Here is a 141,375-nt window from a genome sequence, read left to right on the forward strand (position 1 = left end):
CATCCTTATCAAAAGTACAAAAAAGAAACTCTACAAAATGGTGACAGCAGATATGTGAGCAGCTCTACCATCTAAACATGCATGATGTGCTGCTTGCATTCATTTAACTGGATTGATGTATTTTAATGCAGTTTTTAAAACTTAAACTTTCACATATTGTGGTCACAATATTGATTCTTGCTCCCCCACCCAAACATCATTCTATGTTGTTGTTTTTTCTTAACAAAAAAAAAAGAGGTCATAAGGTCATGTTTCCTTTCCCTTTTCTTTGAGCGTCCTGTATGAATTGTTTTTCTGCTTGCAGATAAGGCTTTCTGTACAACATGATTTCCTGCAGAGCTACATATAGAATGAACCAAGTGTGGATGCATTAGAAACAGTTGACATTGCATCTTTTTTCTACAGTTTATCTAAAAGGATAGGCACTTTGTCTTAAAACATCGCAAAGAAGTCTGTAAGAAACATTAGACCTGAAACGATGGCAAACCATAAGCAGTTCACATAAACCACACCTTTGTTTTTTTTTCGTTTCATATAAAAAACTGCACACAATGGAAAGAGAACATCTACAAGAACATTTCTACAGAAAAAAAATAAGTCCGTTAACTTACCCCTTCCACGGGTTGCTTCTCTCTTAAAGTTTGCAAGAAACGTTGGACAGACAAAACAATCAGCGCTGTGTGTGACAGCACTTTGTCTGTTCAACGGACACAAAGGGAATGTCATAAAGGATTAGGCATCATCATGGAATGGTAGAGTCCTAAACTAAACAACAGTGTTTGTACAGTGTCATGTCTTTGAGGTTTTCAAACATTTTAAGCTTTCTTCTCTCTCAACTACTGACCTGTTTTTGCCCTGTGTATCACCTTCTGTTTAAACTGCCATTCTGATTCTCAGACTCTCTTCAAACCTTCGGCTCCTGTTAGAGTCGATAACTAACATGAAATACAGCTTCAAAATGAATTGGCCTGCTGGTCAGTGTGTTAAACTCTTAGCTCTGATCATAATGTGGAAAAAGGTCAAACCTTTCTTTTGAATGTGTTGCACAGAATGAAGCAGTGCTGCAAAAATGCTGTGTTGCTCTGTAGTAATCCATAGTGAATATCCAGCAATGCTGCCATTGTAACATGCAGGTCTTTACAAAAGTGATTTCATCTGGTAAACACATCAGGTGATTCTAAAACTTGAAAATAGTTAGAATCTCTCATTAAAGCCGCACTAATCAATATTTTTTTCTGCACAATGGAGAAACAGTTGCATGTAATGTGACAGGTGGGACAAATCCACTAAGAATAATCACCAACCATCTTTCAGCTCTGATAAACACTTCCTGCTGGACACCAAGCAGCAGACAGGTTCTGGTTAGAGACCAGCTGGTAAAAATATGAAGCATTTAGCAGCTGAAGAGACAGAACTCACAGAAGCACAGCTCCATATGAATGTTACTGTTGCTTTGCATCAGCATGATCAGGCATCCGTTTGCTAACATGTTAAGCTTTTCAACTTTTTAAAGTGAATATATCTCAGTGTTGTGTCTACAGGATGTTTTCCCTAAATGACGGGGAAAAACAGTCAATGCTGCTTTTAAGCCTTTGACAATTAATTTCTTTATAGAAATTTAGCCGCATAGTTCGGTACACAGTTCATTTGACTGGAGGAAAGCAGCATGTGCCGTGCAATATGACAAGTGGAAGCACAGAGTATGTGTAAAAGATGGACAGAGGGATGTTGTATGCTGTAAAGCCCTCTGAGGTAAATTGTGATTTGTGATAATGGGCTTTATAAACATAACTGATTTAGCTTGACTCAACAGCTCTCCAAAACTGAAGCCAAAACATCTGGATCACCCCCTGGTGGCTGGCTGCAGCATAGTTCATATCCGCCCTCCCCTCCATGTTAGTGGATAAGACATGAGCAGGCACCTGGAGAGCTGCTCAGCCTTGCAGATTTTTTTTCCAGCAGCCACTTGCAATATTGCAGCAAAAACACCCCCTGCAGCCCAGACAGCATTTTCCCTGTAGACCAACGCCATAGAGGAGACATCTATAAAACCGATTACAGGACACCTCAACTGCGAACAAGGACAATTATGACTCAATTATGTTTTTGTTTTTTTTATCTCAAATCTTCTTATTGATTTTACACCAGTATTGGGACATTTAGCAAAGTCATATATGAGATTACAGAATAAGCTTGTTCAATTTTGAAATTTTCGGCTATTGTGGTTTCATATTTGTAAAACTTTTTCCAAGCCAAGAATAGAATAAGAGAAGCAATTTAAAAATCTATGATGTCATCATAATGTAAAGTCTATGTGGCCAGCAAGAGAAACACTACGGTGTATATTCAGAGATAAACCTGGAAACTCTAAAACTTTTTTGGCATATGTACCAGGCAAGCAACTCCATTAGTCCGCTGTCTCAGTATTAGTGAAGTCCATGGAGTCTCAGTACGTCAAATACATTGTTCCTAAATACGGTTTCTGTCATTTTAGGTCATTCTTATCACCCCGATGTTCAATTTTCTAATAAGTTTGGTTTTAATTAGTTGGCTTTTGAGTTTGTGTGCATTGATCTCATGTCATGAAAAGAAAGGAGGACATCATGACAGACAGCTATATTTGACTCATGAATTATGTATGGAGAGCTGAGCTCCATCCCCCCAATCACTACTGGACAAACTCGGGCTCAGATACTTTCATAATATGTAGACAGTGGACCAAAGATGACGCCTTTTCATTCCAATTGAGTTTCTCACTTGTGTGGCCCACTATGTGCAATAGTGTTCCTCCTGCTGGGCTTGTCCGCTAATTCCTCGCCTTGCTCATACACCAGGCTTTCAAGTTTTCAAAGTTTTATGTTTCAAGATTTTAGTCTGCGGCCAACTCAATGCGCCCAGTAGTGTTTCTCCCGCTGGCCCCGCCCACAAGTTCACTTAAAATTGTAATGACATCACAGATATTTAAATCACTTTTATCGACTCTGGGAAAGTTTTACAAATATAAAACCGACATGGCTCAAAAATTCAGAACGGAAAGATTCATTGTTGACCTTGTTAGCAGTTGGACGTGTCCTTTCAACAGTTTTACAGATGTCTTTTCTATAACGGTGGTCTTTGGGAAAAATGCTTTTTGGGCTACAGAGGATTTTTTTGCTCCAATAAAAGGAGAGGCTACTTGCAAAATATGCTCAGAGGCTGAGCTGCTCTCCCAAAGGCCTGCTCTGCTCCAAATGACATCACTAGCCCAAGATGGCGGCACCTGTACCTGATATATTTTGGCTTTCATTTTTGTACAAATGGAGGCGGTGACATGTAGTACAGTCTATGTGGAAGTCAAAAAAATGGAGTCATAAAAATGTATGTGAACTGAAAAATAAGGGGGTACAAATGGATGCGAAACAAAAAATACAGTGAAAAAATCTCAGGTGATTTGATTAATTTAAAGCTAATTTGATTTAAACAGTTGTAATATTTTCACTGTCTTACATTCATCAGTCACAACACTAAGTTGCCATTTGTAATTTTAGGCCAGTGGCCTCAAGGGAAGAAGTGACAAAAAATAATTGAAACAAATGGAAGTGATGAAATCTATGTGAATTAAGTAATATTGAGTGCTAAATTGTCAAATGATTTCATAAACTTTATTGAACTTTTATTTATTTTTTAATGTATTACTCTATTTTTCAGTTCAAATGTGTTACTACTACTATTATTAACACTTCATTTTTTTCATTTATATTTTGTTACTCCCTCCCTTCAGGCCACGTTTCTTAAATGATAAATGGCAATTTTGTGTTGTGAATGATGATTATGAGACTGGGAAATAATGGAGCATGCCTCTTTTTTCATCATGACATCTGTTTAAATCAAAGTGGCTTTTAATTCCTCAAATCACTTGATAATTCAACTCTCTATTTTTCATTTCACATCTGTTTTCGCCCCCAATTTTTTTTACTTCACATGCACTTTCATCACCTCAACGTTTATCACTTCAGTTTTTATGACTTCCAGCCCTCAAAGTAACAAGAGCCTCGTTTCTGAACGACACACAGTTCTGAACGATACACAGCAGATCTGGTAGTTTATCTACATCATCCAACGATTTCTCTGGATTTTCCTTTTTCTTCCAACATAGATATTTTCGGAGATATTTTCATCTTAATGTGTAGTCTGTGTTTATAATGTCATTCTGTTTAAGGGTCAATATGGTGTTGTCTACAAAACACACAAGTCAAGGCAGATCTAGGACAGCTACTGTAAGACAAATCTGATACTGGCAGAAAGTCCAGTCCTCTGTCTCCTAATGCTACGTGCCCTTACATAAAGATGACATGTTTTTCTTCACATTTGAATATGACTAACTTCAAGCTTTCTCCCTGTTTCGACGTCCTCCCCATCCTCTCCCTGTTAGGAGTCAAATACAGCATTAAATACACACAGCGACAATGTAAACTAAAGCCTTCAAAGAAGATGAACTCATCACAATTCCTTAAAAAAACATAAAAAGGTTGGTTTAAAGCCATGCTAGCACCATTCGTCCTCCTCTGCCTCCTGGTAATACCTGGGTGCCCTGATGCCAGAGCCTGGGCTGGTGCTGCCCCCAAAGCTGAAGTGGTACCCATTGGGCACCACTAGGTTCTGCTGCGTAGCAGGAAGTAGGTCTTCCATCATGCGAGGCAGTGCAGTCCGAGATGAGCGTCCGGCATGGGCACTGGGCGACAATGACGCCGCATCCTGAAAGACGTCCAGCTGGTCCCTGAGGCTGCCATAGAGGCTGCCCAGGGCCTCGCCGTGGCTCCGGCCCAGGAAGGGCTCAGAGCTGATACGAGTGACAGGGCAGGGGAGGTGGTGGGAGCCGCTGTGCTGGAGGGCGTTGTGCTCCGACAGGCCGCGGCTCAGACGGCTGGGACTCAGAGAGGCCTGGCCAGACACGAAGTGCACAGGGGATGAGTTGGCAGTCTTGTAGGCCACCCCGGGCCGCGGGGTGAGGGGGGTCTGGGGGAGCTGCCGACGTCCGCGGCTTGGTGTGCTCGAACTGGAGCTCAGTACCACTGGGCTGCCTTTAACCCAACCACTGCCCTAGATGAAAATCGGACAAGCAATTTGAAAGGATAGAACGATGAGGAAATTATGTAAGAGAGGAAACAAAAAGGGAAGGAGACAAGGACAGGACCACCGCAGGGAGGAAAGGAAATACACCAAAAGATGATGTGACATGAGGGATAACAGAGATCAAATGAGGGAGAGGACAGACAGATAGGACAGAATGAAAGAACAAGCACTAATAGAAAGGTAAGGACACACAGACAAAATGGATGGAAAATGATGAAAAGAGAAAGTGGGAAAAGAAGTGAAAGGCCATGAGAGGCTGCACTGAAGGCAGACAGAGGAGACAGCAGCACTAAGAGCATGCAAAGGGATCACACAATACCTCAACAGAGTCTGCGTTTAGTCTGTCTCCTGTAGTGTCTCTTCATCATTCAACACACTATCCACTCATCCATCATCCATCATCATCAATATAAGCCTAGTCCCAAATAAACACCCAGTCTCTTTTACTAGCCAGGTGTGGCTACACAATTTGAATTAATTAGAGGCACAATTAGAGGCTCGGTCTGGTTGCCATGCAGTATATCTTTATATAAGGTTTTTGAATGTAAAACCAGATTGTTAGCTACACACTGGATCTTAGTTAGATCTTGCTTAGATCGCACGATAAATGTTAGAACTTTTGTCGATATGGACATGGTACACACATGGATAGTTGGTAAGATTCTCCACATTTCAGGCATTCAGTTAATTTTACTGAAGCCAAAGAAGATAGTAACACTGGCGAAATAAACAAGAGAGATGTAAAAAAAAAAAAAAAAAAAAAAAAAAAAGAGGTTTAAATAAACAGTTTGATTGTATGATTGTAAAAGCCTGTCCCAAATATAAGCCTGTTGAGTTCAGGGATTTAAACATATTATAGCCAGGCTATTAACTGAATTTTTTTTACGAAAGATCGAAATTTAAAATGCCCAAGTTAAATTAGGTTTAAACAGGTAGGTACGGTGGCCCTGACGGTCAAAACGCTACAACATTTCAGAAAACACAACTTTTCCCAAAACAAAACATATTTTGAAAAAAACAAAATAACATTTTAGTGTTATGGAAATGCTGTAATGTTTTGAATCTCAGGGCGACCGTATTACTGAAATGTTATGAATAAACTATAAACTATCTGTAGATGGAATATCTCAATAAAGTGTTATTTTTGGGGCTTTCAGGCAGAAAGCCTTTGGGGAAAACTCTGCTTTGTGCAAGGTGAGATGCATCCGCACTGACATGAGCCCTCTGGTGGCCAAAGTGAGAGACCAATTTTATAGTCAGTTACCTAATATTTATTGCTTGGATCAACAGACATTTGGATGGATCAATTATTTCATGTTAAAAATCACCCAGCATTTTATATTAAGCATAATTTCTGTAAGGGTACTCTTTTGTTCACACACAGAGAGCCTTCAACAATTCATTGAATTGATGAAAATATTCTCTGGCACAAACACAAAGTCCAGTTGCTTTGAATTAAGGACTCTACTTGTGTCATGTAGAACTACATGTATTCCTATGCTTTAAAAAAAACAAGATTAATTGTCTTTTTAACATGATCACACTATGCGCTGAATTTATCACATAATTCAACAATCTTTTATACCACAATCTTGTCCTCTTTGGGTTTTCTTTCTCAGACGGGATTCTGTTGAAGCACAACTCTGGCTCTTCATTAGTTTATGAACCCAGTTTAACAGCAACTGTGTGACATTTTGGCAAAGCTAACCACAAACCTGGCAAAAACATACTGGCGGGCAGCAGCAGGAGGCATAGTTTTAACCTCCAGTTGGGTGTTCCAATAAAAAATTAAGTCACATGAAAATTATGATTAGAAATGTTATAATGACTTCAGTAGTTTAGCTTTTACGTTTTTTTCCTTTTTTTTTTTTTTTTACACAAATACAGGAAGGTGTGACACTATAGAAAAATAGATACCGCCCAAGCCTGTCCTAGAGTTTTAGTGTTCTCAGATCTAAATGGATCTTTCTTTCTGATCAGAATGACATTCTGTGGGAAAATAGTGTTCAAAGATATTGAATACTGTCAGATAAATTTAGCGTTCATGTCTGTCCCTACTAAAATGCAGTGTGTCTAACATTTATTGTAACCATATCACCTTGGGTTCTTACATTATACTTCTCAGTTCTATACGAAGGTGTTTTGTCTAGCATGGACTGCAGTAATTCATATGTAAAAAAAAAAAAAAGCCTTAAGCAATCTTTAACATGCTGTAAAGGACTAAGTTGGTTTGAATGAGCATATTTCTGCTGAGGGTGGGTTCAAGATGTAACATTTTATATTGTATATATGTGCAAATCCTTCCTGAAGAATGGTTTATTGTGAAATAAGTGAGTCACATCAACTGACATTGCACACTTGATGATCAGAGCTTAACTGACAAAGGTGTGATATGATGAAGCAGAAATGTTATTACTTTTAACAGCAGGTGCAATCAGATGTTTTCATTTTCTGTTACATTTGGTACATATTGTATTTACAAAAAAATATACTACCCCTAAATCAAATGTTGTTTTATGGCTGTTTCATGTTTCAAGTCATCATAATTGTTGATAATTTTCTAGCCTCTGCCCTCCCACCTGCTTGTTGCTGGTTTCCTGCCCCTCGCTGGGGGAAGCGGCACAGCTGGCAGCGGCAGATTTGGTGTGGCAGTGTTCCCGGCTGCAGTAGCGGTCGCAGGAGTAGTAGCGCTGCTTGTCCACGGAGGAGTGATGTTTCCTGTCGTGGGAGCGTCCACGCTCATGGGCTCGCTCTCTGGAGGCAGCGAGGTCAGACACTGGCTCTCCTGGAGTGCCTGCAGAAGAGATGATGAAGACGATGAGGATATTGCAGGCTGAAAGGTGATGTGTCTGTGCTCTGAGTCCTGGCAATTCTAACTTCTCGAGTCTTGACTTTGGTTCATTGGTGCTGTGAGTGCCAGTCTTCTTGTCAAAGAATTTATGAGTACGAAATAAAGAATGAAAGTATGAAAAAAACCCCAAAAAAAACAAAAAACCTTAAGTCAACTTTTGCAGCTGACATTCTGACGTGTAATAGTAAGAGGAGCACAGGTGTTACTAATAACAGTGACTATGGCTGTGTTCTATCCAAGAGTCATGGTAAATCATGACAGCATGTCAGTGAGTCAGCATGAACAATATCAGGTCCTGAAACTGAGGCAGCTAAATGGAATTCAGCCATAATACAGTTTAATATTTATACCTGTTTTTGTCCTACTGTACAGAGCCTGGGAGATGCCATGGAGAGAGAGGAAGAGAAAAATCAAGGCCAAGTTTTACTAAATCCCGAGATGCTATAGCATGGCCTCAAGATACATTTTGTTCCCTTGTTTTGGTCTATTCATTCCTTCATTCAGGTTAATTTGTGTACTCAAGATAAGAGCAACGTAATATAATGTTATACATAGGTTAAAAGTTGCATCTGCCAAGTCATATCTGCCTTTTATTAATAATAATCCCAAAAATTGATAACACATCCCAAAGCTAAAGAAATATTTTAAGTATCTCTATCTATACACACTCCATGCAATAGCATATCAAATGCTTGTTTTAGTTAAACATGACCTTGTTTTATTCATTTTTGGTACCTCCCGCACTATACACTACTGTGACATTTTAGTATGTCTTCTGTGGAAAAAGCCTGTAGGTAAGAGTTCAGCGGATGAAGTTGTTTAACCCTGATGTGTTAGAGGTTCCTGAAGTTGTACTATATTATCTGTACATGTATTAACATTTTAATGATGTAGATAAAAGTGATGATTTGAGAACAGATGTATTAACTTTTATAACAGCTGACTTTTAAGTAAGAATCACTTACTTTAAAAAAGTTGAATACAAGCAAACATGTTGTTAAAGAGCTGAGCATTTCGATATTTGAATAGTTTCTGTAGCTGGAAGTATGCTGAGGAGTGAGAGCTGAATCAGCATTACAATGATATATAATAACAATAGGGTTTCAACTCCATAGATGTTTAAGGTAGTGCTTATTTTGACTCCTTTATATTCAGTTGGGTAGTTTCATCTACAGCAATGCATCATGGTCTATAATAATCCTGTCTTCATCTTCACCTTCATCTCAAGTCATCATATGTTTGTAGTGTGGCTGTCCTGTGAGAACCACAGATCTCACGAAAGTCAGAAAAAAGCTGTTTACAGCTTTGTAAAGATACATTTTCCTGCTGATCTCACAGGGTTTAAGAGTTCATTCAAAATTAAGAGAATGTGTAATTTTATGTTTGATTTAAACATAATTATTTTCTATATTGGTACATAAGATCTTACAATATACTGTGCAGGCACCATAGGACAATAATGGTAAAACAATGATTGTCCCATGATTGTCATGTTTCAAAGTACATGCATGAATGCTACAAACAAACTGGCACTAAAGAAATTTTGCCTCCTGAGGTGGAAGCAAATCCTGGCCTAGCCCATGGAATGATAACGTCATCAAACACATTTAGTCACTGACACTCACTCAAGTCACATCCAGCTAGGACACGGTGCTGGTCCCAGTTCCTAAAACTGTGCACTAGAGACTGTGTGTGTGTGTGTGTGTGTGTGTGACAATGCTGACTGACCAGCAGAGCTGTGTGGCTGTCCACCCAGAGGTGTGTCCAAAGACCTCTGCCTCTTGTCTCTGTCTCTGTCTTTATCTCTGTCCCTGTCTCTGCGATGGTGGCAGCGGTGGTGGTGGTGATGGTGGTGGGGTCGGTCCTGGCTGGGTTTCTCCAGGGTGTAGTCCCTCAAGTTGACCTCCTGGGGCCGGTTTGGGGCCGCAGTCGAGGCTGAGCGCTTCATAGGGCTGGCATCAGGGACAGACTGAGGGAGAGAGACAGAAAGGTTCACTGAGAGTCATCTCTCACTCAAGCTTATCATCCAGCAGCTCCAGCTTCATCCATCCATCCATCCATCCATCCAGCCATCCATCTGATGTATCTTTCCCATCACTCCCAGTCACCTCTCTCACCTGTTTCCACTCTCCCCTCATCAGCCCCGCAGTGTTTCACTCATTTCCACTCATTCTCTATTATTCTCTATCTAACTTGATCTGCTTGTGCTTTTTCCTGTTGCCTATACCTGACCTGCTCACCTGTCATGCTCCTCCTGAATTTGTTAGTTTAGACTGCCATCGTGTTGGCTCCCTGTAAGCCTGCCCCCAATGTCTGCTGGGAGTCAGTTTTCCTTTATCCCCTCACTATACCTGCTTGTTGCCTGATTTCCCTGTTTGTGACAGCTGAGTAACCAAACCTGGACACAGCAGACAGTCACCTGGCCTGCCTGCCATATTCTTGCCATCAGTTTGGAGTGACCAAGGACATTTTTCTTAATAGACCCCTTTGCCAGCAGTCATTTTGGCTTTTAACTGTAGGAAAAGCACAGGCTTGCAAATGCAAGTGATATTTTCAAAATGTTGATAAAACACAATGTCGAGATGACTGCGTTTCCACTGAATGATGCACTGCGACTTCTCCTTTGGTGATAACATTCAATGAAGCATGGTGATGGATGTTCAAAACATTAGCAGCTTTATTTCTATTGCAGACACCGCACTAGCCATCATTATTTCCAATCCAAGGCCATGTAGGCGTGTTATGGAGTGATGATGAAAAGGCAAGACCCTCATACCTAGGAGTGGCCACGTATGAAGGATTTCTGGGAGCTGATAGTCCACGATTTCAAAGAGGAATTGTGGATTCAAAACTTTCGGATCATCCGCTCAACTTTTAAAGAATAGCACCTGTTGTAGCGCCCGTTGCATCATGCCCAAGGGAGCCAGTTCCTACCGACAAGCACGTAGCCATAGCATCATGTGACCTTGTTGTTTTGCCAAATATGGCTTTGTTGAATTGCCTGAAATCCCACCTCATGCGAGCGTAAAACATTTTTTGCAATAAATGACAAATTTTTCAATTTCAGAAATTGACATGTTTCCATTAGGCATATTTTAATTTCAGTTTGCACAATTGGAGGGTTAATGGAAACCTGCCTACTGTCATCTGGAAGCGGGACCTTAAGTTTGTCCAAGCGTTGTCTTTCTTCCTTAGTTGTGCAAACATTGACACACTCCATTAAGTAGGATCTAACTGCTTCTACTCAGGGGCTGGTATGTTCACACATTCAAATATGAAAATTTTATTTACCATATAATGTGTCTAAAACAACTGACCAAAGAAAAAGCATAAGACCAGAAATTAAATGATGTGTGTATTTTTAGAAATAATGACTGTCAGGCCACATGGTACAGCAAAAGGATGAATAGCTTTAGTCTGCAGCGTGGGAACAGGACCACATTCTCATTGTCTGTTGAAGAGTAAAGAATCAGGTGTTCCGTCCAAAACAGTGGGAGCTGATTCCTTAAAGGAGAGCTAAGACAGACTCCCTGTAGACAATAACTTAGAATCTCAAGTCATGCGTGTCTATTAGACTCATGGAGAGAAAGTGGGCAAATGACTGATGACTGGCTTTTTGGAAAATGTAGACTAATATCTTTTTGAAGAGGGTTTTAAATGTAATTCTTTAGAAGTACTGTAGATGACCGAACTCTGAGGGAAAGGAGACGGAGGAGATGTCAAAGTTTGAGGTTTTAAAATGCTGCACAGGGGAGCTTTAAGTTGTCCACAGTGACACTGCATCTGGTAAGATATTAAACCATGCAAGACCATGTGATCATCTAACATTACCATCTCACATTACAATGACAATGTATTTGTATGACAGTAATGGCATACATATACCTTACTGAACCAGATAAATCTGCACAATTTCAAACCACAAACCAGTGTATGACATGTTGTGTGACAGTGTGTACATACAGCTAGATGGGTCCCTGGAGAGTGGCGTGAGTGGCTCCGCTGTTAACCAGTAGAGAAATAAAGACCAGACAAACGGAAAGAAAAAGGAGAGCAGAAAAAGAGGTAAGGAATATTAATCATGATCAGCAGCAAAAAAAGTCAGATTTTCATATGCTACACATAGCTGCTTAACCCTTTAACACCTAGATCGACAGCAGTTTCTTGTGCTGTATTTAGATGCCTTTTACCAGCATTTATACCTCTGAAACCTGAGAAAATTGGTTTGATTTCTTTCAAAAACACGGGCAAAAACATAATGAAAAATTTGGTAAGAAATACATAAAACAGCAAAAAAAATTAATAAAAGGTGACTTCTGATGGTTTATGAGATATTATCAAAAAACGAGAGAAAGAATGTCCAGAAAACTACATTTATATTTCTCTTACTTCTGATATAGAAAAAAAGTACTTTTAGTACTTTATTGAGATAATCTTCTTTTTCTTTTTTTAAATTTTCTTTTACTTTTTTTCTTATTTTAACAAAATTTTCCTGTAACTTTTTCGGAATTTCTTGCTATTTTTTTGGGCCATTTCTTGCTAAGTTGCTTGTCATCTTTTTTCCCTGTTTTTGAAAGAAACAAAGTGGATTTGCTCAGGTTTCAAAGGGTTAAGTATAAAGTCATAAATAAAAAAAATGTTAATTTCAGAAGTTTAGTATTTAAAATTACTTCTTTCATTTAAAGTCTTTTTTTAATACTTTAGTTTGTGTGATGTTTATTGTGTGATGGGTGGTTCTTGATCAATGGGCCCCCTGGCAACACAGATCTAGAGACCCAGAGCATTACCTCTCTGGTGGGGAAGGAACCAGAGCTAGTTAGGGACGTTGAGCGGTACCAACTATACACATACTGCAGCTGGGCTCATGTCTACATATCTGGGTCTGGAACCAAACTTTTAGTGGTGATTTGCAGCAAGAGAACACCCACAGCCAGTCAGTGAACAGAGTACTGTGGATCCTGGGACACAGTGTTAAAAACAAGGTCTTCCCGCTTGAAACACATGAACACGCCTCCTGGCAGCAGAGAAATGTCATTATGACAGCAGACTGCACTTCTGTGCTGCTCAGAGTATTTTCAGCATTACATCTTTAAGACAGTGATAGATGGCTTATCAGCATGTTCACACTGCAAAGACATTCACAGATGCTCACCACTTGCTCTCACTGGTGTGTCAGGGCCTGAATATGTGCTCAGAAACAACTTCACCGCTTTCACCATGATGTACCTCCAGATTATTGTAAATCCATATTTAGAGAAAGGGGATGTGGCAGTATGCTGATTGCAAATTTCAGGCCCTCTCTTGTGAATGTAGAATGATTCCGATTTATTAACACGCACAGTGGTAAGAACAAAATTGGTAAAGGTAATTTTGTGTGCGCACTACTTTTATGCGCGGCAACAACATTTCTAGGCACACATTAGTGATTGAGACCCAGTGTTCAAAGGGTGATTCATGTTACTGGTTACAGAACACTGTAAGCGAAGGATTGCTTATCAACTTTGTGGCCATATAATCAGACTGACTGCATGTCTACAGCACTCAGGTGAAGAGAAGAGCACAGCTGACAAGTGATCAACACCTGGTGGGGAGTTGGATCTGATGGAAGGGAGACAGCTGGACAGACCTATCTCCAAGGTCTTTAGCTCTACTTCCTGAGGATTTTGTCAGGCATCCCAGGGAGGTTAAGGACATGAATTCATGTATCATTTGATCTTTGGATATTCAGTTGAAATCTAAAATTGGAAAATTAAAAAACTATTTATTATTTTGTTATTTCGTTTATGAATCCCCCAGCGCCCACCATTTCGCTGGCCACCAGTTCGCTGTGAAAGTCCTCGCTGGGTTAGCAGGTTAACTCTGGCTGAATGCAGCCCATGTCCCAGTTTTTAAAATTTCCTAGTTTTGATCAATGCAAAAAATCTGTATGTGTATGTATGAAAAGCAAACCAGTATTTGTTTTTCGGTATCTGATTAAAAAACAAACAATGAAATTAAAAATGGTGTTTTCATTTCCTGATTTTAGATTTCAAATTGAATATCAAAAGAACTAATGACACATGGACTGACATGGAATCTGAGTGAACAATTTGGGAATCACACTACTCAATCTTCCTGGGAAAACTTAACTTTTGTACACTACAATAATCATGCTTTGCTGTAATATTTTTGCACATTTTCATCATATGACAAGAAGACAAAATGATGCACTGCAGGAGGAAGACATTTATCTGCACAGCTCTCACTCCCTCTGCTCCTGTCAGCACATCCTGCAGTCTGCTTCTTACTGTGATATCTTGAGGAATGTTATCTGGAGAGGGGCCTAAAAGAACATATCCTGTAAATGATGATGGGGTTCTGCACACACTGAACTATACTGTCATGAAAGTGCAGAATTAGGATTACGTCCCACATCAGCTGAGCTGACTTTGCTTTGTGGGCATCTTCACTGTGAACAGAGCAAGAAGCCAGACTGACAGACTCACTGAGGTTCCCATGTCAGCACAGTTCAAACAAAGACCTTAAAGTGGAGAACAGGTCAGAACAGATGTCACCTCCTGATCCCAGCAAAGCTTAGCTCAAATCGTACAGAAGTAAAGCAATCTCCAAGAAGTGAAAGATAGAGTGCTGTGACTGAGGCTGCAGCCCCACAGCTCAGACCGTACAGCGCCGTGCCCATCATACTCCAGTAAGAGGACATTTCCTAAAGGCCAGCATGAAATGAATTGACTTAAGGATTTCCTGCCCTCTGTTCAAAAGGTGAGAAAAATAAGACATCAAGTCAATAAGGTGGCCTTCTGTCCGCCCTCGCTCCTTCCATCCTTTCATTAAGCCTCCTCACCAGATTCACTACTCTCTGCAGTAACCCAATTACCCTCTTCCTCTCCCACTGAATCTTGGGCTCAAAGCCATTTGGAGCTATTATCATTTTTTTGAGCTGGTAACAATCTGGATGGTCCTTTTCCTCTTTAGCCCAGAGGACACAACGTCCATGAGTCCAAACAACAATCTGAAATGTGGACTCTTCAGACCACAGCACACTTTTCCAGTCAGTCTTGGATGAGCACAGAGGAATCAGCTGTGTTTCTGGATGTTGTTGATATTTGACAGTGGTTCTCAACTTTCTTTGGGCCAAAAACTGATGAACCATCCTTGCTTGTGAACAATTGAGCCTTTCAAGGATTCCCCTTTTATAACCAGACATGATGCTGTCATTTATAACGAGTTAACCTGCGTACCTGCAGAATGTCTCAGGCAGGTGATTTTTGTGCATTCCACAGCTTTCCACGGTCTTTGGTTGCTTCTGTTGCAACTTTTTTGTAACATGTTGCAGCCATCAAATTCAAAGTAAGTGTATATTTACAAAACATGTTCACATGTTGGTGAGGTCACAGTGACCTTGATCTTTGAGCACCAATTTCTAATCAGTTCACTGTTGAGTCCAAGTGGACGTTTGTGCCAAATTTGAAGAAATTTCCTTATGGTGTTTTTGAGATATAGCATTCGTGACAATATACACATGGGACTGTTATCAACACTTACAATATTTGCATGTAACATCACATGCTATCATAAATTGCATTTATTAATATCACTATTGTAATATGATATGTTGTTGTTACCATTATTGCTGTGCATCTCTCTCTCACCTCCTCCTTTTTCTCTCTCTCTCTTTCTCTTTCCTTTATGTCATTACTGTAATTTAATTGTAATTTACAACATCTATTGCACATCTGTCCATCCTGGAAGTGGGATCCCACTTCAGTTGCTCTTCCTAAGGTTTCTACCATTTTTCCCCCCGTTACAGGGTTTTTTTGGGGAGTTCTTCCTTTGACGATGTGATAGTCTAAGGACAGAGGGATGTTGCATACTGTAAAGCCCTCTGAGGCAAACCGTGATTTGCGATAATGTGCTTTATAAATAAAATCGAAATTGAAATTGAAATTGAATGGGATGAACAGGCACACAGATGGATAACGCCCACCCTCAAAAAAGTATCCAGCCATAGCTGTTGCTGGCATAGAGCCATGAACATGCACAGTTAAAGGGAAAGAAAAATGTTACCAATGGAATGTAGAATAAGAGGTTCTTATTTTTGTTTACTAAAAGTGACATAATATTGAATGATAACTAAATGTGACTAAAACTAAAAAACATTTTCCTCAAATGACTCAAACTAAAACCAAATGAAAATGAACCCAGATGACAGGGATGAGGACATACCTGCAGCTCAGCATTGAGTCGAGGCATGGAAGCAGCTTTGCCCTGGTACTCCAGACCTGAGCCAGGGGCTGAGACTGCACTGCTGGCGCTGGTCTCCATTTTCCTCATTTCCACTGACTCCTGGACACACACACACACACACACACACACACACACACACACACACACACAAGCATCAGTGGATGAGTGATGGTGGTGGACTAATTGCTTTTTTATTTCTCTTTTACACCTTAAGCAACAGAATTCTCCAGCAGATGTTAAGCAACTTCAACCCCATAATGACGCTGAACTACACTCAGAGACTCCCAAAAACACACAGCAATGTTACTTTCATATTCACATGACCTCAGCTCACCCTGCAAACACCATATATAAGATACGTTTTCAAATGAAGGCCAGTATTCAAATAATGTTCACATATTTGCCGCAGTAAAACTCAGAGCAGCAGAGTGTTGAGCGTTGCCATTTCTCCACACTCATATTCTGGCTTGGCTTGACTCGACCAGCAGCCCAGCACGCCGGGGATTTGTGTTTCCATTTCAACAGGGCTACCTGCTTGCAGGGATGTCTTTAATCCTTTGCAACCTGAGCAAATTGGTTTCATTTCTTTCCAAAACAGAACTTAAGAAGACAAGGCCAAAAAATGATCAGAAAAGTTACAAAAAATGTACCTGAAAATAAGTGCCAAAAAAATTAAAAAACAAACAAGATAATGACCTTTAACATGTATGCACTTATTTTATTGAAAAATAGTTTTAGATATAAAATTATTCTGAATATGAATATAGTTTTCTGGAGATTTTTCCTTTTTTGGATAATTTTATTGAATTTTTAATATAATCTAAATTTAAATTTAGTTTAATTTATTTAATTTAAACTAATTTTTAGTTTCTCGTATTCCAGTTTAACCGGTAAGCTTTTGAGGGGAGAAATAGATGACACTGTGAAAGAATCTTGGTTCATATTTGCTCAGTTTTACTGTTTGATCTGTCTTTTAAGCCTCCATTTTCCTGAACAGGATGCAATATGGTGCTCTCTTCCTGTTCACAAACTCTCACCATTACAGCAAAACAGGGCACTAAAATACATTTCTGAAAACATTTTAGGGGATAAATAGGAAATACAGAAACAGTATCTTGATTTATATTAGATCAGCATTGCCTAGTTTTACTGTTTGATAGTTTGAGAGACAGAGGGAGAGAGAGGCAGATGTGTTGTCTCTTGAATGCTTTTTGAGTATGTGGTGGCGGCAACAAGGTTGGTGACTAGTGGGAAAATAGGAAATTAATTCAAGCAACAGCCTCAAGAGCCAGCAGAACTCTGGTGTTTCGGTGGGAGGGTGGGGAGTGGGGGAGTATGCAGACACTGGTTAGAAGGAGGGAAGTTTGTTCATTTACACAAACTACACACATTGTTCTAATAGAAAGCTGGATGAAAATCTGCAAAGTATCTCTTTAACTCTTTACCTGGAACACTCACTGGCAAGGTTTGTTCATTTTAAATTTGTAGTTTTACACTTTATTTCATTACATTTTCAAACAGTATTCTAACTTCTGTAGAACTTTCACCATTTAGCCAGTCAGAATGAGCAGAGACACTTGACATATATTATATATAAACAGCTGCACAGTTTCTCATACACAGCCAGTGTTGGAAATGTATCGGTCTACAGTACCTGAATGACTGCTGCGTCCGGAGTGTCCTCTGATGGGCCCCTGGACATGGTCCTCTTAGTTTTAGCTCGTTGTGCTTCCTTGGGTTTCTCCATCACCCAGGAAGAGGATGCCTTGATGTTGTGGTCATGTCCTGACCTGTGGGATGGAAGAAGTCACAGCTCAGAACACTGCTACTACTACAACTACTACTACTACTACTACTACTACTACAACTAATAATAATAACAATAACAATCACAAACAAACACCACCGTGTTACATATTACATTACATAATCAATCTGCTCAGGTACAGTGGTGGACAAAGAACACAACTCTATTACTTGAGTCAAATGATCAGCACTCCTGATCAAATATCACTTAATTACAAATGAAAGTTGCTAAGTCAAATTACTTGAGTAAATACATTGCAGTAGTTACTTTTAAAAACTTAAGTATCAAAAGTCGTCCATGTGTGATGTGATAGGGAGTCTTTACCTCCAGCTGCTGCTGTATCCGTTACTAACACTGCATAACCAACGCCGCCTGCGGATGACCTCTCCTCTCTACCTGTCTTTGCTGATGAGCTGCCCAATCTGAGCTATGCATGCGTGAGGTAGAGGTAGTATTTGGTTACTGTCCACCACTGAACCCAGCACACCAAGGACTTCATCACGAACCAATATTCTTTCCAGTTGTTATCTAATATTGTTGATGGCTTTCATGGTAATGTTTATTAATGGTTTGGCAACTGGTACCTATGTTCCATGATGTATAATTGTTGTGTTTAAAAAAAATATATAATTATTATTATTAATGGCTATGGGCCAAAAAGAAATGAAATATGGTGTACCCCAGGGATCTGTGCTATGCCCTTTGTTACTTCCTATTGACATAAATGATCATACTGCAGCATCTAACATCAAATTACCAATGCAGATGATACCTTCTTGTCTCAAATAGAGACTTGTTAAATCTCATTAGAAAACTAAATCATTTTAAAAATTGTCCATTTGTCTTTGAAGTGAGTTTTAAGAATATAGATTTACCTTACAGTTTTAGATATTAGATATTAATTCAGAATTCCAAAATACCCAGCTAGGAAGGCATCTTTTTGAAAGAAAATGGACATAAAATGGAAAAATTTAATACAAAGAGAGACTTAAGGCCCTGGCATACCAAGCTGACAGTCAGCTGTCAGTCAATGTTGTAAAAACAAACTTGTTTTATACGGTCAGATAGTTTCTCTTTAGCCACTGAGCTCTTAAGCACGTGCTGTTGGTCTTAGTCTTTGCAGTGTGTTCATGTACAACTTTCTGGCCGAGACACAGGTGAAGTGAGGCAGCATACTAGTTCTCTGATGTGGTTTTGGTGTGTCCTGGCCTTTAGAAATGCACTGCTGTCAAAACACTCTATATGGAAAAATATGATCACCCTTAGAGAGTGTTGTTCACACAGTATTTCTCAGACACAGTTTCCCTGGATTTTCTTCTCCTTTAATTACATGTTCTACATGTAGTTATTGTGAAAATTTTGAACACAAATATTTAAAATGTATTGGTGATTTGATCACCTCTTTGATCATCTATACATTTTTATGTATCATTTGCATGTGGATAAGCCTCATTGCTGCCTCACCCTTACACATACTGTGTGATTAGTATTTAAGAGTGAAACACAAAAAACAAAAACTGAAAACCCAGTCTAAGGGCCAGATTTCCTGCAGTTTTTACACCAGTTTATCAGGCCTTAACATAGGTGATATATTAATCAAAGAGATGCCATTGGCTAGAGCAAAAGTTTGCGTTATTTGTGTGAGGTTTTTCAGGGTGCGGCCCTCTCCTCATGATCTGTGCGTAAGGGATGGTTGAGACGTGTATACGGAAGCTAATTATGGATTTTGCTGGATTTACTGAGGTCACACAATTTGTGACGGTGACTTTTGCAGAGAACAATTTCCCACCTCTGAAAACCAGGTGTAAACAATGCAGATGGGATTTACTAGAACCACAAGCGGGGCTGTGGTAGGAACAGGAATCCATTATAAAACTGCAACGATCAGCCAAAACATTCAAACCACTGACAGATGAAGTGAATGACATTGATCATCTCATTACAATACAATGTTCTGCTGGAAAACTTTTGGTTCTGGCATTCAAATGTGGATGCCACTTAACGAGCTCCACCCACCCAAACACTGCACCCTGCAACACAGCAAAAACTGTTCAGGAAAGACCCCAGGAATGTGACAAAGGGCTCAAAGTGTCAACCTGGCTTTAAAATTCCCCAGATTCCAATCTGATAGAGTACCCCACCTCACAACCCTCAGGACTTAAAGGATCCCCCCCCAACACCTTGGTTATGGACAGCACAGGGTGACCAACAGAGATCCTGTGTGGATGCCTCCACAGGTTGATCCAAGGAGGCCCCCTTGTGGTTTGGGGGTACCTTTGAGGTAGCAGCAAGTCCCACAAATTTGGAGGTCAGGTCGATGCTTTTAGCTTTTTGTCATGTTCCTTGGGTCATTCCTCAGTGGTTTTTATGGTGTGGCGTGTTGCTCTTTCTTGCTGGTGGGCCACTGCCATCAGGGAATGATGTTACATTGAGGGGGGTACTTGGTCTGCAACAGTGTTTGGGTAGGTGGGGCATGTTATGTGACATTCACATGAATGCCAGGACACAAGGTTTTCCAGCAGAACTTTGCATTGTAACAAGATGATCGATGTCAATCAGTTCACCTCTCAGAGGTTTAAATGTTTTGGTTGATTTGTATATATAATGACTCTATGTACATCTGATTGTTACATTTAAGTGAGAGTTTGGCTGCACTTACCTCAGTATCAACATCCATCTTAACACCCTCTGTATCTGCTCCCCCTCAGCTGCTGCCCAACAGTTTTTCTTTTGTCATCAAGATCACGACATAATGATTTCTTTTCTCAGTTTGGTGATCTACTGAACTGCTCCCACTGGATCCCTATATTCAGGAATCTTTTTCTTTGACAAACAGTGAAAAACTAAAAAAAAATAATCTCTTTATGTAAAAAAATAAAAAAGAAACAGGAAAAAATCAAATTCTCTAGAATCTGCAAATGTTGGCATTTTTGATAGGAAATTTAATGAAAATATTAATTAGTAATCAAAATAGCTGCCAAATAATTTTCTGTCAATCAACTAATCAATACTCAACTATTTGTTTCAGACCTAACTCATATATTCATAAAAGTGTTTAGTCTTTTCTTGTTTGTTTGTTGTTGTTTTTTATAATAATGAGATTATCATGAGATTATTCTTTATTCTTTGTGCCTTTTTTTCTCCACTGTTTGTAAAAGAAGGCTTCTGAACATTCCAATATGGTATCTTGGAAATACGAGATAGACTTTCTTAGCTGATTTCTGTCATCAGACAGACTGAACATCAAATCATTTGATCAAGAATATAAATCTAAACAGATTAAAGTTGTGACAAAAAATCATCATTGATTCATCTTATTTCATCTCTGGAAAGTGACATTGCTGTTGACTTTTTCGAATGCATTTTCTGGCGCTTTTAGCACGACATGCCGAGTGCCATCTATTCCATTTTACAGGACAGAAGACAGACATCCCAACCGCTGATATCTTCAACACTCCGCAGCTCACACCAAAACCATGTGGAATGATGAACAGCACTAGGGGTGAACTGTCCCTTTAACACTGAGCTTCTGAAGCATTGAACTTACAGTGTGCCTCCATTGTTGAGGGAGTTGGAGCTCGGTCTGGTCGGTAGCTGGGACCTGGCATGGGATTTGGGCTGGGGCTGAAGCATGCTGGGAGGCTCCACACTGTTAAACATCATAGGCAGATCTTTCTCCTGCATGTGAGTCAGAGGCAGCAATGGCTTAAACAGAGCCCCGACCTTGCACTGTGGAGAAGAGACGGATGGCAACATGCTGAAGACATTCAGAGGCAGCAGGCAGAATATTGTTGTGCTCAGCTCAGACGACGGGGGGTTCAGGGCCACCCACATGTGGAGATGGGCCAAAATATTCTTTTCTTGCAGTCATGCCTGTATGTAGTATGTGTGTCTATCTGTGTGGGTGGTTGTGTTTGTAGAAACAAACATGCACCTGTATTGTAGTGCAAGGGTGCCAGCAGCCAAATGCAGCTTCAACTTTGGCTGTTGCTGCTAAGTGTGCCTTTAACCTTTTGAAACCCTGAGCAGATGGGTTTGATTTCTTTCAAAAACATGGAAAGAGGGCAATGAGCACTATAGGATAAAATGACCAAAAAATCATCAAAAAATGAAAACAACAAAATAAAAACAAGGAGAAAAAAAAGTAAAAATAAAAAGCTGAATTGTGAAACAAATATTATACAGTTTTGATTTAACTTTCCTTCTCTTTTTCAAAATTGTATTTATCTTTCTTTATGTGTTTGTTTATTTATTTATTTATCTACTTTCCTGGTTTCTTTTATGTTAGGAGGCAAGAGTGGGATGGAGATATTTGATCTGTTGTTGAGTGAGTTTGGTTAAATACATTCACTGTTGCATCGGTTGTGTTGGACTGCTAAAAGACATCTGTGTTTTTTTTTTTTGTTTTAAGATAAAAACCTTAAGAAATGAAGTGTCCAAAATAACAAAAATATATGTATAAATAAAATACAAAAACAAACAAACAAGGAAGTGATCTGAAAAAATGCAAAAAAGTACTTTAAAAAAAATAAAAATGATAATAATGAAAATAATGTAAATCATTTTTAATTATCAATTAAGATCAATATAAATATATATATATATATATATATATATTTTATTTTTTTTATTTTTTTATTTTTTTTTCTCCTAGCTTTTTTAAAGGGATTTTTTCTTTTTTAAACCTGTTAATTTCTTGTGATTTCTGGAACACTTCTTGCTAAATTGCTCATTGCCCCGTTTCCTGTGTTTTCAAAAGAAAGCAGGTCAATGCACTCACGGTTCAAAGGTGTAAATACTTGTGAAAGGCGTTTGAATGCAGCACAAGAAAAGTGATGTAGATCCATTTTTCAAAGGGTTAATGCCCGCTGCTTTAGCAGGTTACCAATCACTAGGTGCTTTCAGAAAGAAAACAGTAACTTAGCAAAGCAGCTGATACATTTTGTATCCACCAGTGAATGTCTGCTGGATACAAAAGCATCTTGTTTGCATGTGTTTATGCATGCAGGCATTCAGTAAAAGTGTTTATCAGTGTGTGCAAGCATAACATATGTGGGCACATGCATACAGGTTTGCACTAGTTCATCTACTAGTGTGTGTGCTCTTTAGTGCATTTGTGTGTGTGTGTGTGTGTGTGTGTGTGTGTGTGTGTGTGTGTGTGTGTGTGTGTGTGTATGTGTATGTGTGTGTGTGTGGCCAGGCACTTGTGGTGTGGATGTTGTACCTGGGACCCAGACACGCTCTGCTGCTGCTGCTGCTGCAGCCTCCTCGCTCGATTCTGCTTATAGTAATCGAAGATCATCAGGGCCGCATACACCTTCCCTACTGTCAGTTCATTGGCTGAGGAGGTGGGGAGAGGAGACATGAAGTGAGGAGAGGAGAGGAGAGGAGAGGTGAGGAGAGGAGAGGAGAGGAGAAGAGAGGGGAGGAGGGGAGGGGAGGAGATTCTGCTGACTCATTTATCCATCCACATACCATCTCCATTTACCTGCTTAACAGTTTTATTTAGAGAAAATGAAATTCTAACAAGTTGTTTCATTAAATCACAGTAAGTCATGAAAACATATATTCAAGATAATCAAATCAGTATTAGGACAGAACTGGAAAGAAATGCTTTTGTGTAGTTTGGTGATGCACACGTCTTACCAAAAGATGGAAGCAAAAGAAAAGCTTTTAACTGTTGGTCTGGCATATTAACAATATTAGCAATACTGCTTGAGATAATGTACAGTGTCAGTTAAAATATTTCATAGACTTCACCTATCAAATAATAAGCTGTGTAAAATGTATCCAAATTTTAATCCGTTGTGGGCAGTCACCAGCCTCACTAGCCCGAATGTTCTGGCACTGCCCAAGAATCACAATGTATTGGCAAAACATTTTTCAGACCTGCTGGGCACATGTGGATCCCAATCCACTGCCTGCACTACATGGAATGAAAGCTTCTGATCTTGTGTGAACCAGCTCTCAACATAACATGATTTGTGACTCTACTTGGACGCAGATCGTGAAGGATGTTTGGCACCATCTACATTTAAGAAAGATTCAGTTCTCACTCAGAGGGTGTAAGGGAAAATTCCAACAGATCTGGCAACCTTTCATCGACGGCTTTAAGAATAATGCACCAACCTCCTGCCCTCAACCAGCCTAGTTTAAATAGATTTCACAAAAGCATGGCTGACCTTTCCGACAGCCTTTTAACCCCCCCCCCCCCCCCCCCCACCCTCTTTGACACGGTGCATCTCCCACTTGATTGTGACCTCAACATTTGTGACAAGGAGACTGTTTAACACCACAGAGTTCAAAATGTCTCTGACTTTGAAATGCTCACGTTTATGTGGCGTCACCAACAGATCCATGGTCTTCTGAGAGAGGCTGGGCCACACTGTTGACAGCTCTTTCTTTAACTCAGCGTCAGATAGTCGCTGTGCCACCATGCCTGGAAAACAGAGAGAGAGAGAGACGTTAATCTCTTTTATTAAAACACATCGATCAGCCACCGTTCAAGTGTTTTCAAGTCAACTAGAATTACCACATTGTGGTTGTTTGCCTCCGCTATCCAGTCAAGTTACAGTTATAGTTTACATTCATCTCTGTCCACACTCATATGCAGCCATGACAGCTGACAAACAAGGATGGTGCTGCAGAAAGTGTCATATTCCAACTAACTATTCTATTATATTCTAACTTATGGATGCGCCACAAACATCTTCTCCTGGCAACATGGTAGATTACTTATGCTATTTCAGTATCAGACCAAATTGTTTTTGCAGAACGTTATGATGAGATCTAAAATCACTTCATCATTTCATCCTATTAGACATTGTGTGTGTGTGTGTGTGTGTGTGTGTGTGTGTGTGTGTGTGTCTGTGTCCTTTAAACTTTATGCTGCCTCCTGATCCACAGCCCTCCTCCTGCACACACAAAAACACATCTAAAGCCTGTGAAAGTTAAATGGCTCTGCAATGCTTTTAGAAAACAACCCAAACCCTGAATACAAGCTGTTACATTTTTTTTATTAATATTGCTTTACAAAAATACTGTATAAAATATTAGACCTCTGTGTAATCTTTTTGGCCTTGTCACTGTCTTTGTGAATTTCTCTGTCTCTTTAAGAGAGTACCAGAGTTGCTTCAGTGCAGCCTGAGTTAGCTGAATGATCTCTGTTCCACTGAGTGTTTTGTTTTTTGTTGTCTGTACATGTTTTGTGCATGTTTGGGTTTTCAAGAAATATAGGTTTGCTTTTGCTGCCCAGTAAACAGTAAAGAAAACACAATATTATTATTCTTTTGGTCTAAAATGAGAGGAGAAGCATTCGCCAGATTTCAGCATCCCCTCATTGGCCTAACGTTTGTTCAGGAATACAAATTCATTCAAATGAATCACTTGTAGGATGTTAAAAACACTGGCTACAAGCCTGGTCTGCTAAACCTTTATATACAAAGGCACACACAGGCACTCAAACTCTCACTCAGTGTTTCCATGCAGTTACGAGGAGCTAGGGTTACAGCTCCATCAGGCCATATCACTGGACCCCTGTCCCAGTATACACACAGCAAGGAAGATTCCATTTATTTTTGTATGTCTGACTCCACCAAGGTAGGTGGTTGAATTTATCAAGGTGTGTTAGTCTGATTTTGAGAGATTTGATTTTGTCTGATTTTAGTTTGACTAACATGTTCACATGTATTTTAATTATTTAAGTTGGACTAACACAATAATTCCACTTTTTCTAACACCATGTAAACATACTGATTGCTTTTCCTGTGTTTTCTTTTAAATACCAGCTAAAATCAGAAACTCAACATGACTGTGGTGAATCTATAAGTTATGGTCTTGTGTTTTCTTATCTCAAACTAATGTTAGAGGGAGGCATGGTTAACATTATTCATATACTGCTGTCTTTTCTTGAAATGGAAACTCAGACTTCTGTTCTAACGATGTGTGGTGTGTTTGTCTGACCTGAGGCCAGTTTGATCTCCAGAGCTGTGCGAATCAGGGCCATCAGGGTGGAGGTGAAATGGACGCTGTTGTCGTCAGCGATGGGCATGTTCATTTTGACGAGGCGCTAAGGGGAGGAGATGAGTGGTGACAGAGAGACTTTAGATAACTGAGTGAGAGCAAATGGCCCCGTCAGAACACACAGTTCACCCAGAGAAACCAATCTGTGTGCTGCTGGGATCCAACACACTCCATTCATTCACTGTCTCAGCACAAAGTACCTTAAACATGCTTTAATCATTTTAGTTGAATACATGCAAGTTTGGCCGTATTGATCAAATGTTGGTTAGAGTAAGTTCAGCACACAAAAAGCCTTCTCTACAAGTACATACAGAGGAGACAAACTAGACATTCACATTCACTGCTATTAGCTACAGTATGCACTACGCTGCAAGTCAAAGTGCACTGGTGCAAGACTGACATTGACCGAAAAAAAGGTGAGAGTAGGCATGTAACGCATAACCATGAAGGTGCCTCGACAGTGGTAGGAGCTCGACTCTGTGGTTGCCATCCTAGCAATCATCAACTGTGAGTTGAAGGCCTTGAGTATGCTCTACATGTACAGTGGCGGCTAGCAATAAAGAGTGTCCGTTCCACCAAGCTTGGGCAGCCTTAGCAGGAAGACTTAGTTCATATGGGACCAATGGCACCACTAGATGCATACAGAATGCTGTGGGATTGTTGCTGTAAGAGTTGAGCTCCCCTGAACACAAAAAGCATTCACCTACATGTGCTATCAGTGGCAGTGAAGAAAGGAAGAAAGACCAGAGTCAGAATGAGACAGGGATAGAGAGCCAAGGGGCAAATACACACACACACACACACACACACACACACACACACACACACACACCACACCAATTTGCACATGGTCACACATTCATCTGCACATGTACATACACGCATACAACACAGGCTGCATTGATAGCTAGAAATTTCAAAAGTCAGCAGCTGCTTACACAGATGGCTTGAATGACATCTTGTGATTTACTAAGAGAAAACTCAACCAAATATTTTTTACAGCCTAATAGAACAGTGGTAGATAAGCTACTCTGTATCCATGTGGACTTCATTCAGCCCCATTCACACCTGGTATTAGCATGCAATCAGCAACTGTAATTGCTATCTGACAATAACACTGGATCACAGACCTTTTCATTTACACCTGTTATAGTCATAATCTCCATACTGCTTATATGTTTCCTTATGGCATTAGAAGTGCCTCAACAGTATCATATTTTACAGTTAAGTTGAAGACATTTCTTATTAGCGATGCATTCCAATAGTCTGGTTTGACTATTTTAACTATTATTTTATTTTATTGGTTTTAAGATAGGTGTGTTACTACTTTACTGGTTTATTGGTTTATTTATCGTTGTTATTGTTTTATGTATTATCCTCTTTTAATAATCTACTTTTATTTTGTTCAGTTCTGAATCACATATTTGTATCTTTTATGGGCTTATTACTCATCTTAATTATGATTTTAGAAGTTTTTATTTTTACTTTTTAAATTTTAACAGATATGATTAGCTTTTATGGTCAGTTGATGGCTTGTTTTGACCCTGCAACTAGTATCTTTGTGCAGCACATTGTGCTTCAACCTGGAATGAAATGTGCTATATAAATCAAGTTTTGCTTGCTTGCTACACTGTGAGTCGGTCTCATCATGCAGTATTAGGTAGGCGGAGCTGGTGGCCTTGTCAACAACATTGTGGATCTAAAAAAAATGTGCAAGGCAAGGGTCATGTGAGAGACGGGGCCGGCTCAAGGCATGAAATCCCAGCCAGAACACTGCAACACAATGAGCATGTTTTTTTAATTTAACATTTAGGTCCAACAAATGTGAGGCAGTCTCACAGAGTATGAGCTTGAATTCATTTTCAAGGCAGTCTGATGGTCATACTCTTTGGTCCCTAAAAGAGGAAGCCCAGAATTTTTGTTTTTGTTGTTGTTTGTTTGTTTTTGGCATTTGCCAAACAGTGAGCTTTAGTTGGAATGAATCATGTACTCAAACCAAACATCCATGACAGGCATTTACTGCAGAAAGCTATTCATCACCTGTGGGGATCAATGAAGTCTTGCCTAACTTACCTTGATGAGGTAAATGGTACTCATACTGTAAGACACTAATCAGAGCCAGTGGAGACGCTTGCTTACACTGCTGCAAGCTGAACTGCCTCTGTCAGTCATGTGACCATAGCTGTAACCTGTAAGAGCTTACAGGTTACAGCTGTCTCTCCTGAGATGCTGCTGCTGAATAACTTCGACTTGTTTTTCATTTCCCGAGGAAGAAATAGTCTGTAGCTTTTTGATGGGAACCTTGAAATTGCAGGAAAAGGTGTAGTTAGGGGACCTTTCAATTTGTTGAACAAATTGTGCTCTGAAAGCCTCTGGAAATCTGGCTTGAAATAATGAGAATGCACTTATTTTATCTAAATTTAGTGTCTCATTAAGTATGTAGAAAAATCTAAATGAATGTAAATATTCCCAACTCGGAGAAAACTGTGTTGAAAACAGCTCATTTTTAGGATAACAGCATTTCTGCAGACTGTGTGGGCGTGGCAGATCACCTTTTGATTGACACCTCCTGGGATCCCACCTTTGTCAGCTGTCTCTTGTCTCTACGACAGCCATGGAGCAAAGCAGACTCTGTGTGGTACAGCTCTATCTGTTCCAGTACTCTGGCTGCCTTCCTAAATCCAATCTGACGCTTTGTGCTAAAATCAGAGAGCTGCTGTGCGAAGTCATGGAGTGTTCTGTTTCTCCATGAATTAACAAACAGTTATGTTCATTACACATTCACTCTGTTTGGCACTTTGCTGTTCCCTCTGCCCAGACAGACTGCCCAGAGTTGCTCTGACATTTCCAGAGTACACTGCTCTGGATAACTAAACGATTCATTCCAACAGCACTCTCACTTTACCGATGGTCTAGTTTGTGCCAGAGTGCACTCCGGCACTCAGAGTGAGTTTTTCCAAAGGCACCCTCTGAACTTTCAGAATCAGTAGATTCTCAAAATAAGACATTTCACTGTGTCACTGAATGTTAGGTTTACAAAATGCTTTGTTATTGATATTACTTCATGTTAAATTAGTATCAACTGACAGATGACTTTGAATTTTTGGTCGGCTTTGTCCATATTAGGTGATATGGATTAGGGATAATCACGCCCAAATCAACCCAGCTTCAGGTAAGTGTGAAAAAACTAAAATGACAATATTTCAAATTTGGATTGAGGCTAATGTCTGATCATTTTTGATTCTTTTCATTATACATGTAAGACCCTGAATTACATATTAAGAAAGTTTGTGGCAATTTGGGTGATTTAGGTTCCCAGAGGGTGTGGTTTGCCTGATTCACAGAAAATATTGAGACAGGGATCACAAGTTACTATCAGGTGGAAATGAGACTGATTTCTCATTGATTTCAACTAAAATTTCAAAAATAAATAAATACTGAAAAAAAATCACATTGACATTTTTGCCATTGCTGTGCAGGACTAACCTTCACACACACACACACACACACACACACACACACACACAGACCCCAACATTTTCAACAGAGAGACTGAAATGAGATGAGAAAAAGAATGAGAGGGAACCAGCAGCAAAGACAGAACCAGAGAGAAGCACACATACAAAGTATTACTCCCAAATAAGCAAGACAGGCCAAACATACACACACCCACCTGCATGTACACACACGCACACACACGCACGCACGCACGCATGCACATACAAACACACACACACACACACACACACACACACACACACAACACACACACACACATACACTGCTCCACAAAATAAAAACCCAGCTAGGGCTTACCATTCAAAGTAGACAATAATAATAATAACAATAATAATCAATAATAATAATAATAACAATAATAATAATAATAATAATAATAATAATAATAATAATAATAATAATAATAATATGACATAAGGAAGCAAATGTCTTCCATCAACATAATAAATGTTATTTAAAATAACTACAAGTCTTCGTAGGGAAGCTCTGTGTTCGTATGATTAGTGGTGGGTGTTAGCCCACACAGAGAAACAGTAAAGACAGTAAAGATGAGGGAGGGGCTTACACCAAAATATCAGAGTGCTAGCAAAACAAAGTGAAGGAACGAGGGAGAACTGCAGAACACACACATTGGCTTGCATTGACGCCAATGGGAGAAAGATTGTTGAGCACAGGGAAGAAGATGGAGGAAGAGGAGGGTCTACCTTGTGGGCGACTCTTGGCGGACATTTCTTTCCCAAACCTAAGGGTGGGGACATGTGGAGCAGCATCTGATACATATCGAGGTACTTGATACGGCCACTTCACAGGGGAGGAAATCAAAAATAAACAAAACGCAAACAGAGAAGGATGGGGAGTTAGAGAAGGAGGAACAGAGGGAAGAAAGCAACAAAACCAGAGAATAATGGAAAGGAAAAACAGAAATCTGTTGTTAATAGATTTCCCAGAGTGAGATGTAAGGTGGATGTCATCCTCGGCCACGCAGTCGGGGCACAGGGATGCATCGTTGTGGAGCTCAGGATCCCTGACAGGAAACATGAGATGGTAAAGAGTGAGTTTGGTGGGAGAGGGGAGAGAAGAAGGGTGGATGGGTTGACCCAACACACAGAATGCTGATGGGTGGGAAGAGAAATGACAGCACTGTAACTGGGATGTCAGCCTCAGCATGCTGGCAAACATCCCACTGGTACTTCAACCAGGGTCCACAGAGACAAAGATTTCAATGCCAGCCGAAGCTTTGGTTAGCATAGCCTGGCTCTCCTCTGATAGACATCTGCATGAAAAAATCATATCACATTCTTCATAATCATCGGTTTCAGATCTTTTAAAGATCTGAATGTCAAGTAATTTTTTATTGATGTAGCTCAATATCACAAATCTCAAATTTGTCTTTACAATCTGTACAGCATTTGACCATGTCTCTCCTTAGACACTCAAAGGAGGTGATCAGATATCTTTCAAGACTTTTGATGGTGTCAGCTGTCAGAAATGTGAGGTCAATTATGTCAGCTGAGCAAACATTACAGACAGGAGGGAGTATGGATGGCAGGCGGCCTGCTGGACAGTGCCGTGGCTTTGAAAGCTTTGTTTCCACTCCGGCATCATCAATCAAAGCCAGTCAGTTTGGAGGGTGTGTGCTAGTGTAAAGGCGATTTCATTGGTGCACAGCCATTCAGTTAAAATTCTTTTGGCATAGAGGTACACAAAGCACCCTAGTGACAGAAATGTCTGGTATTTGCAAACCTTGTATGCTACCCTATTAGGGCAGTTCTTCCCTAAGCCAAGGGGGGGTGAGATAACGCGTAACAAATTGTACATATCCTTATAGGAAATCCGTCCACTGTGAAAAAGAACAAGCACATAAATAAACAAAAGTTCAAGACAGCTTGAAATAAAACAATAATCATCAGTGGGCTCACTGCATATAACAACCAATAGGAACAAGGCCTGTGCTTAAGGCCTCATTTAGTCACCTTATTCACAAACGGGGAAGAGAGAAGTAAAGTTAGGGTGTCTGTTCCCCCCACTTTGCTGTATGCTACTGTGTGGAGCCCAGAGGGAGGTGTGCACATACCATGCAGCTGGGTCGTACTCAGCCCAAACCCGGATGAACTCATCGAGGTGATGAGGTCCCAGGATGGAGGAGTCTCTGGTCAGGTACTCAAAGTTATCCATGATGACAGCCACAAACAGATTCAGCATCTGGAACACACACATTACACTGTGCTGCTGACCAGTGGCAACTGTCTTGCAGTGCTGGCCTTTGAGGGTTCAGAGAGCAGCAGGATCCACAGATAAAGAATTATACCTGAGCATTTTAGCTGTGCTCTGTCCAAGTATTTAGCTATTAGCTCATTTGCACAGAGCCTAGGAAATATATGCCTGTAAGTATAGCACACATGTTGTTAGATGTTAAGCATGTAAAGTAAAATAGATCTTTTGTTAAGTCAATACTATTGCAACCATGGTTGTTGTTGATGCATCTCAAAGCAAATCTTTTGTTTCAACTTTGGTGAATTCCAAGTCTTGACGCTGACTGGCAACCATCTTTAGATAAAGTTGCAATTATGATGCATTTTTCTCTCAGTGCATTAATTGTAATTAGCATTGTGGGTTAGCATCAAGTTTTATATAAAATCGATTCAGGAATCACAACCAAAAAAATCAATTTAAAAAATCAATTCAGGAATCCTAGACACATGAATCTGGATTATTTCAAAGACATAGAGGGGCATTTGGAGGCAGCAACTAAACAGCAATAATGTTTGAGGTGCAGACAGTGGTGGCAGAGGTGTAAACCTAAACTCTGAGGGAAAGAGGGGGAGAGAAGTTCACAATGACTGATGAGGTCTATGTTTATTCTCACTGCAGCAAAGTATTATTTTTCTTTGGGTTTTAATTCCAGTTTAGCTCACAGAGGTGACTTATAGAAAAATATTGTACATTATATGTGTTACATTGTAGTTCGAGCTGTTTTAGACAGGTTAAGTGAGTTTTAGTGTATTGCAAACTCTTTCAAACTACTAACTATCCCTATTTTTCTCACATCTCATTGTCTGCACTAAAATGGCTCATATATGGAATGAATACTTTTAATAAAATCATCAGTGTTACTGTACTGCTAATGTTAACCACTGTGTTTCTAGCACAACCCTTCTCCCATAGAGCACTTCTCTCAGACACTTTTTCATGCCTTGGGAATTTAAGATACAGATATTTGGAGCTTCTGTCTTCATTTCATGAAGTGATGGTTTTTGCTGGTTCCTGCATTGCATCACACAAGAAAATAGCAATTTTTCAGCGTGACGAGCAATCAGTCCTGCAGTCTCACCACCGATATCATGTTTGTTTGCACCTTCGACATGATGGAGGATAATTTGTGCTGGATTCTGGGTAGAACTTGAAGTCAGTAGGAGGGTTTCCATTACAGATTTGTGCAAAACTTAAGCCATATTTTCGAAATGTCAACAAAACACAATTTCAAGAATGACTGTGTTTCCACTGAGTGATGTTCTGCAACATCTCCTCTGGAGTTGTTTTGATCCGTTTTATATTTGCAATTTCAATTTGCACAATTTGAAGGTTAATAAGAACTCGCCCAGTGTAGGTGAAAGCATAGTTAATAGAATAGATTTTTTCCCCAACCTCTACTAAAAAGGCACTGAATCATGTTTCTCAGAACATATGAGAAGAGAAATAGACAGTGTAGTAAGATAATCTCAATCCATATTTGATGAGCGCTGCTGAGTTTGAAAGTTTGACAGTTTGACTGCAATTCATGAGCCATGACAGCTGACATGATTGACAGCTGCGTTAGAGACTCCTCAGCTCTTGTTGGTCATTTGTGCCACGCCACAGTCAGATTCTAGCACGTCATTAGACGCAGCAGCAAGAGGAGGGACATGATTCTGTCTCATGATTTCATTCAGAATATGGTGACAATTTTCACAAGAAAACTTATTTTCATAAAAATAAAAAAACTGTAGCTTTAAAAATACATTATTGACCTAAAAGTTATTGGACAGACACAGTCAGTTAGTTTTAATAAATCTGTGTGTATCTGACAGAATAAATGAGGCCAACTGTTACAGAGGCTACATGTAGGTGTGTTTGAGTGCTGACCAGGAAGGAGCAGAGGAAGATAAAGGAGACAAAGTAGAAGTAGGCGAAATCGCTGCCGCACTCTTTCCCATGGGACCCTGATCGCTCATCACAGGCTCGGTGACTCAAACATGATAACATGATCTCATGCCAGGCCTCACCAGTTGCACTCCTGATGCACAGAACACAGAAGGACAGAGACAAGCACAGAGGAAACATGAGGACAGGCAGCATCGAGCAGCTTCAACAACATTAACATGTGCTGGTTTTATATTGATAGCAAAATGCATTTTTCTCTGACTGGCTTGCAGAAAGTCAGATAATGCAGTGATATGGAAATGTGCAAAGGTGTGCTTGAAGCTCAACTGCTGTGGTTGGAAAACCTTGTTTTTCTGTAGCTTTAACAATGTTTTACTAAACAGTCGAAATTACAGTTTGGAAAAACACTCATAGGTCTAATCTGCTTTGTCAGCACTGTGTGGGTGTGTTTAATTACATTTGATTGTTGGTAGAATGACAAAATAAGCAAAGATTTGGTTTCAAAGTTGCTAAATTCTCAAAAGTGCTCACAGGTATTCCTAATAACTTGAATGATTGTGATTCACTAACATACACTTGGTGGTGAGAAGAAACTTGATGATCACACACCTAAATCTAGGTGTCATTCTGCATGCACACCTATTTTGTGCGCAAGTACAAAGTAGGAACATTTTCATACTTCATATTAATCAATGAGGCCCTAACAGACTAGGCAAGAAGCTAGCTGAAACGGCCAGAGGTAGAGCCTGTCACAAACAAGTTCTGGTACTTTGGTTATAAAATATGATGGCCTGATTAAACTACCCAGCAATACAAAAAGCGGTGACAACTGACTTCACCTTAACTTGCCACAATAATTGCAGGTCACTCATTAACGCATCTGTAATAATAATCCCATAATAAATTAACACTCTGCATATTCAGTCATAGACCTGTAATTTTAGCATATTTTTTAGATAATACTTTAACACTTCAGATACATTTGACAGTATGTAAGCAGAGGACTTAAATACTTTTTGTGTCTCTCCCCATGTCTGTAATATTTCTGTGATGTTTGGGATATCTATGCTGCTGTAGGTGAGGACATTGAGAGGACCTGTATTCAGTGTTAAGTTTCATTTCAAATCTTCATATATCTTCCTCCTCTGATACTTCAGTTCTGAAGAGCTTTAGGTTGCTTTCACACTTGTAATTTGCTCTATTTGGTCCAGAACAAGGGGAAAAATGATACACTGTTTCATTTTAGATCTGGTTTGCTTTGTGTTCACACAGACTTTTTACAGATGAAACATGAGGAGTAAACATGAGGTTCTGCTGACTGACAGGTAACTCACTGATTGGACAGGTTTTGCATTTGCCATCCTGCATCATTTTTTATAACAACTGCAACAATCCAGGTTTGAAAGCGTCCTTGGAGTTGGATTTTCTGGCTGTGTCTTCGTGCACAGTGTTTCCTGTCTGGGTTCTTGTTACTTGAAAAAAGTGTAATAATGCTGGTTTTGGAAAGAAGGGGCACGTTTATATGGACTACATCTAATGTGTGTACCTAAACAGCAGCATGAGAGCTTGGAGGAAAGTACGAAAGTTGTTGTGATGGTTGATAGCTGTGTCCTCATTCAACTCGATGTTGCCAAACACCTACAGCAGAGACACAGGGACAGAAAAGGATCTGTCTTAGTTGGCAATGTGCACAATCATGTTTTTCATATTCACAACATTTGAATGGTAAATCATTATATTAATATCTGTGCCTCTGTGGCCACAGCAGAGTGGCATTACCCACCTGCATCCCAATGATTGCATAAATGAAGAACAGCATGGCAATCAGAAGGCAAACATACGGCAGAGCCTAAAGGACAGGACACAGCAAAACAAAACACATCTACTTATTCATAAACACACAAATTCATATGCACACACAGGACCCAAAGGCATGCATGTTTTTTTGGAGAGATATTACTAGAGTAATGTGGTGCTCTGAGAAGTCAGGAGTCTGGTTGCCTTGCTTAAGGGCAGTGTCAAGGAGGTGAATAGGCATCTCTCCAGCTATCAGTCCACACCTGTTCACGAGTTGCTGTATGTGGGTGTGTAAGTCTGTGAAAGTGCACATTAGTGACTGTGTGTGTGTCAGCACCTTGAAGGACTGGACAAAGGTCCAGAGCAGGATACGGATGGTGTAACCCTGTCGGAGCAGCTTGATGAGGCGAGCGGCTCTGAAGAGCCTCAGGAAGCTCAGGTTCAGCAGCCGGTCCTGTTAGACACAGATATAAAGCAACACCTTCAACCAACCAAACACTGATTACTCACTGATAAACACTCCTCATCAGGGCTGAATCATTTCAAGTCACTTCAGCTGGTGGCATGTCACAGTGGCAACATGCTGACCCCCTCTAACAAGCGTTCTGAGTATTAAATTTAATATGAATTAAAGATCCAATGAACAAACTCAATGAGGTCCCATTAAAAACAAAGTAAAAAGAAAAAACAGATTTCACTTTGCTGATTTTAGTCATTAAATATTTATTGATGTCTTTGTTCACAGTTGGTTTCTTTATTTGTAAATTTAGTGGAATATTTCTACATTAGAACGAGGGTTCCACATTAATTTGGTTTGTGGGTTAAGCCGTAATGAGGGCATTCTTTACACCCTCATCCTGACTCTTTGATCAACAACATGTTGTGTGGGGACAAAAGGTTTCCAGCGTCTGTTATAACTCTGGAACCTCTCATGTGGGAGAGAATGTAAGAAAAGTACCAAAATTATTGCATCTGTGGCTGACATACCAGGATGCATCAACAATTCACACATTAACATGCACTGGGGGCACCTTTTATTGATCTATCTTACAGTTTCAAACTTCAAATTTATAACAAATCCATGCATGTGCTGTGACTTTGCAGCTTTCATCAAAATAAAGGCCCGCCTGAGCAGATACATTCAGATGCTTTGAGCTGCAGGAATGAAAGAATCCAACTGTGTTTCTGTGAAAAACTATAAACCTGTCTTCTCCCACAGGTTTTGTTCAACTGTCACCAAACTTGCACAAGTTTGGTGACAAGTTCAGACTGCCTTCCACAAACAATCTTGCAAGTTTTTTTGCAATCTCAGATATTGAACCCACAGTGCATCAAAATGTTCTCACTAAATAAGTCTCCTATGATAATGAAAAAAATGAAAGTAAGATCAACGTTTAGCATCAGTTTGTCACTTATTGAGCAATCAATAAAAAAATCAATTACAGATATCTCAATGTTGTTCAGAAGAGGTATACTACCAAAGTCTTAGAATTTTGTCTTCATTACTGATTTTGTATCACACTAGCTTGGAATCTGCCTTTCCATGCAACCCTGATGACTGTTACAGTAGCACTGTGAAGCCAGTCTGTGGTGTCTGACTTGGCAGCTAACATCTTGCTGTTGTCTTGTGAGTTGGAGCTCTGAGGGATGCAGAATTATTATGCTATCGCCGACTCAGGCAGTGTGCTGTGTGGATTAGAGACACATGTTTTAAGATATATTTCATTTAAAAGTTTTACATAATTACTTTGTAATTATAGTCGGGGCAGTTCTGATGACAGCCTTTCCAGTATTTGTCATTTGTCATCCTCCACTTTCTTTTCTCATCTTTCTCCTTCTTACCCCTAAAATTGCCCAACGACTCACTGCTGCTCAGCAGCTTCCACTGTGGTTGTGTGTTTTTTTATACCTCTTTTTCCCTTCTACAAGGGGAAAATATGTCTATAGGCTGATCTGACACCAGAAGAATCTCCTTAACAAATTGAAATTGGCTCATAAAACTAATTTTAGTTTCATTACATCGATTTTCTTTGTGTGTAATAAATGATAGTGAATGAATGTGTATTACAGTGATCTTAACAAGAATGAATAACATTTTCTGTTTATGTGACAGCATTCAGTTCAGATCTATTTGGATCGCTGATGTGACATGGTCATCACATTTACTGTATTTACCCCTTTGAAACCTGGATCCACATCAGATTTCTTTCAAAAAAGGCAATCAGCAACTTGGCATACTGCAAATTGCAAGAAAGGTGATAAAAAATTAGCTGACAATTAGCTTTTAAAATTGTCATTGCACTTTTCGTGAGTCATTTCCTCTTTCTTGAAGTTTCCATTTCTTTTTTATGCTAATGTTCAATTTTTTGTTTAACTTTTTACTAATATTTTGCTATCATTTGGGTCATTTTTCATTAGGTTGCTCACTGACTTTTTTTCTATGATTTTTGAAAGAAATCAAGTCAGTTTGCTCAGGTTTCAAAAGGTTAATAAGGTACATGTTTGAGGGGATTGAAGTCAGGATATCTAGGCCTTTGACCACTATTCTTTAGCATGTTTCTCATATGTTCACAGACTCTATATACTGAAGTGGTGGGGTCCCCTTGAAAATCACACTGAACAGAGCAACATTTGGTATACTTAATTAAACAGGCGAGCTACAGCTCAAGATGTTAGAGAATGGCAACAGAAAGTCACTCACCGTAGTCTAGTGGTGTTTGGGACCACAGCATGGCAACCAACAACATGAAAGTGTAGAGGGAGAGAGAGACAGAGGGAGAGAAAGAGAGAGAAAAAAAGACAGTGATGAAGATGACGAGAAAGGAAGGAGAACAAGTAACAGTCATATTGTACAACATAAACTGATACAGCTTAACAAATGCACACATGGAAATCAGTCAAAAGTTACTCCACAACACACACGAAGACAGGCACGTGCACAGAGAGGAAGAGTCTGGAATGAATTAAGAAACCGTCACAACACAAAAAGTGGAGTTTTGCTTTACTGTAAAGCACACATTACACACGGCTCGTTCATCTGACCTCTGTGATAAATCAACGAAAGACAATACTCCTCTGTGTTACTCTACAGCTGTCTGCCTCTCTGGACCACTTCCATATGATTGTCTTAGCTGATGTGCTAGTTAGCTTGTTTGCACAAAGCTTGTTGTACAGGCTGTCCCTGCCCCAGCTCGTTACCATGACCTCAGAGTGGAGTGGGTGTGGCCAGGTGCTCTTACATTGATTTCAGTCACCAGTATGTCAGTGATGCTGCCCAACACTGTGACAAAGTCAAACACGTTCCAGGCATCTTTTAAGTAGTTCTGAGAAACAACACATGAACATGATTAGTTGCTTTTTTTTATTATTCAGAATATTTTAAGTTGTTTCATAAATGTAACCCACCAATGGACCAAAAGCAATGATCTTGAGGATACACTCCAGAGAGAAGAGCGTGGTGAAGACTATGTTGAGGTTTTTCAGCATAGCTTCGTAGAAGTCTGGTGCTCCATGGAACTGAAAAACAGGAGATAATCATTAAGGCTTCCTGCTGTCATGTGACACTGTGAAGTTTCAGATTTTGGGAAATAAAGTTTATTTGCTTTCTTGCTGAAAGTTACATGATAAGATCAATAAAACTCTCATATCTGTCAATTAAATACAAACTATAGCAAGCAACTGGTTGACGTACGACTGAAACACATGGAGCACGGATAAGACGCCCCCTGTAGGCAGAGCAGAGCAGGTTTTTACCTGCTACACAAGATAGGTTTCCAATAAACCTCAAATTGCGAATATTTAATATGTTCATGTCGGAAAAACTCATACTACTCATACTCACTGTACAGACAAGAGAGTTGCATCATTCTACTCATTTAACTCTCAGCAATAAAATAAATGCATGTTTACCTCACAGTGTCTAACAATTCCTTTCCTAACAATCCATACAGCTTAATAAATTATATCATTTTGGAACTGTATTATTTATATCCTCTTTAAGAGTTCTTACCTTCATCATGAGTACCACAGTATTGAGTGCAATCATGATCATGATGGAATACTCAAATGGAGCTGAGACCACAAACTTCCACATCCTGTACTGGAAGGAGTGTGTGTTCTCAGGCATGTAGCGTGTCAGAGGTTTGGCATTTATGGCAAAGTCAATGCAAGCCCGCTGTAACAAAGAAACCAAGGCGCTGCGTCACTGTCTTTGTTATTCAATCAAACATCCATACTGAATAAAAAAATAAATGTTTTATTGATCATTCAAAACCTTCACTTGTGTGATGGGCTGGCATCTAAAACCATCCATTTTAGACAAAGAGTGCACATTTTCAGATCTCCATATCTGTGGACAACCAAGTAGTGAACACAAGTCTATTTCCCACATGCTATGTAGCTAGGCAAGCTACATTTCTCACATCACTAATTTAAAAGACAATCACAATCCAATACAGAAAACACATATCGTCAGGAGAATGTACTTTGACACAACACCAGCAAAGAAAACTGACACTGCAACACGTTTTCATCACAAGTCATCACATGTTGCCACTTTGCATGTCTACATATTACATTTCAGGTTACCCTTCTGTGTCTGCTGTTGACATGCTGGGATGGTGCTACCATGATGGCACTACCGTGATGTCAACAAATGCACATGGTGGGATGATGGCCACGTGGTTATGTTTAGGCAACAAAAGCACATGGCAACCAACTACATCTACTGACATCAACAAACACACGTTTGCACAGATGGTTAGTAATATGCAAAATAGGCACAAGGTAAGGTGTAAAAAAAACCCATCACATTCAGATGGAAAGTGAACACCAGACTATCGTATAAAAGAAAAGTCCAGGGTTTGTTGGACCCATCCACCACCAATCCCAACCGTCCTATAGGGACCTTAGTGCTCCTTATGTTACAGTGTTACCAGCAGCGTTTAAACCTGACGCTGTCCAATGGCGTATTATGAGGACGCGACAGGTTCCGCCGGGCCGCAACATTCTCAACTGATGTTACCCATCCTCTATACCATGCTGCTGACAGGGGCTGTCTGGCTGACTGGCTGTTTGGCAATGTATAGTAACACCGTGAATGGATTTGTCTAGCCATGTTCTCTGCTGACACCATTGAGTGGTGTATCATGCAGACATGAAAGATAGCTTTTGGCATCGGAAACTACGCTGAAAGCACTGCAAAAGCGGCAGTATTTGATGACTTTGGAATGAGAACGAGCTGCTATTTGCTTTTCAGGCAGTTGAGGGATGTAACTCCACTTCCACAAATATAATTTCTTATGCTGGATCCATATTGATGTGTATTTTTAAACATGTTTCTTTTTTTTTAAAGAAACACTTAGAAGAAGTGCCCTGCGATAGTCTGGCGAACTGTCCAGGGTGTACCCCGCCTTCCGCCCGATGGCAGCTGGGATTGGCTCCAGCCCCCCGCGACCCTTACGAGGACAAGCGGTTACAGAAAATGACTGACTGACTGACTTAGAAGAAGTGAAGAAAAACTTTTTAAAAATCAGGCCTTAAAAATAGGCCTTAAAATAGGCATCACAAAGTAAGAACTGACCAGCAATATCTCTGAAATTTAAATATGTTGAACTTTGTTTAAAGTCTGCTGAGTTTTAAAGGACCTTCTTCTTCATGAGCACACTTTAAGATTGTTCTTGGATTTTTTTTTTTTTTGGAGAAAAGAAATTGCCCGAGTTAACTGTAAATGGCCTGCTGAATAGGATTTAAAGCTGCCTCTTCTTTGAGTCACACTGGGTTGGACTCCTGGCACCGTGATTATCAGCAATTAAGCATTGCTTAAGGTTTGCTCAAAGTAACTGGACTTTCCAAAATGAGATACTTCCCATTTCCCAAATGCACAAGTTGATTTGAGTGACTCAAAAGTGACTGCAAACAGACAAGAACCACCCCACAGCCATTATAGAGACCATGATATGGGCCGTTATCCAAGAGCTCTGTGTATTAGGGCAAAAAAGATAATCAGCCAGCAAAAGTTGACCACAGCTATCACAGAAGCAATAGAGCAGTAAAAGCAGCCATGTTCCAGCCAATCCAACAGTCCTGATTCCAGAAGTAAACATCAAATGTGGTCAGAACAATACAATCTTTAATCATTAATCTCTGTATGATTTTATTTCTCTAACCCAGTCTGGAGCTGATTTTGTCAAACTTGGTCCAATAATGTGTCTGTCTAAACTTCCCTTTACCAGACTAAAAATGATGTACTCAGTGACTTGTATGAAAAGAGGTACATGTCGGTCTAAAATCACACCTTTCCTAAATGTTTTATTCAAACCCATTCATAAAACTTGAGAATATCTAGCATACTAAAATTAGAGATAAAGTCTAACTCCTGATGAAGATAGTGATATCAGCACTGTAGGTGATACTTAAGTTCTGATTTGAGTATCATGTCTCTGCTTTACCTCATTCTTTTCCAAGCTGCACTCAGACAGGGCCTTGTCTCCCTGCTCTTGGAACGTGATGATGATCAGAGCCACAAAGATGTTGACAAAAAAGAAAGGGAAGACTACAAAGTAAACCACATAGAAGATGGACATCTCTATCCGGTAGCCTGGACTGGGACCTGTGTCTTCAAACGTAGCATCCACAGAGTGCTTCAAGACACTGCAAGGAGAATAGAGCACAACACAACAGCCAGGAGATGAGTGACATATCCAGCATGGCAGTAATACTGAAACCCTGAACTTATTACATTACCCGCAAGAGCTGTATGTAAGGATGCCAATGTCCAAATCAGTTGAAATGGACATTGAAATGGACTTTACCCTGACACCTAATACAACAGTATTTGCACAACTATCTGATGAGACAAGTGCATTGGACAGGGACAGATCATCAAAAAGCTGCAAAGCACTCCCGCACACTTTCTAACTTGCAATACCACTTTTTTTTTTTACAAAGTTTCAGTACTCAAGCTTCATCAGGCAAATATTTGTGTCAGATGAGAGAGCCTGAATGATGAATTACTTTTGAAGATCTTTCTGTGATCTTGTATATTGAAAGAACAAAACAAAAAATTCTATAAAAAAGAAAAAAAAACTTTATATATCTGGTGTTTATGATATATATATATATGCATATATGTTGTGCTCTTTTTGTATACATGTTGTTCTTTAGATTTTTTTGTGACCTAAGAAGTGTGTCAATATAGATAAATGTGTTATGCACATGAGGAATGGGGTTGTTTTTTCACTCCCCTACTTAGAATGTCTTTCTCATCTGACACAAATGTTTGCCTGATGAAGATCTAGCACCAAAATGTTGCAAATAAAATGATATTGCAAGTTAGACAGTGTACAGGAGTCGTTTTGCACCCTGACATCTCGTACAATGTCTGTGCAATGTCACATTGAGCCCATGTGTGAAAAGAACATGTCATTGAGAATTCACAGCAAGCAAATTGTGAAAGTTTATCATTGGAAGCTCCTTGAGATGAGCCATCTTGTTTTCAAGGGGGTCCAACGCAAACATACAATACAACTCATTACAATGGACACAGTCACAACAGCACGCACACGGGCAGGAAGACATCTCCATTAGAAACAATAACATGGTGTTTTAAGAGAGGATAATAAAATCTGAAAGAGACATAGTGAATAAACTTTATAGTTCATTTATAGTGGTTAAATATCAGCATAGTTCAATATCAGCAGTAACAATCCATCCATCCATTTTCTTCTGCTTATCCGGAGTCGGGTCACGGGGGCAGCAGCCTCAGCAGGGAAGCCCAGACTTCCCTCTCCCCGGCCACTTCGTCCAGCTCTTCCCGGGGAATCCTGAGGTGTTCCCAGGCCAGCTGTGAGACATAGTCTCTCCAGCGTATCCTGGGTCTTCCCCGGGGTCTCCTACCAGTGGGACGTGCCCTGAACATCTCACCAGGGAGGCGTCCGGGAGGCATCCTAATTATATGCCCAAGCCACATCTGGCTCTTCTCAACGCGGAGGAGCAGCGACTCTACTCCGAGCCCCTCCCGGATGACCGAGCTTCTCACCCTATCTCTAAGGGAGAGCCCAGCCACCCTACGGAGGAAGCTCATTTCGGCCGCTTGTACCCACGATCTTGTTCTTTCGGTCACTACCCAAAGCTCGTGACCATAGGTGAGGGTAGGAACGAAGATTGACCGGTAAATCGAGAGCTTTGCCTTTCGGCTCAGCTCCCTCTTCACCACAACAGATTGGCGCAGAGTCCGAATTACTGCAGACGCTGCACCAATCCGCCTGTCGATCTCCCGCTCCATCCTTCCCGCTCTCGAGAACAAGACCCCGAGGTACTTAAACTCCTCCACTTGGGGCAGGATCTCATCCCCGATCTGGAGGGGGCACTCCACCCTATTTCCAGCTGAGAACCATGGCCTCGGATTTGGAGGTGCTGATTCTCATCCTGGCCGCTTCACACTCGGCTGCGAACCGATCCAGTGAGAGCTGGAGGTCATGGCCTGATGAAGCCAAAAGGACCACATCATCTGCAAAAAGCAGAGACCCAATCCTGAGGTCACCAAACCGGACCCCCTCAACACCCTGGCTGCGCCTAGAAATTCTGTCCATAAAAGTTATGAACAGAATCTTGACAAAGGGCAGCCCTGGCGGAGTCCAACCCTCACCGGAAACAAGTTTGACTTGACTGCCGGCAATGCGGACCAAGCTCTGGCAATGGACATACAGGGAACAGACAGCCTGTATCAGGGGTCCGAAACCCCATATTCCCGGAGAACCCCCTGACTCCCTGAGGGACACGGTCGAATGCCTTCTCCAAGACCACAAAGCACATGTGGACTGGTTTGGCAAACTCCCATGCACCCTCAAGGATCTTGCCAAGGGTCCAGAGCTGGTCCACAGTTCCACGACTAGGGTGAAAACGGTACTGCTACTCCTGAATCCGGGGTTCGACTATCCGGCGGACCCGCCTCTCTAGTACCCCCGAATAGATCTTACCAGGGAGGCTGAGGAGTGTGAGCCCCTTGTAATTGGAACACACCCTCCGGTCCCCCTTCTTTAAAAGAGGGGCCACCACCCCAGTCTGCCAGTTCAGGGGCACTGCCCCCGATGTCCACTCAATGTTGCAGAGTCGCGTCAACCAAGACAGCCCCACAACATCCAGGGCCTTGAGGATCTCCTGGCGGACCTCATTCCCCCCTGGGGCCCTGCCACCGAGGAGCTTTTCGACCACCTCGGCAACCTCAGCCCCGAGTCCTCAGGCCCTGCTTCCTCACCGGAAGGCATGTCGGTGGGATTGAGGAGGTCTTCGAAGTATTCCTTCCAGTGATCCACAACGCCCCAAGTCGAGGTCAGCAGCGCCCCATCCCCACCATATACAGTGTTGACAGAGCACTGCTTCCCCCTCCTGAGACGCCGGATGGTGGTCCAGAACCTCTTCGGAGCTGTCCGAAAGTCGTTCTCCATGGCCTCACCAAACTCCTCCCACGCCCGGGTTTTCACCTCGGCGACCGCTGTAACTGCATTCCGCTTGGCCTGTCAGTACCTGTCTGCTGCCTGCCCACAGACCTAGAAGGACCGATAGGACTCCTTATTCAGCTTGACGGCATCCCTTACCACCGGCGGGTTCGGGTGTTGCCGCCCAGACAGGCACCGACCACCTTACGGCCACAGCACCGGTCAACTGCCTCAGCAATGGAGGCATGGAACATGGCCCACTCGGACTCAATGTCCCCCGCCTCCCCCGGGACATGGTTGAAGCTCTCCTGGGAGGTGGGAGTTGAAGCTCCTTCTGATGGGAGACTCCGGCAGATGTTCCCAGCACACCCTCATGATGCATTTGGGTCTGCCAGGTCTGACCAGTGTCCTCCCCCACCATCAGAGCCAACTCACCACCAGGTGGTGATCGGTTGACAGCTCCGCCCCTCTCTTCACCTGAGTGTCCAAGACATACGGCTGCAAGTCCGACGATACGACTACAAAGTCGATCATCGAACTGCGGCCTAGGGTGTCCTGATGCCAGGTGCTCATATGGACACCTTTATGCTTGAACATGGTGTTTGTTATGGACAATTTGTGGCAAGCACAGAAGTCCAATAACAAAACACCACTCAGGTTCAGATCAGGGGTCCATTCCTCCCGACTACGCCCCTCCAGGTCTCACTTTTGTTGCCAACGTGAGCGTTTAAGTCCCCCAGCAGAACGAGTGAGTCCCCAGAAGAAGCACTCTCCAGCACCCCCTCTAAGGACTCCAAAAAGGGTGAATACTCTGAACTGCCCGGTGCCTCTCACCAGTGGCAACTCCAGAGTGGAAGAGAGTCCATCCCCTCTCGAGAAGACTGGTTCCCGAGCCCATGCTGTGTGTCGAGGTGAGGCCGACTATATCTAGTTGGAGCTTCTCAACCTCACGCACCAGCTCAGGCTCCCTCCCCACCAGAGAGGCGACATTCCACGTCCCCAGAGCTAGCTTCTGCAGCCAAGGATTGGACCGCTAAGGTCTCCGACTTCGGCTGCTGCCCAACTCACATGGCACCTGACCCCTATGGCCCCTCCTACGGGTGGTGGGCCCATGGGCAGGAGGTCCCACATCGCCTCTTCGGGCTGTGCCCGGCCGGCCCCATGGGTAAAGGCCCGGCCACCAGGCGCTCACCATTGAGCCCCACCACCAGGCCTGGCACCAGCGGGGGGCCCCGGTGACCCGCGTCGGGGCGAGGGAAACTCTGAACCATTTTTCTTTTTCATCATAAGGGTCTGGTGAGCTACACTTTGTCTGGTCCCTACCCAGGACCTGTTTGCCATGGGTGACCCTACCGGGGGCATAAAGCTCCCGAAAACTGAGCTCCTAGGATCACTGGGACACGCAAACCCCTCCATCACCATAAGGTGGTAGCTCAGGGAGGGGCAGCAGTAACAACTGTATGACAATTCTTTTCCTTGTTTGAAAATTAAAACATTTTTTCAAACGATTTGGATAGCTAGATTACAGCGTAATTTGTTAATTGTTGACTCAATATGTTGGTAAAAGGAGAGTTCTAGATCAGTCCAGAGACCATGGGATGTTTAAGGGATGATCTATCACTGAAAGAATTGACTTCGATCAGCTGTGATCAAATTACAATGTTCACATGATGGACTACAAAAAGCACATCCTCACTGAATTAGTTTTTATGCAGCAAAAAGGTTTTTTTCGTAATTGTTTTATTTGTGTTTTCTTTTAAAAACTTTATTTGCTGCCTTCTTAAAGCCCTTTGTAATGTGGATCTTAAAAAGTGCGCCATAAACTCTGAGTATTAATATTATGATCATGACTATAATTAGCATTATTATTAAAATTATTAATGTTATTGTTATTATCTCGTTATTATCCTATCGTTATTATCTGATGTTGCGCATCACTTTAAATGTTGTTGCCGCAAAGAATTGTGGGACAGAATTCTCTCCTTTCCTTTGGTAAAGGATGGTCTGGTGTATCCTATGCTAAAGGAGATTATAAAGGAAGCATTGACGCACCTTTCCTTAATATTAGGAGAATTGGAACAGCTCTTATCATGGCAGCTGCTCAGGTACTTCCGGTTCATTTCATTCAGTTAGTAACCTTCCTAAGAAAAAGAGTTATTCGACCGCAGACCTGGTCTGCTACCAAATAACATGCAGCATGACTTGTTTTCATTCAGTAATTATTTGGTGGATGAGAACCACTTAGGAGTAGAGGCCAACTCACATTGTAAAAATCTGTCAAATACAGACCTGTTGACACTAGATGTATATACAGTATCATTAACATATAAATTCACTGATAGTTGGAACAACTTTTTTTGTAGATCATCAATAAAAATGGAGAAAAAGAGAAGCCCTAGAGATGATCCTTGTGGTACTCCCTTCTCAACAATGACACAATCAGATTGGGTGTGTTGATGACTTATGTGTGACTAGTGCGCAACCAGCAGAATATATACACAAGAGGAAGGGTAATTTACATGAAGATGCCAATGAAAATGTCTGAGGAGGCGACGAGATTCCAGCAGTTCTGTCACTATGGACTAGGCCAAAACCATCAGGCAAATTCAAGGCATGGTTAGACTTTGTTGTTTTTGACTAAATTATGAACCAGCTGCTTCCTCAGGTTTTGGGTTTTTTTTGTCATGCCTTCAGCACAGTCTACCCAGGTGCCACCTCTCACCTCAACCAAAAGGAGTAACCAAAAGGAGTATTTCCAGCTGGTGAGAGCGCAACACAAACAATCTCCTGCTACATGTGTGAAAGGAAAATTCTAGACAATGTCTGGACCTGATTCTTTTCAGAGTTCAGAGTTCAGATGAAAAAAGTAGCTGATGAGTCAACCCTGTGAAAGTCTGGTGGCCAGGAGGATAAGCAGTTAAAGATAATGTAAAGATTAATGTTCCTAACATGCTAGATTTTGTAAAGTTAAATATTTTCCCACAGCATTTAGACAAGGTTTTTGTCTTTTCCCTGCATCATTTGAACTATGACAGCCTTACACGTCTGAAATTTAAAGATCGGATCAAGTCAACTGCACTTACGTTGGCCAGCCCTCCCCAGTGGAGACAGTGAAGAGGGTCAGGAAGGCCCACAGTACATTGTCATAATGGAACTCATATTTCTTCCATTCTCTGGGCATGGCGGCCACCTCGTCTTTGTCATAGTCAAGGAACTGTCCTCTGGAAAACATGAAGGCAAAAATCAGGCTGAGTGGAGTTAGACAGGTATGGCTTTGGTTCTGGTTTTAACCACACATCATTTCAGGGTATACAATGTAAAAGTTTCTGAGATAAGAATTGAGGAAGTCGGGGTTTGAGACCAACTTGCAGTCCTTCTCCAGGCCCTTGGACTCGTCCGTGCAATAAAAGAATTTCCCCTTGAAAAGCTGAACTGCGATGACAGCAAAGATTAACATGAAGAGGATGTAAACAATGAGGATGTTCAGTACGTTCTTCAAAGAATTGACCACACAGTCGAAGACCGCCTGAGGACACACAGAAACACAGACACATTTGATTTGAGGATTAAGTCAAAATCTATTTGTAAATTGAAAGTTGAGCACAATGATCTATTAACGGGATGCTACATTCTAAACCAGAGCTGTTTTAAAAGTAACCTGTAGCCCAGCGCGGTCACTAGGAATACTGTGAGAATTCCCAGTGGCTTGGCCTGCTGCTGGGATCAACTCAGTGAAATGCAATAGCATGTAATTGCAAGGCACACAGCTAAAATCAATACACTTGTGTAAGATCACTTTGCAAAATTTAAACACTGGGTGGACAGTAAAAAATACAGTAAGCTGAAGCTGATTGGAAGAAAATAAAAAGTAGGAAGGCCCTTGTAGCTTAGAGATGTAGCTTAACAGTCAAAACTACTGATACATTATGTCCAACAAGATACCAGATCTGTCAGGGAGCAGAGTAAGCTCCCTGTAGTAACAAAAGCCTGCAGCAATATATTACCAACATTGAACTGTCCCAATGTGGCTCCATTACTGGGTGCAGGTATAGTTACTGTCAGTTACTCTAAGGGAGACAAACAAACCCACAGCTGCTTTCAAATTCCATGAAAAGACAGAAACCAAAAATAAATTGATTCTAATGATAAGTATTGTGAGTGTATACAAAGCCTGATATATCTTACAGCAGGGATACTGAATCTGCTTTGCTTGGTGCTTCATAAACAGACAGTAAACTAGCAAACTGAACGGTTGCCTAGCAGCAGACATTTGCTGCCATGAAGTAGACATGACCAAAGCAAAGACGTGTAAAGTGGACTTTGAAGAGCGCTGCTTTCAGGTGGTGTTGTTGTTTTAAAATAAGCAATGTAATGCAAGAAACACTTGGCCCCCAGGTATTTTCACATGTGGATTAGAAAATGGCTGAGGGGGGGGGGTCACTGTCTTACAGTATTCCTCTGTGTTTCAGAGCTCCATTGTTGTCCAAAAACAATTTTAGAAAAAAAGCAAAACAAAAAACAGCTCAGAGAGCACCACTGTTGCACTGGGTGCAATGTTACTTATTTACCATGAAAAGTCACATACACACAAAGGTCGATTTATCAGTTTGTAAGAATAGTCCCCCAAATTTCCTCCTTTAAAATTAAAATTACAGTGGCCAGCTGATTAATGGCGCTTTTCCACTACATGGTACCAGCTCTACTCTACTCTCCTCACCTTGTTTTGGTTTTCCATTAGGAAAAAGTACCTTGTACCACCTTTTTAGTACCTGCTCTCCTGGGGCTCCAAAAAAGGCCGACCAGGTATTATGAGGAACTAAATGGTGACGTGAAACACTGCAGACCACTGATTGGTCAGACAGAATCATCACTGTTTGTGTCATCAATGCGCGGCACGCACGTAATACCCTGAACAGCACAAACATAAAAGCTATTGTAGCAGCCGCAGTTTTGTATCATTTTTTCTTCTTTCCCATAATGCCAACCAGAAACATCACGCCGTGGTCCCTCGAGGAGGTGCAAACGTTCCTCACCTTACTGGCCGTCAAGCATATCCAGCCAGTGTGAGTCTGTTTGTATGAATAGTTAAATCTACGGGGGAGCTAAGGGGAGATCCCCGGAAAGCCTCCCTTGAGATGTTCAGTGGAAGCTCTAAAAATTGTTCATTTTTGTGTTACAGATTATATATTTTCTGCACATACAGATTCCTGAAATAGTAAAAAAAAATAGTAGTAATATGTCAATCTTGTGTCATTATTCTCTCATTACATTTCTGAACATCTGTCTCCACTATTTAACTTCTGTGTTTATTCCTGCTGTGGCCAACTTCCTACATTTATGTAGACACCTGAACTCCTCATCATCTGACAGAAGGAACAGAGAGTGAGAGGAAATGCTACCGGCGGGTATTAGTAGAATCTTTTTCGCAGTAACTCGCACCGCACGCTGCCCATAGATCTATTATAAATCTGGATACAGCCGTTGGGGCGGGGCCTCATTCATTCCTATGAGAGCTACTCAGTGGCGCATGAAGCAGGCCCACAGGAAGTGCGCCACCCTCTGAAGCAATATTTACATAGTGGCTTAAAGTGGAACTACAGCTCACGTTATGCACACTGGCCCAGAAAGACTTTTCCCAATTTGCTTAACATTGGGAAAGAGACCTCCTTAAATCACTGGATACATTTTTTTTGAGACATGTTGACTTTTCAGAGCGCATTTTTTAATAGCCATTATTAAAAACATTAAGTCCTAAAGACGTAAAATGCGCCATTTTCCGAATCAAGATTTGGAATTCAGTATATACATAAAATGAACACGCACAGGACCCGCCGGGACTCTACCGCGTGAACGCGCATGTAGCTCTTGGAGTCCCTGACACAACACAGGCTTCGTGTCGGCCGTAGTAATGGATAATTTTGAATCGTAATTCATCATTTTTACCATCTTACAACACATCCATACTCTGTTGGCTGTAAAGCCTGTAATATGAACATCTTACCGTGTCTGTATTAAAGACCATATATACAGTCTACAGTCTGTATTCAAACTATTGGTTATCAGTAAGCAGCGCGGAGTACTAGTGACAGTTAATAAAAGGTCCTGAACAGTAGTATTTACTTAAAGTTGAGCTGTGTATTAATACATGGGGCAATATTACAAGGCACCACCTTTTGTTATATTTTTGTGGGCACAACACATTTTGATTCTGTTAATTTAATTTCTCCAGTCGTGATTAGGATATGATTCCCTGATGAGTTGTTTGTATATTTGTGTATGTGTGTGTAGAGAGAGAGATAAAATATACCATTATCTGATTAGCACGTAAATATTAAAACTGACAGCACCGCTGTCATTATACCACCGATTAGCTGCTGTTGCTAATAAGCTAAGCTACTACAAGAGGAATGCTTGCGAACGAGCGCTGTTCACTATGAGCACTCGACTCGGGTAACTTGTGTGAGCGAGCCAGTGAGTCAGGAACAATGCTCGGGTACACTCGGCCGCATTCGGCTCGCCGTTAATCACTTCTACTCATGATCTATGGGCCAGTAGATCTGGGTACACATCTAAACCCGGAAAAAGAGTTTTTCTCTGATTCATGCGCCACTGAGCAGCTCTCATAGAAATGAATGAGGCCCCGCCCCCACGGCTGTATCCAGATTTATAATAGATCCATGGAGAGAAAGAGAAAACTCTTTTTCCGGGTTTAGAAAGGTGTAAAATACCCGGATCTACTGGCCCATGCGTAGAAGTGATTAACGACAGCCGAACGCAGCCAAGTGTGGCCGAGTGTACCCCAGCATTGACTCCGACTCACTGGCTCGCTCACACAAGTTACTAGTTACTAGTCACTCGCATTCCTCTCGTAGTAGCTTAGCTTATTAGCAACAGCAGCTAATCGGCTGTATAACAACAGCGGTGCTGTCGGTTTTATTTACGTGATAATCAGATAATGGTATATTTATCTCTCTACACACACACACACACACATACACAAATATACATACAACTTATCAGGGAATCATATCGTAATCACGACCAGAGAAATTAAATAAACAGAATCAAAAAGTGTTGTGCCCACACAAAAATATAATAAAAGTGGTGCCTTGTAATATTGCCCCATGTATTATTACACAGCTCAACTTTAAGTAAATACTACGTTCAGTACTGTTTAGTAACTGTCACTAGTGCTCTGGAGAAATACTGAATTCCAAATCTTGATTCGGAAAATAACGCATTTTACGTCTTTAGGACTTAATGTTTTTAATAATGGCTATTAAAAAATGCGCTCTGAAAAGTCAACATGTCTCAAAAAAATGTATCCAGTGATTTAAGGAGGTCTCTTTCCCAATGTTAAGCAAATTGAGAAAAGTCTTTCTGGGCCAGTGTGCATAACGTGACGCTGTAGTTCCACTTTAAGCCACTATGTAAATATTGCTTCAGAGGGTGGCGCACTTCCTGTGGGCCTGCTTCATGCGCCACTGAGTAGCTCTCATAGGAATGAATGAGGCCCCGCCCCAACGGTTACTGCGAAAAAGATTCTAAAAAGGGCTATTAAAAAATGCGTTCTGAAAAGTCAACATGTTTAAAAAAAATTTCCATTGATTTAAGGAGGTCTCTTTCCCCATGTTAAGCAAATGGGGAAAAGTCTTTCTGGGCCAGTGTGCATAACGTGACGCTGTAGTTCCACTTTCGGCCACTATGTAAATTTTGCTTCAGAGGGTGGCGCACTTCCTTGGGGCCTGGCGCTGCCGCACACTTTATGAATGTTACATGTTGTAGTAGTGGTGCACACTACTCCAGGGAAGCTGAAGTGGGAGTGTCTATCTTCGACCCCCAGAAAAGTACCTGATACCAAAGGCAAGTAAAGTAAAGTAGAGCCGGTACCATGTAGTGGAAAAGCGCCATAAGATTTTTTAAAATGACTAATCCTTTTTAAAAAATGACACCATACTTTCGAGTTTGGTTTACATCTTCAGAGAGAACTAAAGTATTCATTATCAAAGACAAACACGCAGGTCAGTTGAGATTTACTTCACAGCTGAGTTGATTACTATGTGCCATCATACTCAAAAGCAGTCACATTATAGGGCCAAAGAAAAAAAAAAGATTTCCTGCCTTAAAAGAATACTTAACCCCCTCCAACGACTATTTAGATATCAGTCACTCACCTGGTCATACACTGAATTTGTGAAGAAAACATCTGTTTACAAACTGAAACTATTCTGGCAGTATAATCTAATTTCTCCTTTCATATGGTCAGTGCTGATTGCTACTTCCCTATTGGAAAAGGCTGTCTGTTTGAGATGTTTTGGGCATACAACTGAAAAATGAGACCTGGATTAGGCTGTATGATAATGGTTTTTGGATTTTTTCGCTTCCCGAGACATCCAAATAAAATGATTTATTCACAAATTCAAATAACAAGTCTGAGTAATTACTATAGAAATTGTCATTTGGGGAGTGAAATATTCCTTTAATCACACCCCAGTAAATAAAAAGCAAAAACAGCACTGGTGCAACCTTGAGTTTTGGCAGCCGCTTGATGGTCTTGAGAGGCCTGAGCACTCGGAGGACCCTCAGTGACTTGATAGTGCTTATGTCTTTGCCTTTGGTCCCCCTGTGGAGAGCAAACACAGTTAGACCACACAGAATTATTTATTAACGACATGTAGTTCATCAGTTCTTTTTCTGTGTGACTAATATTACTGATAAACAGCACATGTTGGAGAAATTGGTTTTCAGAATTAACTTTAACATTATATTTTAACTTAATTTCAATTTTCACCATGTTTGAAATGTGGCTTAATGTGAATACAGTGTGTTTAGATCAGCTGGGTCAATAAGGCACACAACAATAGGCCTTCTTGATATCAACAAAAACATATCCCTGAGAAGTTAATGTGAAATACAGAGTTGGAGTAAGGGCATGGTTAGCCTAGCGTAGCATAGAGATTGGAAGCAACAGAATTCAGCTTCCCTAGAGCTGTTTAAAGTTTTAAAAAATCCACCTCTAAAGCCCAACCTACCTCATTGAAATAATATTTATATACTATTAACTTATTTTCAGAAACATGTTACAAGAGAAATAGTTTTAGTTTAAATATTAGGACATGCTGTGTTGTGTGCTTTAAATCCCTGCAGACTTTTTCTTTATTAAACCATTGCCTGTCTATGATCTTTCTCCAATCTAGTGGAGTGTTTAAACATAACCATGAAACAGTTTAAAAATGATGTAGTCACTATGAGCAGATTTTACATTGTAAATGTAATGGATGATGAGGACAACTCCTAAGATATTCAAATGCCTAAAACAAAACTGAAACCTTTTTTTGAGATTCCTTAGATGACCCTCGGAGTCAGCTAATGGACCTAACTGTTTTGTTGAACTTACGACTCTTGTTAGCAGAACTAAATTACGACAGATTTTATTGCCTGTCCGACAGTTTGAGTTAACTTATGACTCATTTGGGGCAAGCAGCTGTCCACTGAACTCCTGCAAAGACTCAAGGAGACATCAGGAGATCCCTACGTCATAGAAACCGACAATTTATGTCTTTGTTGCTTTCGTCCAACACGTGACACACATCTGCACATCTCCAGACTGTAAGAGAGGACCACACTGACTGATTTTCGTATTCAAAGTAAAATGTACTTTGAAATGTTGTGTGGTGATCTCATACCTCACAAACACAAGCTGTGCCTATGTGTGTGTGTGTGTGTGTGTGTGTGTGTGTGTGTGGAGGGGTGTGACCTTTCGTAACCCCCTGCCAGCAGCATACTACACACTCAATGGAGAGACTTTTAAGACAGACTTTCGTTTTGATATGCATCTCCTCTATTTGTATCTTAATTATCGTTCCTTTACACTGTTGTGTGCAGATGCTGTATTGTTTTGTAATCGTGTGAACTGTGATTTTCTAATTATAGGTTTTGCTGATAGACCTTTGGTCATATAAAATACTTTCATACTTTGTTATATTGTGATGCTAGTACTTATATACCTTTACTCAAATATGATCTTTAATAACCTTTAATTATATCAGTGTTTTGACACTGTTGTATTATACCTATTACACTTACTTATTTTTACACATATGCGTTATGTTTGTTAAACATGGTTAATACTGTTTTACTTATTTAATGATCTGCCAAATAATTATTTGTTTTTCTCATAAGTGTTTGGTATCGATCAGCAGAGGAGAGTGTCATGGTTTCAAATATTGAAGATTTGAAGGCCTGTAGTGAACTTCATCAACACTTTAGGAAGACATTAGATCTAGATAGTTAAAACAGTAGAAGTGATAGAAGGGAGGAGTGTATTTGTCACAGGAGTTATGGCTACAGGAGGACCCCAAGAAGTTGAAGGGGGGGGGGGGGGGGGGGGGGGGGGTGGCTCGGTGGGCGTGGGGCGGCGGAGGTGAACATTCCAACACTCGAAGAACGAAACCTTTTGTGCAAGTGCTGCTTTACCTTGCTTCGTTGCATTATTTTTCTGTGACTGGGTTAAATAACACGTCCTTACAGTAGAAGTGATAGAAGGGAGGAGTGTATTTTTCCCGCTTTGACGGTCAAGCACCACACCCCTTTGTCACAGGAGTTATAACCCCAAGAAGTTGAAGGGGGGGTGCCTGCATGTGCTGTAGCCATGAGATGCTGTGATCTGCTGTTAATCTACCTCAAAAGAGAGAACTGTGGAAACAGCCTGTGCTGCATGTGTTCTAAATGACGATTTAGAACTAGAGGACTGCACAAGAGAGACTGTGAGACAAAGAGAGACTTCAAATGAAACAAAGTCTGATAAGCTGTCATCATGATCTAATCTCAGCCACATGAGGTGTCAGAAAATAGTCCAGCTGTTCATGGAGAGAGAGAGAGAGATGGAGCAATCAAACTCAAGCCGAGTTTGCAACATTTAAACCGACCGAGGCCATCCACCAGAATCACATGAGCATAACCAAGCTGTCTGTCCAGTGTCCTCACAAAGGCCAACTTTCCAGAGTGAACTGTTTCCCTGGCATCGAGACTTCTGAGGAAGGTGAAACGATCTTTTCTGTGCTGTTATGGGGTTGATGCTCTTAAATGATAGGGACACATAGGGAGTGTTAGACCTAAGTTAGGGTCTCCCATTAATGCAATTATGGGTTATTCTCTGATCAGGCCTCTTCTTTATCTTTTCCTTCAGTGTTTTATGGGATAGGTTGCCTCTCTGCTGTTGATCGATGCTTGACATTGACTTTTCTTTAATCTCAACTTTTCATCTGCTTGATCATCTTGCACTACTTAAGTGCACCGGATCAAGTCCAGATGTCACATCTAATTCAGTTCCTCACTGGTTTTCATCCCCTCATTTTATTGTTTCTTCATTTATGAGTTTGTTGTTCATTTAGTCGTTTTATTCATGTTGTGTCTTTGCTGTATTCACTGTTTTATCATTTATCCATACTTTTTCTTAAACTCATTCATTTGTAGTCTTTTAGGAGTAGTTTGGCTGTGTAGTGAGTAGTTTAATAAGACTTTCATATATAAAGACACTTAATCTTGTGATGTGTGTGTATAATGGCGAGTCCCTGTACACCTGGAAAAAGAACTCTGCAGCAAACTTCAAATTATGAGACTAGATTAATTAATAAGGCAAAATGGGCTATCAAGCTTTCTATTTTAATGGGTGGTGCTCCAAGGTTTTTAAACTCTAGTTTTTTAAACTATTGTAAACTTATTGTTCCTGATAGCCGAAGTTGAGTCCCATTACTCCACTTCATCTTTATACCAATTCATTTTTCTGAGTCATAATTTTGCATTATGAGTGATAGTTACGTATTTTGGTATTGATTTACTAATTAATTAATAATTTGAATTAATAGCTAATTAATTAATAAATCCCCTATATAAACTGCTACATAAAATCACATATTCTGGTGGAAAACAAGTTAAATACATTGTTAGTCAACATTTTACTGATACGATAACTATCAACATGTTCTGACTCGCCACGTTAACATTTCCTTGTATTGTCACTAGAAAATGTAGTCCAGGCAGAATTATGTTTCCTTCAAAACATATTTAGTCTTGCAAATATCCATTCTTCCTCACCAAGAATTGCTACCTTTACAGGGAACTGGGCCCATTTAAAAAAACACATAATACATGTTATTCCTATGGTCTGTCTAGTTAAAAAATATCTGGTAACATTCTTTCCCAAATCCAAAAACTAGAGTGTTAAAATTTATGATGTCATAGGGTACTAAATTGGGACAATGAAGGGGAATGTTCTGAGTATATGGGTACATTTTCTATTTCAGAACTGAGAGCACTACAGTGTCTGTGGAGCAGCTCCAGACTTCAAAATCACAAGTTTGAGATTTACTTCTCTGGTTTCTGGCTTTTCGAGAGGGTAGCCATGTTCATAAATATTAAACAAACTTTCCCAGGCAATTAAAATAACATATTGTAATCCTTTATTTAGCTGGTGTTTCTCTTTAATTCTGAGGAGTTTGCATGTTCCTTTGACCCTTGGAGCTGTTTTGTCAGGGGCAAAGCTCATGTCAGGGTCTCCAAAGACAAAGTGGTCCCAGAGAAGGGGCCACACTAAGTGCAATTCGCAGACCTTTGACCCATGGGACTCGGCCAGGCACAGCCCAAGACACAACAAGAGGCCGCCACCTGTTGACCTGGTTGGTCAACAGGTGGCGGCCTCTCCCCTCTCCCAAGGAAATGTCCTATCTTTGGAGGAACCAAAACTGGTCCAGGAGGTGGGGTTGTATGAACTAGAAATGGTTTAGCTCATATCTAGGCATAGCATTCTGAAGCCAAATTCCTTGAGGGTGTGGACTCTGGCTGTTTTCAGATATGCCCAGGGTTAGAGGTGCTGGGCGGCTGTGTGGATAATCACGAGCCCCTGACAGTGTTACTACAGTGAATTTTTCTCTGGGGAACAAGAGGGACGCCTCTATGTGATTGCCAGTCACTGAGAGGAAGTCACTGACTGTTGTTTGTGTTAATGCACCGAGCAGCAGCTAAGAGTACCCAGCCCTCTTGCAGTGTCTGGGTGGTGTCCTGGAAAAGATACCAAACTGCCGACTTTATAGTTCTACTATATGATGACCTAATACTAATGATGAAGAAATCTGGAGGGGAGTGATTGGGAGGAACAGCCTGCCTGTTTTTGAGTGGTGTTTAGTTATTGGACTTATGTGCTAGCCATGGATTGGCCATGACAAACACCACACTGCAGAGGGTGGTTCATGAGTGTACTTAGCAACACAACATCTTAGACCAAAGATTACTTACTGACGATCTGCAGCTGTTTGTTGTGGAAACGCAATAGATGAGAACAGCAGAGCTGTCAGCTGATCCTGATCTGGTGGCTAGTTGGATAAGATGGTGGGAAGGCTGTCAGACAGATCTGGTAAACCCAAATGTGTAGTGAGGGTGAACCAGGAATGTCTTGCTGAGGCCCCTGTCCATGAGACCCTCACCCACTACCAAGAAAAAAATTAATATATCCTTGGGGAAGCTGGAGACATGGAATCCAAGTGGGCCGTGTTCAAAACCTCGATTGTGTAAGTGGCTGCAAGGAGTTGTGGTCAGAAGGTCGCGGGTGCCTCTTGTGTCGATAACTTAAACCGTCTTCTGAAGCAGCAGACAGGTACTGGTTGGCCTGATGGCCTGCGACTAAAGTGATTGCCAAAGCAAGAACCAAGTGTGTAGGAGAACTTGAGGAAGGCTATGGAAAGGGACTTTTGGTTGGCCTCAAGGAAGTTCCAGAAAACTGACTCAGGAAGGGAAAGCAAGGTTTGGTTAAGGCTGTGTTCACCAGGAGAGGAGAAGTGTTGACCTTGACTAGGGGTATTTTCAAATGGTGAAATGAGCACAAACTCATACCCTGGGGAGGAGGCAGAGTCTGAGGACTCAAAGGAAGCCTCACCCATATCCTTGGCAGAAGTTTTTAAGGTGGTCAAAAAACTCCTCAGTATTAAGGTGCCACATGTGGATGAGATTTGCCCTGAGAGTATGAAGGCCCTGGTTAGGCTGTTTTGGCAGACACGCCTATTCAGCTGAGGTTGGGGACAGAGTCTGTGGAGCGGCAGACCAGGATGGATTTATTAATTTGGCAGACACTTATCCAAAGTCAGCCCCAAATGAGCTACAATCTAAGCCACAATACTTTGAGGAGAAGCCTTCGAGAATAAGCGCGACAACACTCAGTTACTGTTCCAGAGTCTCAAGGTTGCAGGTGCATCGAGATACACGTGCCTTGCAAGCAACTTTCAAAGAGATAGAGAAGGATCGGGAGAGAGAGACTGAGAGAAAGAGCATATCAGGTAAGTAAGTATTTTTTTGAAAAGGTAGGTCTTCCAGCAATATTTGAGGACACCTAACCAAATTTGAATGACCAAAAAAATCGCAAAGTATGTAAAAGAAGGTCTAAAAATCATGAAAAAATGCACAGTATTCTCTGATCTGAAACGCTGGGGGCGTGTACGCTGGAGGAGCGGAGACCACGTCCAATCGCGGGACTATGCTAATGATGCTTCTCGTTTTTATACTGCTACTTTTTCAGGGGCAGGGTTAAGCTGAGTGACTCCAGTGTGTCATTCATTTGTAGATAGTAGTGAGTGAGAGAACTCATAAACCTGGATGAGGTCTATAGGCAGGTAGATGCTGTGCTAGTAGCTACACTATAGGTGACCATTAGTGACTTGAAATTTAATTAAATAATTTTGTCACATGAAATCTTATAAGATACAAATCCAGTGAAATGTAACATGTGAGCAGCAAAATGGAGCCAGAGAAGAATAATGAAGAATGGAATGATATGAGCAGTTTTTGGCTGGTTGAAGACCAGACCTGCTCTTGTTGCGTCATTATGCATCCTGTCTTAATGTTAAGCTAGCCATACCATGTCCTGACTCCAGCTCCTTAGTTAACAGAGATATGACACTGATATTGATCTTCCCGTCTTACTCTTAGAAAAAATAAATAAATAAACATCAACAAAAGAGAATAAGCCTGTTTCCTTTTACCTTTTTAGAATAGCCAAAGCCAAATTTACCACACTGAGTGCCCAGCCAGAGAATCATTCTTTTTCTTTCCAAATATGTTCTTACTGTTATTTATTAATCACTGAAACTGTGCTCAAGCAAAGTAAAAACAAGTTATGTTCAGCAGAATATTCACACAGCAACCCACACAGACCCCAACAGTCCTCAACTTTACCCACTACTGTGGTATTATGTGAAACACAGTGTGGTGGAAATGCTGAATAGCTGATTTTATAAAAAACAAAACATTAGACAAAACACCTTGCATCATCTGTAATATGTAAAGTAGGTATAAATGGCACTACCTTTATGTGTATGACTGTACAGGAGTGGAGTGAAATTTCATTGGCACTTAGTGGGATATGTAGGAATTTGTTATTGTGTTATTCCTGAGCGGTACACAGCCCACACTACACTTCACAAAGGGACTTGCATCCCCTAACAATTCAGCTGTGTTTATCATGTAATATGGTTTACATGAACAATTCAGTGTAAAATCTCATGCAATAACTTAATTCACAGAGAGGTTTCCTTTGTCCTTTTCCTAAAAGAGGACTCCATTTCAACACATTGTTTTCCATGCAAATATGATCACACCTGTGCACCAGAGATCTTAATTAACAAGATGTCATGATAATCGAATAAGGTTGAGTTACACGGTTTTACCTGCAGTTTGTGTTCCTCCCCTCATGAGCTATCCAGGCGATTGCCAAAAACTGAATGCACCAATGTCAAAGTGCTAACGCAGAGAGTACACTTGTCATAAAGTAATTTTTTTCTTGAGAAATAGTGTACTTTGAGTCGTCTGAATACTATAACCCTTTAACTGCCAGCTCAACTGTTTGGTACAATTTGCGGATCAGATACGCAAGGCTCCTATTTTTGCTGTTTATCAAAGTTCAGCCAAATTTAAAACAGAGCAGACAGGAAATCAGACAGTGCTACAACATTAAAACATTCGGTTAATTTTCAGAATAAAACACTCCATGTTTACGTCTGATCGTATTTCACTTAACTAAATCAACGGAACGTCAAAATGAGCAGATCCAGGCCTGCATTCATCGGGTCAAAGGTTTTCGGAGGTCATTACTGGCAACATGGATGAGGAGAAGCCAATTTGGGAGGTGGAAAACCATAAAATTAATTGTGACACCACACATCTTTTTATAAGGACAGCCACAGAAAGGAAATGGCATGGAGCAACTTATAGGAGTTATGGGAGTGACTAGACATCACTGTAATTAATCCATGAATTGACTGGAGTTATTACTTCTTCTTCTGTACTGATATAATGCGCATGATTCTGTAATTACCGCGGGAACTCCTCGGTCTCACCACTCCAGCTCTGCTGTGTTGGACTCAAAACGCAACCAGTGGGGATTGATGGATGATGGAGCACGGACCAAAACTGCAGTGGAGCCGTATCGCAACGCACATGCAAGAAGTGGAAATCCGGGGTTAGAGAGGTAGGGGACTCATCACTTGTAATCCCAATAGCCATAAATGATGTGTACATGAGCAGCCTCTAGTTTGAATGCTAGAAACAAACTTCACAACATCTCATCCAACCACAAATAAAGGTATTCTCTCTGTATTATGAATATCCACACTTGACGGTGGAGCAAAAGGTCTGATTTAACAGAAAGTGTCAAGACTCGATGAATCATGTGAGTAGGGATATCTGTGCACACACTGCTCAAGGTCACTAAAGATGTTGCACTCGCTAACATAATGTAATGGATGTAGTTGGGAGAAGAATGAAAAAAAAGAGCCTGAGAGAGAAGCTCAAATCCTGTCAGGTTGAAACGCTGCTGGTAACAACACAATATAGGGAGCATGAACGTGCCTATAGCGTGGGTGGGAAGGGAGGTGGATGGATCAAACAAACCCAGACTTTCGTGTAGGAGTCTGGTGTTTGCTTCCCATCTGAATGTGATGTTCTTTTCTACACATTACCCTGTGCCTACTTTGCCTAACCCTAACCATCCGTGCCAGCATGTGTGTTGGCATCCTGGTGTTGGTTGCCATGTGCTTTTGTTGCCTAAACATAATGTGTATGGTGTCATCCCACCATGTGCATTTACTGACATCATGGTAGCGACATCCTGGAATGTAAATAGCAGATGCAGAAGGACACCTTAAATGTAATATTTAAACTACGTCAAATACAAAGCTGCAGTATGTGACAACTTGGAATGAGAGAATTTTGGACATACACATAATACAGTTAACAAGCCAATTATGCTAACAACGGGTCGGAAAAGTCTAACATCTTTTGACAGCACAAAAGCTAGTGGCTTCTAAGGGACAGCCCTAGTGATTACCCAGGACTCCCTGGAGAGCTGTGGTAATACTAAATAGATTTTTTATCAGTTGCATTGTACTTTCAAATGCTACATGTTCACCAGTCCAGAATAAAAAGGGGAATAGAATCAAGTGAATACCATGATTTCAGAAAATGAATGGTGTTTTTCTTGTAAGACCAGCTATAGCAAAGCTGGAAAAGATGAGGGATATAGAGCAGAATGCCTGTAAAGACATGACAAAATGGCGGCAGTACTGAAAATCCAACCCATTGAGAAAAGATGAGCCATATCAATAGTTTTTTTAAATCTCCCAGATGCATCAAATAGTGTAAACCTGTAACTTCTTAGAGGCCTGTGCTGAGTAAGTACTTCAAGAAGCCCTGAGAAGGATGATTAGAATAAAGGGATGATATGGTCTCCTACCAGTCAGACGTGCCTCGAAAATATTCAAAGGGAGGATTCCAGGAGGGTTTCTTATTCAATGCTCAAACTAAATCAGCTGGCTCCTTTTGACTGAATGAGTAGTAGCTCTACAATGAGCTTCCTCCAGATGCCCTAAATACTGTCTCTGAAGGTGAGCCCAGCCACCCCATGCAAACGGTCTCCTCAAACCTACCAATACAACTTTAGTGGAAACGGCAGAGAAGGAGAAGCCTTCCCTTTATTTCTGCCAGAGGTCTCTGAAGTAGTTGGGAAACTCTTTAGCAGTAAGGTGCCCGGTGTGGATGATGTTTGCCCTGAGATACTGAGGGCTGTGGACATTGTTGGGATGTCTTGTCTTACATGTGTGGAGGTGGTTGACGAGGGGTGATGGCTCTTATTTTAGAACAGGGGCAGGAGGTTTTGAAGCAGTTGTGGTGTTACAATGTAGCCTACCTAGGAAAGGTTATGCCTGTGGGTCCTGACCGATTGTGACCATACAGTGGTTCACTGTACTTGGTGTAAGCATGACTGTTGATGTTGGTGGAAGATAAAAGTGGTGAATGTGTAACCTCACTTCAGTGGCTACTCTTCAGTGTCCTCTAGGATATTTCCTGAAATTAATTTGAGCAGTTCTGATTATTGCCACAGTCTCTAGGAGCTCTTAAAGAACCGCCAGACTCCACTTTGAGAAGTAGTGTTATAAGTTGTGGGTTGACAAACCTTATAGCATCCATCTGATGATATAGATTTTGTCTTTCCATGTGCTCCTATGAGATCACGCAAATCACAACGACATGCAACAACTTCCATGCTCCGATGCACATTCGTCTAGCATGCGTTCATAGTAACATAAAACCAGAGGGTTTTTTAGACCAGGCAGTCACATTTTTAATATAAAATATAAATATAAATAAATATTTCAAAGAATACCCCTCAACACCCTGATATATATAGTAATGAAACAAGAGACAAAATGAAATTGGACTCATTACAGAGGCTGAGATGTGACAAAAGTCAGTCTGACACTTAGAGGGACATGAAGGTTCAAATGACAATTAGGACATCTGGCTTAGATGTGGCTGAGGTCATGACTGTTCATCATTTTCCTGGAACGAGAACAGAGAGCTCAGCCCTGACAACAAATCTCCCCTGTCTCAACACTGATCTATTTTTACCTCCATTACACCCCAGACACTCTCTTTCCCTTTCTGTCTCGCTTTCTTCATCCCTGAGAGTATGGATTGCATTGCTCAGCAAGCCGGCACTGGCTTTCTACAAGGTGTCATCTCAGTCAATGAACTTGATCACTCTGCAGAGTTTGTGATGTTGGTGCCTTTTGGAGAGTTTTTCATGCAAAATTCCTTTTGTTCGGTGTGTTGGCTTATTAACTAATACCCCTTTCCCACAAGAATTATCGCATGCACACAGGTTTTTCAAAGACAGATAAACCTGCTAAATATAAGTGAGTTGACTATATTCCCACGACTGGTAAAAATACATTATGTGTGTGTGGGTTGCTTTGTTGGTGTGTCTATGTGATGTCACAAACAGGCTGGAGAACAGGTAAACAGTAGATAGCAACAGGAACAGAGGTCTGTGGAAACTTTCCAATGGTTTCTTCTGTTTATCTTACTTATCCAGTCTCTCTTTTCTTCAAGGTGTAGATGTATATGGATCAGTGTTTTACTGAGGAGGAGGAGATGGGTGGTAATTATTGATGGCGCACCATTGCATTGCATTGCCTCGCTGGTTAAGGAGCTGAAATTAGTATGTTCACATCAATGCCAATCGAAGCCTGAGGCAATACAATTTGTGTCCACTGTAGAGTCATTTAATCCGGGTATGAATGCCGATCATTCACATTCTCATTGCATTAAAAGCCAGATGTTAGCAGGTGTTAGCAAGTTTTTTGTGCAGTGGGAATGAGGCTTTACAAATTAGCTAGTGTAAGGATTGGCCCTGGGTCAGCCCAGCTCTGCTAACAATGGTAAAGGGAGCGTATGCTAGCCACAGTCATTGAACTGGCATGTATTGAAAAATTTAGAGTAATAATGCTGCAAGTCTGAACAAAAGATGTCTCTGTGAGATAAGTTCAACAATTAATATTTGCATAGTCCACCACATAAGGTAGCTAATGTTACACGATGTTAACATTAAACTGGCCATACTAACAGTAAGCTAAGGTTCATACTAGAGGGCCAGGCACTCATTTGCTTTGCTGATTTGTGATTTTTATTGCCACCTATGGCAAAGGCAGAAAGACAGGGAAACTATTCCTGTGCTGGGAGGGGATGCCAGTTGTCTCCTGTTGGCAACAAAGTAGGAAATGGTGTGGAGTGAAATGGTTGCCACAACTACCCAGCCAGGTACAGCAGTCGGCCAACAACTGCCTCAGCTGCTTGACTAGGACACTGGATGGTGCCTCTAAGCATTACCTTTTTAGAGATTTTTAAGATGTGTTCAGACTGACAATACAAATTTTAGAGGCAGAGCAACTGCAAATTATGTCTGTAATTTATGGCATAATATAGGCATGGATATTTCTATATACCACTCTGTTAGCTACACAAAATTTGGGCTCAAATTATTCTCTAATGTCTATTTTGCAAATGTTGGTATTTCTTTTTGTAGTTGGTGTTGGACAGTGGTGGTGTGTGGCTGCAAGTCACTTAATGGGACAAGGAAAACAATGCCCCATCCTGTAAACTCTCCTCTTATCAACTTTGCTTGCTGGCCAGGTGGAGGTTTTTAAATGTAAACATCTTTAAACTTCGAGGAAAAAAATGGAGAAAATTTCGGGACGCATGACCATGTGGCCATCTCTTTGAGGTCAATATGTGTAATCAAATTATGATGAATGTCCCCAGTGGCACAAGAGATGGAGCCAATCAGAGCCTGGAGCACGTTCCTGGACACCACTGTCGACATCACTGATAACATCAATCAACTCACTGAGTCTGTGGTGGATTTAATTTGTAAAACAACAGAAGCAACTAAACCCCAAACTACAGTTAAATCAATCCACAAGCAGAGGGATTACCAGAACCATCCAGGACACCATGAACACACACACTGCAGCTTGTCTGGAAACAACAATTATTAAGCAGCAATGCAACTACATTACATTACACAAGTTAAAAGAGGTGACAGGATCCCTTTTCACTGGAGTTTTACCTTGTACTATATCATGTGACAATTGACTGACTGACTGACTGACTGATTGATTGATTGATTGATTGAAAATTGAGGAGGACACAACAGCGCAGGTTCAAAATGTTTCGTCACAAACCGAGTATATGACACACATCTGCTGCTTTGAGCAGTATTTCATTATTTGACGTCTGTCCGTTGACCCTTGTTAAATCTAAAACGCAGACTGGCCAGTGATAGCGCAGGATCAGCCAGCTCTGACAGGGTCCAAACACTACGCAGCTGTAGCCCATTGACTTTGGCTCTGTGGATTTCGAGCTAAGTGTTAAGCCCCGGGCATGTTGTGTAATAATGATACTTGTTAGCCCGAGAGGTTGAGAGGAGATAAACACTTTTTCCCCATTCCAAAACCAATATCAAACCCTGAAAAGTGTAGGGTTAGCTAGCTAGCTAAGTAGTTACTGAAAATATAGCCTTGTGAATGTATACACATGCTACTTTTGCTTGTTAATGACTGTAATAGTGAAAAAAAGACCGACCCCGTTTCACAGGAACAGTGGCGGGAAACAGGGAAACTTTCCGATATCTGGCCACACAATGCCATAACACACAGCCAGGTCAAAATCAGCAAAGTTTCCCTTTATTTTTTTATTGTCTTCTGTCAAGATCGCCAAGTGATGTGGGGGTTTACTTTTACACTGTGATTTGTACATAAGGCTTTTGCTTCTAAATATCTTTATCTTTTGAACCTGTTTTTGCTGCTGGGTCAGTCTGACATCCTGGATATCCTTCAAACACATACTGTCATAGACTCCTTTGTCTTATCATTCTTAAATCACTTTTTTGTTTTTCCAATATTTGATAATATTTCTTTGGGGAGGGCAGTTAGTGACATTGTGCCAGCAATGGGTGGGGCTTAGTAAATGTTCAATTGACTCTAGTAGAATTACAAACTGCAGACGCACTCTGTTCAGCGTAACCAGGCGGTTCAAAAGACTGTAACTTTGCAAGATACCAACTTTATTTGTCCAACACAGACTATAGAAGCCTCAAAGAAGTATCAGCTGAACAATAGAATGTATTTTTGGTTTTTCAATCCACAGGCAGTATGGAGAGCAGGAATGATCACAGCAGGCGTGTTTCCATCAACCCTCAAATCGCCCAAATTGAAATTGCAAATATAAAATACACCTAATGGAAACATGTCAATTTCTAAAAAAAAAAAAAATCTCCCACTCATGGTAGAAAGGTTTTTACACTCGCCTGAGGTGGTATTTCAGGCAAGTCAAAAAACCCATATTTTACAAAACTCCAATGGAAACACTTTTTGGGCTTTTTTAGGTCACATGATGCTATGGCTATGTGCTTGTCAGTAGGAACTGGCTCTCTCAGGCATGATGCAGCAGGAGCTTCTAGAGCTGTTACTGCATCACATAACTCTTCAAAAGTTGAGTGGATCATCTGAAAGATTTGCATTCACAATTCCTCTCTGAAATCGTGGACTATCACCTCTAATCCCTAATAAGTGGCCGCTCCCACGTATAAGGGGCTTTCCTTTCCATTATGGCTCCATAACATGCCTACCAAGGTTATTATCGTTAAAGAAAACGAACGAAATGACGAAAACTAGAATTAAAAAAACATTATCATTAACTGAAATAAATAAAAACCACAATTAAAAGAAAAAACGATAACTAACTGAAACTGTATTGTGTGTTTATAAAACTAACTAAATCGTATTGAAATTATAGATACAAAATCCTTCATTTTCATCTTTGTCAGTTTTGGATTGATTTGAAATCGAGCTTGAGCAATTTTACGTGAGCTGGCTGCACCATACAGCACATCACGTCAGTCACTTCTCGTCACTTCGCGTTTAGAGTTGGCTTCTCGTCACCACTCTACCTGGCAAAATGGCATCAAAAGTTGGAAAAAAGCGGCAAAGTCCTATATGGGGCTTCTTTGAATATGACTGCGAAACAGATAAGAGCAAGTGCCTTGTAGTGGAAATGGGTGATAAAATATGTGGATTACTTCTAAAGGGAAAAAACCCTACCAATCTAAAAGTCCATTTGAGAAGCTCGCACAAGAAGGCTAATCATGAGTGCCTCGACAAAGTGGCGTCTCTGAGTAGCTCCCCTCAAAGAGAAGCAACACACCAGCCAGGAGGTAGTACCAGGAAGGAGGAGACAACCATAATGGACTGCTTTCACCAACGACCAAATAGCTGCTGGTTAGTTAATACGCAGGAACGTCACAAGCGGGAAGATGCTCTCGTAAATATGTTTATTGAGACTGGTATGTCTACAAGACTGTGTGACTCAATTGCCTTCCAAAAGTTTAGCTTGTCACTCAAGCCAAAATTCAAATCACCCGGTGCTGCACGAGTGAATAACCTTATTGGAGCTAAGATGGAAAAGGCAAAGCCCAAATTAAAAGACATTATAAAGGACGTGAGGAAGCTGACTCTGTGTGGATGGTTGGAGCAAGAGAGGATTAACAGCATCCTTCATGGGTGTGTCAGCATGTTTTTATCATTCACCTGAAGGCCAGATTTACCATGCTCTGCTTAACCTACATCGACTGGAGCACCCACACACTGGGGAGTCCATTGCTCGCTGCATTGATGAGACATTAGAAGCATGGGGTATAGGAGAAGACAAGGTGCTGCTCATTGTGACAGACAACGGCTCCAACATAGTTAAAGTTGTGCGGCTGCTTAGAGGTAGAAGCCAAGTGCAAAGTGAGGAGTCCACAGGTGGCTCAGGGGCTCAGCCAGGAGATGTTGGAAATGGTCTGGATGAACTGTGGATCGAATCAATCAGAGTCGGAGGAGACAGACGAGAAGGATGAGGAGACTAGAGAGACGGGAGATCTCGGTGAGTGTGTTTATAGTACCACATTAGTCTTATTGATTTTTTAAAATTTGGATATTAAATGAAATGATATAAACTCTGGTTCGAGATTATAGCACACGTTGAAACAGCACTTTTGATATGCCGAGAAGACTGCTGGAGATCAGAACTGAATTTAACCAAGTACTTGAGGAGCTGGGCATGGACACGCTTCTCACAAGTGATTGGGCTAAGCTGGAGAACCTGGTCAGGCTGCTTGAGCCCTTTGCCATTCACACACACCAGCTTCAGTGTGACAGCCAGTCACAGCCGTGCCAAGTAGTGCCATGTCTGCTCAACCTTGAGGCACACCTGCTGACTACTACTGCTGCTGGGAAGCAGTTAGCTCAAGTGCTGCTCAAGTCCTTGCGAGAACGTTTTGCTGCCGTTCTTAACCCTGATTCCCCACAGATTGATGCTACACCAGCAGCACCCTGCCTACTGGATCCATGTGTTTTACTGGTTCTTCAAACACCAGACGTGGTGCCACTGAGGAGGGCAGCAAAGTCTTTAGTACAGAACCTGGCAGCTCAGTACCCAGCAACTTCTTCTCAGGAAAATGTCATTGCCACTCAAACTGAAGCACACTCCCCTCCTGCTGTCCTTCAGAAATGCCGCTTCCTTGCGTCCCGTGTGGAAGTCAATGTGTCATTGACAAATGAGCCTGATGGAGCTGACAGTCTGTTGACTGAAATGAAGAAGTATGGCGAAGACGTCAAACAGGGTGTGGTTAATGAGACACCATTGCAGTTCTGGAGATCAAGAGCGGCTGTCTATCCAGAATTTGCCCCTGTGGCACTAGATCTAATCAGTGCCCCTGCCTCACAAGCCTTTATGGAGCGCATCTTCTCAGTGTGTGGACTGTTGTCATCTGGCCTGAGGAACAGAACAACCACATCCTTGGAGCAGTGTGTTTTCCTCAAGATCAACAAGAAATTGTTGCTTGACTGAAGTACACCCATCACTCTCTTTCTCACTTTATGATGTTAATACAATGAGGTACTGTATTGTTAATCTACTGCATTGATATGTACCTGCATCTAGTTCTGAAAAGCCTAGTTCTTAATTTATTTTTGAGTTTGTAATTTTGGTCAAAAAATGACTCAAACCTGTAGAGTGTATTGGCTTTTTGAGTTTGTTCATGTTAGTCTCACATTGAGCTCCCTGAGACTCCTGGCTGTCAAGAATTGTGACACGTCTCATGAATGGGTTTATATTCTTTTGTTCATGTGTCTTTAGTCTGTTGGCTATTTTGATTTGTACCAGGTGGGCACACTACCTGTATTTAACCCCAGAAGCAGTGTTACACACAGTTTGCACATAAAGCTGCTATCCTGTGGACTGTTATGGTTGTTGTGGATGGTTGGTTGTTCAACAGTGTCTGAATACATTTTTTAAAACCGTATCTTTTGTTGAGTTAACTCTGATCTTTTTGAATCCTGCACCTGACAAATGGACCAAAATATGAAAAAACTAAAACTAATACTAAAACTAATAAAAACTGAACTAAAACCAAGCATTTAGAAAAAAAATGAAAAATAACGAAAACTAGAAAATCCACTATAAAAACTAATTAAAATTAACTGAATTAGAGGTAAAAAAAAAAAAAAAAGGCAAAACTAAATAAAACTAAACTATAATGAAAAATCCAAAACTATTATAACCTTGATGCCTACATGGCCTTGGATTAGAAATAATGATGGTTAGTGCGGTCGCTGCAATTGAAATAAACCTGCTAATGTTTTAAACATCCATCGCCATGCTTCTTGGAATATTAGAGAAGGAGAGGTCGCAGAACATCAATCAGTGGAAACACAGTCATCTTAGCACTGTGTTTTATCGACATCTAAATTCTAAAATACTGCTTAAGATTTGTTCAAATCTGTAATGGAAACCTGCCTAGTGACAATTAACTCTAATAACTTCAACGTACATATGACATGTGATTACTGTATAAATCAAGATAAATAAAAGTCCGAACTTATCATTTAATGTATGTTTTCTGACATTTTTCCAAAAATATAATCCTAAAACACTTGGTTAATTTCTACTTAAAACACTTTTTTACATAAATGTAACATTCTACAATTTCAGCAAGTCATCTATTGTTACAGGTTTAATTCCCAAGTGCTAGATAATGAATGTGTTTAAATTTCTAGGGTAACAATATTCATGTTCATACTTTTGGTGTCTAAAACAGCAGGAAGTAGCCCAACTCTTCCCATGGACTTTTCAGGGTTATTACACACATGACTATGGGTAACTCAACAGTGAAGTCACTAGATATTTCTCAGTCAACAATTCTAAACTATAAAAATAAAGTTGTGCAGAAAAAAACGTTTGAACCTGTTTTGAGTAATCCATTTGCCCCCTAATGACCTCATAGTTGCTGCCTGCCCCTCATGCTGAGAAACACTGGCTGTGTGTGCACTGTGAGGGCTGGAAGGCTGATTGGTGTTTGATGTTAATCAGAAAGAAAAAAGGGGCATTCAGGCTAAACTGGCCTAAGTTCGTTGAGGGTGTCTGTTATGTGTGAAAATGTTTTTAAAGACATGGACCTCCAAGTTAAGTTGGAGTTAAACTGTTTTATGTTTTATACATGAAGGTGATCGAAGCATAAAAAGAATGGTACTTAGAAAGGGTTGGTTTTGGGGGAAAGGGTTGGGTTAGGGCATGGGGTTGACTATTATAATTATAATAATGATCAGGGTCATTTTATAGAAAATAAATCTAGAAAGAGATACTGTAGGTCTGATTTCCAACCAAAAGGGTAAGGTAGCATTTTGGAATGAAACTGCTCAAAACCATCAGTGATTTTGGTCGGCATAGGCAGGTTTCAGTTGAAAGCTGTCAGACAAAGGTTACTGTAGTGTTACAAAAGGTATTAGATTGACTGGATTGACTTACTACAGTAAGTTAAATTGTTTTATGTTTTATACATGAAGGTGATCGAAGCATAAAAAGAATGGTACTTAGAAAGGGTTGGTTTTGGGGGAAAGGGTTCGGGTAAGGCATGGGTAAAGGGTGGTGGTGGTGGTGGTGGTGGGGGGGGGGGGGGGGGTTGGGGGTGGGAGGGGTGTCAGGGTGGCATAGGGAGGTTCCCCACCTGGTCACACCTTGTTGCGATCTACTTGGGGAAAACAGTGGTAAAACAAGGTACAGCACATTTATGGATGCTTTACACACACAAACAAAATAAAGCACATGTTTGCATCAAATGACAACACCATAGTTTCTAGGAATTAAAACACAAGTAAGATTCTACATGTTTTGGTTGGTAGCAGAACACTGGGTGGGTAAATCCCAGTAAAGAATAGCTTCCATAATTTAGCTCCAATGGAGGTAGTCTATCACTGATGTAAGAACAAATCAAAGCTGTTGGTGACTATAGCAGGCATTTGCTCAGCTCTTGTTCTGTGATTTGCACACTGTTACTTTATCATCATACTGATAATTGTAGTAAAACAAATAAAAATATCATCCCAGCCCTGAAAATCAGGTTGTCACTAACATCTCAAGCTCATGTTAAAAAGCATTATTGCAGTTTGCAGCATCATTTGTGAAATGCACTAAAAAGCGCAAACTGGAGCATAACACTTGAGTGGTTTCAGCAGGTGAGATGACAGTTTCACAGATTCAGCTTTGATGGGGATGTTCCAATTGCCACAGGCACTCAACTAAATGGACTGCAGACGAACAAGTTGCATGGACATGCATGGTGAGTGAATGACAGCTGTCTCTCACACAGGTCTTTCTATCTGGCAAAACAGCTTTGGCAAATAATTTGATCAATTTAATTTAATCTGCTGAAGCATCAGATATGTAGGACGATCAATTCATAGTATGGAGACCCAAAGTGCTCAATATAAAATTAATAAATTTTGAGAGAAAGATTCATGAGTAGTACAATATAATTTTTTCTTTTGTTTTGCTTTTGTTTTTTAAAAAGGAGCATGGGACAATGATGTTTGCACCTCCCTCCTCAGTGTGTGAGTCCCTGGTCTTGAGAAGACATTTTCATTTCATTATGCAGCAGAGGAGAGCGGAAAATATATAAATAACCATGAAATTGAAAATATAAAATCTATTTTTTAATACTCAGCTGAGTATAGTATCATGAAATTATATTTCATGCTTCTCCTTTCATAATCAAAGACAATACCGCAAACACTATTAACCACACTAAATACCATTATTTTAAAATGGTATTTCTCCAAAATCAGTTTTTTATTCGACAGCTTTTCATAACAGAATCATTGTAAGTCAATCATAACAGGCTGGGCAATTTTGTTATATGTTGTGTTGCTTTAGTTTGCAGTGAGCCAACAGTCAGTCTCTGTAACACATTCTGCCCTTTTGGCATTATGAAATAAAATAGTAATTGGGGTAATCAGTGTTGTAAAATAAAAACTAGGGCTGTCAAGCCATTAAAAAGATTAATCTAATTAATGACATTCTCTGTGATCAAGTAGTCAAAGAAGAGAACGGTGCTCCTATTAACAGTTCCATCTCTGTATTTTTTAAATGTAAATGTTCCATTCATGGGGCCAAGCAGCTTTGTCTCGTCTCCCTCCATCATGTTACAAAGCCACTGTGGCCTTCAGTGTCGCTCTGGGTCAAAGGGCACCACGGAATGCAATTTATCAGTTTTACATTTTATAATGGAATTTTTTTTTCTGTGATTAATTTATTGAAATGAATATGTTTTTTTTGACAGCCCTAACTAAAGCTGTTGGAATTCACTGTTGGCTAAGGCTTGCCCCCTTAGTTACTGTTTCTACGTGTAACACGGAGACACAAGGACCGACGCACACTTTGGCCAGTCAGGCTGACAGCACCAGAACTATTGTGTCAGCCTCAGTCCTGATCTGTGAGCGCTCCTGTGCACATGCTTTCCTGCTTAGCCAAACAGACTTAGTGTTTTAAGGAGAATTATTTTATTGTTGAGGTAAAGTAGGGGTACAAATGCACCCTAAGGTACTGGATTTTTATTGAAATGCTGAATATTGTATTTTTGATTGCAAAATGATTGAATTATAAATTGTCTGCCTATAATTGATTGTTTCTGTTTGTAAAGGGCCCTAACAGTCCAGGAGTCATGGCAGTGAGTATCAAGGTATGACAGTACCTTTAATATTAATCTGTGTGTGCCTGTGTTTGACTCAGATTACCATGTATTTTGTTTAATCCACAGACAAAGTGCTGGTGGCAGTTTATTTTTATATTATATTTAACATTGTTCATTTGTGAGTGATTCCCCACAGTAGCATGTCTCATCACTGCTCTGGACCGCAGATCCATGCATGTTCACATCATAAATGTTTTAAAAGACCTGGATACAGCCATGGAGGCAGGACCCTGTTCATTCCCATGAAAGCTGCTCAGTAGTGCATGAGGACTGAACAGATCAAATCCTTAGTAGTCAAACAAGTCGTTTTGAGGGGGTTTTGATGCTCACAAAAAAGGATTCACTGAATTACAGACATCTCTTTACAATATAAACCCATGGAAAAAAGTCTTTCTGGGCCCGAAACTCTGACACAGTAGTGTACAGGACCAGCCTCCACACAGTGGGAACAGACTACACAGTTGGTGTTGCCATCATAAGTGGGACTTTTTAAAACGCAACCTGTAACCCAACAAATGTATAAGCTATTTTAAATTGAACACTGTGTCTCCATACATGGATACACTGTATGTATGCCGCAGTGTAGATAGAAAAAACTGCATATAAATGGAAATGATGTGACAGTACGGTCATAGGGCACTCTCAAAAACCTCTAGCTAGCAAATACAGTAGATCTAATGTAAATGTGGAGAACACACTGATTTTCCCAGAGACGTGCCCTGCAGCAGAAGCCTGCTCGTTACATTAGTGAGCCTCTGGTGAATTAATGATAGAGAATGTGAAATTGATGGTATCATTCCAGTCCAGGAAGAGCTGTGGCAAAGGGCAGATGAAAACGCCTCCCATCAGAAGCAGGAAGATAAGGATGATGAACAGATGACACAGCCCTCTATAGCAGAGGAGACATGGAGGAAGGACCTTTGGTCAAGCACATGAGGGTCAATTACAGGGAGATCTGAGATGACAGGATGGGAGTGTGTCCCAGACACAACAGTGCACACTGCGAATATCACCCATCCTCACAAGCAATTTCACTGCATATACTAAATGTCTTACAGGCTTTTAAGGAAAAATACACCTCAACAGCTGATGGTGATGCATCTTGTTTGTGAGCTTTCTTTGCTGTTTAGCTCCATCTACAATCATCATTTTGCAATAATCATAATAACTGTAGTCAAATCCAGTAAAGGTGAGGTGATTTTCCACTGACAGTAGCCTTGAGATGAGAATTCAGTGCAGCTTTGTGTTGTTTGGAGAAAAGTCAATTTGTGTCTCATTTCTGAATGATTATGGTCATTTTTCTTTGCTTGTAAATTCTCTACAAAATGTAACTCATTAGAATGCGTGTTCAGGATACATGTCCAATCACTCACTGTGAATGGAGAAACATATGTGTGTGTGTTTGTGTGTTTATATAATATATAACATTTCAGCCAGTTAATACATAAGTACCAACAATACTATGTTGTAGAAAACTGTTTTCCTCAGCCTTAAAAAAAAAAGCCTGTATACATGTAATCAAGTAAGACTGAATATGTGGGGAAATTACTTGTTTTGGCAATGAAAGTGTGTGTGTGTGTATGTTGTCTCTCACATACATACACACATATAATGACACAGACAGGCAAGATGATAGAGGTAGAGGAGGCATTACCCCATGAAGCTCCTTCAAACGATCCCAGCACAGAAACAGGGACAGGACCATGTCAATAAACACATTGGAGAATTACCACAACACACACACGCACACAAACACACACTTCTCACTCTTCCAGGACTTGTTCAGGGTTTATGGTCAGTGTCTTGAGGTAGCACAGTTCAGCTTTCAACTCTGCTAATTTCACAGTTCTGTTTCATCTACTGGTAACTTACCTTTTGGTTTCTGGTCTAAACATACTGTTCCTTTCTTCTAACATTTGGCAGACTGCAGTAGATGCTGTATGATGGGTTTCTGCCCCCCTGACTCCCCATTACACCCGATCAGACCAACAGTCACCACCAAATCTGATGATCAGCATGAACTATTTACAAATTGGATACATCTTATTATATAGCAAAAGTAGAACTTATTGAACTTACGAAAATGCAAAAGCCACCAGTGCCCCACTGACCACTATGAAGTCCAGAATGTTCCACAGGTCTCTAAAGTAGGATCCAGGGTGAAGCAACAGGCCGAGGTCCACCATCTAAAGCAAACACAACACTTTCTTTAATTCTCTTCATTTGATTTTATTTGATGTTGTTTTACTTTGTTTCATATCCATAAAATTAAATGATTTTGAAATACATCAGATTTAAATATGGAATTATGTTATTAGGCCTTTAACTAAGTGAGTCTATTATATAATGTCTTATATCTTCAACATCTTTTCTTGATGAACCTATCATATATTAATATTTTATGGTTAATCATGTATAATACATTAATTTTTTTTAATATTAAAAATAAATAATTTAATATAATTAAATATTATTATACTTAAAAAAATAATTAAGAGGTCAGTTAGTTAGAATTATTTGAACTAACTATAATCATTGTGTTAATCAGCCAAACCATTAATTTACCTGAAAATAAAGTGGATTATAAATAAAAAGGGACAGTAATGCAGCCCAATGTTCTAAAACAACCATGGTTTCAGTGAGGCACTCACTGATGAACTTTCACCAAGTAGAAAATGTAATGAGTCAGCTACTCGATGCAGACAACTGAGAGTCAAACAGACAGTCATTACAGGTTACGATACAACTAACCTTGATCACCATTTCAAAAGTGAAAACACCAGTGAAGGCATAGTCCAGATATTTAAGCACCTGCAAGAGAAACAGAGAGAGGAAGAGATAAGTCAGTACTAAAGCAGACCACAAGTGCTGGAACGTATTTTCCTCTGTAGCCATGGCAAAAAATCATGTATGTGTCATTTTATATGCCTATGTTCTATATTTTAGACACCAAATTATTAAACACAGGAGTCAGTTAGGAGGGAAGTTAAAGTATCTTTGTCCTTGTCACTGTGGACATTAATTAACTTCATAAGGCCAAACTTCACACTAGCTGGGTTTCCATTATAGATTTGCGCAAAACTTGAGCTTAATTTTTGAAATGTCAATGAAACACAATCTCGAGCACGATTTCAAGAGGAATCATCAAAACTTGATGATCCGCTCAACTTTTGAAGAGTTATGTGATGCAATAACAGCTCTTATAGTGCCTGTTGCATCATGAGGGAGCCAGCTCCTACTGACAAGCACATAGCCATGATATCATGTGACCTAGAAAAGACTAAAAAGTGTTTCCATGTAAGTTTTGTTAAGCATGGCTTTTTCAAATTGCTTGAAATACTGCCTTATGTGAACATAAAAAGTTTTCTGGCAATAAATTGGAGTTTTTTCTAAACTGATGTGTTTCCACTAGAGAGAAAATGGGAATTTGATGTTGAGGAAAACATTGATGTAGAGCAGTGGACACAGATTTGTTTAAATGCAAAATAAAAGTTGATATAAACACACGTCTTTAAATAATATGTCAGAATTTCAATTTGATTTTAAAAAAAGTCCATTACTTGACAAATTCTGCAATGAAAGGCATATGTCTCCTTTGGAAAAATAAATCACCTCCAACCAACCAACCTTTAAGCTGTTGTTAGATCAAATATAACAGTTCTTACCTTGAGAGAGACTAACTTCGTTAAAACATGATTGTGGATATGATTTTCAAGACCTTTGGTTTTCATTATTTTCTTTCTTGAAAAACTTCAGGAGGTAATTTATAATGAACTGGGAATTTTGAGGTGGAGAGTAGGGATGAGCAGATATGATCATATTTAACATACTGTTATGTTTATATGTTCACTGACTGGTGGTTACTGAATATTGCATCAAAAATAAAAAGATGACGTAAAAAAGGTTTGTTTAAATGTAAAAGAGCTGCAAAAGTAAAAGAGCTGCCACAGAACATACTCTATTCCCACAAAACATACTGCCATTCAGAATTGTCCTATTTTTAAAAAACTGAACCTACAAAAGACAAAAAGGGACCTCTTTACATCTGCTGTAGTCTTGTTGTTCCATTATTCATCAAGTTGTTTGGGGGATAGACTTGCCAGGGGAGTGACTCCATACAACGTATTGCTTGTGGAATAACCTTTGCATATTTATTCATTTTCATTCATTTTTGTAATTTTTTAAATTAATTAAATCCTTTTTGTAGCTGCATTCCCAGAATTGTTTGTCTTGCCCTGTCTTTCTGTGGGTATCCCACAATCATAGAATCTAACTATGAATATATAAATGACAATAATTATATATTTAAAAAAAAAAAAGCTGAATATTAAAATATTTGTGTGAATGTGTTTTCGTATAAAGTACATGAACACTGTGTATGTCTCACATTGTTGCGAGGGGCATTCGTCCAGACGGGATCTTCTGCTGCCAAAGCGATGCTGCTCATAGCAATAACAACCAGGATAGACATCTCAAAGTAACGCAGAGTCACGATATAGTGACATAACCGCCGCACCCTGAAGGGAGACAGCAAGGACAGACAGACAGACAGACAGACGACAGGGGAACACAGATTACTATCTCTTCACTTTATCTTTGTTGACACTTACATATAGGTAGGGATGGGAATTGATTTTATTGATACCAATGCCATAATTGATTCTGCTTATCAGTCCACTTCTTCATTGATTCCCTTATTGATTCCTGATTATGTTTGCTGTGTGGGGGGGAAGCAAGTAGGCCTACAGTGTGTAAGACACTTGGCTTTCCTGGAATTTAAGCTCATGTTGCATAGAAGGATGTTCCTGTTTTCTAAAAAATTGTCATTTTACAGCCATTACAAGCAGTACTGTATTCATCTTTTTGAAATGAAGTCATTCTTTAGGCTGTTTCTTCTTGACTGCTTGTTGCAGCCTTCCCGCAGCATAGATGCATTAGTTGGAAGTTATTCTTATATAATGCACAACTGTAAGAAAAACATGCAGGCATTGATTAAAGGAATTGATAAGCTCTGAGGCATATGCCTCCGATGGATCGGACAATTTGGAACCTGTTCTCAACTGTTTCTAGTTCTTGATTCCCATCCCTTCACATCTGTCTAAAGCAAGGACCAAAATTAATCCAAGTTCTCAGTCACAAGACCTCCTTCAAGTAAAATATACAACAAAGACATACTTTGGAACCAAATAAATTTATACAAGTTCATATGGAAAATGAACACAGGTGGTGAGAATCAAACAAGTCAAGTGTCTTCTCTGATATAAATTAAGCAAGTAAGAAGTCCCCATCTCAAACAGGCTGTTTGCAAGCTAAGTTAACCACTGGAATTTTCGCTGTTAGCCCAAAAGCTGAGTGTATTGGTATAGTTAACTGACGGTGTGTTTCTGTCAAGGTTTCTGACTTCTCTGAGGAGACAGACACTGGCAGTAAGAGACACTGGTCTCTTGAGGGGGTGCATTTATTGCTATAGCTAGGAGGGAAGAATGGACAGTTCATCACAACCAGGCTGGACATTGGCAATCACTGTAGGATAGGACTGACTGATTGCTGGTACTGATGTGATAGGTTAAAGATATTGGAATAAAATAGCTAATATCCAATCAGTGCACGGTCTAACTTCCATAGAATGTGGGAGGCATGGAAGTGAAGAAATGGACAAAGGAGGTTGAGGTTGACTCACGGATTGGTCTGCCCAAAGATGAACATGGAGCTGTAAGGCAGGATGGGTTTGGGACCACTTTGACCCAGATCCCCCAGGCTCTTCTCATTCATGGGCATGGTCTCACAGTCAATGCTGTTCACTGGGAACAGAGAAAGTTGAATTAAAGCACATAGCCACACACTGGACCATGAAGTAGCCTCTGTCTTCACCAAATAAATTTTAATTTGGACCTTGTTTAATTCTTAACATGGTAGTCATCATCTCATTTGTCATAATCAAAACACCATTGGAGGATAAATGAGATCTTCTGCTCCACCTCTGCAGAGCACAGTCTGATATAATCACAGAATCCTCATATTTACTATTCAACCAAGGTTTAGCTGTTTTGATGTCCGTCTCCAGCTAGCAGTCATATGTTTTAATGGTTGGAAGTTTTGGATACAATCACACAAAATGTTTTAGCCCCTACTGAACTATCAGTATTCTGATTCAGTCTGTTTAAATTGGGGTTACCCTCACACACTGATATGAGGGCCTATGTCCACAAGTGCCAGCATATTTTTTTCAGCTCTTCCCAATGAGGAGCAGGCAACTGTGGCTACATGCGGCCGTCAGTTGAAAAGCAATATATATGGGTATTTAGTAGTACTGTTGAATGATTCAGGTCCAATTCTGGACATCTGAGTGCAAAGTATTAAAATTCGACATATTGTCCTATAAATATGCTTAGGTTGAAGGTTGAAACTGTTAATGTAGTTGGATTTTGATATTGATTGATCCTGGTATGGAGGGTCTCCCTTTTCTGTGGCTGTGTTGCAGAGGTTGGCCTCCAGATGCTGGAGCTCATGGCACACTTCCTCAGCTGCATCTCATCTGCAATCAACCCCGGCATATATTCTCCAGCTCCACTCGACATCGGTGTCAGATTGTTCAGCCTAACTCATGTGCCTTCTCCACTGAGCTCCAGCTTCCTACGGCCCAGCCTCTCGCCTCAGCATTTCGCCATTCTCTTTTTCCACAACTCTGGACTCGACCATCCTCCAGCCTCACCAGCCTAACTAGCCTCACCAACCTTTCCCCCCGGCTCGGCTTCTGGAAACTCCCTTTCCTTAATTCCCATTCCTCCCCACCAACAACCATTAAACCCAATTTTCATCCATTCACTCTGTCTGTTTGTTCGCTCCTGGGTCCTCCCATTTCCTCTGGTTCTCAGGCAATAACAGTGACAGCATGTTCTCATTCCCAGCTTGTATACTACTGCTGCTTTGACAGTGCTTTTGGCATTTACATTGCATTACAACCTTATGGAGCAGAAATGATTGTTCCAGGTATCAGTCAGACCCTCAGGTGTTGCCAGGGAAACTGAAAAACCTTAGATATTAAGTGACCATGTTATAAGCGGGATGATGCCTTATTTGTTTGCATTATTAGTTTTTTAATGGCAAGCGTGGAGGCATGAATTGTCTGACACACATCAGAGTGTACACTTGGTCAGGCAGTAGTCCTCAGGAATTTTTTGGGTTGTTTTTGGTGACTCAGCCTATAAACAGCTATTTAAAAACATGTGTAAAACAGTATTTATTGAAGGTGTCAAAACGCTGGTCGCCCTGAGACGGTGTTCCTTTGATTCTGAGCTGTGTTGGGTTCTTGTGCTTCTGTATCCCTATGTTCAGTTGAAGGGACGTGTAAGATTTTTGTTCCTTTATCAACTTCAGTATTTTGTCTTAGAAATCTTCATCAAGACCTGATGAATGTCTACATCTGACTCCTGATATAATTAGTTTATAGTTTAGTTTTATTTAGTCTCTTTGGGTGATTCTGGCTTGGATAATATCAGATTTCAGCAGCCATAACACATACAGCACACACTGCAGACACTCTTCTGCTTTGTTCACAATAAATGACACCTTCTCTGTACTCAGCGTTCTGCACCATAAAAAAAGCGTGTACTGACTTTGTATGAGGGTGGTCTCTCCAGGGGGGGAGGTGATGGTCACAGGAGGAATCTGGATGGAGCCTTGGCCTGCTCTTCTGACGTTCCTCTGGTTGTCTGAGTCCTCTGCTCGGTCTGGGGGCCAGGTGCTCCCCCCAGAGCCCTGCTGGGGGGAGATGGTGAGGGGATCTCCCCCTGGGTCACCAAACCTGTTCCTAGAGCAACAAAAGCATTTTAGATATTATTATACTGCATATTCTAAAATAATATCCCATCCTGATGGCCAGCGGTGAGCAATGATTATGCTACTTGCCTCCACTGTCAGTGACATTCAGATTGGTTTGAGAAAGGCTGATGGATGTGGCTAAACATTATAGACCAGCAGAAATATGTAACTGCTGTAAATTGATGTCAGAGGTTTAACAGTACATCCAAATACAAAATCTTAGATGATCGCCACATATTGCTTACCTTGAAAAACAAACTCCTCAACAGTAGTGGATGAAAATACACATAAATTCACATTTAATTTTACAGATTTTCATAATTTAGTTAAAGTTTGCACTATACTTGGCTGCAATACCAACAATACAAACTGGTTACAATGTACAACCTGCTATTAAATATCACTTAATCAAGTTTATTTTGACTTATTTAAAATGTAGGGCTATATCTCTCTACCTCTGATGTCCATGTTAGCAGCCTCAAATTAAATCCAAGAGTAAGAAATATAAACTAACTGTTTCATTTCAAATCTAACATAGTTGAACACAGAGTCAGAAAACCATCACTGTTTCTTCTCTTTCTTCTTCTCTAACTGAGAAACTGAAAGTGTAGTTGATCCCTGTTAGTTTGAGTTCAGAGACCTGGAAGGTCACTGTTCAGAAAAAAAAGAGTACCAACTATGGAGTGGTTGTGATTTTTACCCATGACTGTGGGTCTTCTCTCTTTCGTTGGACTCTTCTCCTTCAGCTGTGGATTGTCCCCTGGATCCATGAGTCCTCTGTCTCTTCGTCTCTCCACTGGCACCACTGTCTCCTCTGGAATTCCTTTCCCCTTCCCTGTTAGACGATCGTCCATCTTTGTGGCGGTATCTTCGCACTCCCTTCCCTCCACTGTTGACCGTCCCGTTGCCCCCTCGGGACTGCCGGTGTGAATGATGATGGCGATGCTCTCTCTCACTCATGACTCCTCCCCCTCCGCTGTCATCCATTGAGCTCTGATGATGATGTCTCCTGCCTCCCTCTCGGCTGCGGGACCTCTCGCACTTCCCGTCTTTCCCCCTGCTGCCATCATGGTCTTTGGAACTGCTGTGATGGACGTGGTGGCCTCCGTCCTTGTTGGCACCACTGTTATCATTTGTCTCCTCTCTTGTTCTGGCCCGATCCCTGTCTCTGTGGCGGTGGTGGCGGCGGGGCTGCTGAGGCATAGGAGGGGGAGGTTCGGAGGCAGTCTCGGCCTCCTCTGGCATACTGGGCTTGTGATGGTGGTGCTGGTGGCCGGCCAGGAAAGGCCCGTCACGAGGCTCAACAACCAGTGGCCGGTCAAGGTGAGTCTTCATGTCGGGCCGGATGTGGAGAGCCGAGGACCGGCGGAGGCGGTCCTCCAGCTCACTGTGCAGGGCTTCGCAGCTTGCCTGGTTCTGCTTCCTCAGCTGGTTGGCCCTCTGCTCCCACACTGACATGGTCTTCATTGACTTTTGCTGCTCCTTACTGGGGGAGGGGCAAAAGAACGAGACAAATCAAAAACACTGAGATTGGCAGTACTATAAAAATACTGTGGACATTATTTATACACTCTCTGCTTGGATGTCACTGCCACAGTTTGGTCACAGCAGTTTGTCATTTTAACAAAGGCTGAAAGCATTACCAATGGAAGCACTGACACATGGGTTTTTTTTGAGATGTGACACATTCAGTATGTATGTACTTTATACTTCATGGCACATAACACCAGTAGTATATTCGGTTTACACATAGTTCCTACATGCTGAATGATTTACAGTATGACCAAGGTGCAATGAAGCTTTCAACACAACAAACGACTGGATCCATTTATCACAGTGAACTGTGGAGAGAGCTCATCTGTGGATATGTCTGGACAAAAGCAAAGCATGGCCACATCACCATGCTCTGACATGCTTATTTTTGTTACTCAGTACGTTTACATGATGTTAGAAAAAGTCGAATTATTATCTTAGTCTGATTAAAACTGGACTTTTAAAATACATCTAAACATGTTAGTCCAACTGAAATGCAGTCGAATTTCTGAAGAAGGACTAACAGCTTGATAATGCAGTTGGGTATTAATTTACTCTTTCATGTATATATGCCTCAACCGGAGCTGAACTGGCCTAGGTGTTCTGTGCATGCCCACGCCAGGCTTTTACCTAGAAGTTGAAAAGCATAAGAAGAAAGCCAGGAAAAACAAAAGAAGAAGGGAAGAAAACAAAACAAGACAAATGTATCAGCATGGCGATTGCTAGAGCAAGAACCACACATTTTTTACCTTTCATCATGCAGCCCAATTGCTGCTTGCTAACTTGTTTGGTATGTGGCATAATAGGTCAACTGGAAGAAGGTCAAATAGCAACTAGTTGAAAGGGGGCATATCTCCACCTACTGTGGCGAGTCGGAAATACTTACATACATATGTCAATAAATGGATTCTCCCCCGGTGCAGGACAGAAGGACAGTAGTCCAATAACATGGCCTAAAGGAACTATAATTTTATCTTCACTTAACTGTGCATGTAAACGTACCAAGTGTTAGTGTGTAATCCTGTTCTCTAAAAATGGCTGAATGCATGCACTTTCAATAAGATGTGAAATAAAAGCAGTGCTATCTTCACTGAGGGAAATTACAACTTAAAATACCATCTCTTATAGGGCCTTTCATCAGAGAAGTCAGTGTTCACTGCAGAAATTAGAAACAGAAAGGAACCTCATCCCTCTGTCTCAACTCTCCATCATCCTACAATTACTCTGTCCATACTTGGACTCTTGGACATACAGGATATAGAACTGCACACAGCACTACCCTGTTTCCAATTTCACTGAATGAACAGAAAAGTTCACAACATGGTGTGCATGACAAATGCAGGGCAGCACTGTTTTATTTATGTGGTCTTTCTTTCCGAAATGTAAATGAAATCCCAAGTAAGTATGCAAATAAGTAAGCATGTAATCATCATGATGGACCGCCCTGCTAGCAGGTGGTTGGGTTTACCTCAGGTAGTGATGGACTGGGGTGCAGACATAACTCCTACAAACACATATAGGAAGCAACAAACAGAGAGACAGACAGAGGGAGAGAAGGAACTTGAAAGGGACAGAAACAAGTTACAGACAAAAGCACATAGGAGCCAAATAAGCTTCAGAAAACTGACAAACATGTACAGTAGAGATGCAAAATAATACAAAAAAACCCCAAAGGAAATAGTTTTAGCTGAGAAGAAGCAGGGAAATAATGGGGACAGGAGACAATGTTAATGCACACTGAATATCCACTCATGTTACCATGGTGTCAAAGAGCTGTGGGACGTTCGGCTTGCCTGATGTTTCACTACAGGTCATTCCTACTCACATAACACTGATGCTTCTCTCTGTTATGGTCTAAAACTGGTTTCCATTGCATTTCTTTCAACATGTAACAAGTAACTAAAGAAACAGTGTGAGACCATTTATCTATTAACCGATGATGTTAATGTGTGTATGTACCTGCTCAGGCTGTTCTTACAAACTGTACGTTTTCCTACGAAAAATGTATACAATCTGTGCATATCCACCTATTTTGAAAAAGCAACAGTCATGTGACCAATACGTTGACTGAAGTAAACAGCAAAGCAGTCCCAAATGCCCAAGGTTGGGGTGGTGGAAAGGTCACAAATATCCAAACTTTCGCCCTGTATTTTGGAGACCACATTAACTATTGTTATTATTAGCCTCTGTAACTGTACATTAACTACATAACTGTTTGTTAAGGACATAACATCATTCGTGGGGCACTATTTTGTAAGATATCATATAACTCTTGTGCGTGCATTTTCACAGGATATCATATGAACCATTCTATGGGAATATGTAGACCTACTACAGAAATTTGCACTTAGTAGCATCCATCTACCAAATCTGTCATTTCTGTGTATGTATAAATTCAAATTCTTATATTTGAATAGGAATTTCTCGCCATTAATTACTAGTTGAAGACAGACTTTGATAGATGGATAACCCTCTATGTTTCATTAGCAGGTAGAGTTCATTCCTTTAAGATGATGATTCCTATATTTGTTTCAATGTCTGCAGCTAAACTCTTTTATTACTACTTTGGACAAATAAGTTACAGGCTTTATTTGAAGTGATAAACAACTGAGGATAAGTGAAGCAGTCTTAGAAAGACATCAACCCCAAGGTGGATTCTCTTTTCCTAATTTCAAAAATTACTATTGGGCAGCAAATGTACCTTAAATAATATACTGGATCAAGCTCCCTATGTAAGAAGGAGCTGGTTACACCAATCTAGTCCTGACTGACATTCTTTGTTAAGACTGGTCTTTTGAAAGGACTTTATGTTGCTTGCACTAGCTAAATGCCTAGTCTTAGGTACGTCGGTCTTGGTGGCTGTGCCTCAGAGGTAGAGCAGGTCGTCGTCTAATCAGAAGGTCAGCAGTTGAATCCCCGGCTCCTTCAATCGACATGTCAAAGTATCCTTGGACTTTGCGTGGTTTAAAGACTAGAAAAGCGCTATACAAGTGCAGGTCTATATAAATACATTCATTTTTTAGGTACTGTATTTACTATGGAAGCCCTGAGGAGCAAGAAAAAAAAAATTGGAGGTGGAGAAAACTTTTTTTGGGGGGGCAGGAAAAAAAAATTCAGGAGGAAAATAAGGGTTATCTCTCTGCACTCTTAACACAACATGCAACTCTTATTATTCAAATTCTGATATATGAGCACTTTCATGTTACATAAAAGTTATGGTCATAGTAGTCACAGTCACTTGCAGCAGTTATAGTACACTGCGTTTGTGTTTTCTCATGCTTTATCTTCAAAATGCAAAATCTAACATCAACAGTAGTAGTTACCAGCAGCCACCAGCAGGGAGCACTGTCAAAATTTGTGGTGAGTGAGACTGGTGATTTAGATTTGGTGATTCAATAAACAGCGTCCATGCATGTTGTGTTTACAGTGCAGAGAGAAATGAGAAGTCCCCTGTTGGTGCACTTCAGCGTCGTCTGGTCAAAATGAGTATTACAAAAAGAAACACTTAGAAAAATAACCCTTATTTTCCTCCCGAATTTTTTTTTCTTGCCCCCCCCCAAACAATTTTTTTCTTGCCTCTCAGGGCTTCCGTAATTACCTGCACTACTCTAACCCCAAAGCTTTCAAACATGTACTCAAATGTAGTGGATAGCTGCAATAGATGATACATTTTAAAAGCAGATCTTACACACATTACTTTGGTTGGGCTGACAAACAGACCTGGATACAAAATTAAAAGTCTTATCAGAGTCTTTCAATGTAGATCTTCAACCCATCACCTGGGCATGCATCTTTAGTGTTCAGGGTGACAAAAATCAAACTTATAAAAAAAGCGCGGTCTCTTTCTCATGTAGGAGTATCCTAGTGGATAGATAGTCACCTTAGAAACCAAATTCTTCCATGTGTATGAGGGAGCTAGTGTTTTTTCTAAAACTGGAGAAAACCAAGTTTTCATTGTGGCGACAACCTGATAAATTCAAATTCATTCAATATAAGTTTACTTGGGGTCTGATTTTACCAATGATTAAATAAACCGACGGCTCTACAGTTTCTTATTTTACAGAATTCTTTTTCTGTTACCTTACAAGCAAACTCTTAAATGGTTATCTAAATGTCTTTTATTAAAGGTGCTACAACAATTGTGGATGTTGAGTGGTAAAGTGCAATGTGCGAGTGCGGTTATTATTGTTACAGAGTAATCAATATACACAGCAGATTTCTACGTTATTTTTCACAGTTTCACATTAATGAAAGTAAGGCTTCTTTTGGCATTCTTGCAGTGAATCATCAATTGCTCTGTCAGCTGAATATGTCACTTACATCTGTCTGTGTTTCTACTAAGCAGTCGTGTTCTTCATCTGTATAACACAAGACTAAAGCTCACACAGTAGTAATACCACACATAAACATATTTAAAATCAACTTAAGAAGAGGCATCACAGCAGAAGATAAACACAATGAACATGTACAGTAGGAACAATGAAATGTTCTATCTTAAAATGCAGTTATTGAAAAAAGTCATTCTCAGACAGAAGGATGTCCATCACAAACACTCAGATACCATGATCACTGACAAACACACTCATGACACTTGTTGATCACAGAGAAACAAAAACAAATAAAAACAAACCCATGAAAATACTGAAACACCAGCTCGTTCTCATTCTGAACTCGTCAAATACCACCACTTTGACAGTGCTTTTGGTGTACGATCCTGACGCCGAAAGGCGCCTTTCATGTCCGCATGACATACCACTGGACAGCAAAAGTTGAGAAGGAAGCTAGACAGAACTGGTGGTGTTGTTATTCCACAGCTCCAGACAGCCAGATGGCACCTGCTGCATTAGCCTGATAAGCAGAAGGGTGGCATCACTTGAGAATGCAGTCGGACGGAACCTGTTGTGTCTGTATGATACGCCACAAAATAGCGTTGGTTTAAAATGCTGTCAGTAACGATGTAATATAAGGAGTGAGGTTATGGCGGTGGATGGGTACAACAAACCCCAAACTTTAATGTAGGAATCTGATGTTCACTTCCTGTTTGAATGTCCCGGCGCTGGTTACCATGTGCTTGTGTCGTCTAAACATTAACCAATTGCAGTGTAATTCCAACGTGTGCATTTGTTGACATCACAGTGGCGTCATCTTCAAACGTCAACTGCAGATGCAGAAGGATACCTAAAATGTAATTAATGTAAGTAGACGCGGAAGTCCTCTGCAAAGCGGCAACATATGACGACTTGTGATGAGAACGTGTTGGAAACACCCACGCAGCTCGATCAAAAGGTGATATGTTGTTTTTGATGATTCACACAGAAGAATGACAAGATGACACCAGAAGAATACACAGTTAGACAGCAGAAAAGGAGAGGTGAGAGAGGGGTGATGGGGGGGCTTTAAGATTGTAACAAAGAGGTAATAACTCACAGTGAGTTAACGCTGCAGATGGATGAGCTGCTAGAGTGCGCGTTACCTCGACTGCGTGTTAGAAAACTGCACATGCACAAAACAAAAATGGGGGAGAGGGAACATCATAAAGGATGCAGTCAGAGTAACAGCCAGACACCATTCAACATTTGTCTGTCTTCTATGTGTCTTTTAGTCTCCCATCACATTTCAATGCAATGGGAAGCCACAAGACTGAGACTGAACCAGAAAGGAAATGCCAAGCAAATGGACTGTCAGGGACTGACTGCCAGAGTGACAGCATGGGGAATACCTTTAAGGCCCAGATATGAGAGAGTTGGGTTATACTACAAAATATAAACAAACTAAATTTCACATAACATGCATAATAACAGTTTGTTACAGAATACAAAGAACAGAACAGTCTGGTATCTTTAGAGTAACAGTAAAGTAGAGACAGCTCCCCTGGGCCTCACTCACCAATATTTCCTAAGATGTGTCTTAAATTTGTTTTCGACAAAAGTCCTGAGAAAAGTCAGATCTGTAACAATATCTAGCATCTGCCAGTTGATCCTACTTAGCATAACGCCCCGCCAATCCCTATAAACAAGCATGAGACTGCAGGGCCGTTTGCAAACACAGCAAGTGAAAAGAAAGGTTGAGAGACTTAAGTCAGGAATGCCCTAACAAAAGTGTAAAGAAGGTTAAGCACCGGACACGTATCATCCCTCCTCAGTCGCTCTTCCTGAGGTTTCTACCATTTTTTCCCCCCGTTACAGGTTTTTTTGGGGGGAATTTTTCCTGAGACAATGTGAAGGTCTAAGGGCAGAGGGATGTTGTATGCTGTAAAGCTGTCTGAGTGATTTGAACTGTGATTTGTGAGAATGGGGATGAGAAGCGGACAGATTTCTGAAAGAAGTGAACGTCAAACGAGCTGTAATGTTTAGCAGCATCAGCAGTGGATATTTTACTCAGTGAATACTGTATCCGGAGAAGGCCACAAAACTGATGAGGTTTAAAAAACCCAAAAACAGTTCAATCTCAAATCTGAGGCCCAAAACATCTATTGCTAAACAGTGAAGAGAGATGCTGACCACTGGAGAGGGACAGGCGTGCACTTGTCACTCTATGCAAACAGATCTACAGGGACCTGTTAGCTACATTTTCTCCTCAGGACGGTCTGACTGGAACACCTTGTAGAAGCGGTAATTGTGCGATTAGACCTAGGATGTAGAAATAAACCTACTTTGGGCCTATAAATAGTGTGACCAGCCACTAATTATTGAATGGCATGGTTCCCTATGAACACAGGCTAATTAATGTGAATTACTTAACGTAATGTTTATTTAGTTTATAAGACCATAATGCTTGGTAACATATAAAAATAATTAGGGACGCACGGATTTTGAAATTCTGGGCCAATACTGATGGCTGGCTGCTGCTAATAAAGCTGTTTCTGTATTGTTGTTTACTTTGTTTTTTTTGTAATTCATTCCACTTTTTGATCAAGGGAAACAACCTGTGTCAAAAAACTGTTTCAAAATCCTTTTAACTATATACATCATAATACGCTATCTAAAATCTACTTCATATTGCCGTGGAAATGTCAACAAATTTCTCATTCAAAAAGCTATATTCATTAAACATCATCACAATGTGATAATTTACGTTTGCCCACAACTCATTTTACAGAGGAAAGGTTAAACACATCATGATGCAACCTCTATCAGCACTTAGTTCCAGTCAGAGGTTAATGTTAACTAGCTCTCTTCCTGCTGCTGTCAACACAGATTTGTTATTGACAGTGTAGCATTTTCATGGAAACAACAGGGTGTGTCCTCTGGCCTGACCATAGTGAGTTTACTGCACACTTTTGTCCTAACAGTGTTCTGGGGAAGATCTCTGTTCATCCCAAACACGTTTTCTAGTGTCTCTGGGACAAAGAGACAGTGGCTGCTGCTTGCCATCTTTTCTCACAACAGTGACATCACAGAGCCCGTTTGCCAAAAAGACATTGTGGCCAGTAGTCTCAAGTTCCCTTTTTAGCTTGCATTAAAATGATGTGACACATCTGAAAAACACTGGCTGCTTCCATCTGTGACTTGCATATTATTTGCAGAAGAGACGATGGCAGCTAAAAGTGCAAATATCAGCCCATACCAAGAGCCTAATCCCTAACAATAAATATTACAAAAATATTCTAAATATAATAAATATAATTTAAATCCAATAATATTATTAAACTGCAGAGTTGGAGAAAACACAAAAATGAATTATTTTTCACAAACATGTCAGCACTCAAAATAAGAGTGTAGATTATGTTCTTCATTACAAATGCCAATTAAGAAATTTTGGTGAATGTGAGAATCTTTGTGTAAACTGTGCAGGTGGGTTTTAAGAAGAAAATTCTTCTAAAGAACTGTTGGTGAATGAGACCCAATGTATTGTATAACCACACACACACACACACACACACACACTTGTTCACTACCTGGGAATCTACAGTAAGGCCATAACTAGCCTTATGACTGCACACATACATTTAATGCACATTAGCTTTCTTTGCTTGTTCTGTAAAGCTTTTTGACAAATATATTGATGTATCCCAATATTACGCTGAATGCGAGTGGTTTTAAGTGGTTGCATGTCAAAATATAATGGGATATCAAGGACATCTGGACTGTTGAAGAGGTTGTAAAATATCTATCACTTTATTTGTTAGTAGTATTCTAAATGTTGATGTCAGGGTTAGGGTAAGTTTTCATGTAGTAATCTTGAGAAGAGGTCATGTGGGGAGACAGGAAGCAGGGAACTGGCTTGTGTAGAAGAGACTGTGTGTAGGTGAGAAGGTAAACATTGATTTTTAGTGGGGCAGTGACTCTGAGGAGGTAAGTTTGTATTTTGCTGCATCATGCGTTAACATTATGCAACAAGAGGCTGTCATCATCACATTTTAGAATTACACCCAGGGCCCTCTGGGAAAAGCAAACAAAGAGCTGAATCAAACAGAGACCATGCATGAAAGTATTAGAGTTCGTACAGTCAATTGAAGGACTTTCAAGTGCCTTTTTTAAACACTTTTTTTTTTTGAGGATTGTTTTTGGACCATCTTGTGTTACAGGAGAATTCATAAACAGAGCAAACACATGCTTCAATGGCCTGAAATTAACATATTGTTGATTAACTGTTTTTGTTAAGTAAAGCTGTGTGATTAGCAAAGGACTAAAAAGCAGGAACATATATAGAGCACAGAGCATGAAGCAGCTCTAACTGCTCATCACGTGTTCAAGAACAAGTGCAAGCAAAGCAGTTTCCCCCTTCAAAGTTTAAAATGTGTTTCTAATATGTTTCATGAAACAGTTTATCTATTATAGATATCCTCTCAATTGCATTCAATAATGTTTTTCAATGATAAAGTAAAAAAAAAAAAAAGATGAGATAAAAGATAAAAGGGGGGAAAACAGAGATTTCAGAAAGCCAGAAGAGGTTGACTTACGCTGTGATGGAAATGTTAGCGGCTGACATGGGGCTGACCTCCTTTACCTCCTTGGCCTTCTGGAGTGCCAGCTTCTTATTGATGGCCTCCTCTTGCTCCTCTTCATCCTAGACAGCATGTGCAAAACATACAAACATACAGTGCATTCATACAGTACATCCATACATACACACATACATTTCACAAACACATACAGTACATCCATACATACATAAATACACACACACACACAGCACATACATACATACATACATGAGGTTCTGTTAGAGGTTGTGGTCTTACTGTAACATTATGATGACCTTTATCTGTGGAGTAGTTGTTTCCTTTCATCCACATTGTCATAAGGTCATCTTCACAGAATGCCAGATAGCTCTGAGCAACCAGGAGAGTTCAGCTGATATGAGAACACAAGCATGTTGACGAAGAAAAAGTGATCTCATTTTGATGATCCACCAGCCAATTAGATTCTCATATGTCCTCTCATATGTGAAATTTTCAGATCTCACATTCATCAAAACGGCAACAGCTTTTCTAATCAAGACATGCCCTTATTTTCTATTTCTATTTGTTTACCAGTTATAAATTCTGCATAAAGTACATTTCCATGCTACTAATTCCATCAGTACAAGAGAGTTATCATGCTCTCTCTGACACTCTCAGTCTATCTTTAATGACAGAAATTATTATTTATTTCCAGTGACTTAATGCTACCTGCACATATGTTTCACTTTGAAAGTCTTCCAGTGTTTCTGTAAAGGAAGAGAAACTGAGGGCAGCAGCGAAGTGTGTGAAACACACAACTCAGCTAGGTTACTGATGCAATAATTGCTGTGGAAATGTACACTGTACTACTACATTTTTGTGAGCTATCATAGTACAGGTGATTCCACTACCCCACAGAGCTGCTAACCAGCTTTAATGGGAACCGGCCTTCATTTGTTTTTGCTTGCCAAGACCATTAGTTGAGTCATTTTGACTTCTGCTCAGTGGATAACAGGCTTTTCCTCAGTGGTGATGTATTAAGAGCTGCAAATGATCTTTCCAGTGTATTATGATGACCTACCAACCTGGCTTACATCAGTCTCACTACAACAGCTCCATCTTCCACAGAGGACAGTACCACAAAACCAGTAAAACAAGGTTCCCTTATCTCCTATGAATACCTATTATTGTGTAAAAACAGAGAATAAAATGCCATGCGCATGTGGGATCTGATTTAAAGGTGCAGCCCACAGCTCTAATGCAAAACACTTTTTTGTCAAATTCAGTGAATACCTCCTCACCATCGCTAGCTGTCAGTTCAGTGTTATGCTGAGAAAAAAAATGCAGTGGACAGAGAGAATCAAAGTGTGCCCACAATACTATCATGAAAGCTTGTGCACTGGAAAGGGGAAAGGTCCTGGTTGTGGGAGAGTGGGAGCAAAAACGGTATAAAGGAGCTTTGAAGAAGCATTGGCAGGATGGGTGTATTTGTTTGGGTGTCTAGTTTAAATATCTTTTATCTTATCTTTCTCTCTGGAATTACACACTCCACCTTTGAAGAACTTTTATTAATGGATGCTGTGGGTCTCAGCCAAAATATATGGGTGCAAACACGACACGCTAGGTAGGCAGAGCAGGTTTCTGACCTGCTAAATTGACTCTGACTTTGTGGGCTGTGGTTGCTGCCAGTTTCTGTGTGCATGTTGAGTTTTGTTTTGAATATTTATAAATCCTTATAACTTTATGTACACTTAAACGCATTGTAAGTATGTTAAATAATACATTATAGACATTGCCTTCATAATGAGTTATAAGCATTAAAAATAACTCTGACATAACTTGGCCCTTAGCTACATGTCGTCCCCTTTTGCTCTCTCTCCCTTTCATACTTGAAGTGTCCTGTCTGAATAAAGGCAAAAAGCCCAAAAAAATTATCCTTAAAAAAAGTGTTACCAAAATTACACACACACACAGATATGTATATATATATATATATATATATAATATTATATATAATTTATATATATATATATATATATATTATATATATATATATATATATATATATTTCTTGCAAAGTTGAGTTATTCATTACCTTCTTTCCATGTTTTTGAGAGAAATCCAGCTGATTTGCTCAGTTATCAAATGGTTAACTGGTTCTGTGTTTAATTAACTGGATTATTTCTTCAACAGGATTGCATTTATTTGGTTGATTTGTTTCATATTGAAATGTAAAAAGAGACACAAAATATTGCCCTGTTGTGAGGTTTGAAAATTTAATCTTTTTTTAATATATTGAACTTTTTTTAAACTATTCTATGCTTATCACCTGATGGGTAGCCACAGAGCCACACTCTGAGAAAAAAATGGATCAATAGACCAGCTGCATACAAAGAAGCATTGAGTTATGTTTCCTGCATGAGCAGCCACAGCTTCTGTGGTCAATGTAGCAGCCTCAGTTGATTATATGGACGCACTCTGCTGCAGGCGTGCTGCGATAGACGTGTCACGCCAAGGGTCCGTGCCCCATGTACTTTGGCTGTAAGATGATGCTACTACCCTATCTCCTGTAACTACTTTGAAGCCAGGATGCCTCAAGCTATACAGAAATACTTTACCTTAGTGAGCTCCTGGGCGTTTGCAAGGTTATCAACAGCAATGGCCAAGAATTACGTTGAGGAGAGGGTGTCTGGTTATTTGTGGTCTCAGGAAAAGATCAAATGATTGATGAACACTGGATCAATGTTTACATTGCAGCTGTTGTTCAAATCAGTTTACACATTCTGTCTCAGTGCTAAAGGGCTGTCTGACAGACATAGAGCTGGAGTGATGAGGATCAAAGTTGAGCAGGATACAGTTTCCAAAGAGAGTGAGAACGATGAAATAAATGGACGAGAACATTCCCCCATGGAGCCTCCCTGTGATTCGATGCCATGTACATGACTGCGTTCCAGTCCTCCCCAGTAAGGATCTGCAGGGGGGACACAGGCCCAGGTTTGTCAGTCCAGTTCAGTGGTTACAAACAGAGCAGGGAAAAAAGCATGATGGAGTTGACCTTTACCTGGAAGACAGTGAGAATCGCTGCGGGAAATGTGTCCAAAGTTGGTTGTTGGAGTTTCGTCTTCAAAATTAAACCTTCAGGAGAAAACAAACAATCTGCGAATGTAATCAAGCTTCACTGCCAAAACACAGTCATAGTCTCTCCTCCAGCTCCCCTCCAGAGCAGCTTATTGCCTCACCATTAGGCTGCCAAACATTAATTCTAGCACATATATGCCTATTACATCTGAGTCGTCTCAGTGCTCACTTTGTGTGACCTTATGGCTGATCTGCTGAGTGTTTATTCTTCTCAAATGGACATGTTGTGCTAACGCTGACATTTTGTATCTCTGTCTGTCTACTGGGGACTTCATTACATCTCACCCCACAGTGAGGGATACAGATAGAGGAGGTTGGACTGGCGGCAGAATTTGTCTTGTGCCTTCTCAAAATCCATCACAGTGTGTTTCTTTAGTCTGGATCTTATAAAAAAGACAAGCACAGAAAGTAGACAGACAAGACTATGAGGCGCTTTATGTAAAGTTGTGCACCCTGAAAGTTACCAGTAACATTTTTCCACATTAAGCTCTAAAACATAACTAAAAAGAGGGTGTGGATTTTTCAGTAATTTCTAAATCACATTAAGTGCAATATTTGAGAACTTGAATAGAATTTGTAACATTAATGCATTTTGAATTTGCCTTTATGTCCACAGTTTTTTAACAAACAATTAAATTATTCTTATAACTGGGAGGTGTGGAGTGTCAGTGTTCCAGGGAAACAGTAAACATGTTGTTTGGACACTCTGAGCCTTAGTAATGCCAAAAAAGTGTAAAACCAATCTAAAATGTACATCTGCAAGGAGGTGTTTGATGTTAAAGCCCGTTTTCGGCCAACAGAGCACTCTCAGTTACCAAAAAATCAAACCTGTACACAGAAACAAGTGGGCTCTGGCTTCACAAAGCCAGCCCCCCCCCTTCAGAGGGCATTTCAAACGTATAACTACTTAAAGACTCAGAATTTGAGACTGAGAAAGAGAGGGCATCCTTCAGTAAAAAAGTAATTTGGGAGAAAGTAATGTCATACTAATCTCAACAAGAAAAAATGTGTATTTAGTATCCTTAGAGACTGTACACCAAATTCAGTAGCCACTGAGTGAAAATCCCCAAAAAGTCTCTTCATATTTTTGTTTATCATTTAATGCAAAATTGGAAAGAAACCATCAGCTTGGCCTTTTTTTGTTTAAAGCTCATAGCAATTTCAGTCCCAGTGAAAGACAATGCACATTAATATTATTATTATTATTATTAGTAGTAGTAGTAGTATAATAACCAGCAGACATCCAATAAGGTTCTGGGCCCTTTGGGTCTTGAACCCTACTTATACTACTTAAATTAAGAGCTATGAGGGGTTTCACATCCAAAGACGTGGCAGGATCAAGGACAAAAGTAATTTCATTTTTTTAACTTTGTTTTAAAAAAATGATGAATAAATTACCTTCTACCCTCCTTGTTATAGGAAACTGAGATGTTGAGGTGGCAGTGGGGGATTGTATGAGTGGAGCTGCCTAGAGCTGAGTCATCTCAAGGAATGTGTATATAATATTGATATTATTAAAGAATTTATGAATTCAGTGTATTTGGTCATACAAGCAATCTTTTGAAGGCTGCGATTTTGCTTAAGAAAAGGTCCAAGTTCCCTATAGGGGGGACATGGTCTGACTTTCATTGCTGAATTAACAATACATATGAGCTTATTTATTTATGGATTTTGGGCTGTTTTTACTGAAGTCAATTGGACTGATTCCATTTGATTGAGTTTCGATTTTGAGAATTTAAAGTTTAAAGTTTAGCTTGTGTAAAATTCACTGGAACTAACAATCACAGCAGTAGAAAAAAAATGACTCACTGGCCACCAAACAGCTGCATGCCCAGCAGAGCAAAGACCACAATGAAGAGGAAGAGGAGGAACAACAGGCTGATGATAGACTTCATGGAATTGAGGAGAGATACAACCAGGTTTCTCAGAGAGTTCCAGTACCTATGCACACAAACATATAAATGTACCAATACATGAATATAAAGATACCAACCAGTATTCCCAACACACAGACAGACAATTGTGATGACTCACTCAAAATTGGTGACTTTGAAGATTCTGAGCAGCCTCAGAGCCCGCAGGACACTGATCCCAAATGAGGCCCCAGGTTTGATGGCAGCCCAAATCACCTCAAAAATACGCCGATGATTACCTGTGAACACAGTTTTCATTTCCTAAAACATCTAAAAAGTGCTATTCTGCCACATGTTCTGTTCCCAAGTTATATCACATTTTGCCACTTTGCAGTGGACTTCGATGTCTACATATTGCACCTGAACAGGACGACTCACCCCAAAATCAAAACAATTGAATGAGGAAATGGGAAGTAGTTCTGGGGACCAAGGCCATACATTTTTCATGGACATCTCTGCCAGAAAGTAGGCCCAGGCCCAACACAAACTCGGCTAGGTCTGTGCAGAGACAGTAAGAAGACACAGATGCATTCCCCCACGTGAAAAAGGGCAAATTCAATAGAGCAGCTACTGCTGCCTGTTCAGCTGTGCCCACAGCAAATACGACACAAAAAGACTCCATTGTTCAGTAATGTACCCTCCCATGATAAAGTGTGTGAGGATGTCTGTTTGCTCACCATGTGTTTGTGAAATGTACAATGGCAATTTGTGTGATGTCTGTTTGCACATCTGTCCTCTTCTCCCTGGCCCTATCACTAACAGCAGAGCACCACTTTTTTTCTCTTTGTTTTTTTAAACCTACCTGAGCAGAGTTAAGATTAACCAGAATTTGAGTAGCACTCACGTCAAGATTTTCCAAATGACCCACAGTATCTGAGACACCAACTTTAAAGCAAGACTATCACTGCATTTTTCATACCAAAATCAGCATGTATATGCAAGAATATAAATTTTTTTTAACAGATAAAACCTGTTAAAACTAGGGCGATAAACTGCTTTTCTCTATTGCTTGTAGAGCAGAGCTGTGTACAACAGATCTTTGGAGCAGAAAGCTTTTGTTGTGTTACATTTAGTGTCATAGCCAGGCCACCAAATAGGGTAGTAGGTAAAAAGTAGAAACTAGTGTGAGAAAGCCTATGAAAACTTAACAGTAGTTAATTCTCTTGCTGTATCACTTACTTATTCAGTCTCTCTTTTTGAACTTGGTGCGGGACTAATTGGGATTGATATTTGATCACTTCCCGTGTGGAGATGAATAATAATAATAATAACAATAATAATAACAATAATAATAACAATAATACTACATTTTATTTATAGAGCGCTTTTCACAATGTTCAAAGGGGCTAACAGCAGCCACTGTGGTCACAAGAGACAATTTCGAGATAATGTTGAATTTTAAATTAAGTTGAAAAGTGGCACCAGAATGTGTCAGCAAAATCAGTAACACCAGTTACACTCTTAATTAGCTAACATAAGCCAGAAGCTGTTGGGTCATACAGGTTTAAGTGTAGACGGCAAACCCCTATATAATTGGATTGAGAAAGAGAGTGTATATTCATTAAAATCCAACTTTTTTTTACTATTCTTTATGAAGTAATATTCTGTCAGTGGTTAAAGCCTCTTGGGTGAAACTGAATACTTTGGGAATATTCTACAAGGTACAAATACAGCCAATTATATAATAACTGTGATAAGATCATTTCAATTAGTTCTGTCCGCATCATTACCAGAACTCCTTCCATAGAACACATCACCACTGTCCTGCAGCCCTCTTCTCTGGAGCTCTCTCCCACAAACCATCCGTGACAGTGACTCTCTCCTAATGTTCAAATCCCACCTCAAAATTCACCTTTTTTATGTCTTTAATTCACCTCTTTCATGTTTTTTTGTTTGTTTTTTTAGCTTTTTACTGAATACTTTTTACTAATTATAATATTTTCTGTAAGGTGACCTTGAGTGTCCTGAAAGGTGCCAATAAATAACATTTTATAATAATAATAATAATAATAATAATAATAATAATTATTATTATTTATTATTATTATTATTATTTTATTGTTATTATTATTGTTGTTGTTGTTGTTGTTATTGTTGTTATTGTTATTGTTAATATTATTATTATTATTATTATTATTATTATTATTATTATTATTATTATTATTATTATTATTATAAATAGGGATACAATGAAGGTATATTGGTTTGCATGATAATAATTGACAGTGTGTACAACAGCTGGAGCTCACATAATGCATAGGTGAGCCACTCAGGCTGGTCATAGTGTACGATGGCTACACACAATGTGTTGAGGCCGACCAGACACAACACGGTCCAGTAGAAGCTCTGGGACTTGACCAAACGACGGATGGTGAAGCGAATCCTTTTCTCTTTTCTCCTGAAGTAAGACGAGCTCTCGTTCTTGCTCTTTAAGCTGGCCCGGGCGAACGGAGACCCTGGGGGGGCAGTTGGAGCAAAACATACAAAATGCAAAATAAAGTTACCAAGTTTTAAAGTGAGTTGCTCCTACCAAATCAAGAGGATGTTCAGATGGAGTTACTTTCAGCCTGCAGAGCAATTTACTTGACAATCCAGCTTATATTTCACAGATATGATTTCCACAAGAACAAATGTGGAATCATGTTATATCACAACTGTGATATAATGAACACACATTTTCAACAGAAACTTTAGTCTGTCCTACACCTTCTGTAACTTAAATGAGGCCAACAGGTCATATGGAACTGGATACAAAAGGGATGGAGAATGTCATTACTAGCACAAAGCTCATCGTTCCCTGATCTATTTTAATTTATTTTAATCTATTTTAAAAATCTGACTTGTACTGTATGACCTGAAGCCTGGAGACCATACTAAACCACTGACTCAATACATGTCTGTCTGTCTATCAATCTGTCCATCCATCACTTGGTTGTAAATGTGCCTAATAATATTAGAATACTATGCTACTACAGAAGACATTTCAGGGTTAACCCACACAACAGGATGATTTTCCGCATCTTAAAGGGGCCCTATTATGCTATCCAGGAGGCAGGACATAAACTCAGACAGACGGTTTCAGACAGAGGTGCTGCAGCAAAGGGCAGTATGAGATACATGATGTGTTTTTAAACAGTAAAGCTTGCAAATCTACTCTAGTAGACCCCCAAAATACAAATATGATCCCGGAAATGAGCATAGGGCCCCTTTAAGAAGTTATGATGCTGCAAACATCATACCTTGCTGCAGCTTTCAAATGAACATGACATCGAGATGCCGCTCAGGCACACCTGAATAGTAACCTACTAAGTAGCCAACAGTTTTCAAGTCATTGTGTGACACCTTCACAAATAAAAAGGCCGTTTCTTAAACAAATCTAAAGTTTACTTTTGAAATATTTAAGTGACCATTTGTAATTTGCCATATTTACCGCAAAGCCTTAAAGGGTACTTTCAGCATTTTCAGCCTGAGCCCTATTTTCTTATATTTCTGTGTCTAAGTTGCTGATGTGAACAGTGATGTTTGAAATCGGTCCAGTTTTTAGAGAAAGTGTGCTGCACACAGTCTGCAATTTATCCAGATGAAGCAATTGTGCACCATCACTATATATCCATTTAAAGTCCGGGTGAAGTGATAATTAAAATGTGTTCTGAGTGTGTCACATCACAGAAAGATGTGTTATTAAACACCTGAACACCTCTAAGTGGAAACTGTACTGAAAGTGTTTTCACTGCTTTACCTCCCCGTCACACAGCCTTTTCCTTTAGTCTCTCTACATTTTCTCAATCACCTGACTTCTGTATTCCTGCACAGAAGCCCAACTGAGCTGTGAACTGTATCAAGCTGCAGGTCAGCTGTTTGAGTCAAACTCTTTTTATAGAAGAGACCAAAAAATACAAGAGTGATTGTGACACAATCAGACAGACAGGGAAGCTGAAAGGGATGAAAAAGAGACAGAGAGGGTAAATGTATGTAAAAGCTGCGTGTGAAAGCAGAAGCTCACTTTGGACGGTAAACACAGCGCTGCTGCTGCCTGGAATTTGTTACAACACAAACCTCCTAATCTCTCTGAATCAGAGGATGTCAGCGCCTCACACTGTACTGACTGTTAGGTGAGTGGTTTCATTTATTTGTATTTAATGTAATTCATCCTGATGGTGGGGTACAGCAGTGCTCTACGGTGTCTCTTGTTTCTGAGGTTTATATAATCCTCTGAGAGAAATGTTCACTGCTAACACAGAGTTGTTTTAGTCAGTCAGATGGAGTGTTGATGTTTATATTCAGTATAACTGGCCACCGCAGTTTTACTTTCTTTGAACAGGCCACAAAAATACATGCATGTGAAACCTTTAAAAGGTAAAGTTTTGTTTCTGTCGGTTTGCAAAACAGCACTTTCTGACCTTAACAGCTGACCAGCAGCTTGATACAGTTCCAGGCTCAGCTGAGCTTCTGCATAGGAATATGGAAGTTATATAGTTAAGAAATGTAGCACCAAAGGAAAGGGCTGTGTGAGGGCGAAATAAAGCTGTCAGTACAGTGTTCACTTAGACTGATATAGATTTTTTAGGAAGGTCTTTCGTAAAGTGGCTAAAATACATTTTGATATTTGACATTTTGATTGACCCTCTATACAGCAGTGTAATCCTGAGCTTTGGGGTGTGAGTCCTGTCTTATCCTGAAAACAGGGAGCTCATCGATTGTCAGCCACTGTAAGTCAAATATTAACTATTCATACCTATCTCACACAGCCCCACTTCAAAACTCCAGCACCATCCCTTTACCACAAACACATGGGAAAATAGGGTCCAGGTTCAAAAATAGCAATGTTATCCTTAAGGTTTAACCCCTTATGTAGAATTGTATATCTGCCCAATGGCTGATTTATTAGTGTCATGAATATGTTTTGGCATTTTGCTTTAATTTTAAATATAGAGAGAAACAGGAAATGTTGGCAGAAAGGGTTGTGGCATGCAACTACGGACATTGCAGTCATGTAAATATGCCCTTAAAATGTGGGCATTAAATCCCTCTTGTTGTACACCAAAATATAGTATTCTGTTTTACTGGAAAATACATTACGACACAGAAGCGCTCCACCTTGCGTTGCACAGTTTGAAAGTTGAAAGACTTCCAGTAATGTGACTTATAAGGGTCCTCATGCAAGACACTATATACAAACAAATGTTCTTTTATTTTTGTTTGTATCCAGGATTTGTTCTTATTTTGTTAGTAGCCATTGATTTTTGGGATTCATGAAAACTTCCTTTTTTTTTGCATTTATAATAGATAAGTGACAATTTTACGAGTGGTCCAGAGCACTCATACCAAGATAAGAGAAACACATCTTGCTTTCACAGTCCACAAATTGTTGTCCAATAGAAGGAAAAATAACTTTTACATTTGAGGAACATTTAAAAAAAATGCATTAATATAATTTAATCAAATTTAGATGGGGTTTTAAAGGAATCATAATGACTGGATTATTCAATATCAGGGGTAAAGGAATACTAATATACTTGGTCGATTGATTCTTGTTACTGTTCAGTTACTGCACATCTCTCTGCTTAACAGAGCTGGAATGTAAATAAATAAGTGTTGTATTGTACTATTGCAGTATTGTACTGTATTGTAGTATTGTACTTAAGCACAAATCTGAGGTTACTTTTATATTACTCGAGTATTTTAATCTCATGCCACTTTCCACTTCTACTCCACTACATTTCAGAGGGAAATATTGTACATTTTACTCCACTACTATTATTAAATAACTACTTTTACAAATTAAGATTTTTTTCACACAAACCAAAAATATGACGACAAGATACAAGTGCAGCTGAAACAGTTACTCAATTAATTAGAAAATTAACTGGCAACTATTTCTTTCATGTAAGTCATTTTTAATGGAAAAATCATTTCATGGTTCCAGATCTCATATATATTGTATGAATAAAGAATTGCTGCTTTTTCAGTTAATTATTTTGATTCATTAAATCTAAAACCTTTTTGCATGTGTACTTTTACTTTTAATACTTAAATGCATATGGCAGTGGCATATAAGAGAAATTTAAGAGAATGTTGCTGCATGAGGCTCATTATGTCTCAGGTATCATCCTCACCAACAGATGAGATGTCAGTGAAGTGGTCCTCGCCTTCCTCTGCATTGATGAGGTCATTCTTACTCTTCTTGGTCCTTTTGAGCACTGTAAATACAATATTAAAAATGTAAATCACACAAGTCATAAGGCAGCTAATCTGATTACACTCAGATTTGTAATGCTTTTGTTGAAGTTCAGTGAGGGAGATTCCTCTTTTATTCTGCCTGTGCTGAATTTGTAATTACTTTTTCCCATTCTGCTGTGTAAGCCTTCATTCAGAAACTGTCAGCTGTCTGAGCAGTTCACTTGATTTATTATACATTTATTTCTTTATCAGTTATTCATAATTAAAAAATCTTTTCTTGTTGGGCAATAATAACCAGTTCTCAGAATACAATGCTTTACAAAGGGGAAATCAGTGTTAAAAAAACGAAAAAGGGTCCCACTACAACTAAAACAAAGTTGCAATATTGTAACCCTAGTTCTCTGCACAGGTGAAGCCCTCTACTAGACTCTTGGGGGAATACTCCTCCAACCACAAGCATGCATTCACCCCCCTGAGATTTACAAGAATGCAACAGAATAGGATTTGTCCCCACACTATATAAGAAAGCACACAAGGCTGTCTGTGTCTGTAGCGAACAGTATGGGAGCGACCAGGTCTCTGGTTAGAAGGATGTGCCTGTGCAAATAGAACAGGGGTTACAATATGGTAACCTTTGTTCTATCTCACACAGGCTTCATCCTTTGCTGGACTCCTTGCGTACAGTAAATAAAGCCTGATAAATGAATGCTCTGTTGCAACAAAACGTCAACCCAGCCACAACGATCCTGGATGGCTAAACGCTAGTCTCAGTAGCCAGACTATTTCTTTATAACCTAGGTCACAGCAGCGGAGCGTTGGGGGTCCTGGCAACCCTGGTGGTTAGCAAGCAAAGCTCTGTCGTCTGCATATAATAATATGCTCACAGTCTGATCATCAACCTAAACTCCCAAATTAGAAGCCTTAGTTTGAAGAGTTAAATTAATCATATCTATAGAAACAATGCTACAGATAAAACACCTTATTGTTTCACACAAAATTGTTGTGGAAACCGTCCATTGTGTATTCATTAACCTGAACACAAGAGATGAAGGCTTATACCTAGGCTATACCACAATCTATACCAGAATCTAAAAGCCTGTATTGACGAAGCTTCCTATTAATCCAGTCAGACGCTTTCTTGAAGTCAATAAAACAACAAATGGAGACCGACTCTCTTTAATTTTTACTCATATAAGTGACTATAACGGACTACATACATGTGATCAATACATGCTCTGGATTGCCTAAATCCCTTTTGCTCATACACAAGAGAACCTGTCCTCTCAAGGTCGTACACAAGTCTGTTACTTACAAGGGATTATACCCCTATAACTGAGAGGACACCTATGGTGGGCTCAGCTAAGTGAACCACTCTCTGCAGGGCCCTGCAGTTCAGTTCAGTGCTGTTTCCCCGTCAAGATGCTCTGGATAATGCAGGAGTATTAATTCCTCAGCATGTATGGGGATACCAGGAATTTCTTAAGGCATCTAAGGTAAAACACTCTCTGCCTTGTTTTTTTCACCACTGAGTCAGTGTGTAGCGCCCAGGTCAGGCTCTCAGTGATGTGGTCACCAAGGTATTCAAAACTATCCTCTCTCTCCACTGAGGACCTGTTGATAGTTAGGGGTGTTCCTTTGCTGCTTATTCCCAAAGTCCACTTTAATCTCCTAAATTTTGCTGACATTCAGATTGTTGTCCTGACACCAGAGGGTCAGGTCCTCTACCTCTTTCAGGTAGGCCTTTTCATTGTTATCTGTGATCAGGCCCACTATAGCTGCATCCTCAGCAAACGTGGTGGTGCTGGAGTCTGAAGTGGCTGCACAGTCTTCTGTATGCAGGGAGTACAGCAGGGGACTCAGAACGCAGCCCTGGGGTCTCCAGTATTTAGGATGAGGGTGGAAGAAGTGTGTCTGCCCACTCTCACCACCTGCCTGCCAGGATGTCAAGGATCCACATGCATAGTGGCGTGTTTATTCACAGTTCCCTGAGCTTTGTGACCAGCCTGGATGGAACCATGGTGTTAAACACTGAACTGTACACAACAAAAAACAATCTCACACGGCTCCTGTTTCCAGAGTGGTGTGGAGGATTTTCATGGTATCCCACACATTTATCTATTTGTGGCTGCCTGCCATACTCAGGAAATCTGCTGTCACGCATATATTTTCTATATTTTGAACCATTCATTAAGAGGGCTACTGGAATATATATACCTTTTAGTTATGCATTCCAACACAATCAGAGTGTACTCTGGGCACAGACAGCAGCAGACCTCCAGGCGCACTAAAAGTAAAATTTTACTTTCACTCACTCTGCAGCAGTTTCTCCTCTTGTCCATCGATCTGATAACTCATAAAAATAACCAATGACAAGGTTAACTTGTGCTGTATTCACAGACCTACAAAAATGTCCAAATTTAGAAAGAAAAAAGAAAAAAAGAATTATTTTTTTTAACAGCACAGATTGAAAAAAGGGAAGTTTGCTGACCGAGCACAAATAAATATCACAGATATACGTTTCCTGAATGTGAAGTGTGTTCTAGAGGCTATGTTATAATAAGCAATCCATATAATTATGGACTTATGCAAATCTTTTAGTCACCACAGTGACCTGTATGTGGATAGCATATGAGTGCAGGGATTTTCCCTAATCAGTTAAAGAGTGTGTTGTGTTTGTACCTTTCTCTTTGTTTTGTGGATGTTATTTAAATCCATTACACAGTGTGTGACATATCAATATATTATTTAATATATTATTTGTCATTATTTATAAAATGTGGTCCATCTACAGAGTAGTAATACAAATACGGCTAAAATATTAATTATTTGTGAGCTCTTTGTGTCACCAGAAAACATAAATATACACATAAGTAATACACACCGGTTTTATTGGACTCCTTCCAGACTGTTTAGACTAGGACTGTTACCCACATCAAATTGTTGGAAATGCAAATCTGAGGAAGGGCATTTAATTCATGTATTATGGTCCTGTGACAAAGTTCAACAATTCTGGGCAATGATTTATGATAATTTATGTGAGATTACAGAGACACAAATCCTATTTAGCCCTAGATTATTTGTTTTGGGGGATCATTCAGTTTTGACAGGACTGGGAGAACATATTACAAGCTGGGTCCAAACCAGTATAATGATTGGTAGACAGATACTTGTCAGGGGTTGGAAGACAGAAGGGGTGCCCTCTTTGCAAGAATGGGCTGCAGAAATGGCACGAGTTGCAGCATTTGAAAAAGTGTCATATAAACAAATGGATAGACTGGATCAATATGAAGGAAAGTGGGGAAAATATTTACATTTCTTAAAGGGTTCCTGAAAGGGGTTATATAGTGGAGAGATGCAAGTCCTGAGTTTTCATGTGGAGGTTTGTGTACCTGTACTTTTTCTAAAGTGAAAGTGCTGCAGCACCTGTAGTCAGGTACCAGACTGATTTCCCCACATGGCTCCAGTGCTGATGATGCAGAATAACATTGGAGAGACTGTTTGGTCAATGCCCATGGTTCATTTGTAAAAAGTCATTGTGAACATGAGGCGGACCAGAACTAAAGGGTCAATTTTATCTTTGGAACAAATGAACAGGTGTGCAAAAACCCTGAAGTGCCACTGGTGGTACTGTGGAGCTGGTTGTTTGAATCGTTGTACCAGCTTGGGAATTGACAAATATGCCACAACAACAAGGGAGGACATCATGCAGATTTCTGCTGACTGTAGATGGCAGTAATGCATAGACAGCTGGCCGAGGGTAGGCACCATAGAACACATGAAATGATGCAGCAATACAGGAGGAGAGGAGAAAGAAACCCACCAGCTGCTATAAACAAAGGTTTTTCAGAATAGAAAGAAGGAAACAAATGTAACTTAACAGAGAATCTATCTGTTACATCAGCTAAAAGCCAGTTAACCTCAGTTATAATGTTGGTTTTACACCATGTGTTTTTTCTTTTTTAGATATCTGTGTTTTTGTTGAGTTGTGGTGTATTCAGCTGGTAACCATCTGATTATGCCTCAAACGTTGCAAATTGTAAAATTATGTAAAGTTCTTAACCTGGTGCATCATTTTCTATCTTGATTCTAAAGATAGCAGTCCTCACCGGAGTTGTTGTGTTTCCTTTTGTACCATGCACCATCCAGAGATTTCTCCTCTGCGTTCTTGTCCTCCTCAGCCAGCATCACCTCCTCTGTAACACAAATACCACACCTCAACTAAAAGTCATAATTGGCTCATATTTATGTCATCATCAAAAGTTTGTATTCAGATGTGCTATGTGTGTGTGTGTGTGTGTGTGTGTGTGTGTGTGTGTGTGTGTGTTTGTTTCTGACCTGCTTTGCAGATCCACTCCAGGTACCCAGTTAACTCTCTCTCTATTTGCTGTTGTCTGCGGAGCTTCAGGAATTCTTGTCTCTTCTCCACCCGCTCTCTCTCCTTGGCAAACTCCCTGAAGAGCCACAAAGAAACACACACACACACACACACACACACACAGTTTGCTGGATCAGACAAGCCAACACAAAAACCCGAGAGCACTCTGCCTCTGACAGGTCCAGCAGGCTGGCTCCCTGCAGGTAACATAAGTTCAGTTCTCATCTTCAACAGCAGGATGCTCTCAGATGTGAACACTCTGTTGTGGTCAACAGTGTGTTTGAATTGTTTATTTGAAATGTTTATTTATTGCTTGAATATTAAGTATTTTCCATATTATTGCTGATAATATTCTTTTTATAGTGAGGTTACATTATTTTATTGTTTTAATGTTATTGTTATATTGCTTCGGGGTGGGAATCAGAGGGTAACTTACGATACAGTACTATCATGATGCTTGGCCCACAATAACAATGCTATCACGGTATTGTCAATCATAATCAATATATTGCAAGACAATTTATCTGCAACACATCACAATATCTGTGACTAATGAAGAAAATACCCCCGTAAAAGCAAAAAGCAGTAATTTGTTTTTATGCACTGCATCGAGGGGTCAGTTTCACAGAATTTGACAAGTGAGGTGAAACAACACACAACAAAGTGCATAACCTTAGCATAGTGCCTCCTACACACACTGACTGCAACATGTCCACAACATGTGGCATCATTCAAAGGTCAAATATCCATAAACTGGCAACTGGTTGTGGAGTTGTTGCAACGCTGCAACAGAACTGCCTGCTGCTCTAACTACTGTATCTCCACAGTTAAAAGCACATACTCCATTCATTTATGGAGCCCTGGAAGATAGTGAATTGTCAGCATGGCTTGTGTTATCAACTGATGGGATTCTGTCAACAGAAATACTGTCAGAGGGATTTTATTTTGAAATGTAGATAGGAAAGGCTGAGTAAAACAGATATATATGTATTTCTTCATGTCTGTGGTTGGGGTAGACTTTAAACCTGTCATGAAAGGAGGTATGAAGTCCGTATGACCATTAAAAATTCATGTTCACTGTCTATTTTTTTTTTTCACAAGGTAAAAACTAGCGAGACTCCCTCTCTTTACATGTGCTGTAGCCAAGCAGCAGCAAAGCTATGCTCAGGCAGACAGTGTGGCTGCTCTAATCTGTTAACATGGATGGAACCCTGTTAGGGTTATGTCATGCCAATACGGCAGTTTTCAATTTAAATGAGCTTGGAAATATGATATGCAAGTAATGAAGCAAAATAGGTGAAAAGAGACAGAAACACAAATAAAGAAAAAGACAAAAGAAGAAGAGAGATGAACCAGACTATTGAAACAACAGAGTGAGGAATCTCCAGTCCGCCCCCGCCGCTCACTGATTGGTGTGTCTCCCACACACTGGAGGGGGAAGCTCTATTCTGCATTGCAGTGGCTGTCTGCCTGCTTTTCTGGGTGTGTGTGTGTGCTCGTACACATGCCAGTGTGTCTAAATCTAATTCTGTGGCTACGTATCTTTCTCACTATAGCGTGTGTACAGTGCATCCATATATTGGCTGGTTGAGTGTACTGTGTTTGTGTGTGTGTGTGTGTGTGTGTGTGTGTGTGTGCGTGTGCGTGTGCGTGTGTGTGTGTGTGTAGGGACAGATTGTGGCAGCCTGTGTTTCCCAGCACTGTAGCAGCTTTCAGCCACACTTTCACACTGTCTCATACACATACTGACTGATAAATATGCCAGCATGAGCACAAACATAAACAATACAGATTCAGTACACATATTTTTCTCCTCCAGAAACAGTCAGACAAATTCAAATATGCATCTATAGAAACACAACCAGATTTTCCAGAAGCTGCTTTACTACACTTCAGCTACATTGTCATCATCAAACCACAATGTTAAAACACAATACAGTACAGTGCATTGTCCCACCACATATTAGTGACATGCAAACCTGTGTGTGTGTGTGTGTGTGTGTGTGTGTGTGTGTGTCTACTATGTGCACAGTATATGTACTGTACTGTATACATGTGTGTATTTGTATGTACTATAGGCCCTATTTTAATTTCAAATATAACCATAAACGAAAAGCGCACAGGTCTTGGGCACATGGACTGTTTGAGCACCTCAACACCCAGCGGCTATTTTGTTTTATGTATGTGCTGCAATGCAAAGTGCAAACGGTGAAGGTAAAGGTGGCAAAAAACATATGCAAAGAATTCATAAGAACAACAATCAAGTCTGTGGAGATGCCTCAAATGTCACATACAACATTCTTGGGAATTACTGTTGATGCAAGTTTGAGTTGGAGAGAACATACTGTTTGGGTTAGCAGAAAAATAGTATAATAAGGAAGATTAGTCATCTTGTTACAACAAACTGTCACCTTACTCTTTATGATGGTCTTATTTATCCCCATCTTTCATACTGCAACGTAGCTTGGGCAAGCGCTTTTCCTCTACTCTCCACAAGAACATTTTGTTCGGATTGGAACCCAGTCAGAGCCTTACCTCTTATATGCTCCTCTGTTGCAGACACTTCAGAGTCTTACCATTTATGGCATAAATATTTCTCAAATATTCCCGAGCATTCAAGACTTACTTTAAAGAAAATTCACAGGTCCATTCTCACCCAACTTGTCAGTCATCAAATCGTCATCCTCCTAAATTTTTCTTACTTCCAAATGTCAATTCTCAATGAGATTCACAGGTGCCAAATTAAAAGATTTCATAACTGCTGTTTTGTAACTGCTTTTCTCCAAGTATTTCTAATGTGTCCATGTTTATCTGTTTTACTCACGGTGATTATTCTTATCATTATTACACATTCTGTAATATGTTTGCCATCACTTTCATGTTGTCATTTCAATTTCTGAAACTTTTTTTTCTTGTACCACTGTGAAATTTGGCCATTTTTATTAGGTGGAGGCTTTAAATAAGCCCATTATTTATTATTCTTATTATTTTGCCTCTCCCTGCTTTGTATACTATGCTATTTTTGTCATTATGTGTATTTTTAAGTGCGCAAAAATTTAAACCTGAGTATAGATCAGAGGACAAGCTGATTAACAAATACTCTCATAGCCAGTAAAATCACTGGTCTCATGGCCCTGAGCAGCTAGCAATTCACAGTATGATGCATGCATACAACAGCTCAACAACTGAAAAAACAGCACCTTAAGGAAATAATCTTATTGTCTGGATGAAGCACAGTGGCACGATGTGAACACACAGCACCAGAAATCAGCAGCCAGAGACAGATGGTGTGGGCTGGTATTAACTGTTTTTGGGATTGTGGTGACCTGAGATGTCTAATTTCACAGTAGCTTGTCTAAAAATTTGCAATGCATGTTCCATTGTTTATAGGCATTTCTAGGAATGAAAGTGAAAATTGCAAAAATTGTTGTGATGTCACAGATTTGGAGCCTATTATCATGAACTTTCAGAATCTATTTGTGATGGTGGTGGTTTGAGGGGGGTTGCCCAAAAAGAAATCTGACGTAAGAAAACATCGGCAAAGGTCAGAATCTCTGTGTAAACTCATGCGTGTTAACAATAAATATCTTCTTAAGAATGGTAAGGACATTCTGCTGTTTTTGGCTACTAATTAAGAACAGAAAATTTGTCATTGCCTTGTTATATTTACCTTTAATAAAAGGTAAAATTGTGTGCCCTCTATGTCAGTTTGTCTCAGTGGTATCAAATACTGCAATGGATGTGAGTATTTTTTTCAAAGTACTATATCAAAGTTAGAGATACCAATATTGTGACAACACTAGAAGCTGAGAAGTTCAATCTAAAGATTAATGGGCAACAACCTGATCAGATCTCAGAGGTAAAAAAAAATCTTTGCACATTGGAATGGTGGGCAAATTTAAAAAAGCTAATTAAAAGCAAAAGCAATAACATGGAGCATCCAACCCTACATACTTACAAATAAAGACTGAACAAATAAAATTCCTACCACCTTAAAAAGATGTTACAGCTTACATGTGCATAAGTTTTCAGCATAGACGGTTGTGGGTTCAACTTTGAAGACAGCCGCATGGCATCCCAGCCTGCCCACACTGATGGGATAAAAGCTGAGAGAATGGCCCTGACCTCCCATGGGGGCATGCAGCCTCTCAACCCTACATGTAATTGCTCTCCTGCCTGTGCTGAAGCTCAGATCATGGCCTTTAAGCAATACATGGCCCCCACACGCCTCCGCCAGACACCATCAGTTACCTTCTACCTCCGCAGTAACTCTAAAGCCATCTGACAACTCCTGTGAAGAGAGCAGTAAACAGAGAGGACACGATGGCTGCAGAGAGGGGGGTAGAAGCTACCTGCCCTCTAAAGCTTTGTCAAGTCTTTCTTGCCATATACAGTGTGGATGTATTTACATGAGTGAGAGTGACCAATTGAAAGGCAGCTTTATTCGTAGAACATGTTCATACACCAGGGCAATTCAAAGTGCTTTACAGAGCAAATAGGACATACCACCATGCAGGTGTATGCCTCAGCGTGCCATTCAAGTTGCTCTTCCAGTTAACATTCATGTGAGTGAAAACATGGATGCTTCATTCTAGGACTAGGCGATATGGCTTAAAAATAATACTGCGATATTTTAAAGCTATATCACGATACATTACATACTGTATATCGCAATATTTTTAAATGTCCTTTAAACTAATGTTTTTTCCCCAAAGTATATTTATTGAGAAAAAATGTGGTACATGACAATGACAAACATACAATAGTGCACTTTTTTTTCTCGAGTAACAAAATGATAAAGAAATAAAAAAATAAAAAGAAATAAAAATACAACACCCAGACACACACCCTGGCTCAGTCGAAGTTTTGACATTCACATAAATATGACACTAATCAAAAATGAAAAAGAAAGAAAGAAGGCACTTAGTCTGGCAGGATCTGCAAGTCCTTAAAACAACTTGTGGAAAAACCTATCAGTAGATCCTCTCATTGTGTATTTAATTTTTTCATGTTTAAGGAAAGACATAGTATCTTTCAGCCACTGTGACACAGAGGGAGGGATAGGCGATTTCTATGGAAGAAGGAGGCAGCGTTTAGCTAGCAAGGGAGTAAAATTAACAGTTTCATTTTGAATAGCATTTAACTGCCCTGCTACAGCGGGAGTACCAAAGATGGTGATAAATGGACTAGGCTGAATAACAATTCCCAGTACGGAAGATATTGTATCAAAAAAATCAGACCAATAATTATGCAGGCGTGGGCAGAAGAAAAACTTGTGGCTCAAATGACACTGTGGGTTTGAACATCGGTCACATTTGTCCGCTATACTTGGGTAGATCTTAGACAACTTTGATTTATAAAAAATGTACCTTGTGTATTACCTTAAAATGAATAAGCCAAAGACGCACACAGGAAGACATAGTTCATGACCTTCCAACGACCTCCTCCCATCCGTCATCATCAAATTGGAGGACCATCTCCCCCTCCCAAGCAGCCCTAGTTTTTAAGGTGGAATGATTGCTAAAGTTCAAAATGTGGTAATACAACACTGAAACAGTCCCTCTACTTGGTGTTTGAAATTAAAGTAAATCTTCCCACTGTGGGGTAGAGAAAGGAAAGCAGAAAAACATTTTGAAACAAAGTGTCTAATTTGAAAATACCTAAAATGTTGATTTGCGGGCAGTCCATACAGTGATGTCAAATTAGTAAAACTATTAAAAAATACCATATGAATACTTATCAGAAAAAAACAGTGTATGCCTTTCTTGTGTCAACTGAAAAAGCAGAGTCCATGTGAGGGGGGTCAGGTGATTATTACACAATGGACTTAGAAGGGATGCACCAAGAAATTTGAAACTTTTCCTAAATTGAAACCAAATCTTTAAAGTATTGAGCACAACAGGATTTTTAACATACATTGAGACATTAACAGGAAGAGAAGAGTATATAAGAGCAGATAAAGAGGACAACTTAGAAACAGGCCAGGTCAGGAAACTCAGTCCAAAAATGGATTTTATGAATGTGTGTAGCCCAATAGTAGAAATGAACATTTAGAAAGGCAAGACCACCACTGAACTTACATCTTTGCACTACGGATTTGCGGACCCTTGGAGACCCTGCGCCCCAAATAAAACAACTAATCATTTTATCTAAAGAGCTGAAAAAATATTTGGGTAAAAATAAGGGGATTGATTGAAATATTGAAATATTGGTATTGAAGATGTATTAGTCTTTCCTGAGATTCCCACTCTGTCAGACCATTATTTAATAATTTTCAATTTTTTATTACTCGATTACACACCTTCTGCATTGACCTCATTACCATGACTCACAGTGACTGAGAACTCTTTTACTAATTTAAGTCATTCTCAAATTGATTGTCTTGATAGTACTACTGGCTCACTGCGATCAGCTCTCAACTCCGTTGCACCTTTGAAGAAGAAAATGCTGAAATAAAGAAAATTAGCTCCATGGTTTAACCCCCAGATCCACAAATTGAAACAAACATCGCAAAAATTTGAAAGAAATTGCCGTTCAGCCAACCTGGAAGAGTCCTATTTAGTCTGGCAGGACAGTCTCAAAATGTACAGAAAGGCCCTCCGCCATGCCAGAGCAAACTATTACTCATCATTAATTGAGGAAAATAAAAACAATCCCAGGTTTCTTTTCAGCACCGTAGCTAGACTGACTCAGAGTCACAGCTCCATAGAGCCTTGTGTTCCTTTGGCCCTCAGCAGTGACGACTTTATGACTTTCTTTAATGATAAAATTATAACTATTCAAGATAAAATCCATCACCTCTTGCCCTTAACTGACTTGACCACGGACGCAGGTAGCTTAGATAAGGCATTATTTGGACAGTTTTTCTCCCATTGACCTTCACCAACTCTCTAATTTGATTTCCACATCTCAACTAGGCTACTTAAGGAAGTTTACCCTTAATAGACAATTCTTCATTAGATATAATCAATGCGTCTTTATGTTCCACAGTGCTTTAAAGTAGCTGTCATTAAACCTCTTCTAAAGAAGCCCACTCTCGATGCAGAGGTTTTAGCTAACTATAGACCGATATCTAATCTCCCCTTTATTTCTAAAATCCTTGAGAAAGTGGTTGCTCATCAAATTTGTGACTTTCTCAAAGATAGTAGTTTATTCGAGGACTTTCAGTCAGGCTTCAGAGTTCATCATAGTACAGAGGCAGCACTAGCAAAAATTAATAACGACTTATTGATTGCTTCTGATACAGGTCTGTCTCTGTCATAATCCTATTAGATATCAGCGCCGCATTTGACACCACTGACCATCAAATCTTACTGCACAGACTGGAACACTTAATTGGCCTTAAAGGAATGGCACTAAGCTGGTTTAAATCATACTTATCAGATTGTTCCCAGTTTGTTCACATCAATGATCAATCCTTTGTGCATACTAAGGTCTGCTTCGGAGTGCCACAAGGTTCTGTGCTCGGACCAATCCTTTTTACTTTATATATGCTTCCCCTAGGCAACATAATTAGAAATCACTCTGTAGATGTCCAATGTTATGCTGATGATACGCAACTGTATCTATCTGTGAAACCAGATGGAACTGATCAGTTATCTCGACTTCAAACATGTCTTAAGGACAAAAAAGCCTGGATGAGCCATAATTTCTTGATGTTAAATTCAGACAAAACTGAAGTTATTGTGCTTGGCCCCAAACACCTCAGAAACTCCTTTTCTAAGGATGTAATTTCTCTAGATGGCATTACCTCGGCCTCTAGCACAACTGTAAGGAACCTCCGAGTGTAATTCGATCAAGATCTATCTTTTGCCTCCCATATAAAACAAACTTCAGTGACTGCTTTCTTTCACTTACATAACATCGCAAAAATTAGACATATCCTGTCCCAAACAGATGCCCAAAATATTAGTACACGCATTTGTTACTTCTAGGCTGGATTCCTGTAACTCCCAATTATTCTGTTGCCCAAACAAATCTCTTTGGACTCTCCAACTGGTGCAGAACGCTGATGCTCGTGTTCTAATGGGAACCAAGAAAAGGGATCATATTTCTCCTGTTTTAGCTCCTTTGCACTGGCTCCCTGTAAAATCCAGGATTGAATTTAAAATCCTCCTCCTTACTTACAAAGCTCTAAATGGTCAGGCTCCATCCTATCTGTCACAGCTCATAGTTCCTTACCAACCCTCAAGATCACTGCGCTCTGAAAATGCAGGGTTACTTGTGGTTCCCTGATCCTTCAGCTACCACGCTCCTCTTTTATGGAACCATCTTCCAGTTTCAGTCAGGGAGGCAGACACTGTTTCGACTTTTGAGGGTAGATTTACGACCTTCCTCTTTGATAAAGCTGATAATTAGGGCTGGCTCAGGTTGCCTGGACCAGCCCTTAGTTAGGCTGATATAGGTTAATCTGCCGGGAGACTTTCAATGACACTGAGCTCCTTTTTCCTTCTCTTGCTCCCTCAATCTGAAAATGCTCATGTGTGTTTACTGCATTACGCTAATTCCGTTGCCTCTCCGGCGCATTCCTGCTCCCTTGTTTCCTAGTTTTCCCAGATCCTGACTTCAGTCTTGGCTGCGCCTCATCGTGGTGATAGCTGTGCTGGTGCTGTGACCCTGACTTTGGTCATGCTCGTGCTGTGGCTGCATTGATAATGTACTCCTGGCTCGGCCCGATCTTGGTCTTGGTTTTGTCATTGCTGTGGTCCTTTCTGAAGCTACGCTTGTGTTTGTGCTTGACGCAACCTTCTACTGCCATTATTATGAGCCACACCTCCACTATCAATATAAGCATGGGACTCTTATCAACACCCTCAATATTATCAAAGAGTGCGTTTAGTAATTTTACACCTATCGTTATTGTAATATGACATGCATCTGTTTCATTTATTGCTGTGCATCTCTCCCCCTCTCCCCCCTCTTTCTTTCTCTTTCCTTTTGGTCATAATTGTAATTCAATTGTTATTTACGACATCTATTGCACATCTGTCCGTCCTGGAAGAGGGGTCCCTCATCATCCTCTGCCACTCTTCCTGAGGTTTCTTCCATTTTTTTTCCCCCATTACAGGGTTTTTTTTTTCGGGTTTTCCTTAAGTGATGTGAGGGTCTAAGGGCAGAGGGATGTCATATGCTGTAAAAGCCCTCTGAGGCAAACCGTGTTTTGTGATAATATTATTAAAAATAATAATATTATTATTTATTAATTTATAAATAACAGCATGCGTTCAGCAGTACTGTTAGAAATCAAATCTCCGCTTGGAGATCTAAACGCTTCTTAAATAATCCAGGAGAAGGATCAGAAGCACATTCTTGCTCAAGGTCTCTAAAAGCAGATGTTATTTCTGTCAAGCATTCTGTTTTTCATTAAAATAGGAGGAGAATGAAATTATCTGTTCTCTAAGAAAAGTTTTCAGGGACTCCCAGAGTAATGAATAAGATGTGCATTCATTTTGATTAAACAAGAGGAAGTCGTCATTAGATTTTGCGATAAATTAACAAAATGTTTATCTGCCAACAATAACAAGTTGAACCTCCAAAGAGGAGAAGTAGGTTTATGTTTCAGAAATCTGAATATGCAAATATAAAGGAGCATGGTCAGATATTAGAATACTTGAGTAATCACAGGAAAAAACATGTGTTAAGTCTATTATCTATGAAGAAACGATCTATCCTTGAATAAGATTGATGCACTGGCAAAAAGAAAGAGAACTTCTTTACTGAAGTACTACAAGATCTCCAAGAGTCAACCAAACCATTCTGGGTCATAAAATCAGAGAAAGATTTAGCCATAGCCAACAATGGATTAGAACAAAAGCTAGAGCGATCTAAATTGGCATCAAACACACAATTCAGATCACCTTCGAAAATGAACAAATGTGTATTATAATGAGGTATGGAACTAACTAATCTGTAAGAGAAGTAAACATCATCAAAGTTTGGCACATAGACATTAACATTAACACTTTTCTATTCATCAGTGTGATTGCAATTATAATATATCTGCCAGTTAAGCAATTTCAAATAACTAAAAACCATAGATCTTTTCGTAGGATTGCTCATACCACGTATATTCCAACTAAGAAAGTGAATTGGCCAGCCTGTACTAAAAGTGCTGGAATTCAAATTAGCAGAGCACATTTAAGTATAGATGAAAAGGAATAAACAAAAAGACCATCAAAAATGAGCCAGGGCAGTCCGCCCCCCACAACCCACCCCCTGCATGTACACAAACACCCAAAATATTTAAAAAAAGAAGCACAGTCAAAACAAAGTCTCCATAACAGAGATAACCATACAGTGGACAACTGGAAAAACAATTGTTGCCACCAACCATGACAACAACTCGAAGAAAAGCCTGAGCTAAGCTTTAGAAAATATACTCCCGCAGACTTGAATATAGGAAATGAAAATAGGCACATGTGATATCAAAATACCACAGACATACTGTAACTATGACGAACTGTCATATATTCCAGTGCTTAGCACATATTATCGTATATAAAATGAATGATTCACAAATTTCTGAAACATTGCAACTTAGTCAAACATAGCTTATTTAAACTAGAGATATATTATTAGTGCAACATCACCAACATCTATTTCAGAACACTTTGCATATAAGTAAAGGAAAATGCTGCTAGTAAACTATTAGGATTTGTACATCACTTACATAGAGCATCAGCCAGTGTTCATCTTCTTGACATAGGTCATGGCATCCTCTGTGGAATCAAAGTCCTTTACCACACCATTATGACTGATCCAAAGGCGGGCTAGGTAGAAAAGGCTATAACGAACCCCCTCCATGCCGTGCAGCAGCCTTCTCACCTCATTGAAGGTTGTCCACATTAGCAGTGTGATCGGGGAAGACAAAGATCCTCTCACTGCCAATAGAAATGAAAGCCTCTCTGGTGTGTTGTAAAAAAATGCTGTAGTAATGGAACCTTGCGATGGTGGGACGTGGTCGCTCACCTGGTCGGGGCTTGGGTTGGCTGGTTCTGTGTGCGCGGCCCAACAGCGACACCTTCTCCAGCTTCAACGCCTCCTTGAGCAGGGCAGCAACAGTGGTGGTGTCAGCGACCGTCTCCTCAGTGACACCCACAAGCCTTATGTGAATGTGATGTGAAATGGACTCAAGATTCTAGCACTTGTTTTCCAGCTTGGATACTTGAGCCACTAAACTTTCAAGTTTGGTGGTCAGTTCGACAACATCATCCGTGCAACCACAGTGATGCCACAATTTCCCCCACAGTACTTTTCAGCGTGGTTAGCTCGGCCTTTGCGACAGCACTGTCGTTTTCAAATTGGGCTTTTAGCGATTGAAGGTCAGCTCTAATTGCGGCAAAATCATCTCCCAATGTCACTCGGAGTTCAGTTTTGAAAATAGCTACAATCTCCTGTCTCAACAACGCTAGCACTTCTAGCTTCAGTGCTTCCATGTCAGCAGTGCTGCTCTCAGCTGAAGGGGTGGAGCTGCCCGTTGAACGTGGAGCACCTGAGCTCGGAGTCTTGGTTTGCACACCAGGCCTCGTCTGCTGGGTTGTCTTATGAGATCTTTTTGGATGATGGCGCAGTCAAATAATGGCAGTGCAATAGCAAAACATATTTAGATAACGTACTTAAAGAAATTCCAAAAAAGTATTGATGAATCACAGTATTTACAGAAGTCCGTGGGAGCTTAAAAGAAGCACGTCCTACACCACTGCTGCTCAACAGCACCCCTCTAAACTAACTACTAAAATAAAAAAAATATTGAATTAACTGCAGTTTAATAATGTTAGATAAAGTACAATAAAGTTAAAGTAGCTACTGTCAAATAATAAAGTTCAATACACCGCTGTTATAATAATATTTAATAAATAAGGATATAAGAAAGTTAAATAAAGTACTTTTATAATGGAATTTTAAAACGTATTGTTATAATTAAATCAAATTAGGACTTATGGTGCTTTTATTTTGAAGGGCTTGGCTCGTCTCAGTCTGGAATTGTCAATGTTTTTGCTGTGGGCTTGAAGCCTCTGGTCAACAGTTGGTTGTTAGTGTTAGAAGGCAGTTAAACAGACACCGCGGCGTCTTTAACCGTGAGGATGTACTCCCTGTGAGCTTGCAACAAGCTCTACAACTCACTCTAGTTCATGTATTACTGATATTTGCAAGTTGCACTGGTAGTCCATGGCCGCAAAATGTGAATAAATAGTCGCAATTCGAGCTCTGCAGATACACATGCCTCACCCGCTCACACTACCCCCACTACCACTCACTTGTGCATCCCTCAAATAAGTGCGACACCTGTGTCCCTCAGGGCAAAAAATAATTCCCAATAAAGACTGCCATAGAAATATTATGTATTAATGTATCATTACAATTTTTTTTAATGAATACTTTTATTAACTGCCATTCTCACCATACATAAAAAAAATCATTCTGTTTCAAAATTTTAACCTCTTAAATGCCAGTTTTTGTGATTAGACCTTGATTTTTATTTAAAACAAAATATACAACAACAATTAAAATAATAATACAAAAAGTTTTTGTAATTAGACCTGAATTTGTGTGTACGTTTTACTGGCCTAATACCTTACTTTGCTGTAGAAAAAAAGCAAAAATACACATTTACTTTTCAAACAATAACATGCAGATTATTAACACACACACACACACACACAAACACAGACACACAAGCAAGCCCCATCCATAATAATAAAAATCATACTGCAATAGCAGTGTATTCAAAAATGTGTTTTAAATGGGAGTAAATGAGATAAAAAATGCCATAAGTAAGACAGGTGTGACTATTTGATTTACACAGTGCATTAAAGACTTACATTTTTTTTTCCCTGAAATACCAAAATTCACCCCAAAATACACACCCTGAGAAAAATGTATGCCATATGCAGAACCACAACCAAAGTTATCCACAATAAACAGTCCAAAAGGTTAAAAAATAACCAGAGGAAGACAGAAGGGTTAAGTTCACTGTTAGCTGGAAACAAACTACTAGCTCTCGAGATAATATATTAATAGTATCTGCAAATTGCAGTAGTGCTCCAAAATGTGGCTGGAATCCTGCAGAGGCCCTGCTCTGTCTGTCTTCCTGTGTGTGCGTATGAGTGAGGCAGAGAGCTGCAGGAGCAAGCGGGAGAACCAAAACATAAAAACGACACATTATATACTCGAGGATCATGATAAAGTCATCTTATACATTGCAAAAGGAACAAGTCACGATACATCAAGTATTTTCAATCGCCCACCCCTACTTCAGACACATCTTCCCCTGGCAGCATAGAACATCTCTACAATGCCACAATGGTCACTGTGGCCTTTGACTATAGACCACCATATTCCATGTCCATGTTCATTGTTGAGTCCAGGTGGACATTTGTACCAATTCTAAAGAAACTCCCTAAAGGCCATCTTCAGATATTGCGTTCACAAAAATGAGACGAATGTAAGGTCACGGTGACCTTGACCTTTAAACACCAAATTCCAATCAGCACATCATTGAGTCCAAGTAAATGTGTCAAATTTGAAGAAATTCCCTCAAGAGGTTCATGAGATTTCACGTTCATGAGAACTGGCCACAACCTGAAATCATAATGCCTCCTGGCTCTGCTATTGCTGGCACAGAGGCATAATAAAATATAAAGCATGATAAAAGATAAAGATTTACAATAAAAGAGTAAAGGAAAGTGAATGGGCATTGTAGAGGAACTATATTCCACAGAAAAACTGACCTTTCACCTCAACATCATCATAGAGTGCAATTAATAATTTCACAACTACCGTTATTGTAATATGACATGCATCTGTTTCTATTATTGCTGTGCCTCTCTCCCCCTCTTTCCCCCTCTCTATTTCTCTTTCCTTTTTGCCATGATTGTATTTCATTTGTTATTTACGACATCTATTGCTCGTCTGTCCATCCTGGAAGAGGGATCCCTCATCATCCTCTACCGCTCTTCCTGAGGTTTCTTCCTCTTTTTTTTCCCCGTTACAGGGGTTCTTTTTGGGGAGTTTTTCCTTGGGTGATGTGAGGGTCTAAGGGCAGAGGGATGTCGTACACTGTAAAGCCCTCTGAGGCAAACCATGTTTTGTGATAATGGGCTCTATAAATAAAATTGACTTGACTTGACTTGACTTAAGGACGACAGGAGGGACACATGCACAATGCTGGAGTAAATGGACAGATTAAAAGGCCTGTTTCACACAGCATGCATCAGCAGTGCGTGACAGCAGTCTCGCCAAAACTGTAGTGTGTTTCATGCATGTGATTTTCACACAAGCAGCGTTGTTGCAACATCCCTGCCTGCTGCTATGAGTGCTGCATTTCCACATTCATTAGTGCAAATTCCACTCATTTATGAAGTTGTGCAGCTCCTGTATTTCCGACAACATGGTCCTGCAAATGTTTCACAATATAATGCTTTGTATCATTAACTATTGGGATTCTGTCCACAGAAGCGCTGTCAGAGGGCTTTTGTTTTGAAAGGGAGGCAGGGAAGTTGGAGTAAAACAGACGTCTTTGTATTTCCTCATCTCTGTGACAGAGAGAGACTTTTAAACTGTGGTAAAAAGTGGTATAGAGTGAATATAATCATAAAAACATAATTTTCATTGTCTTTTTCTGATGACAACCACATGGGGCACACGTAAAAAATGTTTGTGGCTTGTTTTGATTCATTAGGGCCCAAGCACTGAACCATGCGAGGACCCTATAGAAATAGTTGAAACTGTTTCCAAATTTCACTGAAATGGATGATTGCGTCACTCAGAGTCCTGCAAGTAGCCTCAACTTGCATGGCGGTTGCGAGGGCCTATTCATTGGTGCTTGCAGCTTTAATTATTATCATTACTTTTCTTTAGGCACTTTGATCACAATTTTGGGGTCTTCGCCATGCTCAAAAACTCATGGAACTTTGCAGACTTATCAAAAGTGTCAAAGATTGATATCTGATATGGGTTTCAGGCATGGGCAGAGCAAATTTGCTCAACAGCGCCCCCAAAGGTTTTCAAAGTAAAGTCCCCCACATATAGCTTTTACGTACAGACATGAAATTTGGCAGGCAAATGTATCATGTCTAGCTGTACAAAAAAGCCTCTTGGGCCCATACCCTAAATCCAGAAGTCGTCCTTTTTGAATTGAATGTGCAATTTTGGCAAATTTTCGGCCATTTACAGGCATCATAACTTTTCCATCTTCCCCTAAAGATTTCATCCGATTGACTTCAAATTTAAGAAATCCTCTAAGAAGGCCTGGAACATCAAAAGTTATTAAATTCATGAGTTTTTGTCTCACTGCGTTTCTAGGCAAACCATTTCCATGTCTCGCCATGAACCAGGAAGCAAACAGGAAGTAGTTTATAACTCTGAGTGACATGAACTGTGTCCCGAATCAGGGTCTGCACTCTTTGGAGGCTGCATTCGAAGGCCGTCACAACGTTGCGCAAATTCAAAGGCTCCTTCAAATGCAGCCTACAAATGCGGCCTTCTTTCCCTCTTTTTGAAGGATACATCGCTAGTATCCTTCACGGTCTTCCATTTCCCCAGATTCCTTGCGTGCCCACAATCCTCAAAAAATAATTGTCATGGTGGCACAGAGCAGAGATTAAGTGTTGATTTCACTTTTAATGTGGGTTTTTACTAATTTGAAAATCAAATGCCAGATATGTTAAACTTAGAGGGATATTAAAAACTCTAAAAAAAAATAAAATAATTCTTCAATTCTTCAATACGTGACGTTAGTTATGCTAATATGTAGCCACCTAGCATACTAGCTACGGAAATGTAGAGCCAGCTCGGCGCTGTCGCCCCACTGTGCTGCAGAGGAGTGCTCCCCCCACTGAGCGAGGCTCTGCTGTCCGGAGATAAATCTGATAGAGGCGCTTCTCCTCCTCCTCCAGCAAAATATAAATAAAAAAAATAAAAGCAACAGTTTTGGCTCCAATATTTCTTTCTTTTGTTTGTTTTAGTACCCCCCCCTCAATTTTTTATTTCAATTCAATTCAATTTGCTTTATTGGCATGAATGTTTGTAAAACAATGTTGCCAAAGTCTCAGATACAATTAAATGATGATATAAATAAATACAAGAAAAAAAATCGAATCAAATAATGATACTCAAATCAATAGCAAACCATTGGATAAAAAATGCACATGCACCAACATACCTCGCTGCTTCTATGACACAGATACTGTTTTCCCCCATTAGATACTGTATTTTTGTCTGGTCAGTGAGAGCATCACAATCTTGGCATTTACATTTAATTTGTGTGGTTTGTTCTAATGTCATCACATGTGCTGCAGTGTAGCAGGAAATGTGTCTCTGTCTCCACCTCTCTCCGTGGACAGAGCTGACACAGCCTGTCTTCACGAGGCAGCCAGGTCTGCCTCTGTCTGCCGCTCTCTATAGCCAAGCTGCGACCACTGAGTCTGTACATAGCCAATGTCTTTCTCAGTTTCTGATCAGTCACGCTGCTCAGATAGCCTGCCACCATAGCTATAATGTGGTTGGGCCAGATTGTGTGAGGGCTGTCCTGAGGCCTGGTGCTGTTAGAGGAGGTGAGCCTCAGCACCAGCTGGCTGAGGAGAATCTTCTATGTCCTCCTCTTGGCAGTGAAGAGCTTTGTAGTGGTAGGAGTTGGGGTTGCTTGCTTTAGATGTTTGTAGCATTTGATGGCTCTTTTTTGAATCTTAATTAAAAGGGGAAATTGTCCTAGTTCAGCCCTGCAGCCATTGTTGGGTGTGTTCCTGTGGACTTTGAGTATGCTCTTACAGAACGCAGTGTGTAGAGTTTCAATTGGGTGTTTGTCCCATTTTTCAAAGTCCTGGTTTACAAGAGTACCTCATACTTTACTATCATACAGTATTATTAGTTTAATTATGGATTGGAATATTTTGAGCCAGATTCCGATGGGTATATTAATGTTTGAAGACTTTTTTATAGCATTGAAGGCCCTTCACCCTTTGTCTCTGAGATCATTCAGTGCTGTTATTTGTCCATCTGTAAGGTTGTTTTGTGTAGTTCAGTTTTCTGGGCTCTTTTACATGAGGGTTTGTTACTGTCTTTTTAATGTAGTGTAATAGAAGAGGTCTAGCTCTGTAATGCTATAATCTACTGCGCTTTGCCAAGAGGAGAGCTGTGTGTGTAATGACCAAAAGAGTCCCCTCAAAGCCGACCGTTAACTATGAATAGACCCAGCGCTTGACATAGCTGCGATAGTTGGTGTCAACTTTTGTTGACAGTTATGTCAAAGTTGTTCCTGTAGGGATGTGAAGGCAGGGGGATGCTGATCTGGTCAGTTATATGTTTTTCTCCCTATCAGTTAATAGAATCTAATCCTACAGCAGTCCTGGCATTAAGGTCCCCACAGATCAGTATGTTTCTATGGGCCTGGTAGTGACTGATCTCGTCTTCGAGAAAAGAGAAACAATTTTTATTATAATAAGGGGATTCTGACGGGGGGATATATGCTGCACACATGAAGATGTCTCTATCAGTGGCAGCTGGCAACTTCTAGCCAAATTGAAAATTTGCTGTTTTGGATGAATTGTATCAAGTGTACAAGGTTTGCCTTGAACCAAATCAGCATTCCTCCTGAATCGCTGCCCTGGGTTACTCCCTTCAGTTTGGTGGACAGGAGCACTGTCTCTCTGTAGCCCACGGGACAACCAGTGGAAGTGTCTCCTCTACTCCAAGGCTCTTGCAAAACAAACATATCTGCATCTCCTAACTCTCTGGTGAAGTCTGGGGTCCTGCTTTTAAGGCCAAAGGCAGAGGACCTCAGACCCTGAATATTCCAACATGAAACTATAAATGAGTTAGATTCCATTTACGTTAAGAATTCAAAAAATCACATTCAGTATTAAAATGAGATATACCTCCAAGAATTTGATTAAGACCATGTTGATCATATGAGGTTTCAATCCACTAATATAAATAGTTTTAACACTTTTACACAACACGCAATTATTTTTTACTGTACAAAAGCAAAAAAAAAACAATGAGTTCCTATGAGTTCTCTATTGTGATACCTGACCCCACCAGGTGAGAGCAGAGCAGGCTGAGCATCTGCTGGATGTCTCTCAGTTCATTGTGTGGGGGTGTGTGGGTGGTCTCAGGGGCAGGGGTGGTGGTGATGGTTGGGCCTGCAGGTCTCTCCACTGCCTGAGCTCGTGGGCGAGGGTGTAGCTCCTGTCGCCGGGGTTTGGTTGGAGTGTCTCTGCCCTGGCTTGAGGAGGATCATAGCTGCCCTGGTGGGATCTTGGTGGGGCATGATGTGGAGGAAGTTGAGGATGATCTGGTCTCCAATGGGGTTGTCTGGATGAGGTTTCAGTGGGATGCCTTATTGGTCTGAGGGGGCTGTGGGTTAAGCTGCTCCTTCTGCGGGGTGTGGACTGGTCTCTATTGAGAGCAATGTCTTTCAGTGTCTGGGCAAAGATGGGGACTGTGTTTTTAGATAGGTGGACGTGGTTGTAGAGACAGCTGATATCTAGGGTGGTGTGGTGGGCCAGGTGGATGTTGGGTCTCAGGACACAGTCTCTGGACATACTACTGTCGATCCTGTGGATGGTGTCGGGGTGGAAGTCTTTCCTTGGGAGCAGGGTTGACATGACCACTCTGCTGTTGGGGAAGGTGGTGAAGGCTTTCTCTGTCACTCTCCAGAATGACTCCGACACTCTCTCCTGCTGGCTCCTCAGGTCGTTGATGCCTGTGTGGATGATTGTGTGGCTTGGGGTTCCCAGACGCTCCTCTGACAGCAGGCTTCTGTGAGGAAGGTCAGACTGCTTACATCTCTACTCTTGTATACATCAGAAAAGAGTGTTTTAGCTTTTTCCTTCAGCATTTTCTGCTTGTCATTTTTCAAATCTTGTGGGTAGACAAGAGGAATAGTCTCTGTACAGGCTCTGGTTGAAGCCATGGGGCTCTGCTGCTCTGCTGCTTCTATTGTTGCAACTCCTTAGCAACTGTTGCTAGGGCCAGGTTTGTTTTTAGCTAGCTTGCAGTTTCAACACTAAGCTAGCTTGATTCTGCTTAATATTTAGGCTAGCAGTTATTGTTGGAGAATGTATAACTCCTTTTGTAGGATATATTGTCTCTCTGACGCTCTGACTCACTTAAAGCTTTGGCTGTGGTCCTCTTCTCAGCTTAGTATTATTTCACCAGCAGGACAGTGGAGTTAGCTGTCAGTTGGCCGTTAGCATTTCTACTGAGCCTCTCAGTAGAACAGTGTCTGTTGAGCAGTTTTTATACCAGTTTTGCAGTTTTCTTGCTTCCAGGAAGGAAATTCTTCTGAATAACTATTTCCTCTTCTTTCTTCTTTCAACTTTGTCAGGAAACTTGAAGTTTATCTCATTTTAAGACTGAAAAGTGTATATCTTCAGCTCTCTGGTGAGCCTTGACAGCAGACATCAATTGTGACGTGGGGAAAGGACGGGAACATCTGGTGAAGCAACCAGGAAATGCTAGACTAGACCATCCCATTTAACAACTGTTGATGTGGCCCTCTGAGGTGCCTCACATCAAGAATTTTGTGTTCACAAGCAATTTACAAGTAAAATAAAAACAAAGGTATGCTATAGATACAAGAGGATTTTGATCACGTTTAAAGAGTTTTGATCTACTATAAATGTTTCTTACCCAAATGGAAGAATCACATTCCTTCCATGATCTAGTTTGAATGTTACTCTGTAGGTCAGCTCTTGCACATGGGTGGAGGATGGGAAAAACACCCACAGACTGCTGGTGCTTAAGACAGATGATAATAATTGCAAAGCAATATTACAAGAGGCAATAAAAGCACAGCCTTTTCCCATGATGCTCCATAAGTGATGATGGCATACTCACAACAGAGCGTCAGCTGCTTGTGTTGCTTTATAAATGAGGAAGCGTATCGCACAGAATGAAACTGACAGGCTCTGCATACCACACTATTCTGCTCAGGATGTGGCAGACTTGTATAATCATGTGAATTTATGTTTTAATAAAACCTTTTGAATATTGCATCGGAGCTGCCACGGAGGTGGAGTTGCCTGAATCTGTAGATGCAAGAGAAATGCACACTGTGGAGGAAGGGGAAATCTTGAAGTGCAGGATGTTTTAATGCAAGTTATAGTGTTGTTTTTTTTTATTTTTATAAGTGACATGTCTGACATAGTGATGATCTGATAGAATCACCTCTGGTCACCAATCAACTTGACTAAATGTCACAGCTGACTGACATGACTTACTTCCTAAAAAGGTGGTAAAATCAATTCAATTCAAGGTCCTGCATAGGTATCATTTTAAGGGCTCTAAGCTACCTTATTTCTGGGAACTAATAATACATGATAGGTGTGGCTTGTCACCAGCCAATCATACTCATACGTTCTGTTGTTTAGGTTTAAAAAAAAAGGTGGAGAAGAAACTAGATAGATGGATGCAGTTGCCAGTTTGTGTGATTGGGCGTAACCTAAATGTAGATGGCCATCCCAATTCTGAATTCTGGCCCTTACAAGGACTAAACCAAGCAAGCAAGACCTGGAATGTACTTTTGAAAACAGTGAATGGGAATCAATATGTGAGAACGCACTCTGCTTCTCATGGAACTGCCATAAGCTTCTGCACACCAACATTATCTACAGAACCTATTTGACACCACAAACACTCCATGACATAAAGTAATCCATTCCAGATCTTTGGCCTAAATGCTAAACAGAGACAGGCAACCATATTCACATGTTCTGGAACTGCAATAAATTAATACATTGTTGGGATTCAAAATTCTTAAAGAGATTATTGGTTTTGAGATCCCCTGTTCACCTCAACTGGCCTTACCAGGCAACATATCTGACATCCCTCTTACCAAATGAAACAAGGTGTGGTTTGTCAAACTAGTTATGACTGCTGGTAATAAATGTATTGCTCTGTCATAGAAAAGTGCAGACCCCCACAGTCCCCGTCTCCATGTGACTTAAAGAAATGTCCTCATACAAAGCACATACACAGCATCTTGAGGTGAACTCGTTTGTACACACCCCATTCCCAAGAAAGCCGCTTTACGCCGTGGGAGTAGGAGCAGTTGTCAGTCACTCCAAGAGCCCCAGGTTGCAAGGAAATGGCGTGGAACATCACATCACGAGTTATGGGAGTGGATGGTGAGTTATTACTAATTAGCTTCTGTACTGATATAATGCGTGTGATTCTGTAATTACCGCGGAAACTCCTTGGCCTCACCACTCCAGCTGATCCACCAGTGCTGCGCCATGCCGGACTCAAACCACAACTGCAGCTGAGCCGTTCCGCAACGCACATGCAAGCAGAGGAAATACAGGGTTACCTTACAGCTGGCAGCTAAGGATAATGCACGCTGCCACACCAGCATGTGGTTTTGGACTACTTATCCCTTATCTCAATTAACGATGTGAATAAATGAGTTTACAAATAATGTACATTTGAACGCAGGCATACACAAAATCCTTGTGAGCAATATACATATGACATACATGTACATGCACACAGACTACTGCCTGTAGCAACACACCCACACCATCACAGCCTCTTGCTATAGTTTCCTACTGTGCTCTACAGCTTCACTGTGATACGCAGCAAGATAAATACATGAAATATCAATATAAAGGTTTCTTATTTTACTTTATATTGAGCAAAGGCAACCATCGCGTGACCAAACAGGTCTGGTTAAGAGTCAGGTAAATCTTGCTTAAATGTAAAGAACATCTCTTTAAATGCTTTGCTCAGTTCTTCCTGTCAGTCTGTACTCACCCTGACAGCACACCTAGCACCAGGTTGAGCATGAAGAAGGATCCGATGATGATGAGGGGGATGAAGTACAGCCAGTTCCACGTGTTCCCTGAGGCATCGTTGGCCTAAACACACAAATACATGGAGACAAAGAACAGAATTAGAAGGATAACAAAATCAGTGTTAATGGCCAAAATGCTAAGTACACAGACATGGAGTTATTTTACTTTTTTTGTGCTCTCGATGTGCAACACAGAAATAGACATTCAGTGGAAACAAGGACAAAGCAGATAAAAAGTGAACATAAACATTTGATAGCTATAAATATTTGACTACGATGCACATACACCGTGGACATACATGCACACACCATGGACATACATGCACGCACACACACACACACACACACACACACACACACACACACACACATACACACACACAGTATAAATCCTGAAGATGGTCGCTGCACTGCTTAGTTTCTCAGTTACTCAAACAGGATGAAGTAGTGCATTTGTTGGGGACTATTTTCATTGGTGAATTAATACACCATTACATGCTATGAGATTTGGGACATCAAGCTTTGGACTATACAAATGAATATTACCAGACATAAAAATCACACTGATGTAAAATATCCTTTATGACCTTTGTTATAAGACGGAACTTGATGAACTTAGAAGGCTTAGTTTATGCTCCAAACCTTGACATGATCAATATTTTCAAAGTTGAGCAAGCACCTTACAATATCAAGAATCATAACACAATAGCACCACAAACTATGTCTTTATCACCATTATATGTGAGATAGTGCAAGCTGGGAAACTTTTCAAAAGGTTAGAAGAAAATGGACAAAAATATCCTTATGATCAAGGCATTTATAAGGTAGACGAAGGTAGAAGGTAGACGGTAGAAGGTAGAAGGTAGATTTATTCGTCATTTTTTAAACAAAGTTTAAAAAACAAAATTACATTTGTCTTTGATCCTGCTACATCTTATTCAATTTATCAATTCCTGCAGTGCATTTTTAAATTTGCATCAGTCTTGTGTCCTTATGGCTCCCAACAAGGTCTGCCCATCCAGTGCAACAGCTTGATCTGGGATGTTAAGGGTTAACCATGTCTATGTGAAGATGTGCGCAGAGCAGTCTCTGATTTCCTGTTTCTAAATGAGCCTCAATCACATCTCATCCACTTAATTCTCCTGCGATCAGACATTAATCAGAACAAGGTTTGGTAGAGGAACAGCTCTCAGTCCAAGTCAGGTCAGCCTCACCCTGATGCTGGCTCTCCTCCCTCTCTTGATCTGGAGCTTTCAGTTTCATTTCTCCCCTCTGGTCTGACTAGCCGCTCGGTGTATGCTGTTTGTTGGTATCCTTTTGCAGTTTGTTGCATTAAGTCCAAACCCCACACAACTTTTTCCGATGTCAATAAGTGCTTCTCTATCCTAGAAAAGTCGTGCTTCAGCAGAAGGGGCCATGGTGTCGAAAAAGGTGGAAAAATATAGCAAAATATAGCAAAAAAGTAGCAAGGATTTGAGGAGCTACCAGCTGATGCACCTAGATGCACTGCTGTCATCATAGCAACATAAGACTGTGAAGTTATGTTTACTGTAAATATAAAGGACTGATTACCTTCATATACCTATACATTCATAGCAAATTATAAACCCATTCGATCTCTCTGCCATATATGAAACATTACATGGACGGATTACATGGATGGCATATATAATTAAATACATTTTGATACTAAGGCTGAAAAAGACACCCAGACATTATACCGATAATTGATTCCAAACCATGGGCATTAATGTTCTGCATGCAGTCTAGACTTCAGTCTTTCAGATGTTTGTCTGCAGGGATTAGCTCCCATTTAGCCACAAGAGTGTTATGACATTGATGTTGGAACACCAACAAGCCGTCACGTGTTGCTGCTTTGCAATGGACCTCCATGTTTACATATTATGTTTTAGGTATCCCTCTTCATCAGCTCTTTATGATCCGGGAGGGCGCAACCGTGATGTCAACAAATGCACATGGAGCTGCATGTGGTTATGTTTAGACTTCCTCATTCGATTCCTGCATGAATGTCTGGGGTTTGATGGACCCCCAAACCCTAAGAGCACCCTCATGCTCCTTATATTAAGGTGTTATCCGCAGCAATCTCAAGTTCCGCCGTCCATCTGTGAGTCAGGCTGACGCAGCAGGTGCCCTCCATTCATTCGGCAGCGTACAATAACACTACGACCAGTTCTTCCAGTTCTGATCTCGTCCAGGGGCGTATCGTGCACACAGGAGGGTGCCTTTTGGCGTTCAATCTAGATGCCAAAAGCACTGTCTATGAGTTCCAAATAAGAACAGGCTGGATGCTGGGGTGGGGGTGATGTCAGAGCTCTATGTAGGTATATCATATCTGCCTTACCAAATTTGGAAAACCATTTTTTATGGAGCTGACTTTGTTCATGGGGCCACTTACATGCTGAAACGAGACAACGAAAACAACAAACACAAACTGTTGACATCATGTTGGAAGAACACTGTCGTCTGAAAAGTTAGTACATTATAGCAATATGATTTCCCCTAATTTGAGGATAATTAAGCCAAACAAGACAGAAGTATGTAGACAGAGCCCATGTTGTTTCGTCCATAAACTGTAGAACACATGGATGATGGATGTAAGTGATACTTTGAAATGTGTGTTGCCGTTAGTGTGGAGGAGAGATGTGATTGTTTGTGAGTGTGGTTAAAGCAGTAATGACTGCAGCTGCAGTCACAATCTGAGGCTCATGTTCTCCATTGTGACTCCACCCTGCCCTTCTACCGTATTTATGTTTGCATAACTCAGCAGGTACTCTCATTCTGGTTATTATTTTGGGAGGTTCATCTGATCGCTGGGAATTGTCTGGTGATTCACAAATTTATTGAAAGCCATTGTGATGCCTTGCCATGATTCAGAGGTGTTTGTTAATTTCTTATTTTACATCCATAGATGTGCTTATTGTTTAGGCATCGTTTATTGAACTACGCAGCACTATAATTGTTCCCTCCACACAATAGAGGTATTGTGCAGTTTAATTAGAGGGTAAAATGCTTCCATACATACATACAACATGCAGGACTGAGTACACATTACTGGAGGATAATTATGATGAGTCAGTGAAGGAAAAATCCATAAAAAGTGACACCATATTTAAAAATTTTAAAATGTGACCCTTTGTTTTTCAAGTTGACTGCAATTTTAGTTGAAATGGAGTGTAGTGGATGCGGGGACGGGGGTGTGGGGAGGGGGGTCATATTGACCCAAACTTCTTGTATCCAAGATAACAGGATTATGATCTGTAGAGGGGAGGCTATAACTGTACAACCCAGAATGGGTTATCACAACTAGTAATGTCTCTCCTGTCTGCAACTACCATTCTTATTCATCATTCATTATATAGAAAACTACTACATGTTCCTAAGAGGATTACTCCTAATGTCATGGGTCACTACACTAATGCCATATGTCAATCCACCTCTGTAGATTAAAACAAAGGAAAAAAAAAATCCAAATTTACAGATTGTCAGGGTAAGAAGGCTATGTTTTGTTGGTAGACAGGTTGTTTTACTTCTGTTTTGTCACTTCTTTTCAGCCACTGAAGGGGAAAACCACCTAAATAAAGATAAAATATGTTATTTCCATGGCTGAGAAAAGTTCAGTCAATATTTGTGAACATGAGCTACTCTCTCTCAAAGCCAGAAACTGCCAAATAATAAATAATAAAAATAATAACCAAATAATTGTTTTCCCATTGTAAGTAAAGCAAAGCTATGTACATGGCTCTGCAGCAGAGGAATATGTGTGTGTGGGGGGGTGGGTTGGTGGATGGGGAGGGTTCCTATCAATGTCACAGACAGGCTGGAGAACAGGTAAACAGTGGTCAGCAGCACAAACAGAGGTCGGTGAAAACTATCTACTTGCAATTGGTTTTGGTTAAATAAGAGTCACTCCTCCTCCAGTCAAGAGGGGGGTAGTAATGCACCTGATCTTTTTTACTAAGTTCAGTTACACCAAGAACAGCTAAGCTAGCATAAGAAGAAGTGGTGACGGTGAATCCATACAAGAAGCTGCTGTGTTATACAGGTGGAATCATCTGTCATCATGTAGCTGTGAGCTGGAAGTGGCTGCACAGGGCGTGGTATATTAGTGCATTAAGCTGGTGGCAAGGTGAGGCTGCCTTAGAGATCGGCTAACAGAATGGTGGAGAGAGCATACAAGGCAATAGAAAAGCCATTAATAGCCCTATTCTGCCCCTAAAAGTGTTAGCCCGAGGATAGCTATCAGTTCAACAGCAATGCCACACCTAAACTGCCTGAGAGAGCAGACACATGAGCACTAACTCATACAGACACAATTAGCCAGCCTAATGTTTCCTGCAGAAATAAGACTGCTCACCTGACACATGTAATATGATGATGACGATGTTTTTTTAATTCATTTTTAAGAAGTGGAGTATTGACAGAAGTGGAGATTTCCTCCACTCAGTCTAGCTGTAAGCACACTGAGGAGAGTTGGGGAGACAAGGTTGGAGCAGTGACAAACTGCAGCGTGTGCTCTGCACTGCATCTTGTTATTGCTGTCCTCCAGCCACCGTGTAAACATCCTGCACCGTCTGATAGCATCTGAAAGTCTGCCTGCTGTTTCCAGGTGAGTGGATACTGTGTCACTGTGGGGGAATCATGCAAGTTATCCTAACTAGCCCTGAAAAGAAATAGTGGAGATTTTCCGAGGGCCCTCTCAAGCCTTACAAAAGGTGCAAAATGGTTCTGTCCACCGTTGCACTAGGATTCATTTTTGAGGGGCTCTGTCCACCAAAGTGTTTTTTTTCCAGATAAAAACACCAGGCACTCTTCAGTAAATGGAAACGGTATCGATGCATCTGGTTGCTATGATACAGAATATCCATGGAAGTAAACATGTCGGCACACAGTAGAGTAATGAAGCTGCAGAAGGGGAGGATGGACCCACCGGTGTTTGTGGGTTTATGAAAGGAAACATTATATATGTATCTATACAGTATATTAAAATATTTCTCCTAAATTGTTGTTGTTCTTTAGCACTTGTTCATGTCAGATTTAAGGGTTTGTATTCGCAGTAGGCTGTTTGTCCTTCTTCCACTGTGACTGGATGGCTGAAATTACACTGACGAGTTCAGCTTTTTTACGGTTTAAGGTTTAAGGTTTAAGGTTTAAGGTTGAACATTTGTAAACTTTAAGCGCTTTGAAAAAAATAAAAGCCCAACTGTCAGCACTTGTGAACCTTGTCGTACTGCTGGCATTTGTAGCACGGCATTTGTAGCGCAGCATAAATACACAGTGCTCCCATTGCAAAAAAAACAAAAAACACTGGCTTCAGAAAAAAACACTTTGGTGGACATTGCGCCTGAGAGTGGTTTAGATAATATCAGCAGTTGTTTAGAATGAAGGCAGTCAGACAGATAGGAATCTACCCTGGAGCATATTTGCTTTGTATAACATAAGTTTATCAGTATCAGAAATCAGCATCATATCTGCAATGTTTTATTATACGGTCAATAATAATAACAATAATGAAGACCCCAGGAAGAGTATAGTTACTGCTTAAAACAGAGAATAGTGGGGATCTGAATAAACAAACAAACAGTAGAAGAATTTAACCTTCTAATCCATAAACAGCCACAGAGAATGGGGCAGCGGCAGATCCCTCATTGTCTCCTGTTAACATTTCTGAGGACATGAGACAAGGTGAGCTCAATGAGACGCTACAAAAATTAGCTTTCATTTCACATTGAGGTGTCACAGATCTTGTGTTAAAGACAGCTCAACTTTGCAGCCATATAGGATACAATGAACAGACTAAGGGCATTGGTGTAAACTTGTAGCTTTCAGAACATTGCAGAACCAATCCAGGATCGTTGAATTGCAAGTAGATGCAAGTTTTAACTCATGAGAACTAAGTGATGAGAACTAAGCTGAAGGCTTCAGCAGTCCAAATCAGACAAAGCAAGTGGAAATCAGTCACCTTTCAAAGTTCAAGTCATTTTAGTATCAAGAGAGAACTGAAAGACTTTAAAAGATACTCACTTGTTTTGAAGTGCACACTGCTAAATCCTCACATTAACTGTGGTTAAAATTTGAAAGGCTTTTTACCTATAGTAAGGACTGAGGATTTTGTCACATATCACACACACTGAAACTGTATTAATAAGGGATTTTTTTCAAAGCTAATCTGGAGAGAAGGAACAACTGAAAAAATAAGAAATGGGAGTTTGAAAGACAGAGTTGAAAAAACGATATATCCTTAAAGCCAGACTGACATGTTAATGCCAGGTGTAAATGGGGTCAAATCAATCAAGACTACAGTGCGGTTAAAATCATACCGTCTGTCTGGCCAGCGGCCAGCGGTGACAGCAATGTGCCTTTTGGTCACATCATAACCATGTTTGATAGAGACAGTTAGACAGCTCTTCTTCACATGCCACAGTGCTGGAGTGAGGGGCAATGTCCTGACAAAGCGTTGTGTCAAAGCTGTATTTCCACTGTATGTGTAGCATGGCTACTGTGTCATGTAATTTTTAAATCTAAATCTAAGTTAGTTGTTGGGTATTATCGATATAAAATTCATAATATTTTGATGAATTGACACCTAATGTACTCAGCTCTTAAGGTTCACTCTCTTCTTTGTAATCCTCAACACATACATAAGTGTATTTCTGTCTCTGATGTGTCAGTGGTATGATAATATTCCAGACTAAGAGTGATGACAAAGCACAACAAGGTCAAGGGCCTGTCATAGTTTCGGGCTAAAAGGTCTGCTAATGAGAAACTGACAGTCTGGGTCTCCATCCCCATCAGAGTAACAGCTTGGGCAGAGGCAGACAAGGGCCCGTCAGGCCATGATGGATGACCACTCTGATGAAGAGGACACAGCTCAGTCCCACAGCAACAGGAAATGAGACAGCTGTCACTCCTCCCTTGACAATTCAATCAGAGAATCCACCAATCATATTCAGCCGAAGCAGGCCCCTGTGGTCAGAGTGCATTACCAGTCTGGCAGTAATCTAGAGGACAGGAAAAGACTTGTCTCAGGATAGGTGAAGGAGTGATCTGTCTCAGGATGGATGAAGGGGTGATCTGTCTAAGGATGGATGAGGGGTGATCTGTCTCAGGATGGATGAAAAAGTGATCTATTTATGGATGGATGAAAGAGTGATCTGTTCATGGATGGATGAAGGAGTGATCTGTTTATGGATGGATGAAAGAGTGATATGTCTCAGGATGGATGAAGGAGTGATCTATTTTGGGATGGATCAAGGTGTGATCTGTCTCAGGACGGATGAAAGAGTGACATTTTTATGGATGGATGAAGGGATGATCTATTTCAGGATGGAAGAAAGATAGATCTCTCTCAGGATGGATGAAGGAGTGATCTGTCTAAGGATGGATAAAGAATTGATCTGTCTCAGTATGGATGAAGGAGTGATCTGTCTTAGGATGGATGACGGGTTGCTCTGTCTCAGGATGGATGAAGGAGTGATCTGTCTCAGGATGGATGAAAGAGTGATCTATTTATGGACTGATAAAAGAGTGATCTGTCTCATGATGGATGAAGGAGTGATCTGTCTAAGGATGGATAAAGAATTGATCTGTCTCAGTATGGATGAAGGAGTGATCTGTCTTAGGATGGATGATGGGTTGCTCTGTCTCAGTATGGATGAAGGAGTGATCTATTTATGGATTGATAAAAGAGTGATCTGTCTCATAATGGATGATGGAGTGATCTGTCACAGGATGGATGAAAGAGTGATCTATTTATGGATGGATGAAGGAGTGATATGTCTCAGGATGGATGAAAGAGTGATTAGTTTATGAATGGATGAAGGAGTGAGCTGTCTCAGGATGAATGAAGGAGTGATCTGTCTCAGGATGGATGAAAGAGTGATTAGTTTATGAATGGATGAAGGAGTGAGCTGTCTCAGGATGAATGAAGGAGTGATCTGTCTCAGGATGGATAAAGGAGTCATCTATTTATGGATGGATGAAGGAGTAATCTGTCACAGGATGGACGGAGGAGTGATCTTTCTCAGGATGGATCAAGGAGTGATCTGTCTCAGGATGGATAAAGGAGTGATCAATTTATGGATGGATGAAGGAGTGATCAATTTATGGATGCATGAAGGAGTGATCTGTCTCAGGATGGATGAAGGAGTGATCTTTTTATGGATGGATGAAAAAATGATCTATTTATGGATGGATGAAAGGGTGATCTGTCTCAGGATGGACAAAGGAGTGATCTATTTACGAATGGATGAAGGAGTGATCCATTTATGGATGGATGAAGAACTGTTCTGTTTAGGATGGATGAAGGAGTGATCTGTTTATGTATGGATGAAGGAGTGATCTGTTTATGGATGGATGAAGAACTGTTCTGTTTAGGATGGATGAAGGAGTGATCTGTTTATGGATGGATGAAGGACTGATCTGTTTAGGATGGATGAAGGAGTGATCTTTTTAGGATGGATGAAGGAGTGATCTGTTTAGGATGGATGAAGGAGCGATCTGTCTTAAGATGGATGAAGGACTGATCTGTTTAGGATGGATGAAGGAGTGATCTGTCACCTGTGGAAAGTCACAGTAAGCATGACCTTTGACAGCCAAATACAAATCAATTCTTTGTTGAGTCCAAGTGAATTTCTTTGCCAAATTTGAAGAAATTCCTTCCAGGTGTTCTTGAAATATCCATGTGAATTAATCAGATGCAAGGTCAAAATGACCTTTGACCACCAAAATCAAATCAGTTTATTGGTGATTCCAAGTAAATTGGTAAGTAAGTTTGTTCCAAAATGGGGAAAAAATATTCAAGTTGTCCTTAAAATATCATGTTCATAACGAGACAAGAGAGGTCACGGTGACCTCGACCTTGGATCTATGATCACCAGAATAACCAAGTACAGGCAGATGTTAGATTTGAAGAAATTCCCTCAGAGATATCTCGTTCATGAGAATGGTATGGATGACACTGGCTTCAGCTATCGCCAGCATGGAGGCATTAAAAGCTGCCACAGATCACAAAACTGCATATATTTCAAATACAATTGGAGTGGTGTTTCCTTGATACATATGTGAAGCCATATCATTTTTTTCTACATACATGATGTTTTCAACATCATGTTCAGGAAATTTTCCTATGAAGTGGAACATATTGTTGCTGCTTTTTGTTGTTGTTGTTGTTGTTGTATAGTTTCAAGAGAGTAACTCTATTCCTCTCTCTTACACTGAGAGTAGTTGAAATCTCTGAGTCACTTCCATTCCAACAACCTGGGTGCCAAACCAGGGAGTTGTTTATTTGTCTGCATGGATGGACAAAAAAGAAACATAACAAAATAAAATCAAAACAAAATAAACAAAATAACAAAATCAAACAGTATCTTACTCCTAAGAATGCCCTCCAGTATATACTGTAGTACAGAACACAATATATTTCCTTTTGGTCTGACAGCTTTACATGACTTCACTCATCCAGAAATACACTGAAAAGCTTATTATTAGCTTGTTGCTGTGGCTGTAAAGTTGTGGTCCAATGTTGAGCCTACATTAAATGTTAAACGCCCATGTTTGTACATACGCTGCTTGTGCCTGCTAATGAGGACTAATGGACAGCATGTGACAGGTTATAAGTTATGCCACCACATAACAAGCTATTCTGATTGTTGAAACATCAGAAATGTAATTTACATATTAACCTTTTGCTATCAGACATGCCTGTGCACCTTTTAAATGCAAAATGTGTATGTTTGAAAATACATTTCTGTCTTCCACTCACACATTTCTATAATGCTGTAGACCTTTTCTTCAGTCCATGGAGTATAACATGCTTTTACTGTACTGTAGAAAACATGGAATTATTGTGTTAGTCTGACTAAAACTGGAGTTCAAAAATACATGTAAACATGATAGTCCGACTGATGAAGATCTGAAGATAATGTGATTGAAAATGGAGCTATTCCTTCAGTTCAGTAAAATGTTTTTCTCAATGGAGTCTGGTGTTTTTGACTGAACGGCTTCAAATCCCCATCTGTAAAGGGCTGTCCTCTGGCAGGCAAAGTGGTAAAAATATTCTAAATATAGCGCACACTTCAACTGATATTGAAGCTGGCATAAAACTAATCAATGAAAGCAGAGTTTGCTCAGCGCTATATGTACATACTCGGCAGTTTCGACCACAACGTTATTGTAAATAAACAGTTATGATTGTGATTTGGTCTATATCATAAACTGTATAATATGTAATATACAGTATATTACATAGGTTTATAGCGACTACCTGAGAAGGGGCATATCTCCACCTGCTGTGGAGGAGTCAGACATACTTCCATCAATAAATAGATTCTCCCCTGCTGCTTGTATACTGAGACAAGGACAGTAGTTCAGTTAACTGGCCTGATTGAGCTATAAGTTCCACTAAACTGTGCACGTCGAAAACATCCATCCATCCATCCAACCATCCATTTTCTTCCGCTTATCCGGAGTAGGGACGCGGGGGCAGCAGCTTTAGCAGGGAAGCCCAAACTTCACTCTCCTCGGCCACTTCATCCAGCTCTTCCCGGGGGATCCCGAGGCGTTCCGAGGTCAGCTGAGAGACATAGTCTCTCCAGCATGTCCTGGGTCTTCCCCGGGGCCTCCTAATGGTGGAACGTCCCTGAACACCTCACCAAGGAGGCGTCCGGAAAGCAATCCGAGCCACCTCATCTGGCTCTTCTCAATGCGGAGGAGCAGCGGCTCTACTCTGAGCTCCTCCCGGATGACCAGGCTTCTCAACCTATCTCTAAGGGAGAGCCCAGCCACCCTAAGGAGGAAGCTCATTTTGGCCGCTTGTACCTGCAATCTTGTTCTTTCAGTCACTAACCAAAGCTCGTGACCATAGGTGAGGGTAGGAACGAAGATCGACCGGTAAATCGAGAGCTTTGCCTTTCGGCTCAGCTCCCTCTTCACCACGACAGATCGGTGCAGAGTCCACATTACTGCAGACGCTGCATGATCCGCCTGTCGATCTCCCGCTCTATCCTTCTCTCACTCGTGAACAAGACCCCAAGGTACTTAAACTCCTCCACTTGGGGCAGGATCTCATCCCCGATCTGGAATGGGCACTCCACCCTTTTCCGGCTGAGAACCATGGTCTCGGATTTGGAGGCGCTGATTTTCATCCCGGCCGCTTCACACTCGGCTGCGAACCGATCCAGTGAGAGCTGGAGGTCACGGCCTGAGGAAGCCAACAGGACCACATCATCTGCAAAAAGCAGGGACCCAATCCTGAGGTCGCCAAACCGGACCCCCTCATCACCCTGGCTGCGCCTAGAAATTCTGTCCATAAAAAAGTCCGACTTACTGCCGGCAATGCAGACCAAGTTCTGGCACCAGTTGACAGGGAACGGACAGCCTGTATCAGGGGGTCTGATACCTCATATTCCCAGAGAACCCCCCACAGGACTCCCCAAGGGACATGGTCGAATGCCTTCTCCAAGTCCACAAAGCACATTTGGACTGGTTGGGCAAACTCCCATGCACCCTCAAGGATCCTGCCAAGGGTCCAGAGACGGTCCACAGTTCCACGACCAGGACGAAAACCGCATTGCTCCTCCTGGATCCGGAGTTTGACTGTCCGGCGGACCCTCCTCTCCAGTACCCCCGAATAGACCTTACCAGGGAGGCTGAGGAGTGTGATCCCCCTGTAGTTGGAACACACCCTCTGGTCCCCCTTCTTAAAAAGAGAAGTGCGTCCTCCTGTTTTTATCCACTTTAACTTTAATATTTGTTATGTCCACCTTTTACAGCAATTACAGCAGCACATCTCTCTGACATAGTGTCAATATATTTCATCTGAACTTCAACACTAATGTTATCCA

General features: G+C 40.4%; 1 pseudogene; it reads right to left on the bottom strand.

Moving 5' to 3' along the window:
• Nucleotides 1–3,948: 3,948 nt before the first annotated feature.
• On the bottom strand, nt 3,949–97,606 carry LOC121943980 (annotated as a pseudogene).
• Between the last annotated feature and the right edge of the window lie 43,769 nt (nt 97,607–141,375).

This window comes from Plectropomus leopardus, chromosome 6 (genome assembly GCF_008729295.1).
Source record: "Plectropomus leopardus isolate mb chromosome 6, YSFRI_Pleo_2.0, whole genome shotgun sequence".
NCBI lineage: Eukaryota > Metazoa > Chordata > Actinopteri > Perciformes > Serranidae > Plectropomus > Plectropomus leopardus.